Source organism: Castanea sativa, chromosome 3 (genome assembly GCF_040712315.1).
Source record: "Castanea sativa cultivar Marrone di Chiusa Pesio chromosome 3, ASM4071231v1".
NCBI classification, from domain to species: Eukaryota; Viridiplantae; Streptophyta; class Magnoliopsida; order Fagales; family Fagaceae; genus Castanea; species Castanea sativa.
This window is the reverse complement of record NC_134015.1, coordinates 40,977,669-41,121,847: the sequence shown is the minus strand read 5'-3', so window position 1 is coordinate 41,121,847 and position 144,179 is coordinate 40,977,669. Positions and strand designations below refer to the sequence as shown.

Here is a 144,179-nt window from a genome sequence, read left to right as displayed (position 1 = left end):
CTAACATACAATGACAAACAAACATGTGAACAAAGAAAATGAGAAACTTAGAAGCATAAAAAAAAAGGTTAAAATAGAGGCATATGATGTAAAATAAAAGAAGGGACAAAAGTAGAAAACTTGAATTAGGGTTTTCGGGCATGAGTATGCATGCACATACATAGGCTTGCGTACACAGGCCAGTTGTATGCATATGCATACTTCGGGCCTATGTACGCATGCAAGAAGCACGCACACATAGACACGCCCTAAACCCTAACCTAGAAATAGAAAAGCAAAAAATGACTTAAAAGCTTAAAGCTAACATCCTATCATGCTCAAAACAAAGGGAAAACATAACCCTAATCTAAAAAAACAAAAATAAATTAAAAGTAGGAATATCTCAAATAGAATTAAAAGCAGAATTAAAAATAGAATTAAAAGAAGATAAAAAATAGAATTAAAAGTAGAAATAAAAGAGAAAGCTTAAAAAGAATACCTCAAATCAAAAAGCTCATAGGCTTTGTTTTTTAACGTTTCCCTCAGTCAAATCTATTCGCAAATCAATAAAAATGTGATTAGTAATCTTAAAATTCAAAGATCAAGGCCAAAAAAGGTTCTAATCAAATAAAATTGGTTTAAGGATGTTTTGTGAAAAACTCCCTCTTTGATTCACTACTTCTAGTAAATCTTAGTGTTTTCCCGTGGGATTTCTATATGTTTTGAAAAGGTACCATGTATTGCTATTTATATTGTGAAAATGGGGGTTTGGAATGGCTTTCAGACGATGTGGAATCCGTTTCAAACCTTAGTCTTTAATGCAGAAAACTTGTCTTTCATATGTTTCTGAAACCCTACTCGTGTGCACAGGCTCATGCCTACGTACACAGGCTTTAAGGCTGCGTACGTAGGTTCATTCCCGCGTATGCAGGCCAAGGGTTTCCTCTAGCCTTTATTATCCAAAATAGATTTTTTGCTCATTAAAAAGTTATATTTTCCATTTTAACATTTCTCAAGTCAATTTGTGTTTTGATTGGGCCTTAATCCAACCTTGGGTCTTAGAATCTCGGCATCATTGGGGAATGGGGGCATGAGTTTAGGGTGCAAAATACGATGTCTACAGCCCTCTTTTTCTTTCGATTATTTAGTATGAATGATCGAATTCTACAATTTTTCAACAAAAAGACAATGGTTGTGTGCTTGTCTTAAGTGGTAAAAAGTAGAATTTCCTTGCGACAAATGATCATAGGTGTTCATTTGAACCCTCAGTTAAAGATCAAACAATAAGCATAATAAAGTGACATTATGTAGAATTGAAACGTTAAAAAGAGAATCAATTGATGTATGTGTGAGAGAGAGACTATAGCTTTTAGATCTTCTTTTCCCTTGATTTTTTAGTTTTTTATATTTTGAGAGGAGAGAGACATAATAAGGTGACAAAAATACAAATTTACCCCTCTTTTTAACAAAGGTGGGTAACGGGAGACAAACGAAACTAATCTCAAGTGAGTAAAGTGTCAATTTTTAAACCACAAATAAGTAAAGTATTTTTTGAGCAAACCACAGGTGGTAAAGTATAATTTTTCCAAAAAATTTTGTTTGTTTAGAAAACTTCTATTCATCTTCGGCGCGTTGCTTTTTCATCACCTCCATCTTGGAAGTCTTGGACGTGACCACACTCAAGGCCTCGGAAAGCTTGAGATCAACCTTTGCTAGGACATATGTGATTCATATTAGGAACATATGTCAACATTTTATGTAATTGGCTAATCCTTTGACAAAATGCACTTTACTTGTAATTGGGTAGATCTAGGATGTGTTTAATGCTTCAAGAAACAATGGTTCAAGTTCAAGTGTTAAAGCTGTGCAAGTCTGTCCAAGAATCAAGTGAAGAAGTGTTGTTCATTAAAGTTCGATAGCTAGTATCTATCGAGGTTTAAGAAGCTGTTTCAGCCCGAGGCTTGACAACTGCTATCGAGGTTTAAGAAGCTGGATAGATAGGGTATCTGTCGAGATTTATGAAAAATAGATTTTCAGTTCTGATTTTCATCCAATTTGTGAATGTAAGTTTGGGCTTTCTTTTCTCTTAACCCTAAACATATATAAGGATTATTTTAAGGGCCGTCACATAGAGCACAGTTGCACAAGAGCACAAATTGCACAAGTGTGAAGAAAAAAGAGTAACCAGAAACCTAGTTTGCCCTAGTTCATCTTGAAGAAGCTACTGTGTTTATGCATCGTAGGGTTTTATGACCAAGCAACTTCGTAATCTTCATCGTGTGATGAACTGAAGAAATTTGCAGCCAACATCCTTCTCAAGTTGGTGATAAAGTCGTGTACTAGGATTTACGCATCTATTAGTTAGTCATGTACTAGGAGCCGTGCAATACAAGGAGAGATTGTCACTACAGAACAAGTCCAATTGTGTATTGGGGTAAGGGTGCAACTGTAGGTTGATATAAGGTACTAGGATTCCTATACTTGTAACTGCTTGTTTTGATAATAGTGGATTCTCGGGAGTGGTTTAAAATCACCCGGTGGGGTTTTTGCCTTGGAGGTTTTCCCCATTCGTAAACAAATCACCGTGCTAACTTTATTTTCCGCTGCATTATACTTTAGTTGGTGATTTGTTTGTAATACCACGCTCATTGCATGTAATTGAACCTTATTAATTAACCTGGCTAATTAATTGGTTAATTCATCACAAGGGGTCAATACATTCTTGGTCTATCAACCTCCTTAACCCTTTTCACTAGGGTCTCCACCTTCTTCTCGATCATATCCTGAGCCATTTTAGGATGGTGGATCAGGTCTGCCTAACTTTGGAGTTCTCTTTTGAAGTGCTGCCTCAAGGCAACCCCCTTCTCTAGGTCCTCGGCTGCCTTTTTCAAACAAGCCTCCAATATGTGAATTTACTGGCTAGTCTGCAGGTGAATCAAAGGAAACATCAGTATTAAAAGTGAAAAGAGATGTGACAAAATATATAAGTACAAAATGTGAAACTCCTTACCACCACGGAATGCCTTTTTAGGGCCAGCATGACATTCTTGTCATCACATTGCTCCAGTGCAGCCATGTTGGACAGGATGAGTAGAGCTTTGCTAAGGCTATTTGCAATCTAGCCCTCGTCACCTTTCCTCCACTGGCGTGTGCCTTTGGTAGAGGGGAGTGGGCCGCCGCTTAAAGGGCCACTGTGCATCCTAAACTTATGGGTGTACGAAAAAGGGAGAGGAGGGGGAGCTGAATCACCTTGCCCTTCTTGTTCAGGAGTCACAGCTCAAGATCCCTCCTACGACATCCAAATAATGGCAGTTGGAGGTGGTCGGCTTCCCTAGCCTAACTCGATCTGTTGCCTCTTGTTGCGCTGAGTGACAGTGGGTGTGACCACTATAGTTGTTGAAGCCGTGGGGGCTGGCAGTTGCCTCAAGTCACCACAAGGGGCTACCATGAAATCATGCACTACAAGGGTTCAACATTGAACCATCTAGTCAGTCTCGGATCCTCCTTCACCCTTAAGTTTTTCATCCTCTTGGTTCAAATCCGCTAAACTATTCGAGAAAGGAAGGGAGAATCACTTCTTCATCAACGAGGTATGGCCTGCCTAGCTTCGTACATTTGTATGTTCGGCAAAAACCCTTCATTCTGACGTCGATGTAAGAAAGGAGAGAATGCTTGGCCGTTATAGGGTCCCCAGCAGCTCGAAAGCCTCATAGGAAGGGATGTATCTGAGGACGAGGTGGGATGCTCAGAGTTGGCCGTTAGAGTGTAAACTAGAGACATTGTTCAATCTCTTGGATAGCAATTACAAACACATTACATATAGGATCCCACAAAAAACTAAAGGGCAAAAATGCAAGACTAAAACATAAAACACCACTTCTCTTTGTACACACTCTCTCCCCCTTTTTGAATGTTGTTTCATGTGCACAGCTTTGAAACAACTCCATCAAAACACAAATTACATTTGTTTTTTCTCTATTCCAATTCTTCACATGATAAGGTTTTGAGGCAGCTAAACAATTGTAGAGAAAAATCTTGGCAGAGTCTAATTTTGTCTTTTGCAGAATTTGATGTTAGAATTAATTGAATACCACGCTACACGAAATCTTTGAAGAAAAAAGAAACCCAAATCTTTTCTAGATCTATTTCTTTTGCTCTCATTCACTTTGAAATTTTTGATTGCACCGAACATGTCGTGCACTCCACCTCCAAGGTCGCCCTCAACTCCATCTCTAAGAGTCTAAGTGCAGTCCTCTCACTCTTTAAAGTTTGGTTGGTGTCAATTTTGATTCATGGGTATTAAATTTTCAAGATTGACTTGAAGAATTTGGATCCTTATCTGATGTTAGACAATTTTTCGTGAATGAAAAATTCCAATATGATTTTTTTCAAGTTTCAATTTTCTTTGATTGATATGGATTGCAGTGACTCCTCCCGGTGGATTTCCAGATCATCTACACAGAGGTTTCGCACTCATTGTTATTTTTTATGCTATTTGCATTCATTAATCTTGATTCATTGTTTGTGATTAATTCGGTATATACTGATATGAATTTTGTTTGACAGGTTTTAAAACTGTCACGTATATGTTACAAGTATACTTTGTCTCAAAGCTATTCAATTACTTGATTATTATTAGGTTTAATTGTAGAGAAACTGAAGTTGGGTTTTTTGGATTTTAGGGAGGCATTACTCATCAAGATTTGAGGCCATAAGGGTACAATTGGACCCGGTGATGTGCAGGTAAGACATATCAGTTGCTGTTGCTAACTTGCTGTTGATTAATAGGAATTAGAAAATTTATGTCAGTGCTTTATTATATGAAACTTATTCCTCTTTGTTTCATATATGTTTTTGTGCAGTGGATGACAACAGGTAGAAGAAGTATTCACCTTAAATGCCTGTAGGAATAGAAACCAAAGGGATTACAGTTTTGGGTCAATTCGTCCTCCAAAGACAAAATGTCAAAACTCTTCTTTTTCTTGAACGGGTTCTTAAAAGTAGAAGTTCTCAAATTAATGATTCCATCAGAAGTTCATTCTCTTGGGGTAAGTTTCTATATCTAAGCCTTTTTAAAGTGGTAGTATATTGTTCTGTCCCCGTAAACATCCATGACTTAGATTTGCTACCAAAAGAAGAAAAAAGCTTTAAGTGGATATTTTTTGGGTTGGTTCAACAAATCAGATTGTAAATAAAATTTACTAGAAATATGTTGTTATGCTATAAGTTGAAGCTTGTTAATCTATTTATATAATCGTTTCTATGTGATATTGAGATTAAGATGACTAATATTTTGGTAATTGATAATTCTCAAAGCTATATAAGTTGTATTATATATTCTTTATTGGTCTTTATTGATTTCTTTAATTTATAATTTTGTTTATATAGAACTATTAGCATTTAGATGTATTTGTGTGTGGTTGTCTTTAGAATAAATAGATTATGGCTTTAGGAATTTATTTTTTGACCTAAGCAACTTATAAATATTGGGGGCCTTGAAGCTTATTCCATTATAGTTGCCACAAATCCATTATGTATGACCTATTATCTATGGCTTTAAAAGAAAGGGTTTGTGAAAGGGTTTTTCTTGGCCCTATTTGATGGTTTGTCAATGGGTATCATGACAACAATCTAAAATCTAATTCACACGTACAAGTTAGAAAATTAAAAGATGATGAAATTAGACCAACAACATCCCAAAGAAGCCATGGATGAAGATTAATGTGAGCTTGACAATTAATAAACCCAGTAGCACAATCACATATTTTTATTGATTCTTTTGAAGGGATGGACAAAAAAATGGTGTTCTTAAGGTAGTATCTGATAAGATGACTAATATTTTGATAATTAATAATTAATAAACCCATCAGCACAATCACATTTTTTATTGATCATTTATATTATTTTGTGTAATTTTCACAATGGATTTTCTTTTTAGCTATGTACTAATTATAAGAAGTAGATATGTTATCTAAGAATAAAAAATCTATCTCTAATCTAAACCCCATAGAAACTCACAAAGATAGAATTCTCAGTTTGAGGTAGAGTTGGCTTCTTGATATGTACAATTAATAGATAGTTGATCATAAATTATAAATATAAAATGAGTGTTTTATTGAATTGATGGTTCTTTTTAGGTGTGTGTTTCCAACTTCTTTCAATTTCTTTTTGGTTTTTTCCCTCCTTTTTTACAATATCTTCTAATATGCTTTGCAAATTCTAGAATGGCAGTGCACATTTAGCTAGAAAAAGAAAAGTTGTGCATATCACTTTTAAGTATTCTGCAATCACATGCTGCTGAATTCAAATTAAACTTGAAATGTCATATTTACACGTTTGCGCGTACCAAATTAAAAATGTCATATTAAGTTTGCACATACTAACTTGATAGATCATATGCATATTAAATTAATTATCAGATGAATGAATACTCATGCATATTGGTAGTATCTGGGAAGAATACTAAAGATTCATGATAATATCACTGGACTATTAAATATTGTTATTGTCGATGTGTTGGTACTTTAAAGTACTGAGAATGAGAATTTGAAATGTGCATGATGATCTATAGCACATATGGGGCTTGATGGAAAGTTGAATAATAAAAACACTTTGAAATGCATATCATTTGTGCCAATGGTGTGAGACCACTCCATAAACATTTTTGTGCATGATAGCTTAGTGGTTAACTTTACGTGAATTGTAGAAAGTAGGCCTGTCCACGGGTCGGTCCGGGTCGAGTTTATGCCCAACCCATAATTGACTCGATAAATTCGGGTCTCTTAAACCTGGACCCGTCTAAGGCAGCGGTTTGGGTGGCCGGATGTCATTGGTTCCTGGTTGGGTCTCGATCGGTTTCAGAATGAGCGAATCGTCACCGGATTTTGCAAAAATCAACTGGATTTTGCTAGAATCTGTTGGTTTTTGCTGGATCTGATCGGATCTCAAAGAGATCTTGGTGGATCTTAACGAGATCAGGCCATATCTTGAAAAAATCTCGGTAGATCACAATGAGATCAGGTCGGATCTCGAAGAGATTAGGCTAGACCTCGATAAGATCAGGCTAGATCTCGATAGATCGAATAAAACCAAACCAATGAACCACTCTATTAGCAAAAAACAACAATTTTCGGTGTGTTTTTCGGTCGGGTCGATTGAAAATCGGTTTTTCATGCTCAAACCCATCAATCGACCTGCCAGTCTCTGGTTTTGGGGGTGGAGACCTGCCACCAATCATCGGGTCGGACAGTTCTCGGGTCAGATCGGCCGGGTTGGGCAGGTTGGTCGAGAACTGGGTCTAGTTGGACACCCCTAGTAGAAAGGATTTATGTCTAAGATAGATATGAAAGCATTTTTCTTAAACTCTTTACTTTCTCTTTGCCCGTTAAAAAATAAATTTAGGGATATAAATTTTTTTTATAAGTATTAGATTCCTATTTTGCAGATTTTAATTTTGAAGTTAGATCAAGAGCTACACTTATCAAGTTAAAAAAAGGATCAAAAGCATCATATTGGGAAACATATTCAATTCCAAGTTTTTACATTTTGCATTAAGCGTGTGCTCAATGTCTAATATATTCTTTTTCTTATTTGACATGGCAATGCTTTAGATGATGATTTTCAAGCCACATGCTTTTATCTTTTGATTTTCAAGATGGGAATGGTGGAAAGTATGTAATTTTAAAGTTTTTAATGTTATCCTTAATGTGACTTACTAAATTCAACTATGGATTAGTGAAATAAAGAATATGATTTTTATTCTATTAAGTGGACATTTCATGTGGAGGTCTTAGTTATTTTCAAGGAAGTTAATTAGTTATTTTCTTTTTCAAGGCATATAAGTTGAACTTTTAGGAGATCTAGGGTAACATGGAAAAGAAAGAACGCTACTAGGGGCCTAAAAACAACTTTTCATTGCTCTTTGGGACCATGATTTAACTTTGCCTTGAGGTGAAAAATAAGATTTCATCATAAAAAGATACAACTGTATACAGTAATGAAGATTTCCAACCATGAGAAGTGGAAGCATACAAGCATAAACAATTTTTTTTTTTGCGGTATTTATTTGTATGTGAGTTTTTGCTATTATATTATTGCAATTTTAATGTGAAAATTGTTATATGAACCTATGGTATAACTAGGGCTGAGCATAGACTAGGCCAACCCGACCCTACCTGAATGGTCTTGGGCGGGTTGGATGAATGCTTGGGTCAGGTTCAGGTCCAATATTTGGGTCTGCCTCGGGTTCGGGTCAGTCTCGGGTCCAACCCAACCCAACCAATCTTAAATTTAAATAAATAAATAAAAAGATCTTTTCCATAACTTCCAATGCCAAATGTTGTCTTTATATATTGCTTTTATTTAAATAGTAATGGTCTTCTCATGCAATATACCAAATATAATTTTTAGCATAATTTGGTTTATTGTAGCACAATTTCCTAAATGATACTAATAATAAAAATACTTTCCATCCAAATGAAGTTTAGAATGATGATAAAATAATTGGACTTTACAAAAAAGGAATAACTCTAACAATAATATTTTTTAGAGTGAAAGTCAGACTGTTGTTTAAATTTTTTTTTTTTTTTTTTACTGTCCTAATTATACCAAGGATCTTATTTATTATTGGAAAGTATATTTTCAAACTAAGCCCTAGTGCCTATACGACAATAAATAAATTATTGAATTTAATTTTTTACATTAATGTCAATCGCTAAATTAGTAAAACAATTTCAAAAAAATATTGCCTAAACATAGACATGCATTAACTTGATAAATAAAAAGAAATTAATATTTATTAGCATAAAAAGTGGAGATCCTTCCAACATGGAAGTTTAAAAATAATAATAAAACCATGACAACTTTTAAATGGCAAGTCTGAGTAATAGAGTAAGTAATTTTTCCCCCATTAATAGCTCATGAAAGTGGTGACTATTTCAATGTTTCGTTAGGCCTTTCACAAATTCACTTTCACACAATTTGAAAAAAGAAAAAAGAAAAAAAAGGGACCCAACCCAATACCCAATCACCCAACCCGACCATGGACCCTAAATCTTTGAGTTTCTCCCTAATAAACCCAATTACTATTGGGTTGGGTTGCGAGTGGCAAAGAAACCAACCCAACCCGATCTTAGTCCTAGTTATAACCCTTAGGTTACTATAAACCTTGATTTATTTGTTCAAATATACTTTGGAGATAATGTATATAATATTATATCAAAACTTAATATGAAATTAATTGAAATTTTATTTATTAGTACTTAATAAAGAAAACAATTACATATAATATATTAATTAAAATAAAATTGTCGAACTTTCCCGTGCATATCAATGGCTAGCGACTAGTAATAATAATATAAAAGTGAAACATTTAACTTTTTGTTGACCTCTACTTTTTTTGCTACCTAGCTTCATAAATTTATGCCACCTATACATTTAAAAAAATCGAACAATTGTGATGAGGTCAAAAAAATCACCAATAAGCTACAAGCACTCTCCAACTCAAGTCAACACCTGCAAAGAGAAAACAAAGTGACCTAAAAGAAGGCACCGGTGTGGTGCCAGCCAAAAACCCTCCGAAGGTCAAGTTAGAGCCTTAAACAACCCTAGAGTGCCAGAGTTGGGATAGTTGTGCGTACCTTTTGTCATGAGGGTTTCTGGGGTTTATATAGTGGTGTAGAGTCGAAATAAACGCCTTGGCGAGGAAGTACTTTCCTTTTAGAAGAGTAATTCGCGGATCTTTGCGTATCGTATAGAGCCCTTTTCCTTATAGGGATCTTTTTGACTAAGGTCAAATATGTAGAGAAAGAACTTTCCTTATATTCACGTATGTAGAAGTCAAGATAGATTAAGAATGGAGGTTGGATTACTCCTTCAGCTTTTACCTGCCAAGGTCGTCAGCCAACGTGTACCTCCCATACTGCCGTCAGCCTAGGTACGTTTCCAAAAAGAACGTAAGCTAAGGACCCTCACAACCATGGCCGTCAATCTTGACTTCGTTATCTTGATCCTTTAGCCTAACGTCGCCACGTAAGGGGTGTGGCCTCAAACGTCAAAAAAAGGCGTCAATGACAATGGCTGACGGATTGTATATTCCCGTCAGCCTTCTTAATGTGCCATTAGTTTGTAAGAAACGTCACTATCAGCTGCCCCCCACTCCATTACCTCGTCAGCTATGGGTGACGGGTCATGGAGTTGTCGTTACCGGGGAAATAGTTCTTGCATGGTGATTCGTGCCATGTTCATTAAATGGTGGGACACATTGCGTAGACTGATTGGCTCCGTGTCTAGACGGGTGTGTCGCTTCGTCTTTCGCGCCTCCTCTCTCCTATATATACTTCATTTTTTACCTTCTTTCACTTTTTATATCCTGTTCATTTTCGAGAGAAAGAGTATGTCACTGCTGATCTTATCACGCCGTCAATCGTGCAGCCGTCAGCTTCTTGAGACCGTCCTCCTACTCGTAAGTTCTCCTCACTGTTACTTTTTACTTTTTCTAGTGGTGCCCTTTAGTGAAGTCGTCTGCCTAGGATCTTAGAATAAAAACCCGTCGTTTGTAGGTAGTCAGATGTCTAGGGAGACGCCGAGTGATCAATCGTCGATCCGCGACGGAGCGGGTTACGACGACATTTTCCAATCAGGTCGTGAGCCCGCGGAGGGCCTATCCTGGTCGTCAGAAAGGGAATCGTCAACTCCTTCTGACGGGGAAGTAGGGAGTTCTAGAGGAAGTGAGGTGAGTGGTGACGGTGGCGAAGAAAGGGTAGACGATGAAGACCAGGGGATTAATGAAAAGGCGAGTATAAGTGACGGGGGTGAGAGTGACGGTGATGAGGAGACCCTAGAAAGTACCTCGGGATCCTCTGGTGATGATCGTCCCTTCATCTTACCTTTAGAGTGGTCCGTCAACAAATTTCTCCCGACGATGTCGGAGAATGTCTTCAACAATTTGCGGTCCCGCTACCAAATACCAGACGACATTCCCATCCGTCTTTCTAAGGAAGGCGAGAGGTGTTACTCGAGACGAACTGCGGACGTCGGCATGTATGATGCCATGTTCGCGGCCGGGCTGAGGCTACCGCTGATGGCATTGCATCGTCAGTTAGCTAACTTTCTTGGGATATCCATTAGCCAGATTGCCCCCAATGCTTGGCGAACCTTTATCGGTGCCGAGATCTTGTGGGGTCGTCTGAGTGGTGGGAACCGTCAGCTGACCTTGGACGAATTCTTTTGGTGTTATCGCCCTTAACACATCTCCTCGTCAAAAGGAGTATATCATTTTGCAGTGAGGGAGAAGGAGTTGAAGTTGGTGTCAGACATGCCTGATTCCAATAGGAAGTGGAAGGGCAGGTACTTCTTTGTAGAAGGAACAAATTGGGTATGCCGTCAGGAGGAGTGGGAGTCAATGCCCGACGGTTTTGATAACACGTGGGCATATGTTAGGGATTCAGGTTAATCCCGTCGACCTTCTCGCTTCGTCTACCTATTTGGTATTCTAACCCGTCACCTTTCATTGCAGCTAACAATCGTCCTCGCATTACCGCGGAGCAGGAGGATTTTATTCGACGAGTGACGGCCATTCCTTTGGACGAAAGAAAGTGTCGGGACTTGATCACATTAGATACTCTTCATTTATATTGTGGTGGTCCCGAACCGACAGAGGAAGCCTGCAAATTAAACGCTTATTCCCGTCGTCGTGAGTATCCTTCAACTTCTTGTCTTTATCCTAACGCTGTCTCTTTCTAACCTTTATTATTATTATTTTTTGCAGAAATGGAGTCAGCCAAACAAAGGGTTCAAGCTGCTGCTGCGGCTAAGAAAAAACAGCAAGAGAAGGTTGGGGGCGAGTCAACCCCTCCGTCTGCTCCAAAGCCCGTCGGGAGGGCCGTGGCCAAGAGGAAACCTAACGGCAGGGAAGACCGTCCAGCGAAGAAGGTTGCCCCGACTCCTGGGGACAAGTCTTCTCGGAGGCCGTCACCTCCCAGGTCCGTCCACGGGGCAGGTAAGGGGCCAATGACCTCGTCAGGCCCCATCTCCCAAGGATCCGTACGCCGCCTGCTGACCCATAAAGACTACGCCTTAGAGGTGACGGGGTCCATCTTGAAAAATGAAGAGACGGACCCCTGTGCTGAGCAGGCTACTGACGAGATAAGGGCGTCGGGCCTTTTCGACCTTACCAGGGTGAGCCTCGCTCTCTACTTTGGTGCCCTACCAATTTTTATACCCTGACGTGATTTTGTCCCTTGTTTTCTTTGTAGGCTATGGTTCGCATGAAGGCCCTGTCAGACAGGTGCTACGCCAAGGAAGGGGTAATTACCCGTCTAAACGAGCGCGTCAAGTACTTGGCTGACGGTCAGGCGCAGTATAAGGACGCGAACCGCATTTTGGGCGTGGAGCTGAAGGATCTTAAGGAGAAGCTGACGGAGGAAACCCGCCAACGGGAGCTGGAGGAGGAGGCGAAGTTGACGGCGGAAAAGGAGCTGAGGTCCATCCTAGTCCAGGTAGAGACGGCGAGGAACGACGCTGTGACGGAGTTTAAGGATTCGTCATCCTTCATAGACGCTTGTGCTGCCTACTACGGTGACGGGTTTGAGGACTGTTTGAAGCAAGTAAAATCCGTCTATCCTGACTTGGATTTGTCAAGGATTTCTATGGACGAGTCCATCCCGTCGACCCCTACAGGAGACGCTGTCAATGAGGAAGCTGACGACAACAGTCAGAGGGATAACAACGTCGTTCTCGCTCAGCCAGCCGTGGATCAATCCGTCACCCTGACTCCAGCAAACCCTCACAGTGACGACCCAAATGCCGTCAGTCCTTCTCTCTCCTGCGCCCAGCCTTTTACTGTCGAAGATGATGGAAGACCCTAAGGCCCCCCTTTATTTCATGAACTTAGAAAAATTTTTTTTTTTTAAAGAAAGGAGTAGACGAATTGTAGTATTTGACGCCCGTTTTCCTGGGTTTTTGTAAAGACATTGTTTATGTTAATCTTAGTATTTTGCCTTATGCTCAAAGCAATTTTCTCTCTTTTTATGCTAAAATCTTTTGCTCGTAATGATCCCGTCGCTTGTAGATGACGGCATTGTTTCATAGTAAAAAGAAAAACAACGTCAACCTGTCCATCATCTTTAAAATTTTATCCTTGCGCTCATCAATTTTTTTTGACGGCGTTAGCTATTACGACATCAGTCTGTACGGCGTCAGTCTCCTTTTGACTCGAACCTTGAGCTGCCTTATCGAATCGTCAGCTTCATGAGCGACGGTATTGACTACTGTTTGCCATGTATCCGTCACGTCTTGGTTTCGTGAATTTTTCTTTTAATTTAACAACCTATTTTAGGATGTTAACTACATGCCCGTCACTTTGTACATGGCGGCGTTAATTTCACCTTCTGATGTAGGTAAGTGACGGTTCCGATAGGGGCAAGTGACGGGTTTAGCGTGACGCTCAATAAAGAGGTCAAATTAGCATTTCGTTACCCGTACACTTTTTGTACTTAATGATTTGGTGGGAAGAGCAATAACGTCGTCCACTCTTTTTACTTAGATGTAAGGTTGTCCACTTATTGGACTAGGCTATAGGGCCGTCCATTCTTGTGGATTTGGTTGTGAGGTCGTCCAATTTGTGGACGCAGCTGTGAGATCGTCCACTTTGTGGACTTGGCCATAAGGTCGTCCAACTTGTGGACTTAGTTGTAGGTTGTCCACTTTGTGGACTTGGCCATAAGGTCGTCCAACTTGTGGACTTAGTTGTAGGTCGTCCACTTTGTGGATTTAGAAGTAGGCCGTCCACTTTGTGGACTTAGTATTCCTTTGAACATAACAAGCTCTCTAGTCGTTTCTGAATAAACCGCCTCTTATTAGAATGAATGTATAAGTAAAACTTTGTCCGAAAAAAAAAACAAAAGAAAAGATAAAGTTTCAGCCCCCGAGGCTTAAATTATATTGTAGACAGGAATAAACTTAGGACAAACAATCATAAATTGGCAATGAGGAGTGGAGTTTTGCCGTTTTTTACTGGTAGTATCTTCTAAGATGTTCAGCATTCCATGGGTGTCGTAGCTTTTGCCCGTCAAGTGTTTCCAGGTGGTAGGTGCCCTTTCTTAGCCATGACATAATCTTGTAGGGTCCTTCCCAGTTCGGGCCAAGCTTTCCTTGCGCGGGATCTCTAGCAGCGCCCATCACTTTCCTTAGAACGAGGTCTCCGACCTTGAAGTCTCGATGCTTTACTCGGGAGTTGTAGTGTTTGGCTACGCGGTCCTGGTACCATGCGAGTCTCTGTTCTGCCACCGCTCTTACTTCGTCGACCAGATCCAGTTGTAGACGTAGCTCTTGATCATTTCTTTCCTTGTCGTAATTGTCCACTCTATAGCTCGTGAGTCCTATCTCGGCTGGAATGACCGCTTCACTTCCGTATGTTAGCTGAAAAGGGGTTTCTCCTGTAGGGGTTCGTACTGTCGTTCTATACGCCCATAATACGCTGGGTAGCACCTCAGGCCATATGCCCTTTGCCCCCTCGAGCCGAGTCTTGATGATTCGAAGCAAGGATCGGTTGGTGACTTCAACTTGTCCGTTTGCTTGAGGATGGGCCGGGGAGGAATAATGGTTCTTAATTCCTAACTCTGAACAGAAGGCTCGAAAAGAGTCGTTGTCGAACTGCTTACCGTTGTCCGAAATTAAGACCCTTGGAATTATGTACCTGCAAACAATGTTTTTCCAAACAAAACCCCTTATGTTCTTTTTAGTGATTGTGGCTAAGGCTTCAGCTTCAACCCATTTGGTGAAGTAATCGATGCCAACGATGAGGAACTTCAGTTGCCTTGCTGCCATTGGAAAGGGTCTCATGATGTCCAATCCCCATTGCGCGAATGGCCATGGGGCGCTTATGGGGGTCAATTCTTCCATCGGCAGCCAAATGATGTTGCTAAACCTTTGACATTTGTCGCAAGCTCTCACATAAACCTGGGCGTCGCTTTGCATTGTCGGCCAGTAGTATCCGGCCCGAATTAGCTTGTGTACCAATGACCGAGATCCGAAGTGGTTGCCACATATTCCCTCGTGTACCTCTCTCATAACATAGTCTGCCTCTTCGGGGCCTACACATCTTAAGTATGGTCGAGAGAAGCTCCTTTTATAGAGGATGTCCTTTATCAAGACAAACCATGCTGACCGGGCCTTCAGCTTCCTGGCAGCCTCCTTCTCATCAGGCAACGTGCCATCCTTTAGGTAGGAGATCAAAGGGGTAGTCCAATTGTTCTCGGAACCAATTTCCTAGACGTTGACAACGTCAATTAATGGTGAGGACTGAGTAAAAGAAAGTACCCCGTCAATGGTGATCATAGACTCTGCAGATGCGGCTTTGGAAAGACGGTCGGCGTGTTCGTTTTCTCCTCGTGGAATTTGTATTATTTTGGCCTGCAGCCCATCTATCCTTCTTTTCGCTTGCTCCCAGTACTTCTTCATTTTCTCGCCCTTGCACTCGTATTCGCCGTTCACCTGACTCGTAACGACCTGGGAGTCGTAGTGAATAACCATGCTTACAACCCCTACAATTTGGGTAAGATCTAAACCCGCTATCAGGGCTTCGTACTTAGCTTCATTATTAGTTGTAGGAAATCGAGGTGAATCATACACTTGAGTTCATCGCCCTCCGGGGATTTAAGTACGACCCCGACCCCTCCAGCCTTCTTGTTGGACGACCCGTCCGTGAAAACAATCCATTGGAGACTTATTTCCTCTCTGTCTTCCATGCTGGTGAATTCCGCAATGAAGTCGGCAACCACTTGCCCCTTAATGGCGGTGCGGGGGCGATATTGTATGTCAAACTCGCTTAATTCTATTGACCATAATGTCATTCGTCCGGCGGCTGTAGGGCTGCCCATTGCTCGTCGCAAAGGTTTGTCAATTAGGACGACTATCGTATGGGCTTGGAAATATGGCTTGAGTTTGCGGGCCGCCGTGACCAAGGCGAAGGCGAGTTTTTCCATGGGGGGGTATCTCTCCTCTGCACCGTGTAATGCCTTGCTCGCGTAGTACACGGGCCGTTGAATCTTGTCGTCTTCTCTGATTAGGGCCGCACTGACAGCTGCTTGGGAAACGGCCAGGTAGAGGAATAGTTCTTCTCCTGGCTGTGAGGGGCTTAGTAACTGTGGTGAAAAGAGATAGACCTTCAGATCTTCGAACGCCTGTTGACATTCGGCCGTCCATTCAAAGGATTTTTTTAATGTTCGGAAGAAAGGTAGGCATCTGTCTGCTGCCTTCGACACAAATCTACTAAGCGCAGCGACCCTGCCATTGAGGCTTTGTACTTCCTTCATATTTTTAGGAGGGGCCATCCCTATAATGGCCTGAATCTTGTCCGGGTTGGCCTCGATACCTCTTTGGGATACCATGTACCCTAAGAACTTTCCCGCCGTCACTCCAAAGGTACACTTGCTTGGATTGAGCTTCATGTTGTAGGAGCGAAGAGTGTCAAACGTTTCCTTGAGATCCTCCAAATGGGCCTCTTCCCTTTGACTTTTGACGAGCATGTCGTCAACATATACTTGGACGTTTCTTCCAGTCTGCCGCGTAAACATCTTATTCATGAGCCTCTGATAGGTTGCGCCAGCATTTTTCAGACCAAAGGGCATGACCTTGTAGCAAAAGAGGCCTTGGCTGGTCACGAACGAGGTCTTCTCCTGATCGGCTTCGTCCATCCGGATTTGATTATACCTAGAAAACGCATCCATGAAGCTCAGCAGCTGGTGTTTGGCCGTGGAATCCACCAGGACGTCGACTCGCGGGAGGGGATAGCTATCCTTGGGGCATGCTTTGTTCAAGTCCGTGAAGTCGACGCACATCCTCCATTTCCCGTTGTTCTTTTTGACCATCACGATATTTGCTAACCAATCAGGGTAGTATACTTCCCTGATAAATCCCGCCTCTTGTAGTTTGTGGACTTCTTCTGCTGCTGCTTGATCTCTTTCTTGAGCGAAGGTTCTTTTCTTTTGTCGGACGGGCGGGAAAGATGGCGACACGTTCAACCTGTGCACCATGACTGATGGGTCGATCCCTAGCATGTCTTCGTGGCTCCATGCGAACACATCCCTATTTTCTTTCAAGAAGTTCGCGAGTTCTTGACGTACCGTCGAGCTGGCTAGGGTGCCGATTTTGGTTGTTCGCTCCGGGCAGGCTTTGTCGAGAAGCACGTCTTCGAGCTTCTCAGCAGGTTCCGTCGCCACCCGACGCTCCTCTATATTCATGGCCTGGATGTGATTGTCCATCTCCATCATAGCCACATAGCATTCGCGTGCGGATACTTGATCTCCTCTTAATTCTCCAATCCCATGATCAGTGGGGAATTTTATCATCAGATGGTATGTCGATGTCACGGCTTTCCACGAGTTGAGGGTTGGACGCCCTATGATGGCATTGTAGGCCGACAAACAATCGACTACTAGGAATGTCACGTTCCGAGTGACCTGCTGTGGGTAGTCTCCAATGGTTACTGCCAAAGTAACAATGCCAAGTGGAAGTATCCTTGCTCCCCCAAAGCCAACGAGCGGGGCGTTAGTCGGAATTAGTCGTTCTCTTCCAATCCCCATCTGTTGGAAAGCGGGATAGTAAAGGATGTCTGCCGAACTACCGTTGTCTACAAGGACTCGGTGTATGTTGTAGTCTCCTACCTGTATGGTGACGACCAGAACGTCGTCATGGGGATGATGAAGGCGCCGAGCGTCTCCTTCTGAAAATTCGATGGTGGGATTGTCGATCCGCGACCTTTCAAGTGCGGGACTTGCCATCTGGACGTTCTGAACCGTTCTAAGGTATGTCTTTCGGGCTTTTTTGGATGACCCAACAGTCACAGTTCCTCCTACAATCATCCTTATGTCTCTGGCAAGTTGTCTGGGGTGATCATTGTCTTGCCGAGGGGCTTGATTTTGCGGTAGGTATGCCCTCTCCTTGTTGACGAACCTCTGCAGCCTTCCTCGCCTAATAAGAGCCTTTATTTGCTGTTTCAAGTCGTAGCAATCGGCGGTGTCGTGGCCATGATCTTGGTGAAAACGGCAGTATTTGTCCCTTGGTCTCCTGTTGGGATCTCCCTTCAGCTTGCCAGGAAAGGCTAAAGTTTCCTCATCTTTAATCTGCATTAGTACCTGGTCGATGGGTGCGTTTAGGGGAGTGAAGTTCGTGAATCTTCCTGTGGGCGGTTTGGGTCGTCGATCATCCCGCAGTTCTTTTGTTCTGGCCATTTTTCGTGGCCTGTCCAGCTGTGCATCTTCCTGCCTCTCCCTCTTTCTGGGCTTGTCCTCTCGAGCCAGTAACGCGTCTTCCGCGTTCATATACTTCGTCGCCCTGTAAAATACGTCGGACATAGTTTTTGGGTCGTTCTTGTACAAGGAAAATAGAAACTTACCCTTCCGCAACCCGTTGGTGAATGCTACCACAAGTATCTTGTCATCGGCCTCCTTTATCGAGAGGGATTCCTTGTTGAATCGGTCTAAGTACAATCTTAAGGTCTCATCCTCTCGTTGCTTGATGTTCAACAAACACGCAATAGACTTTTTATGCCGGTGATTCCCGATAAAATGTGATACAAACTGTGCGCCTAATTCCTTAAAAGTGCTGATGGAGTTAGGCGTCAGTCGGCTGTACCAATCCCTCACAGGTCCTTTCAACGTAGTGAGGAAGGCCCTACACATGATTTCGTCCGGCACGCCCTGAAGATGCATTAGGGTCCTGAAAGATTCCAAATGATCCAAAGGATCCTTGGATCCGTCATAGTTCTCGATGTGTGGCATGCGGAACTTTGGAGGAAGAGGGTACAAATTCACGAGTGCTGTGAAGGGCGAATTTGTTCTATGGACTAGGTCGTCCAGGTCGCTTGAGATTCGTCCCCTCAGGGCGCTCATCATTGCGTCCATACGTTCCCTCATTTGCTGCATCTCAGCTGCGATATGAGGCGGCAATGCGTCCGAAACAGACGGTAGGTTGGTATCCTGCCGCTCTGGTCTAGTCGGGGCGTTGCTACCCTCAGGCCTTACCGCATTCCTCCCCTCTGGGCTAGCACCTTCCTGGTCCTCCTCTGGTGCACTTTGGTGCGCGTTCCTTTGTCGTAGTTGCTCCTCTAGATCTTGATTCTGTCTGGTGAGGCGCTCAACTGCCTCCGCGAGCGTTTGGACTTGCCTCTCTAGCGCCATGGTGTGCGGTTCTTCGCCTTGATTGTTGGTTGTTGCCATTGATATGGTGAGTACCATTTAACTTTTTGTCTTAGGGATAGAGCAAGAGCTAGATAGTCTTCTCTATGCTCTCGTTTCGAGTTCCCACAGACGGCGCCAACTGATGAGGTCAAAAAAATCACCAGTAAGCTACAAGCACTCTCCAACTCGAGTCAACACCTGCAAAGAGAAAACAAAGTGACCTAAAAGAGGGCACCGGTGTGGTGCCGGCTAAAAACCCTCCGAAGGTCAAGTTAGAGCCTTAAACAACCCTAGAGTGCCAGAGTTGGGATAGTTGTGCGTACCTTTTGTCATGAGGGTTTCTGGGGTTTATATAGTGGTGTAGAGTCGAAATAAACGCCTTGGCAAGGAAGTACTTTCCTTTTAGAAGAGTAATTCGCGGATCTTTGCGTATCGTATAGAGCCCTTTTCCTTATAGGGATCTTTTTGACTAAGGTCAAACGTGTAGAGAAAGAACTTTCCTTATATTCACGTATGTAGAAGTCAAGATAGATTAAGAATGGAGGTTGGATTACTCCTTCAGCTTTTACCTGCCAAGGTCGTCAGCCAACGTGTACCTCCCATACTGCCGTCAGCCTAGGTACGTTTCCAAAAAGAACGTAAGCTAAGGACCCTCACAACCATGGCCGTCAATCTTGACTTCGTTATCTTGATCCTTTAGCCTAACGTCGCCACGTAAGGGGTGTGGCCTCAAACGTCAAAAAAAGGCGTCAATGACAATGGCTGACGGATTGTATATTCCCGTCAGCCTTCTTAATGTGCCGTTAGTCTGTAAAAAACGTCACTATCAAATTGTATCTTTTCATTTTGCCCGTTAAGTTTAGTATCTACTCACCGTTTCACCTAAGATGTGTATATTAAAATAAAAAACTGTTATTGAGAAGAAAAGGCATCGCTAAGGCATAGGGAAGAGAATGAGAATTCTGAGAAGAAAAGCATCTGTAAGGCATTTAAAGAAACCGTTCAATATTATTGTTGCTATCGTTGGTGTGGCTTGATTCCTAGACATTTTCACTAATTAACAAAAAAAAAATGACTTACAAAAAAATCAACTGTCCAAACTATTGGGAATTTAGATGAGTAATATAATGAAATAACAAAATGATCTAGTAGACAAACATAAAATTTGATAAACTTGGAGGCATAATTGAATGTCCTTGGACAATATTTGCCCCCACCCAAGAGTTGCTAAAGGGTTATTACGAATTTGTCCCCAGGATACAACCATGTTTCTTGAGTTCTACAAATAGCAATTTTGGAGAAGACTCAAAGGTTTCTTGTGTTTCTAAGAAAGATGAAAGAGAAGAAGTTGAGAAGAAGTTACCAAATAAATATGAACCACTATTTATACCTAAAAGAATTATGACCCTTCAATAGACACTTTTTCATTCAATATTTACACTTTCGGTCAATACACACATTTTCATTCAATACATAGCTTTTCGGTCCATAGAGACATTTTCATTCAAGATGCGCATTTTCAGACAAAAGACACATTTTCTATCGAAAGACACATTTTCATTCAAGAGGCATATATTTGGTCAATATGGTCATTTTCATTCGATAGGTACCTTTAATATATATTTCCAATTTAAAGGGTTATGATCTTTCAATAGACACATTTTGGTATATTCAATATGAAGGGTCATGACATTTCAATAAACAACTTTTGGTATATCCAATTTGAAAGGTTATGACATTTCAAGAAGCACCTTTTGGTATATATATTACAAGCTATCTTTTATAAGCCTATATATACAACACAAACTAAATTAGAGACGCAATATTTTTTCTCTTATTCATTCCCAAAAAAAACTAATAAATAAAACAACATTGCTTTCTTTTGGCTAACTAATAAAACTTTGTGCAATATCTTTCAATGTCTTTTTTAATTTAATTTCATGCATTTTTGCTTTGTACTCCAACTCAAAAATAATGAGTTTTTTTTTTTCTCTAAAATTTATCTACTAGCTATTCCCGTGCATCACACAGGTTAGCAACTAGTATGTATATATATATACCAAAGTCTTTAACTTTTTGTTGACCTTTTAAAATTTTGATACATCAGTTTTGCAAGCCTCACAAATTTACACCTCTTTATAATTTATTTTATTTATTAATTTTTGTAATTAGAGCAATATTAGAGAGACTCAAGTTAGAATTTGGATTAAAAAAAATTAGAGTTGGAAGCTAACTGCAACACTAAACCTTACACAACCCTATTTCCCCTGCAAATCTGATTTCTCATTGCCAAATTTATGAACGGCTAGAAACCCATGATTGACCCAATCCTATGGCGATTACTAAGGCTACCTGCTTCTCTGCTTTTACGTCCATCTCTTCTTTGATTATATCAAAATTTTAGACAGTAAAACTTCTCCTAAACATTCACTACAAAAAAACGTTCTATAGCCACGTTTTAAAAACGTGGCTATAGCTCAAAAAAACGTGGCTATAGCCTGATTTGGCCTACAGCTGTGTTTTTTTATGCCGCGTTTTCATCCGTGGCCTCAAATCCATAACTATAGGACCAGCCCAATGGCCGCGCTTTTATAAACGTGGCTATAGGACATACTCTAGCCACATTTTTTAAACGTGGCTATAAATCCTCAGCCTACAGCCGCATTTAAAAAACGCGGCTATAGACCCTTATATTTTTTTTAAAAAAAAATTTTGATTACCAAAAATTAATTTTCGGTAATCAAAATTTTTTAAAAAAAATTTTAATTTTAATTTTTAAAATTAATGCGTTCAAACTTTAAAATTTTAATTTTAATTAAATTAAGAAATTCAAAACAACAATACAAACCCAGCAAATTCAAATTCAGACAAAAACCCAGAAAATTTCAAAATTAATCAAACACAACATGCTCTAAAATACAAGAAAACAGTGCAAGAACACAAACAGAACATCTCCTTCAACAAAAGTACAAGCTCAAAAATACAAAAAGAGTCCATATGCTCAAAGCCAAAATTAATCAAAACCTAATCAAACAAAAGAAAATAATTTTTGGCTATGGGTTAGAGAAAAATAAAGCAAACAGAGATAATTTTTTGAGGCACTTTAGCTTCATTGATTTAAAATCTTCAAGTCTATAGCAAAGAGAGACTCAATCTTCAAATCTACTGCAAATAGAGACAAAGTTAAAGGGAACAAAAATGAACAAAACTCAAAGAACAATGAACAAAACCTCATATTTTCATAAACCCATTCATACAGCATCAGTGGGAAAAAGGGATTAACAGTGTGGGTCAGCACTTTTTGGATCTCCAGCAACATAGATTGATGATAGCATGCACATATGAGAAAGAGATTGAGAGAGTTGTAAGATTAATATGAGAGAGCTTTTTCATCTTTGTTTTTTGAATGACTGAGAGAACTGCTATTTTTTTGTTTTGACGAGAGGGAGTGTCTAAGATTTCGTTCTGAAATCTTCAGTTTTTTTTTTTTTTTTTGGGAATATTTTGGAATATGCCATAGAATATTCTAGGAATATTCTATGGCATATTCCATTTTTTGTTTACGTGGAAGTCGACCCATTCAGAACTCCTTTCTTTTTTTCTCTTTTTTTTTTTGGGAACATTTTGGAATATGCCATAGAATATTCTATGGCATATTCCATTTTTGTTTACGCTGAAGTGAACCTGTTTGGGTTTTTTTCCCTATAGCCACGTTTTTAAAAACGTGGCTATAGGTCCTTTAAAAAATATATATATTTGGCTGGACCTATAGCCACGTTTTTTAAACGTGGCTATAGGTCCTCCTTTAAAAATATATATATATATATATATATATATATATTTGGGTGGACCTATAGCCATGTTTTTAACCGTGGCTATAGACTTAACCTAAAGCCGCATTTTAAAAACGTGGCTAAAACTACTTACAAACGTGGCTATAGGCTTAACTCATAGCCGCGTTTTAAAAACGTGGCTATAGGTTAAGTCTATAGCTGCATTTCTTAAAAACGTGGCTATAGGACAGCTATAGCCGCGGTTTTGAAAACGCGGTAAAAAAAACGTGGCTATAGACCCGCGTGTTTTGTAGTGATTATAACCCCACACATAGACAACAACTTTGGCATTCCTTTGTTGTTGTTCTTAAATGAGTCTTCGGCTTATTGTAGGTGAGAGTCTTCCAGTAATTTTTTTTCCCCTTTTTAAATTTATTTAGAGAAGTCTCCTTCCAAGTGAAAGTTTGCTCAAGTAATTTTGGTGGCTCTATTTCTTTCTCTTCCCCACTACAAGTGCATCCTACGGTATAACTGTATTGCATATTTGCATCTTTATAAGAAAAAAAAAAAAAAAAGACTATATTACAATTTGCAACTTTTGTTGTGTTTAAACTTCTATCTCCAATTGCATAATTTAGGTTTGTATGTTACTGAAAAATAAATAAATAAATTTTTGAGAATTATAAATAAATAATTATCATTGACGTTATTTAATGGTGCCCTAATTTTAGGTCAATTAATATAGATATTGATTTCTTTTGTACGTACTCAGCCAATTTTAGGACCAAGCTTTGCCCTTGAAATTGAGTTGTTTATCTAATTCAAAGTTGACAAAATTTTTAGTTGAAATTTCAGTCTCAATTCTCTTTCCCAATTGGTTTTTGTATTATTTTAATTCTTCAATTTTGATTGTGTTTTTTTTTTTTTTGCTATTATTTATAATTTATTTTTGAATAACTGGGCTTAGTTTTTATTTCTGATTATCTCTTTACCTCCTTTTATCAAGTATTGATTTAATTATCATTTGGTTTTAACTAATATTGAACAAAGTGAATATTTATTTATATATTCAAGATTTGCTAACTATTCCACGGGTTAGTAATCTATATATATATAAAACAGAAGCTTATGAAACTCCCACAATTTTCCACGTCATCACTATTCTCTTTTTCTTTTATATTTTTTTATTTTAGGTTTTATATCTTATATATTTATTATTTCTCTTCAACGTGTAATTATCTTATCAAGTGTTACAAAAGTTTAATTTAAGTAAAACCCTATTAGATATATGTTTCAAAAGCTTAAAAATTCTATTTCAACTAAAATTCTACAATTTTTCACACGGCTTCTGCAAGAGTAATTTAGATCACATAAACAAATTGACATAAAAAATAATGAAAAAAACTAAAGTAAAGGATAAAAGTTGTAAAGGTAAGCGATAAAGTGAGAATTAACTCAAGTCGCGGACTTATCTCAATCCCTTAACAGATTAAATGGACTAATATCTGAATATATTTGATGAGTATATTGATAAACTAATAAGTGATAACAGTGATAACAACAAAACTGCGAAAAGCTACCAAAACCTAAGGTGTATGGGTAGGCATAGGCATAAGCTGTAGCCTATTATACTCAATTGTGAAGGTTATACACTAAAAGTTATCCTCCATTCTACTATACAAGGAGAATTTCAATTGAGCCTTTAAGGCTTTGTCTCATGCATCCTGCCATCCAACACCACTATTACTGTAAGTGCAATCTACATTTTACGCTTAATCCGAATTCATTATTCGCCACCGCACACTGAAATTTTTAGAACTTAAATCGAAACAGAAAAATCTGAAACCCACAAACCCAAATCCTTAAACAAAGTTTGTTAGAGAAAATTTCTCAAAATCCAAATGGCTCTCGCTGTTACTTCTTCTTCATCATCCACTGCAATTTCTAAAGGTAGTTTTTTCATAGTTTGAATGGAATTGTTGTTGTTTTAAGGTTGTTTGGTTGTTGTGACGATGATTATTTGGTTTTTTAGATAAACTCTATAAATTTATTTATAGTCTTTTATATTGTCGATGCATTTATTCTTTATTTAGTATGTTTTCAAGTTCTGATATTTGATGAGTTTTCTATGTTTGTGTTTTGCAGTTCGTATTGTTCTGCAATGTATTGTTATGTGGTAATCAACATGGTTTTATGTTCAACTTCTAGCCAAATACAATAACACACTCCCATCATCCACTACTTTTCTTAGTCTCTTCATACGCCGCATGTCCTCTTCCTCTTTTGCTCACATTGGTATTGATTTGGTTCTTGGAGTGCCTTCAAAAATTGGGTTTGGATTTATCTTGTCAAAAAGGTATGTAAGTTTTTTATCAGGTTTAATGTTAACAGAATTAAAGAACTCACAATCTAGAAAAAAAAAATAGAAAAGTGACTGTATTAGATTTTTTTTTTTTTTTTTGGTTGTATGTTTGAGGTCATCACCATAGAGTAGCGAAAATGTTGTAAGCCATGCCGATATATGTTATGTGGAACCAATGATATGAAAGAAAAAGAAATTTGTAAACCTTTATTTTGAATAAAATTACTTATTTTCATTCAGTTTCAACCATTTTCAAGTCATAACTTTTTTAAGCCAAGTCATAGACCTTTAAGCAAAATAAATATTTTTAATTTTTACTTCAAAAAAATAATAACTATTTTTAATTTTTATTTAATCACCTTGTGTATCGCACGGGTTAGCGACTAGTAATAATAATTCCAGTTTCTATGTTAGGATTTATGGGGCTTCTATTTTATCTGATTCCAAATGTCCCATTATTTTAGATTTTATATTACACTAAGCAGATGGAGTATAGTATTACATATAATATAGAAACTACTTTGTTACATTGTAAGTGCACAATTGCACCTGGACCCAAAGAAGATTATGGGCTCAGGCCCAATGAGCCTTAAACAATAAAATTTGTAGAGTGTGGGCTTGAAACCTAGGTTAGAAGTGCTGGGAGCTTGATAACAGGCTTTTATAAACGAATACAGGTAAATAACGAACGATAATTGCAAATGGATCTCCTCGGACTCGAGCCGAGGAATACTTCTTTATTATTTTTCTTTCTTTCTTACAGGTTACAATCCTTAATTTCTTTTCTTTTTCTTTAGAGAGAGAGAGTAAGCGAGAGAGAGAAAGATCAAGATCCCCCCTCCCTCTGCCTTCCTCCCCCTTAAATACCCCTTTTTTAGATGCCCTTTGGGACCCTGACTAGAAGTTTCTGCCCTACTGTTCAGGGGTCACTTCCCCATTAATGCGGCCAGAGAGGTAGGTGCAGAGTCTTTAATGCGGAGGTGGCAGCCTTTGCTCTAGATATTTCCTTAACACTGGTGTATCGAGAAGGTTCAGGGTTTCCCCCTTTTAACCATTAGTCTTTCTAGAGTTGTGCTTTGACCTTCATAATGAAGCTTTGAATTCTCTTGGGCTTGTCCGAGGAGAAGCTCGTCCTCGGCGGTACCCTTGTATCCTCGGCGTATTGGCCAATTCGTAGAGTTCAATTTTGGGGCAGGTCGGCCCTCCATGCTACCGTCCACAGGCCCATATGCCCATTTGGGTCCTTTTATTCACCACAATAGCCCCTCAAAACTCTATTTTTCATCATCCGAGGAGAAAAATAGGGTTTTGATCCAACGAAAACTTTCCCCACACGTTCCGTAAATAACTATGCGTGTGAAGACCGTTTCGCATCCTAGAGGATGCCACTTGGCAGTTTTATTTTCAAAAACGCGCGCATTTATTACCGTGAGTTATACCTTGTCTCCCACGTTCAACGGTGAGATGAGCATTCAACGGTTCTTGTTACTCCATGAAAATTTGGGCGGGACAAATGTAATTTCGAGGCCGCTTCTCGCACGTCGTGACGTTTCGGGAACCTGCGCCTTCATTTATTTCTCCAGAGGCTAATCCCATCAAAACATCAGCATTCACCTTTTGTCTGCAGAAATCCGTGGAAATTTGCACAACTCGAAATTTGTAAGTTCTCATTTCTTTTCTCTTAACCCTTCCTCCTCGGACCCTGTCCTCGGCTACCCTTATAACAGTTCTCACCCTTAGAACTTAGTTTTTTCGTTTCTTTCTGATGGGGAAGTTCAAGTGTCTAGTTGATACCGCCGCTGGGATGGAAGGCTTTAGAGCCAAGTACCGTATTCCCAACGACGTAGGTTTAAAATACTGCCCGGCGGAGGCCGTGGCCGGTTCTAGGAAAATCGGAGAGGTCATCATCCCTATGGTCGCTTTTGTAGAAGGTGGAATGACCCTCCCAATGAAACCCGTAACTAGGGAATACCTCCGCAACCATCGGTTGTGTCCCGATCAGTGCGCTCCAAACGTTTTTAGAGTTTTAGGTAGCGTCGACGCTCTAAATGAGCAAATGGGTCTGAACCTCACCTGGCATGACATCGTCTTTATGTACGAATGCCACAAACTCACTGGAGTAGGTTACTACATCAAATCCCGCTCCAGCGTAGTCAGGTTGATCTCCTGTTTGCCCAAATCCAATAAAGGCATGAAGGATGACTACCTCATCGTCTCTGGCAACTGGCACGACGGCCCCCACTACCCAGTTGAGTGGGGAGATCCAGGTGCGACACCTTCAGGATTTAACTTCCCATCCCATAACCCCTTGAATCATCTAGGAATGTGCATTTGCAATTTCTTACGCGTCTACCTTTAATTTGTTATATGTTTTGCGCCTCTGACATGTTTGTTTATTTGGATGTTTTTCTTTGCAGATAAGCAAAACGTACGCCCACGCTTGAGCCACTGCAATGTTGCAGATTTGAATAGAGTGCTACGTTCCGAGGTGTTCGTTAGCAGAGACTTACAACTTAGGGCGGCCCACTTGATTCTGGGATACAATCCCGTCTCCTCGGACTTCCAGGAGATCGAGAACGCGATAATCGCGGGTGACCGAAGGCGTAGGAAAATTAACGTAGCCAGACCCCACTTTCTGGCCGACCACGACATCCCTGACGCCCCAAACACAGTGTTGTACGCACATGCCATAGCAGCAGTTCCCCTCGTTGTGCACCCTCAGGCAGTTGCTGTCCCAGAGGAGCGTGTGTCTTCCTCGAACACGTTGGACGAGGAGATAGACCAGTTTCGGCTCGAGGACTCCCTACGACCTCGCGGAAACCCGTTTGTCATCCTTTCCGACGAAGAAGAAGAAGGCGAAACCTGCGGGATCGGCGGGTCTAGTGATAGCGCGTCAGACGACTTACGGTTGAAGAAGAGATGGACAAGGGGCGAAGGACCTTATGGCCGACGGGGCGCCCGAGTGGCAAAGAAAGGAGCAAGCAGGGTCCCCTGCTCCCCGCCCACCTACCTCATCCTCCAAACGTGAGCCAAAACCTCCCCGCGACGATTCTAAGAAGAAAGAAAAGTGGATGCCGAGGGCCGGTGGCGAAGCCAAAGAAGCCGAAACAAGGCCGCCGCGGCCGGCGGCGGCGAAGTTGGACAAGGGTAAATGGCGCGCCGCTCGGTTGAGAGTGGGGAGATCGGGGACGTGGCCGAGTGCGCCGAGCACCGACCACACAGTCTCGACTTGAGGCTAGACGGCGCCACATTCCTCGCTCCGGCCATCGGGGTAGTCCAACAAGGCCACGCCCACCACTTAGCCGAGGTGTTGGAGCGTCCTCTTTCCGCCGAGGACATGGAGTCCTTGGAGAAGATGGGCCGGCCGCGGTTGTTCCTCTCGTTAAAAAGGGGCTTAGCTGCGAGTAAGTTCCATCTTACATTTATATTCTATATTTATTTGTAAGCACTTCACCGTTTTAACCTCCTCCTAACATTTGCGAGTCCATCCAAGAGGTTTTCGCGGCCAGAAGTTCGTGGAGGATTCTCGGAACTGACGGCGGGATGGAGCAAGAGCTAAGACAAGAGACGGAAAGATCCCTAGGCCGGGCCGCGAGGAGAACGGGAAGATCACGTCGGGAGCCGGCCGACTTGAAAGAGAAGAGATGGTGACAAGGCCGGCCGAAGACGATGGAGGGACAAATGGAGGGGCGGCGTAAGCTTCCCGCCAAAAGGATGACGAGCTTGCCCCGAGTCCAACGGGCACGCTCGACTTAGAAAAGGAGCTTACGCGTGCGAAGGATGAAGGCTCGCGCCCACCCGACACCCCTGGAGGCCGCGAAGAAGGCCGATTATCGGGGAGGGGTGACTAGAACACAAGAAGAGTGACAGAGGCTTTTGCGGCCTTGTGCCGAGTCTTGTCACCGGGTCTCGGGGAGAGGCCATGAATGTGGCGGGGGTTCCTCGAGCTTCCGTGAGGAAGCTCGAGAACATTTGGCTCCCCACAGGCATACGTAAATTGAAGACCCTCCCGCATTGCTGCTCACGCCGCTTCCTCCCGTGGTGCAAGAGCTTGTTCCGATCCTACGTAACTGAAGGTTCTATAAAGAGAAGGACAAGTGTGATGGAGCCGAGAGGAACAAGTCAAGACATGGAGCCCCTCGTTCCTTCAACGGACAAAGGGAAGCAAGTTTTGTCCACCTTTGAGCCCGGAGTTAAAAGAGTCTTGGGCGGCCTCCTCCAAGACCCCCACTTCCTTAGTTTAGGGCCTAGTGTAGGAATTTTCTGTACTCCCCTTCTTTGTATATAATTAATGAAGAAGATTTTTATTCAACTTTCGTTCATGTTGTCTTTGTTTTACTTTATACTTTTTGTGCTTGCCATGAGAGCTTTCAATAACAAATAGTTAAAGGGAAAACAAAATAAATAAGTATAACTCCACCATGCAAATAACTATGACTTCAGAACTGCCGCATAACTTAATTTAGACATCAAATAATGTTAAAGTTAGAAAATTCATATGACAGTTAAACCTTTGTAATCTGACATATTGCTCTCAGTATGATGTAAGGTCCGAAGACCATTCCTTACGAAAATTCTGCTTAACACTTAAAGATGAAGAACTTGAGATCCAAATTAATAAATGGTGAGATAATGATTTCCATAATACGGGTGATAAGAATAAGAACAGTGACAAAATATTAAGAACAGCGACAAGGTTTGTGGTCCGAGGACTACACTTAACCAAGTTTCTATTTGATTCTTAAGAACAAGAACTTCAAATGTTAATTTCCCCAAAGTAGGAGGTCCAAGGACCCGGCATAACTAAGGTTCTGTTTAACAAATGGTAAGATATCAATTTCCACAAGGTTTGTGGTCCGAGGACTAAACTTAACCAAGTTTCTGTTTGATTCTTAAGAACAGTAATTTCAAATGTTAATTTCCCCAAAGTAGGAGGCCCGAGGACCCGGCATAACTAAGGTTAAGATTAACAAATGAAAAAACATCAATTTCCACAAGGTTTGTGGTCCGAGGACCACAATTAACCAAGTTTCTATTTGATTCTTAAGAACAGTAACTTCAAATGTTAATTTCCCCAAAGTAGGAGGTCCGAGGACCCGGCATAACTAAGGTTCTGTTTAACAAATGACAAGACATCAATTTCCACAAGGTTTGTGGTCCGAGGACTAAACTTAACCAAGTTTCTGTTTGATTCTTAAGAACGTAGCTTTCAAATGTTAATTTCCCCAAAGTAGGAGGTCCGAGGACCCGCATAACTAAGGTTCTCCGTTTAACAAATGACAAGACATCAATTTCCACAAGGTTTGTGGTCCGAGGACTGCACTTAACCAAGTTTCTGTTTGATTCTTAAGAACAGTAATTTCAAATGTTAATTTCCCCAAAGTAGGAGGCCCGAGGACCCGGCATAACTAAGGTTCTGTTTAACAAATGACAAGACATCAATTTTCACAAGGTTTGTGGTCCGAGGACTGCACTTAACCAAGTTTATGTTTGATTCTTAAGAACAGTAACTTCAAATGTTAATTTCCCCAAAGTAGGAGGTCCGAGGACCCGGCATAACTAAGGTTCTGTTTAACAAATGACAAGACATCAATTTCCACAAGGTTTGTGGTCCGAGGATTGCACTTAACCAAGTTTCTGTTTGATTCTTAAGAACAGTAATTTCAAATGTTAATTTTCCCAAAGTAGGAGGCCCGAGGACCCGGCATAACTAAGGTTCTGTTTAACAAATGACAAGACATCAATTTCCACAAGGTTTGTGGTCCGAGGACTGCACTTAACCAAGTTTCTGTTTGATTCTTAAGAACAGTAACTTCAAATGTTAATTTCCCCAAAGTAGGAGGTCCGAGGACCCGGCATAACTAAGGTTCTGTTTAACAAATGACAAGACATCAATTTCCACAAGGTTTGTGGTCCGAGGACTGCACTTAACCAAGTTTCTATTTGATTCTTAAGAACAGTAACTTCAAATGTTAATGGTACTTATAACTTTGACATGTTAACCAAAAAAAGCACGTTTTATTAATAATAATACCTTCTAAGGTTATTTACATTCCACGGATGTGGTACAATTCTTTCATCTAGATCAGCTAGCCGATATGACCCTATGCCTACTACTGAAACAATGCGATAGGGGCCTTCCCAGTTGGGTCCTAGCTTACCCCAAGCTGGGTTTTTAGAAGTCCCTACTACTTTTCTTAGTACAAGATCACCAGGTGCAAGTGGTCTTAGCTTCACATGGGCATCATATCCCCGTTTCAGCTTCTGTTGATAGTAAGCCATTTGGACCATAGCTGCCTCGCGTCGTTCCTCGAGTAAATCAAGACCTTTCTCCAGGAGTCCATTGTTATTCTCCGGGCTAAAAGAGCTCGTCTTTAGGGTGGGAAAACCAGATTCCAGAGGTATCACCGCCTCGGCTCCATAAGTCATAGAGAATGGCGTTTCTCCCGTGGACCTGCGCGGTGTGGTCTGATACGTCCATAGGACATGAGGGAGCTCTTCTACCCATCTGCCTTTCGCATCGTCCAACCTTTTCTTAAGCCCACTGACTATGACCTTGTTAACGGCTTCGGCTTGCCCATTTCCCTAAGGATAAGCTGGGGTGGAGTATCTGTTTATGATACCCATGTCACCACAATATTGCCTAAAGGCCTTGTTGTCAAATTGAACGCCATTGTCGGAGATAAGTGTGTGTGGTACACCGAATTGGCTAGTGACAATATTTTTCCGGACAAACTTCTTGGAATCAACATCTACGATATTTGCTAAGGGCTCGGCCTCAACCCATTTGGTGAAATAGTCTGTTCCCACAAGAAGCCATCTTTTATTTCTGCGTTCTTTCTCGGAAATGGCCCCACTATGTCCAATCCCCATCCGCGCAAAAGGCCAAGGGGAGCGGGAGAAGGGTTCGAGAACCCCTCGAGTTGATGAATATTAGGGGCGAACCTGCGGCATTGATCACATTTCTGGCATAGTCCCGAGCCTCCCTCCGCATGTTGGGCCACCAATAACCTCACGAGTCGAGCCCTATGGGCTAAGGACCTTCCCCAGTGTGGCTTCCACAAATCCCTTCATGCAGTTCCTCGAGTAGTGCTTCCGTTGATTCGGTGTGCACACACAACAAGTACGGTCCTGAGAAGGATCGTTTGTAGAGTTTCGGTCTCGGATAACCAAAAACGTAGCGCCTTACGACGCACCTTCTCTGCTTCAGACTTGTCCTCAGGAAGGATGTCGTTCTTAAGAAAAGATATGACCGGGTCCATCCAACTAGGTCCAAGCCTTATTAGATGGATGCGGGCCGCCTTGGCGGGGATAAGAGTTGGCTCTAGCAAATCCTCCACAAGGATAATTCGGGGCAAATCCTGAGCTGAGGACGTTGCTAACGTAGCCAAAGAATCGGCGTGGGTGTTTCCACTCCTAGAGATGTGAGCTAAGACAAAGGAGTCAAATTCTGCTTGCTGACGTTTAACCTGGGCCAAATATTCCTGCATTCTTGGGTCCCTAGCCTCCATGGTTTCCATGACCTGGCCGACCACCAATTGAGAGTCCGAGAATGCGTGGACTTCCTTTCCACCCATCTTATGTAACATGTTCATGCCTACCAGAACGGCTTCGTACTCGGCTTCATTATTAGTAGCCGAGAATGACAACCTTAGAGATTTTTCGAAGATAATTCCCTCAGGGGATATCAAAACAAGTCCGACACCAGACCCTCTCTGATTAGTTGCCCCATCCACATACATTTTCCAAGTCGAAGGCCTGCGGCCGTGATCACACCAACGATTTTCCATCCATGTGTGTTTCTTTTAAGAGTCTCTTGGCAATGATTCAAGGAAACTCTCACCAAGCCGAGTCGGCGATGACCTGGCCCTTCACCGAGGTGCGAGGCTTGTATTTAACGTCAAAAGCTCCTAAAATGGTTCCCCACTTTGCCACCCTACGAGTAGTCGGCGCCGTAACACCGCCGAGAGGCAATTAGGTCGAACCACTACCAAGTGCGAGACCGGAAATAATGAGGAAGCTTGCGCGTGGCGTGAACTATGGCCAGGAAGTGCTTTCTCCAAGACGAGATAGCGCACCTCGGCCTCATTCAAAGACTTACTAACATAGTAGGACCGCTTTGCACCCCGCTGTCATTCCTTATAAGGACCAAGGCGGACCGCGTGGACGACGGCTGCCAGGATAAGCAAACAAGACCCTCGTCCGCCTCGGGGCGAGACAAAATGGGTGGCCGAGAAAGATATTGCTTAAGCTACTGGAAAGCTAATACGCAGTCCTCGGTCCATTGAAACCCTTTCCACTTATTCAACAATTGGAAGAAAGGACGGCATCGGTCAGCTGACCGAGAGATAAACCTATTCAATGCAGCAATCATTCCGGTCAATTTCTGGATCTCTTTTGGGTTCTGAGGCGGCCACAAATCCTGAATAGCCTTGACCTGTGCTGGGTTCACCTCTATGCCTCTGTGAGTAATCATGTATCCCAAAAACTTTCCGGACCCCACGCCAAAAGAGCACTTTGAGGCGTTAAGGCGCAGCTTGTACTTTCTTAGCACCTGGAAGGTGTCGGCTAGATCCTTGACGTGTGAAGGTATCGTTTTTCTCTTTACCACCATATCGTCTATATACACCTCAATAGTCTTCCCTAGTTGCTGTTCGAACATCCTGGTCATTATTCTTTGGTAAGTAGCCCCAGCATTTTTCAACCCAAATGGCATGACCTTATAGTGGTAGTTCCCCGTTGGAGTAATGAAAGCAGTTTTTTCTTGATCCTCCAATGCTAATGGAATCTGATGGTAACCCTGGAAAGCATCCAAAAAACTCATTCGAGAATGTCCGACAGTGGCATCCACCAGTTGATCAATACGCGACATTGGGAACGAGTCCTTGGGGCAGGCTTTGTTCAAATCTGTGTAGTCCACACATACTCTCCACGTTCCATTCTTCTTCTTAACTACAACCGTGTGCGCCAGCCACTCAGGGTAGAAAACTTCTTTAATAGCCCCAGCCCTCTTAAGTTTGAGCACCTCTTCCTTTACAGCCTCGGAATGTTCTTTGGAAGAACGCCGAGGTGGCTGCCTTCTCAGAACAATGGCAGGGTTGACATTCAAACGATGGCAAATGAAGCTCGGATCAACACTTAGAGCCTCATACGGGTCCCACGCAAAGACATCAATATTGTCCTTCAGAAATTCCAACAACTCCATTTTTTCCTGGTGAGGCAAACGTATGACGACTTGGAAGAACCTCTCTAGATCATCGGCTATTAAAAACTTCTCTAATTTCTCCCAATGAGCCTCCTCTCCTGTCATCACTCCAGATGAATCAGGAGCGGTTAACTGCTATAAGTCTCTGGTGATCGAAGTCGAAGACTCGACTTCTGCCTGGTGCAGTACTGCAGCCGACATGCATTGCCTGGCCACCGATTGGCTGCCAAGGATTTCTTCTACACATTCCCCCGAGGGGAACTTAACCTTAACATGCAAGGTAGAGGAGACAGCTCCAAGAGTGTGCAGCCATGGCCTGGCGAGGATGGCTGTGTATGGAGAGTACGCGTCAACCACAATGAAATCCACTTCAACCGTTTCTGAGCCGGATTGAACGGGCAAACGAATCTGTCCCTTCGGCACAACGGCCCTCCCTTCGAAGCGTATAAGTGGAGAGTCATAAGGAGTAAGATCTTCCAGCTTCAATCTTAACCCCTTAAATAGATCAGGGTACATGATATTTGCCGGTACCCCCGATCTATCATCACCCTCCTTACATCATAGTTCCCTATCCTAAGCGTAACTACAAGAGCATCGTCATGAGGTTGGATAGTCCCTACCTTATCCTCCTCGGAGAATCCCAAGACGGGCAAATTTAGCTTCAACCTCTTCGGCCTGCCTGACTCCTCGGCCGAGGATGTGAAGCTGTCATCACCACGTGGGGAAGCCGAGCCTGCCCCAGGTGCAGCAAAAATAACATTAATTATTCCTAACGCCGAGATGAATTATTCCTCTGATTGTTTGAACGGACGACCCTACCCCGCTACAGGTTGGCAGATGTCCTTCGGTTTTCCTTCACCGACAAGCCGCTCCAAGTGGTTCCAAAGGGTCCGAGCCGATCAGTGTGGCCCACATCCTGGTGGTACCGGCAAAGAGGTCCCGATTCCTCTTCGAGGTCTCTCCGCCATCTTATCAGGCCATCTAAAGAAAGGCTCCTTACGAACTTTCTCCAGGATGTCTTGGTTCTCGAACACAGGTGTTCACGCCGCGAGGTCTTGCCGAGTCCTGGACCGCCCAACGTAATCTCGCCTCGGCTTGTTATTGTGGTACCTGTCCGACCTAAAATCCCTCTTCTCCTGCGGGATAACCTTCTCCTTACCCTTTCCTTGCTATTGGTCTTCCTCCACTCTCTTGTACTCGTCAATACGGTCCATAAGGCGACGTACACTGCGGACGGGCTTTTTAGTCAAAGACTTTCTCAGGTCGTGATCAGTAGGAAGGCCTACCTTAAAGGTATTAAGCGCCACCTCATCAAAGTCACCATCTATTTCATTAAACATCTCCCAGTAACGGTCGGAGTATGCTTTCAGCGTCTCCCCTTCCCTCATGGTCATGGATAACAGTGAGTCCAATGGCCGAGGTACTCTGCTACACGTAATGAACCGCGAAGCGAATGCCCTAGTGAGCTCCCCGAACGAACCTATAGACCCCGATTTAAGGCCGTTGAACCACCTCATAGCAACAGGCCCCAAGCTAGAGGGGAAAAGTTTACACATCAGGGTCTCGTTGTGAGAGTGCACCGCCATCCTCTGGTTAAAATGACTCACATGCTCCACTGGATCAGTCCGGCCATTGTAGATGGTAAAGGTGGGTTGAGTAAACCTCCTGGGGAGCCTCCCCTTCTCAATCCTCCGTGAAAACGGAGATTTGGAGAGTTGGTGCAGCGCCCGACTCATAGCATCATTCCCTAAGCCCCTGGAAGGAGCCTTCTTGCGTCTGCGAGCTAGCTGGTCATCCTCCTCACCTGAGGACATTGCACTGGGGGGTGAGCATGATCTTGAGCTGCAGCTACCTCCCCGTTCCTCCTCTGAGGAAGGATTAGATGAGGATGGTGAAGACCTACGTCTGGCGCGGCGTAACTTTCTCTTCAAACGATTAATCTCCTTCTGCATGGCCCTAGCACCATCCTCGTGGGTGGTGCTACCCCCGCCCTGAGTATGGCTAGCCCCGGGGTATTCTGTATGGACACTTCCTTCACGATCCCTTTGACGCTCAAGGCGCTCGAAACGATCCTCCGGTTGTGATTCCTGTGACTCTGCATGGTGAGAATCTAGGCCTGCCATGGTATCCCAACCTTTTTTTTAGACTAGATTCCCTACAGACGGCGCCAATTATAAGTGCACAATTACACCTGGACCCAAAGAAGATTATGGGCTCAGGCCCAATGAGCCTTAAACAATAAAATTTGTAGAGTGTGGGCTTGAAACCTAGGTTAGAAGTGCTGGGAGCTTGATAACAGGCTTTTATAAACGAATACAGGTAAATAACGAACGATAATTGCAAATGGATCTCCTCGGACTCGAGCCGAGGAATACTTCTTTATTATTTTTCTTTCTTTCTTACAGGTTACAATCCTTAATTTCTTTTCTTTTTCTTTAGAGAGAGAGAGTAAGCGAGAGAGAGAAAGATCGATCCCCTCCCTCCGCCTTCCTCCCCCTTAAATACCCCTTTTTAGATGCCCTTTGGGACCACGACTAGAAGTTTCTGCCCTACTGTTCAGGGGTCACTTCCCCATTAATGCGACCAGAGAGGTAGGTGCAGAGTCTTTAATGCGGAGGTGGCAGCCTTTGCTCTAGATATTTCCTTAACACTGGTGTATCGAGAAGGTTCAGGGTTTCCCCCTTTTAACCATTAGTCTTTCTAGAGTTGTGCTTTGACCTTCATAATGAAGCTTTGAATTCTCTTGGGCTTGTCCGAGGAGAAGCTCGTCCTCGGCGGTACCCTTGTATCCTCGGCGTATTGGCCAATTCGTAGAGTTCAATTTTGGGGCAGGTCAGCCCTCCATGCTACAGTCCACAGGCCCATATGCCTATTTGGGTCCTTTTATTCCCCACATACATCATCTTATATAACTATAAATAAATAATAATAAAAGATAATATAGAAACTACTTTGTTAAATCATTTTATATACTATTAAAGAAAGGCTTTGATAATTAATTCTGACATTACTGAAAATCTTGCTTAAGTGGTAGATGGATGATATATCAGGTAGTAGTTAGCTACAAATCTTGCTTAACAAACATACGCCAAGTTGATGACCACTATTTTCCTTCCAGCATCAAATTTTTAGTTCCATGCTACCACCTAGGATTCAAAGCAAATACAAATTAGTAAACTACAACATGCTTGACATGGGTTGAATAAGTTAGCTACCAAAGCTGGGACACATGTAAGTATGTACGCCAAACACATTTTGATACAAACATCTATTAATGAAATGTTCACATGTGAAGTCATTTAATCTTATCCATAGAAGATTGAAATGAGCAATAAAAGATATTTCTAGATACACATGGCACTATTAGGTTACTGCGTCAACAAAACACATGCTCTCCAAACTACAAACAACATGAACTCCCAGTTCCAGCAACACATGAAATGCCTCAACAAATTGGAAAGTTTATATACATGCAGCATCATGGTAAAGAGTAGCATCTTCAACGTGCTCTGATATCCAAAGACAAAGGTGAATAAATAATAATAGAGTAGATCAACTAAATGTTAGACAAAAGTAATCACACGTCAAGTTAGTACCATCACTAAATTCAAAGTAATTGCAATATTGCACTCTACTCAGTGCCTCTCAAAGGCAAATACAAAGCAAAAACTTAGAATGCATTCAAATACATGCATATTAAAATCTCATTAGACTTGTGCTTATGCCTCTAGTAATGTGCCTAGTAAGGATATCAAATTAAACATAGAGAGCAATGAAGGCATCATCATCATCACTTTGGGATAAAATTTGTTAAGTTACAACTTATAAGTCATCATCTGTTTCACAACCTTCACCAAATTCATTTTGGTCTTCAACTTCGTGGTGTCTTCAACTTGAAGCACATAAATTCATTTAGATGCCTTATAAATTATAATTGGTCCTTGTCGCAAAAGACTAAGCCCTGTAGCCTAGGTGTCTCCACTACTTTCCAAAGAAAATAACATATGGACACTAAGAGCATCCATAGTGGTGAATGTCATCCTATTCTATTTTACCATCTCAAAAAGCCACTTTATTAATTATACCATATCATTTTACAATACACCCAATATCCCAAACTCTATTTTTTTCCCAATTTATTTAAATATTCTTTTTTATTATTTTATTACTATTTTTCTCTCTTTTCCTTTTCGTGTCTCTCCCTCAACCTCTAGCACAAGCCACAACAGATAAGAAAAAAAAAACGCCACCACCGTCAAACCAAAATCAAATTAAACCACCATCAAACAACGCCACCACCCTAAAGCAACGCCACCACCATCAAACCAAAATAAAAAAAATAAAAAAAAATCACCAGCAAACCCAGCCCTCATGCCGATCCAAACCCAGCCCATCGATTTAAACCCAACTTGCCGGTCCACACCAATCCAAACCCACCATCAATTGCTCCCAGCCCACCACCATGCCCAGATCAACCCATAACCCTCATGCCCAGATCAACACAGAAACCCACAAATCCATAGCAACCCCATCAGAATCCATAACAAACCCATCGGAATCCATAGCAAACTGATCTAAGATAGAGAGGAAGGAAGTGCTGAGATTGTATGGGTTTTGGGTTTGAAGAGGAGAGAACAGAACAAAGTAGAGAGAAATTGGAGAGAGAAAGTGAAATGAAATGAGAGATAGGGAAGAGAAGAAGCATCAGAAAGAAAAAAAAAAAAAAAAACTAATTTTTATTATACAATACTGCTACAGTACCATCTTACATATAGGATGGTATTGTAGCAAGATTGTAAATTTTTTTGCAATGGGATGATTTTGCAAGTCCGGATGTTGGGGGCTTTTAAGGCTTAGATGCTAAATACTAGGAACATATGGCATTTGCAAGTCCTACTACGGATGCTCTAAGAAGGCAACATCACAAACCTCTAACATATGCCCGTTAGATTTGAATCAGACTACATATATCCCTACTCTTATCAAGCAACTCAGAATTTTCTTTGTAAAATTAGAGAGCAATATATTTTACAAAAATATTTTATATAGACAATTCAAAGAACTATTTAAAAACCTGAGACCAAGAATAAAATAGCTTTCACCTAATGCTATAGATAACATGGGTTAACAAATTGCAAATGGATTTTCATATTGGCCATCTCTAAGACAGGAAACATGAATTCGCACATGTATTGCTTGTTAGACATTGAGCTTGAGTCCAAGCTAAACAGTGTCTATACAATCAACAAAACGGGGAAAGACCTTACTAAGTTAAGTCTTAGCTTTTCTTGCCCACACTAGTCCTACTTTTTTTAAAAGTACATCACATAAAATAAGATAAAAATAAATTGATACAAAATTGCAAAAAGAAGAAAGCCAAGAGCTAAATTATTGGCCCTTAACAAATATTGTATATACTGTAGGAAGAAATAAACATGTCCACTTATTAGACCTGCAAAATGGACATTTTGTAAAGTTAGATTCTAGAAAAAGAAGAAAACATTCAGGTATTTTATCAGACAATTTCCTTGCATGTAATAAAAAGTTTGATAGTCAGCAATTTTTTTTTTTGAGAAAAGGGGGTGATTGGCAGAGAGAGAGAGAGAGAGACAAACAAATTAAACTTCAAAGAATACAAAATAGTCAAACCTTGAATTAGAAGGTGAAATCAATGTGATCAAAATATGCTCTGATTGAGTGAGGGCAAATAGCTGTGAGAAGGAGATAAAATGCTCCAAGCAGAATGGCATCGAAGGAGGAGTAAATGCTTGAGTGAGATATATAATTGGCTGAAAGGATAAGGGAAAGTGACTGGATTGAAGGGCAAAATACCAAATATTGAAATCTCTAAAGCTTTTCTGCATTTGTTGCTTCAAATAATCAGTGAATTTGGACTGGAATTCAAAGAAGCCAAAGAGTGCTGTCTGAGGGCAAGGTTGTTGCATGTGGGGGAGGCTTGGGCTTTTCAAATAATTTGTAATATAATAAGTGGGCTTGGGTTTTTTAAACCTTTCGTCTAATTTCCAAGGACAGCCCATTTTTGGAGAACTGCAAAAAGAAGTTGATGTGAAGGCTAAAAGCGCCATATGGCAGAATCTTATGCTCTCTTGCAAGATCTCTACTTTTATATACATACATATATTGATGATTGATTGATTAAGGACTAAAAAATAAATAACCAATACAGATAAAGGGGCTTGTACCTTCAATCTATCTTGATCCTCATCCTCCACCATGTTCCATTTTGTACACCGTTTTAAGGATTTTCAAAAAAAAAAAAAAAGCAAGCAAATACATCATCTAGTAATTTCAGTTAGGGACACTACAAGATTTTTTAAAATAAAGAAACAAGTGGTCCTTACAGCTATTCTTATTCCATCGGTAGTCCCAAAGAGGTCTCATGAACACCAATTCTCTATCTGCAGCATTTGGTTCTGCATATGAACTAAAAATAACAGAGAAATTTGCTTAAATATCAAAAGCCTCCAAGGAAAGAAAAAAAATGAAAATGAAAAGGGGAGCAGGGTGTTAACCAGGGATAAAAACAACATTTTCAATTGATGAGTGCCTCTGAGATTAGGAAGGAATTTTACATACCTAAACAAGCTGAATGAAGTATGAAACAAGAGATTAATCAAAGTCCCGAGAAGTCAGCCTTTCCGAAATTTCTGGGATGTGTTTAATCTTGTGCAAATCCTCACCAGTTTCCCCTTGGCATCTTCGCAATAACATGGGACAATCATCAATTACCAGTCTACGTAAAGACTTAAGGCTACTCATTCCGTGAGGCAGCAAAGCCAATTTGCGGCATTTAGAAATAACAAGCCTATTAAGAGATGTGAAACTGCTGATCCAGTCTTCTAGAGCTATTAAATTTGGACAATTTAGGATCCGGAGCTTTTCAAGAGGCAAAACATATTGCATCCCATTCGGGAGAGACTTCAACTTTGGGATTCCCCAAATAGTGAGGGAACAGAGGTTCCTCAGTCCTTTCCATTGCTCGCCATCACCTTCATTGCTGGAAAGATCAAGCTCCTCACAGTCCCTAATGTCCATACACTTAAGGGAGGTGAGATGTTGAATACCATTTGATAAGAACATTAGTCTTGGGCACCCTGAAATACTGAGACTCTCAAGAGAAGTGAAGTTTTGCAGCCATTCATCTTGCAAACACTCTAGCTCCTTAATGCCAGTTAAAGTCAAAGAAATTAATTTGGAAAGAGGACCCAAGGAGGAAGAGGGCAGAGTAGAAGAATGAACTGAAATAGCTGCAGTTGTTGGGCCTTGCGATGCTGCCATATACCACATTGTCTGTTGCAAAAGTGTCAGCTTGGCATTATTCAGGACCAGCTGTTCATCAAGATGTGGATAGAAGGGAATGGAATTCAGCATTGGACAATAATGAATTTCTAATTTTGAAAGACAGGGAAATGAAGGCAGCAACGGATATTGTTGTTGCTGATCTGACATTGATGCTTGTGTTGTTCCAACAGCACTCTTATCATCACCAACTGGAGCATCCCTCCACCATCCCTTCAGATTGGGACAATCCCAGAGTACAAGTTCCTTCAAGGATGGGAAGAATGTTATTGATGTTGCTGAAGAAGAGAGCTTGTCTTTTCCGCTGCTGTCTGTTACGTACTCCAGAGCATGCAACCTTTGAAGTTTAAGACTCTTGAGAAAAGAGAGTTGATCTAATGGCGGTAGATGCTGGAACTTGAGACAATTGCAGAGAGTAAATTTAACAAGATATATTATAGAAGATAGCCAACTTGGAAACTTCATACCCCCATAGCCTATCACCCACAACGTTCTCAGATTTCGGTGTGGCTGGAGGCCTTCCAATGACTTCTCGTCACTCTCCACATCAACATCAGCATCATCTTGTCGAAACCATCTTAGAGTCAAGGCTCGAAGTCGTTGTTTGTCCTTCAAATTTGCATTCATAGTTTCTGTTGAAGCATCTGACAAATGTTCTAGATGTAAAATCTCAAGCCCTCTGCTCAAGTTGTTTAGCCTCTTCAGTTCACTTAGCTTGCCACTTTGCCTGCAGACAGACTGACTCCTTAATACAAATAAAGATAATATCTGAAGAGAAGTCAATTGTCCCAGTCCACATGGCATTTGAGCCAATTTATCACAGCCATCAATCTCAAGATGCCGAAGCCTGACTAAATTTATAATGCCCTTTGGCAATTCTTCAAGCACATTACAATTCGAAAGTTTCAATGTTTGCAAATTCAGCAGGCTGGTTATGGAACTTGGAAGCTTTTTGATTCCATTCTTAGAGAGATCGAGATATCTTAAACGCTTCAACTTACAGAGGCTACTTGGAACCACCTTGATCCCTAAATCATGTAAATCCAACACACGTAAACACTTGAATCGTGAAAAAATTGCTTTAAGCCATGATTGAACTATTCTACGAGTGGACTTGCTGAACTTTTCATCGTTTGGAAGCCATGATTGACTAGGCAATAGAAAGGTCTGTATTCTCTTGGCTTTAAGCAAGGGTCTCACAAATTGCTGTGATGATACCAAATTAAAATCAAATGACACATGACGGACTCTATCATTTATATTGTCCCCATTTAAATTTGACGCACAGCTCACAACCCCTGCCACTAAAATTGCATGATCATGCAAGATTTTTGGCATTTTGCAACTTCTTATAATGCCCCATTCATCTGTTTCTACCTCTTGGAAAAAGGACCTCTGGAATAGATCCATAAAATAGTCATAACCAACATCTTCTAGACATTGATCTTTGTTTGATGAAATGAGAAACCCTTGCCCCATCCAAAGTTTAATCAGTTTCTGTACATCAATTTCATAATCATTGGGAAATAATCTACAGTAAGCAAAACATTGTTTCAAATGTGATGGGAGATGATCGTAACTCAACTTAAGTACTGCAGAAATATCAATTTCTTGTTGTAAAATTTTTGGAAGTTCATCCTGCAAGAACTTCAACCAGTCACCCTCTAAATGTTTGAAGTATAACAGACTCCCTATAGTCCTTATGGCAAGAGGAACACCAGCATACTTCTGTACAATCTCCTCCCCGATGGATTCAAGAGCTTGATTCGTTCGCTCTTCTTCTTCTTCCCCGAATGCCATCTTCTTAAATAAAGCAAGCGAATCGTCGTATGACAGAGGTTCTAAAAAAAATATTGGAACTGTGTGCATAATGTCTGCAACCACTTTACTACGTGTAGTAGTCACAATTCTACTTCCCCTCGCGCCACAAGTTAACAGTTTTTTCAAGCTGGACCATTTTTCAATATCTTCATTCCATACACCATCCAGTACAAGTAAAAACCGCTTCCCATCAATCATTTCCCGAAGGCGTACCAACAATGAATTCAACCCGAGATTTCCCGGTCTCTCCCCGCTTGCTGATTCCACAATCTCTTCAACAATCGTTTTCAAATCAAAGGATTCAGCGACACGCACCCATAATCGTAGCTCGAAATGTTTTCTTACAGTCTCATGATTGTATGCAAATTGAGTAAGTGCAGTCTTTCCTACACCTGCACTCCCAACTATTGAAATCACTGAGACATTCGCTCTGTCATTGATATTATCCATTTTCACTAGATCATGTACAATTGCACTCTTTTCCTCCTCTCTCCCAATAACCTCGACCTCACGTGACAAACAAGAAGATTGAGACTCTCTTCTCTCCTTCTTCTCAGGACACCGGTTATTAAACTGGAATCTGTCAGCTTCGGATGCAATTTTCTCTATTCTCGCAATAATTGTCTTAAACTTAGGCAACCTTGCTGAACCATATGCAAGCTTGGAGAAGAAGATACGTACCTGTCTTGTGCGTCTACCCCGGTTCAGAAGTTCTCGCCGCAGAGCCTCAGTAAAGAAATCATCCACTAATTCATCAGCATCATCAAACGCATCTTTAAGCTTTCTAAGCCAAATTTTGACCTCATAGCTCTGATTGTACCTCTCCTCCGCATCCAAAAGTAGAGGTTGGATACTGGAAACAGCCTGCTGGAGCCTCCCAAGTTCCTCTTCCACATTCATATACCCTCTAAACTGCTGGACAGCACTCAAGTTTGAAATGAGGGCTTCTACAGCGCTGGAGACAACTGCCTCGGCCATTTCTCTTCTCACTATTACTCGGCAACACAGTACAGATGTGGTAGTATATATATACTACAGATATCAGAGAATTGAGTGGATTTGGATTGGATTCGATATGCGTATAAGGTCGGTATATAACGGTATAGTGTTTTATTCAAAGATTAAATGCACATCAATCAGTCAAACAGTAAGAAAAAGAAACCTCAGCCGTGACTGTCTCATGAGCTGTATCAGCGGAGATATTATCTTTATTTTGCATGGAGGAGAAGATATCTTAATGTTGCATGTGGGGTTCAACCACTGTTCATATGTGATAATTTTGCTTTTGTGGAGTGTGGACACGCCTGTTTCAATCCACTAACTTAATCATGTCGGTAAGAGCATTCTTCTCTACCAAACCTCTTTCAATCCACTAACTTTTAATCATGTCGGTAAGAGCATTCTTCCTTAAGCTAGTCAAACTAGTAATTTTGGTAAAAATTTAACTAAATACCTCATACATCATACTCAATTATTTGCGTTCAACAAATAACATGAATATTCAATAAATTTAGAGCACGGTCATTAACAATGACAGCCTAACTCACTGTCTTTCCATTTTCTCACCCTCAGCCCACCCAACTCTTTAGAGCACGGTCATTAATAATGACAGCCTAACTCACTATCTTTCCCTTTTCTCTCCCTCAGCCCACCTAACTCTCTCTCTCTCTCTCTCTCTCTCTCTTTCTCATATTCATGAATCCACATAAATAGGCGATAATAGAAATGATTTTTTTCCCAATTCTTTCTTGTCGGCTCTTATTCCAACTACTGTTTTTTCTATTTTAAATTTTTATTGGTAACTTTGGTCTTAATATCACATAAAAGGTGTTTTAAGTAAATTTTTTTTACACTTTGATTTGGAATTGTAGTTGTTGAGTTTTATTAATTTTTTAAATAAATTTTTGGTGTTTTGGATTATAGGGAGAAAAAAGAAAGGGTTTAAGAAAGTTTTTTTAAAACTTAAAAGGATAATTTTCAATTTCTAACCTACTTTTCTAATAATGCACAAGATGTTATAAATAACTGTTATTAAGAAATGAATATTTTCCTTAATTTACGTTTTGATTTATTGGTAGAATATAAATATATATATATATATATATATATATATATACTTTTTTGTGTACCACGTATATAGACACTTCATTTCATTTTGACTTATATCTGAGGATCTCGATCCTAATGACGAGAAATTAACTCAATTTCAAAATGATTAACATCGTATATGGAACCCAATGAGCCAATGAACCTTAAGGTGGCCTAACATAACCAAGCTCAAACCCAAATGTGACCTAAGAACTAACCCTAAAAGCCATTTCTAACCTAATTTGCTTGAGGTTTACAAAAGGTGCTTACACTAGGTATGTGATGCATACGCAACTTCTGGATAAAAGCCTCAAATCACTCCATTATTCTAACATGTTTATTCATTAAAGTTTTTGTTTAATCAATATTGCCATTTAGTAACTGCATGTTTTAGATTTTTTTTTTTTTTTTTTAAAGAAATAAACACGCACAAGGGAGAAAGAAATGAGTTCTAACACAAAGGCACACCCCAAACTCCACTTAAAAGCCATAGTAACTTTTAATTGAATGTTACAGATTTAGTGTAGGAATGTTTTGGCTTGAAATTCTAATCTACAATCAAACAAAAGAAACAAAGAATTGTTTTAAGAAAAATTCTTTAGTGTAGGAATGTTTTAGATTGAAATTCTAATCTACATTCAAAGAAAAGAAACAAAGAATTGTTTTAAGAAAAATTCTTTAGTGTAGGAATGTTTTAGATTGAAATTCTAATCTACCTTCAAAGAAAAGAAACAAAGAATTGTTTTAAGAAAAATTCTTACGCCCAATAGGGTTTTCAGTGCAAAGCACAAGTTAGCAACTAGTATCTAATATAAAAACTTAAGCCAAAACATCATTAACCTCAAAGTCATGTCCAACATTAAAATAATCAAAAGAACCAAACCGAGAAAGTCCTAAATCTTTCAAATAGACACAATTGTTTTAAGAAAAATTCTTATGCTTAATAGGGTTTCCTGTGCAAAGCACAAATTAGCAACTGGTATCTAATATAAAAACTTAAACCAAAACATCATTGACCTCAAAGCCATGTCCAACATAAAAACAATCAAAAGAACCAAACGAAGAAAGTCCTAAATCTTTCAAATAGCCACAATTATCAAGAGTAACTTGTTTGCTCCCAAAACCTATGTTGCACAAACATAGCAATTTTGGCCAAGTACCCATGTCCTACACAGGTATTAGTAAGACACCTAAAATCCGTACCCAAGGTGTATCCTTTCTCCCTTTTTTCTTTTTTGAAAAAAATCTAGGTACATCGCCAACACAATTGCATCATGCCGAAATGTCCCAAACACAGCAAAACTTTTTTAAAAAAAAAATTAAAAGAGGAGAGAGAGAGAGAGAGAGAGAGAGAGAGAACAAGATTTGGACCAATGCCTAACTCTTTCCCTTAATTCTTTGATTTGATCCCTCTCTTTCCCTCAGTTCTCTGATTTGATTTGTGTGGTGTGCCTTCTTAATGACAACTAAATCCCCTCCAGAGACCCCAAAGCTCATTTTCTCTCCCTCCACCGCTTCTCTCTCTGATCTAAACTGTGCATTGTGCCTTGTAGTAGATCATCAACAACCAATTCCCAAACACAGCAAAACTTAAATAAAAAAAATAAAAAATAAATAAAAAGGGAGAGAGAGAGAGAGAGAGAGAACAGGATTTGGACCAACGCCTCATTCTTTCCCTCAGTTCTCTAATTCTTTCCCTCAGTTCTCTAATTTGATCTATGCGGTGTGCCTTCTTAGTGACAACTAAACCCCCTCCGACAACCCCCAAAGTTCATTTTCTCTCCCTCCACCGTTTCTCTCTCTGATCTAAACTATGCGTTGTGCCTTGCAATAGATCGTCAACAACCGATTCCCTCTGACCTCCAACAACCCCAAACCTCCTTCTCTATCCCTCCGTCGTTTCTCTCTCTGCTGATTTTGGGTTCTGTCTTTTGGTCTTTCAACTCTCTTTCTCTGTTTTTTTTTTTTTTTAATAGTTTGGCTCTACTTATACACTTGTTATGTTTTGGGTTTACTTATTTGTACATGTTATTTACTTATTTTATAGGTTTATTTATTGGTTTTATCTATCTTATGGATTTAGTAATTTAGTAATGGAACAAAATTTGTATTTTAGCCAACATTTTTCTGGTGTTATTGTACTCATTTGCTATTATAACTTAATTTAAATCCTAAAATAAACATATATTGTCTAAAAATATGATAAATATATCAATTAATTGCCATACCCCAAACATGTTGTACTCTTGTTTTTCAAGAATTGTTGTACCCCTGTACCCGTATCCGTACACGTGTTAGTGTCCATGCAACATAGCTCAAAACAGAAATGCATATCAAATTTCTGAAGATTTACTGGTAGCAACCACTGCCCCACACTCTGATAACACCATCGGTATACCCACTGAACAATGAAATTAGGACTCCATGAGGCTCCATCTCAAGTGGAAGCTACCTTCATTATTCTTACATACTTCCACTTTAAACTTCTCTTCTTTGCTTCCCCTCTTGACCTTTAGAAGAATGTCAAACTTTGCAGATTCAACTATCACCTGTTTAACAGCAGCACATCAAACTAGAAATCGCATGTATTTATACCATTGCCCTTGTTCAAAATTCCACCTCTTAGTTACTGCAACACCAATAACGACATGACCAATATAATAACTGACATGACCAATGAAGTGTTACAACAACAAAAATTCAGCATGTTGAACCGTTCAAATGATTAGACTTGAGCTGAGGTTAAAACTAGCATATCAAAGATCATACAAATGAACTCATGTCCATCATATCAATACACACACACATGGATAGGATCATTATCATTTCCAACATAACAATGCATGTTTAGTAAAAGGAGGAACAATATTATATTGTCAATTGTTATGGGATACAAAAGGCTGGGTGACCAATTAACAAATATTATACAGAATTTTTCAAAAAAAAAAATTATACAGAATTTGAAACAGGTTATCTTTGCCTTTCTTTTTTGATAATTTTAAATAAATATTTATAGACCACCCTGGGAACAAAAAGGAATTTCAAACTCTAATGTTTCACATGATGCATTTTCTTGTCAAAATGCCTTGAGGATATCAATTAACTTCACACAAAATCAAGCTTTCCCTTGCTATGATAGCAATTAGCTTCAATCAACTTAAATTGTTGCATTACAGGAAAAAAAAGAAAAAAAAAAAATATATATATATATATATATATATATACATATATCATAAATTAAATCATTTATAAAGGATTTTTGGAGAGTCAATAATATACTAAAATGAAAGACCTTGCAATAATAAAGGAGCAATGATCTTCATATCCGAAGACTTTCTGATTTAACATGAAAAAAGAACTGCAAGTCTGATAATCCACTGCTGTGTGCTTTTTCTTATTTTTTACCCCCTAGTTGGCTGCTATCATTGCTGATACATTTGCCTCCATATTTGTCACATCCTGCACTTCCCAGATTATGGATGTAATCTTTTAGGACAGATATGAAGGCCTATAACACTAGCAGTTTTCTTGTTTGCATTGTTGGACATCTACAAGAAAATTTCTTGCTCATTATGGTAAAAGACCTCCTACTTATATGAATGCACCATAACATCTTAATTTTTCCAAATTTCCTTGTTAAACATTATATACTCAACACTCATTTCAATGCCTACAAAATGTTAGCTTAGAAGACTTTATACCTTTTCATAAGTTGTTCACAACTTCATATGGCAGGTATTAAATTTTCTGGACCCTGAAAATTTAAAAAAATGCTTAGAAATACGAGAATCACAGGATAAAGGAAAAGGTAGAACACACCAGAACTAGCATTTGAGATATTGCAGAAAAAATAAGGGAACTCTGAGATGCAAACATATTCAAATTGTACAAAATGAACAATCAACCAGCTTTCTACCCTTATGTGTGTTCACATAACTACTACAATTCCCAGCAATATCCAATTGAAAATTAGCTTGTAAAAGATATTTCCCACACACCATGCTAATTCTAACCATTATAAATATATACTAATCAAATTCACACAAAAAATTAGTACAGAATAACAGAACCCAAAAGGAAATTTCTACAGAACACAAAAAGGTAATAGAGGAAAAAATCACAGAAGTAAATCATCAAACACTAGAGCTACACAATGAAGAATTAGATATTGACAGAATTACATATTGAGAAAGAACCAATTTTTGAAAGAGACTTACTTGAAACAAAGCCAAGAGACAATACGGTCTGAAAAAAGTGAGTGAGAGAAAAAAAAAAAAAGAAAAAAAAAAGATTTGTTTGGCAGATGAGAAAATGAAAGAAAATCACTTCAGGTTAGACTCAGAGTGGAAATTAACGAAAAGTCCTTCACAGACCCTCTTAATAATATTAATTAACATATGTATGGCAGGTGAGAAAATGAAAGAAAGCGAAGGAAAATCACAGGCATCAGATTTGAAAACCCTAATCCCTAAATTCTTGAAGAGAGAGAAACGAAAAGGGACTGAGGGAGAGAGAGTCGTGAGGCTGAGAAATGAGAATGGGTGAGAGGGCTGGGCTGAAATTTGGGTTTATTATTTTTGGGTCTAATTGTGTTTTTAGTTGAAGCCCAATTATTAGTTGAGTCCACCGGATCTAATTGGGATAATGGCTATTAAACCCAATTAATAATTAGGTGGGTTTGAATTTATTAGAGTTGGTGAATTTAGGTGGATTAGTAGGTTTTTGGTTGATTTTACCACCCTAAGAGCATCCACACCAGCTCCTCCATTTTACACGTTTACTTTTATAATAAAAACCCACTTTTTCTATTTTACACATTTAATTTTACAAAACTTCCACATCAGTTCATCTATCCTACCATCATTTTTAATTAAATAATTAATTTTCTTTAATATTTTATTATTTTACACCAACTAACTCTTAAATTACCGCTCTCTCTCTCTCCCAGCTCATTTCTCACTTTTGCTCTCTCTCTCCAAACCCATCTCTCAGACTCTCCCTCTCCCTCTCCCTCTCCATCAACTACCTCTCGGATCACCACCTCAAATCAGCGTCCGCGAGTCCGATCGGCGAGCTCAGATCACCATCCGCGAGCTTCGATCGGCGATCCGCGAGCTCCGATCGTCGATCCGCCAGCTCCGATCTAGCGTCCGCCAGCTCCGATCCACGGCAAGACCCACGAGCTCCGACCAGTCAAGCACCAATCCATGTTTGTTTGTGTATGTCTGTGTTTTTTTTTTTTTTTTTAGCAAAGTTTATATCTGTATATTTTGTGTTGAGAAAAAGATGAGAGGATGAGTCTGTTGCAAACGGATCAGAGAGAGAAAAAAAGGTGCGAAGGAAAATCATAAAATATTGTATAAACGAGCTACAGTAACCGTGTATATTTACACGGTACTGTAGCTCGGGGATGGGTTTACACTATTTTAGCCAGTTTTAGCTCTACTGATGTAGCTCAAAATGTGTAAAATTGAAAAAAATTTGCATTATACATGATTTTAGATACACTGATGTGGATGCTCTAATAATTACAAAAAACTACAACGAATATAACTCAAGCTGAATTATATGTGTGTCTTTTCATTATAAAGTTTAGATTTTCCCCAATTTCGAATTTTCCATTGGATTTTTAAAGTTTGTGACTAATTTGCTTTTTTGTGGGTTGCCAACAATGTGATCACTCGAGTTATGGGTGGCTAGGATTTGATTTGTTAGTTATGAGAAGGTTTTTAAGGATTAGAAATCTCTACAACAACTCCTTACTTCATATTCATGTTGTACAATTTTATTTTATATTTGTATTTTACCCATTCAATTTGTTTATCTTTGACATTTTAGTTTTCTTATATCTGATATTTGTTTAACTCTATGTAAATAAAAGAAGAAAAGTAAACCAAAGTTTGATGTATTTACCTTTGATAGTTCTAAAACAATAATAGAGTATACGCTGTAGTTTTACTCCAAGTACTCCTTTCAATTTTTTTTTATATATATATATATTTTTTTTTTAACTTCATGGCTCTCTTTTTATGTGGGACCTTTCTCAATTTTTGTTTGGCTTCAATAGTCATAAATACTATATTTAGCACACTGTTTCTTGTTATGTATAGCACATATTAATTTGATCTTGAGGTGCAATAGACAATAATAGATTTGCCTCAAAAGTTTGATGGGTTTGTGTGTCACAAGTAAATAGAAAATCTCAAAACATGATTGGGAGTTTAATTTTTATTTGATTTTGATAATGCTAAATGTGGAATTTGGTTCTTGTAGGATTTAGGAACATTGATCCAAATATGTGGGAAAAATAGTCTATTTTTCACCCAATTACTCCTTTCTAAAAAAACCAAAAGTATTGCAGCCTCATGAGAAACTTAAGTTACTCAAGCACAAGTGACAAGCTTGTGTGGAAGTGTGGAACAATATTGACATTAACACTGTAGCTTCAATTTACATCAAATCAATTCTCAAAATTAATCTTAGATAATTGCAAACCCATGTGATGTGTGGGAATAGAGAATTATTTAGTTATTGTAGCATAATGTATAATTTGTTCTCTAAAATTTGTCAAAGATAATTTGTTTTCCCTAAAAATCAAACAAGTTCTAAAATTTTTTTTTTTCCTTTCTATCTCTACCAATATATCATTCTATTTTTTGAGTGTAGCGTTTGATTTATATTATTCATTTATGAGCTGGTCCAAATTTTTTGAAATTATGTTTTAGTGTGCTATGTTTTTCCTTTTTTTTTTTTTTTTTACTCTACAACTAAATTTTTTAAATTTCAAATAAATTATAAAAATTACGCATTCTTTTAAAGGAGATTACCATGATAATCGAAACTCATAACAAAATTAATTTTTAATATTTATCAAATAATTGATAGACGCATTCAAATGCATAACCAATATTATGTTTTGATATAAACTCAAATTCTTACTTCCAAAATAACTAAGTATTAACTCAAACAAAAATCAAACCAAAGTTTTAAGAGGGAGAGAGACTACTTGGGTTGGGGAACTCAAAAAACATATTAACCTAAAATAGAGTTATAAAAAAACACAATGTTTCATCAACCTAAAGTAGAGTTGCAAGGAAATAATAAAAAGGAGAGAGAGAGAGAGTGGCAGCTCTAGGAATTTTATTTAGGGTAGTCACTAAGAAATTTAAATTACCACAATATTTTTCTTGGTCCTATTTTTTAAGGAAAAATGAAATTAGAAATTATTTTTATTGAATAGGTTGAACAAAGTATAAATTTTATTTTTTTTGTTTTATAATAGATTTGTTGTTGAATGATTTTATCACTTGTTGTTGTTTGATCTTGTATTGTTTTTGTTTGGTTTATGTTTGTTGTTATTTGGGATAATATTTGTAAGTGCACAATTGCACCTGGACCCAAGAACAGTTACGGGCTCAGGCCCAATGAGCCTTAAACAATATGAATTTGTAGAGTGTGGGCTTGAAACCCAGGTTAGAAGTATGTGAGGATTAAATGACAAGCCAAAGATTGCAAACACTCAAAAAATAATGGAGAATATTGTCAATCAACCTCCTCGGATGTAAGCCAAGAGTTGTTATTATATTATCCTTTTTCCCTTTTTTCTTTTCCTTTTCGATTACAAAGAAGTTCCCCCCTCCTTTTGTGTTCTAGGTTGCCCCATAAATACTCCTCTTTTTGATACTTTGTACACGTGTTGTCCCATCTCCCCCTTAGCCTAGATATTTCTTTTCTCAGTGCCTTTGAATAGTAACCAGAAGTTTCCCTTCCACTGTTCAGGTGTCACTTTCCCATTAATGCGGCCAGGGTGGTAGGTGCAGGGTCTTTAATGCGGATGTGGCAGCCTTTATCCTTGGTATTTCTCTAGCATCGATGCTTCTAGGACATTCAAGGGTTCACCCCCTTTTACCATTGGTCTTCATCGTGTAATTCCCTAACCTTTACAATGAAGTCTCGGAATCTCCGATGTCCGTCCGAGGGGAAAAATCATCCTCGGCTATACCCTCGGATCCTCGGCGAATGGGCCGACCCGTAGTACTACCAAGTTCTAAACCCAGGAGCAGGTCGGCCTTCCTTAGCATGGCCCAGAGGCCCATATACCCATCAGGATCTTTTTACTCCCCACAATATTAATTTTGTTATTTAAGCTTTTAAAAAAAGGGATTAAGAATTATGTTTGGGGATATAATTATTTTGGAGTAATGCTACGTCCACAACATTTTTACAATAAATCTTATGCAAAAAGTTGTTATTAATGGGTAAAAAATAATATTAGTATTTGGCCCAAATTAGAATCAATAACAATTTATTACATTAGATTTGTTGTGAAATTATTATGAAAATGTTGTGAATGTAGTAACACTACTCTTGTTTTTGTTGAATCCAAATTTTTGTAATTCTCAAGTCAGGGTGTTCAAAATTTTCATTAAGGTAGTCACAATAGGTTAGTTTAGCATATAATTTTTTTTTTTTTTTGACAAGTGTATATGTACATTTTTTTGCAAGTCAAGGTGGTCTTGTGACCACCCTAGCTTGCATGTATAGCCGCCACTGGAGAGAGAGAGAGAGAGAGAGAGAGAGAGAGAGAGAGAGAGAGAGAGAGAGAGAGAGAGAGAGAGAGAGAGAGAGAGAGAGAGAGAGAGAGAGAGAGAGAGAGAGAGACCATTTTTTTTAACAAGAGAATGTGAGAGATAATAAATTTTTTTAGAAAATTAGATGAAAAGAAAACGAGTTAAAAGATATAGTAATAACTAATAAACACCAAATTAATGCTATGTAATAGAATAATACCATATTCATATACACTATTTTTATAATACAATAGGATAACATGTATCCTCAACCCAAAGTAGAGTTATAAAGAACACAAAAGTTAATAAACCTAAAATAGAGATGCAAGATTAAAAAATAAATAAATCCACCAAAAAATGAAAAAAGAGCCAAAGAATTTTTTTTTTTTTCTTTTTTGTGGGAATTGGGAAAGCTATGCATAGAATGTAAGAGAATTGCCGATTTATAGTAAAGAGATAAGAATAAGAAGACTAAAAAATAAAGGAAGATAAATGAATAGATGAAGAGTGATATTAAGGTGATAGTAGTAGGGAGATGAAAAGGTAAAATAGAGTGCAAATGTTGGAAAATGTGTAACAATAGTTTGGGGATTAATAAGAAGGAAAAAAAATTAAAAATGAGAGAGAGAGAGAGAGAGAGAGAGAGAGAGATGTGGCTTAACATGAGAGTAGTAACAATAAATTATAAAAACCAAAAAGTTTAGAATCAATGACGGTAAAAAAAAAAATCATTAGAATAATAAAAATTAAGATGTAATAAATAAAATAAAATAAATATGGACAATTTACATTTTCTATCCAATAATATTTTTACAAGGCTTTTTCTAAAAATTATTAGAATATAAGAATGACCATCAAAAGTATTTAAATTATATATGTATGAATTATACAATAATTTTATTGTATATTTTTAAATATATTTATGTATATGCATGAGATTACAAGCTAATACTAAATAATGCAAAAAGCTCAAATAAGGTGCATTACTCTCATTCATCTCACAAAAAACTTTCTACTTCTTTCAGTTTTTTAACTTTTAACCTTTCCTAACTTTTTTTTCATTCAAGGGTTAAGATTTGAGAGCAGTTTTCTTAACTCTCAAATGCAGTCATTAAAAGCAATGTCACATTTTCCATCTCAATCCTTTTTTTTTTTTTAAAAGAAACCTCATTCCTGAATTTTTTTAACACTTTTTTTTCATTCAAGGGTTAGTATCACTTATAACACTTATAAATGTATTAGAATAATTCCGTGACGTGGCGCTCCGTCATTTGCTGAGTGATGCACCGAAGTAGATCTATTTCCCGGCATGCCCTTTTCTTTTCTTTTCTTTTTCTCCCTCCTCTTTTGTATAACTTCCGAACAAAGGCTCTCTCGTAGCTGAGCTCCGAAAACTTCTGGATTCCTTGTTCTCCGGCTCGGTCCCCGTGTCCTTTTTCGTCACTTCGACTAAAGTAAGACTCTCTCTCTCTCTCTCTCTCTCTCTCTCTCTCTCCCTTTTTAAACTCTTTAATTCGTAGTGGAATTAGTGGGAATCACTCGCTTGTTGTTATTAGTTTCATTCGTAAAAATTGAGATTTCCGGCAACGGAGTACGTATAAAGATTTAGGGTTTTGAGAACGCTAAGGCTGCCAAAGCTTTCGATTTGAATCTTCCTTGTTTGGTTCGTATTTCCTATTCAATCATAGGATAAAAAAAAATGTGAATTATATAACTCGTCAGTTCCTAATTCCTATGTATAAGTGTTAACAAAAGATATCAATAAAAAAGAAAATATAAGTTCAAGAATTACTTGGTTTTTCGTATTGTCGACGTTAGGAACTCCATTTGTACGGTAAAGTTTTATTTCAATTTTCTATTTGTAATGTGAGATACACCAACTCTGATTGATGTGAATGTAATTGTCTGGTTTTTCTCGTTTTTGTTACTGTTGTGTATTTGGTTCATTGAGGCGTAATTTATGTTTGCTTGTTGTTCTTGTGCTAGTGTTGGCTTGTGTTGTCCATTATGTTGCTCATGATGTTTTATTTCTTCATTTTTGTAGATTTCGTGGAAGGAAATAAATTGTACAAGGACAACCGGACATGGTAACGAAGATTATTTAGTATTTGAATCTTGAGTTATTGTTGTTGATTTAAGTTTGAAATTAATGAATTTTTGAGACATTGTTATATCTGGGATCCAGTCGGCACTCTTCAACTTCCATTCGTTTTTAACGGTAGTGCTGTTGGGAATTTGCGCCTGCACTTACTTGAAGATGCAATTTCCAGCAATCCTTGAACAGCGAACGGGGTGTGTTGTCTCTGTTATTCTTTTTAGAGTGTGATTTTCGTGTTTGATTGATAGATAGGTCTCGTGGTTGTCTCATTTTGATATGATTATTCTGAAAATACTGCAACCATTTTCTTCTCCAGCAATTTTTTTGTTAAGTTATAGCAATTTGTTGGAGAGTGATCTAATTGAATCTCTAAACCTTTTGCAGTAAACACATTTTCTGTTCTAGCATTTAGGTTGTTATAGTTAGTAAGGGGATGTGTGTGGAGTTAGATCTATTGTGTTGACTGTGCCCGGGGTTTGGCCCCTTTGAATTGGTGTCCATACAATTACTGGGTTATTGAGAATACATTAGAAGTCTAAGCCCATTATAGTGATTTCACACATGCATCTAGTCCTAATAATAGTTGAATAGGGCAATATAAATATGCTATTGATCCCTGTAACTCCCTTTGTAACCGTTATAATTAAACTGCATTAACTCTGTGGGTGTAACCCTATAGTTTTGGGTGAACCATGTGAATTTGTTGTTCCTGTGAGAATGTGTTTTAATCTTTTTCTGTTTCTGCTTTTTCCTTTTTTTTTGATAAGTAACGAAAATTTTATTAAAAAACGAAAAACAGCCGACCCGAGTACATTGGGAATGTACTATGGGGGCATAAATCAATAACTAAGATTACAACAATCAAGTAAAACAGGAAGGGAAGAACAAGAAAAATGACAAAATACCACACTCCAATCGAGGAGAGTGTGTAAAAAAAAGACTTAATCTCTAACATAGAGCGTTTACATCCCTCAAAGCTTCTAGCATTCCTTTCGCGCCAAATACACCATAACAAGCAATGAGGCACAATTCTCCACAACTCTATATTACTATGTTGTCCAAATTTACCCTGCCAAGACTCAAACAACTCAATAACTTTCTGAGGCATAACCCAATGAATTCCAAACAAACAAAACACCAACGACCACAACTCACAAGCAATGGGGCAATAACGAAGAAGATGATCCACTAACTCCCCACAATTCTTACGCATATAGCACCAATCAAGAATTAGCACACGTCGTTTGCGAAGGTTATCTGTTATTAAAATCTTACCTAAGGAAGCAGACCATGAAAAGAAAACTACCCTTGGAGGAACCTTCAATTTCCAAATCATCTTCCAAGGGAAGGATAAAATGGTTGGAGGGTAGAAAGAAAGATAGAATCCTCTTACCTCAAAACCTCTACTCCTTGCTGGCTTCCAACACACCCGATCCGGACCCAATCCTCGTACCATCGAAGAGTAGACTATATCCATAAACAGATCAAAGGATTCTTGTTCCCAATCTCGTGGAAGACGACGAAATTTAGCATCCCAATGAATCCTCCCACCAGACCAACACATAACCTCCGCTACTGAAGAATCCTTTGTTCTACTAATACAATAAAGTTCCGGAAAAGCCTCTTGGAGAGTACGATCTCCACACCACACATGCTTCCAAAACTTCACTCTAGTACCATCCCCCACATCATACAGAAGTAGTTTAGAAAAACTCATCCAACCAATCCTAATATGTCTCCACAAACTAACACCATAAGCACTGGTCACCTTTTTCGTGCACCAACCACCCCAATCATTCCCATATTTCACCTCAATAACCCTCCTCCATAGAGCATTGGTCTCCATGCCATACCTCCATAACCATTTTCCTAACAAGGCAGAATTAAAACTCCTCAATCGTCTAATACCTAGCTCTCCAACTTGCAGTGGCTTATAAACCTGAGCCCAACTGACTAAGTGTAATTTAGAGTCACCATTAATACCACTCCACAGAAAATCTCGTTGTAACTTCTCCGTACAATTTACCACATTCCCAGGTAAAGGCAGAAGGGAAAGGAAGTATGTAGGTAAGGAGGAAAGAGTACTTTTAATAAGAGTTACCTTACCCCCCTTAGATAGATACAACCTCTTCCATCCTGCTAATCTCCTTTCCATCTTCTCCAAAATAGGATTCCAAATTGACAACTCCTTATTTAGCTCCTAACGGTAGTCCCAAATATCTCAATGGAAGAGAGGATTGCCTACAACCCAACATCCCCACTAGAACATCCATATTGTAGACCATGCCTATAGGAACCAACTCAGATTTCCCCAAGTTAATCCTTAAACCTGAGACCTCCTCAAATCTAGCCAGAATTGCTCTCAAACTAGCTATTTGCGTAGGATCAACATCATAAAAAAGAAGAGTGTCATCAGCAAATAAAATATGAGACACCATCACCGAGTTACCAGCCGTATTACCTACAGAGAAACCTGAGAACTGACTAGTAGTAGTAGCCACATCCAACATACGATTCAAACCCTCCATAACAATATCAAATAGCAACGGAGACAAGGGGTCCTCTTGCTAAATCCCCCTACAACTACCAAAAAAAATCAGAAGGACTACCATTGATCAGAATGGGGAATTTAACAGTAGAGATGCAACACATTATCCATTTTCTCCATTTCTCTGAAAACCCACAGCGCTGAAGCATATACATTAAAAAACCCCAACTCACATGGTCATATGCCTTCTCCACATCCAACTTGCACAACACTCCTGGAACACCTGACTTCAATCTACAATCAATACATTCTGAAGCAATTAAAAAAGAGTCCAATATCTGTCTACCTTTCACAAATGTATTCTGAGAATTTGAAATAAGCCCATGTGCCACCCTTTTGAGACGATTGGCCAACACTTTAGAAATAATCTTATAAATCCCACCAACTAAGCTAATAGGCCGAAAATCCTTGATCTCCATAGCATCCACCTTTTTGGGAATAAGAGCAAGGAAAGAAGCATTAAGACTCTTCTCAAACACAGCCTGAGTATGAAAAATTTGAAACACTGTCATAATTTCAGCCTTCAAAATACACTAGCAAGACTGAAAGAACACCATAGAAAAGTCATCCGGGCCAGGAGCCTTATCACCCTTAAAAGCACTAATCACCCCAAACACCTCTTCCTTATCAAATGGCCTATCCAGCCAAAGTGCATCTTCCTCCGAGATACAAGAGAACTCCACATCATCTAATAAAGGTCTATGAGCCACAGTTTCAGCATATAGCTGCCTATAAAAATGAGAAATACGACCTGCTATAGCCTCCAGATCTAAAGACAATTCTCCATCCACCATAAGCCTATCAATGGAATTAAATCTTCTGTGAGAGTTAGCTATACGATGAAAGAATCTGGTATTCTTGTCTCCTTCTCTAATACAAAGAACTCTAGACTTCTGCCTCCAACAGATTTCCTCCATCAAAGTAACTTTTTCTAATTCACCTCGAACTCTCTCCAACTCCAGCCTTTCCTCCTCAAATAAAGCTCGACTATCGTCAATCATCTCTAAATCACTAAGCTCTTGCCACAATTTTCTCACCCGATCTTCAACATTTCCAAAAACCTCCACATTCCATTTCTTCAAATCATTTTTCAAGAGCTTCAATTTATTGCCCAAAACAAAACTCGGTCCTCCTAGGACATTATAAGATTCCCACCAAGATCGCACCCTCTCCACAAAACCCTCATCTTTAAGCCACATATTCTCAAATCTAAACGGCCTCCTACCTCTCTGAAAGGAACCACCCTCAAGAACAATCGGGAAGTGATCAGATAACAGCCTAGGCAAGCGTTGTTGGGAGACAGATGGAAACTTATCATCCCAATCTACAAAAAACAAAAATCTGTCCAGCCTAGCCTTCGAAGCAACTTCACGAGTATTAGACCAAGTGAAAGATCCCCCTTGAAGCGGAATATCAATGAGGCCTTGCTCAGAAATAAAATTGGAAACCTCCCGCATAGCAGCAGTAAAAGAGGTAGAACCAGAACGCTCGGAAGGAAACCTTACCACATTAAAGTCACCACCCACACACCATGGAACATTCCACCAACTAGTCACTTCACACTTAAGAATGAGGGATGATGTGTACATAACACGAGACTTGGACCCTACTTGAGATACCAATTACATATGACTGCTGCTTTTTCTATGCCCAACACCTTCAAAATTTTCTTAGTGGCAGGCCACCTTGAGTTGGATTCTTTTAGTGCCTCATATATTACCTTGGTTGCTGTGCTTCTTCTCGCTCTTGTGGAGAACTTTTTAAACCATGATTGTAAGCGATGATACTATCAATACTATCTCCTATTGTTTTTTTAAAAAAAGGATCTAAAACTGGGTTTTTAAATAATTTTCTGAAAACAACAAAATAATTTCCTATTATAGTGATATTTCTTTGCAGGTTGTCAAATGACAAGTTCTGGTTATTAATTATTAGACAATAGACAACCTGCAGAGATATCTTATGAGGGTTTCTGCCTCCTCTTTCCCCTTCTCCCCATTCTAGCTCTGATTAAGTCTAATTACTTCAACCTGTCTGAAATTCAATCACCTGTTGTCCTTTTAATGCCAATTTTTTGTTATTTCTTTTATTCAAATTTATGTATAATTAGTCCCTTTTTTATTGATCTATCCATGTTAAGCATGGTTCGGTGTTATTACAGGCTGTCAGTCTTGGCCTGATGGTTGATTTGTATGAAGTGGTTACAAACTTACAATGTGGACTAATGACTGTAATGTGCTTATTTGACAGGTTTCGCGGTTTCTTTTGGAAGGCAGCCAGAATAGGTAGGCCTTTATTTAGATGTTTTACTTTTACCACCATCTTTGTTGGACTAGTCCACAACTGCTCCCCGTTTTCCTCTTTTCACTTCATTTTTATTTTGATTTTTATCTGTTATCTTCTCGGGACAATTTCTTTTGCTTCTTCTTCCTTTCTTTTTGGGGAAATTTTTTTTTTTTTTTTTTTTTTTTTTTTTTTTTTTTGTGTGGTGTATTTATGGAGTATGAATGTTGATGGTGGAGACCCAGGAAGCTATCCTTGGGTTGGCATCAAGGTAAAGATAAAAAGAAAAATAGAAAAGGAGCCTTCTTTTTCTTTTTAACTTCCTGGTAGTTTATTTTATTTTATTTTATATAGAGAAGCCCTAAATATCTCCATGTGGTTTTTATTGAACTTAGAGAAAGCATATGATAGGGTCTGTAGAGAAATCATGTGTTGGATTTTAGGAAAGAAAGGAGTTCCTCCCAAGTACATTAGGGATATTTATGACAGAGCCGTAACTAGTATTAGAAAAAGTGGATGCTTCAAAAGCAAATTTCCTATCACTATAGGTTTGTATTAAGGACCATCACTAAGTCCATATCTCTTTGCACTGGTGATGGATGAGATCACTAAATTGATTCAAGATGAAGTCACTTGGTGTATACTTTTTGCAGAAGATATACTTTTAGTGAATGAAACTTGATGTAGGAGTCAATGTCAAGTTAGAATTTTAGAGTTTAGAATTATAGGGAATATACATGAAATTCCCAGATCTGTGAGATACAAAATAGAGAAAAAATAGTGCCGAAGAAAACAATCATACAAGACAAAATTTTCGTAGTTCTGCAATTTGCCTACATCCACAAAGCTGTAGTGATTTTACTGTTGTCAAATCAAATACAATATCCTTCCAAGTTTATGCCTAACTTGAGATCCACACCAAATACAATAATATCTCTCTAGGAATAATATAAACTCACTTGAAATCTTCAGTCACACTTTGACTAGCCATGGTTGTAGCATTCAAAATATATCCCTAGAGAAAAACTCCAAATTAATCTTCTCGTGTATGTCTCACAGCTAATGAAAATCTCCCTGTCTTTTTTGCTCTCACACACAAATTTTTTTCTTTCTTCACTGCACTCACTGCAATCACACTTGGCAGCTCTTCTTTTTCTTTTTCTTTTTTACTCCAGGCGGCACTCTTCTTTACTTTTCTACTGCCCACCCTAACACATATAAAACTCTATTTATATGTTAGGTTAATAACCTAGCCACCACTTTATTTTTCCATAGCAACACGGTCTCCTATTTCTAATAGGAGTCTTGCACTTCTCGTGGTTTTCTTGCCACTAAAGTGGGCTGGACCCACAACAAGAATCTAAAGACTTTCGGCTAAGGAGGATTAAAACATAGTGCATGGAATGTAAGTTTAGTACAATATTCAATCATATCAAGGAGAGGAATGTTAAAAGGAATAAGTGGAAATGAAGGAAAGAGATGATTTGAAATAAGAAAATTCACTTAAAGATAGGGTGGGCTCTATTGATGAAAAGATTAGGGCTCTACATGAGTTGGTTGATCATGTGCAGAGGATACATGTTGGAGACCCCAACTAGTCTGTCCGGGATTCATAGCAAATCCCAATCCTAAAAATGTGGGATTATGGCTTGGTTAATGTTGTAGTTGATGCCCTCAGATGTTATTCACACAAAAGAAAAGGAAAGGAAAAAAAAAGCAGTGCCCAACAAATCTCAAATTATGTCCCTTGACCTAAAATCCATCTTTTTTTAATTATTTCAAGAATTTTAAAGCACAAAAATGGATATGCTGATTTGATTACATCAATCCAAACAATTATGCTTTATTATGTGAAGGAATATGATTAATTTAGATTTTTTTAGGACAACTAGTTGAGTTATTACCTAAGGGTCCACTGAATTGGAGATTGCTCATTGCTGGATGTGCAGATTGTCTGACATTCAAACTTGTAAACATGCAAACTGTAGACGAGAAAATAAAGTACAAGCCTATTTTGATCGGTGTTGTTTTAACTATTTATTAAGAATTCTATGAGCATATTACGTACTCTATCATGCATTGCAATTTTGGTTGACATTTCCTTGCTTGTTTTTTCTGTAACAGGTGAACGCTTGAGCCCGTGGGTGGCTTTTGGATGCTTCTCAATGGGTGTGTCAATAATCTTTTTCTGAGTCCTCGTCTTGTCTGTATTCAGATGCAACCCTTTGTTTTTTTAATCATGTAGAAAGAAGTTCACTCCTTGAAATTTAATATTATCATATGGTTTTGTGGGTGTGAATACTAGTAACCACTGTTTCAAGACCTAGTTGGCTAACTCCATATTGAAGGTAGATCAATGTTCTCAGGAAATTTGTTTATTGATGATGCAACCATTCTTCGCTTCGTCATTAGTTTGTAAAAACTCTTCATAGTAATGATTATGACTGAAAAAGTATCAGTACAAGTCAGCCATCTGTTGTATATTATGGTAGGTATGTTTAAGTTGGAAACCTACTTGAATGTCACATAAAAGTTTCATTTGCAATGCCATTTCATATGGTTGAGTACGAGCAACTTTAACTGCAAAAATATAATATTCTAGATTGAAGCATGCTATGCGTGGCATGTATGAAAGTTCTTTTGTGGACTAGTGAAGTTACATTGTTATAATACCAATATGTTAATGGCATTGGCCTGTACTTCATGCAAATAATGAAATTTGGAAGAAGATGAGGAAGTAGGTGAACAAGCTGAAATTAGGGCAGTGGGTTTCTTAAAGCCATTAGGGATGCATGCAATGAAATAAATTTCAAGCTGATGCTTGAGTCTCCTGAATAACAAAATCTTCTTTCCACCCCAATAAAACACAGATAGGAAAATCTTCTTCTTGGGTTTCTTTTGATCGCTCTGGTCTTTGACCGTCACTGCTATTGTCTCTTCTTTGTTGTATTCATCTTTCTTTTGATTGCTGTTGTCCTCAACCCTCGCTGTATCTTCTTTGCTGTATTCATCTTCTCCCCAGTGAAGGGGATAACTCCTCAAAAACACCCTTCTGTTGTTGTAGTTTTCATCGCGAAAGCTTCTTGTTCTCATCCTATTGCCCTTTATAGCTTCGTAATCCATCTTGCAATGCTTGAGAAGACACCAATGAGTATTGACTAATGGATGCAGAAGTGATTTTATACAAGAGAGAGATGAGCAGGGTGAGAGGCTAGTAAATTTGGCACACAACAGGATTATACTAGCAAACAGGAAATAATTATTATTAATTCTGTATTGAAATGAAATTTATTTCTTGGACTAAAAGTTCTATATTGGTTTGTTATTAAAAGTTGAAACCCTTGTGTTTGGCTTATCATAGGGAATCATAAAGTTGGCTGAGCTTACAGGGGAGTCCGCCTAGTAGACTAAGGGTCCGTTTGGATATAACTGAAAATATTGTAGCAAAATAATTTTTAAATGTGTGAATAGTGCCGTGCGACCTATTTTTAATGAAAAAGTTGCTACAAAGTGAAGTTTGTAGGTCTCGTGAACAGTGCACAGGAGAAAAGTCAACAATTGCGGCTTAAAAAAAAAAAAAACTGAAACGTAAAACTTAGCAAACACAGACGCAATCCTCTTAATCCAAACAATACTAATAATTTCTCTTTATCATATATCCCTAGTGTATACACTTTGTCATTGTATGAGATATATATACTTTATTCTCTAATATTAATCGTTCTAACAATATGTTATGTTAGATAAATATATGTATAGCACATTTATGATGTATTGTGGAGGAGCTGATAGTGCTGGCCTCACAATTGGTAATTATCGCTTCATCTACACGTTGTCATTTTAAAAATCCAAAGCCCAATGAGAACTTTTGTTCTTTCCCATCTCATAAATGGCTCCCACAGCTGGAGAAATTATATTATCCTTACGGTGGACCACGTCATTTGTCCACTATTTCATTAAAAAACTCTCACCTATTTAAAATTGTTGAATCAGTATTCAGTTTTTATTTAAAATTTCACAATTTTAAATAAGTGAGTCTTTTACTGAAATGGTGGACCACATCATTTGTCCACCATGAAGACCTTATAATTTCTCTCACAGCTGGAGGTGAATTTATAAGATAAGGACTTAGAAAATTCCTTTTTATGGGCAAACACACATTGAAAGCGATGGCAAAAATTATATAAATATTAAATTTATGATAGAATCGAAGAAAACTACACGACGAAATATCATCAACTTTGGATTAGAATTTCTTGATTGAATAACAAATTAACTAACGTTATTTGAACATCTCCAATAGTCTCTCTTTTGCTTCTTTCTCTCTTCATTTTATATTGACTCTCTACAACATCAAGAGAAGCACCTTAAATCATTCAGCCAAAAAAAGAAGAAGAGAAGCACTTTAAATCGACAAGATCTTATTATTATTATTTTTTGACTAACACCAATGGTCAAGAACGATGAACTAGAAATGGATTCAAATTTACGAAAAACCAAACTGATAATCAAGAGGGAGATGCACAATCAAAACTCAATCAACTCTTCTAATCACACAAAAGTGAAAAGAACCAAAATAAACAAATAAATAAAAATGAAGAAGCAAACAAAATAAAAGAAAAGACAGAGTAGACTCTCAAGTCACAATCAAGACCTAATCAAATGAACAATTGATCCTTGACCGCATGCTTGGCGATCTTTACGGTGTCCTTAGTGGAGATATTGATGTTCTTTGTAGTAGCAAACAGGATCCTTGAGGACCTTAATAGTAATGGAGCCACCAAGGGGTTAGTTAATTTTTTCTTTTTAAAATCGATCGGATTGTAAAATTGTACATGTTGTATGATATATAAACAAATACTTTAAAATGATATTGTTTGTTAAAATTTATAATTTTATTTGAATCTAATAAGTTGTTAATTATTAGGTTACTTAATTTAACCTGATAAAATACTGTATTCATAAGTTATTTTTTCCCTCTTTTTTCTACAAAATTTGAACTACACAATACACATATACACTTTACTTTAATATTTACAAATTTATTTTCTATACTATGAATAAGATATTAATTGAAAATATAATTATTTTATTTTTTTCATTACTGTTATAAGTCCAAGAAACTGGAATGTCAAGAAGAATTTTTTTTAATTATTAAAATAAAAAGAACAAGAAGAGATAGTAAATGTTAATGGCGATGAAGAAATTTTTAATGAAAAAAATAAATTTGCAAAATGATAAATTTGCAAAGAAATTTTAGATGGGGTTGATTAGCCAATATGATAAAAATAAAATAATTTTTGGGTCATTTGTAATATATTATCACTTTTGAATTTAAGCAATTTGAATGTGTATGTTATAAACATGTACTAGTTTGATTTATTTAGTTAGCTTGTTAAATATTATTACATAAGTGATGAATAAATTAATCATTAGTTGAATATATTCAAAATTTATAATGAATATAATTTTTTATAAATTTTATAAGTGTTTATGTATCTTACGATACACGATACGAAAAAATAAAAAATCGATTCACGATATGATTCACGTTTTGACAACTATGTTTATAACTAGTTAAAATATTAAAATAAAATAAAACAAGACTAAATGATATGAATCCTTTTTGTATCGCTTTAAAATTATAAAATTAGGGGTGTTCACGGTGCGATGCGATTTTGGGCCATTTTTAGCACCACACCTTATTTTTGCAGTCGCATGTATTGTGCGGTGTGGTTTAGATTTTAGCCAAAACCATAACCGCACCGCACCTTATTTTTGCAATCACATGTGTGGTGTATAAGATGTGGTTTGAACTGCTTGAAATTGGTATCTTTTTCAAATTTTGGGCTTTTCCTACCCAGCTCAAAACGAAGGGTATCTTTGGTAATTGATTTTTCTCTTTATTTTCTGTTTTCAAAAACAATTTTCTATTTTTAAAACTAAAAAACTTGTTTGGCAACTCAAAATAGACTGAAAACAAAAACTGTTCTTAAAACTCATTTTGTGAATGAAACTGAAAACATTCAAAATGTTGTTTTCAGTTTCTAATTTTCAAAAGTCAATGAAAATACACATTTAATTTAATGAATTTGTCGTATTTAATGAGTTAGCATTAAAGTTTAAATCTTAGTAACAACATATTTTAGTATTTTCTATTTTTTTCTTCAAAAAACTATTTTTTTTAATTTTAACTAACCAAATATGTTTTTAATTTCAAAAATACAAGAATTTTTTTTCTTTATATTCCCAAAAATAAGTTTTTGATAATAGAAAATAAAAATTATTACCAAACATAACCTAATTTTTTTCCTTTATTTTGGGCTAAGTTTTAAACGATTGAACTAATTTTTCTTTATTTTGGGTTAGCTTTCCTAGACAACACTTGCTAGGATTATCAAATTATTATTATTATTTTTTTAAAACTAGGGTTATTAAACTATTAAAAATATATTTAATATAAAAAATAAAAAAATATATTAATATATAGAGAGAGTACGGTGCGGTGTAGTTTTCTTAATATAAAACCGCACTACACCATGCGTGCGGTGCACTGTTACTTGCGGAGTAATGCAGTTATGCCATTTTACAGGTGGTTTTGGTGCGATTTTTGCAATTGTGCAGTTTAGTGAGCACCCTTAATTATAACTACTAATTTAACTAACCCCTAAGTGATCCATATGTCCTTCTTACGTAATTTTTATTTATTTTATTATTATTATTATTATTATGTTTGATGTCGTTTACGTGAAAATTAGAGTTGAATCATTGCTCAAACCGCAGGTAGGTACGATGTAAACTTACTTCAAATTTGTGCTTCGCACGATTGGATTCATTTAGAGGTAGTCTACCAAGAATATATATTGAAAAATAATAATAATAAGAAAAGGAAAACCCAAACTTGGCCTTGTAATTGTACTCTTCGCACGAACACTTTTTATTATTTGAGTTTAAACTAGGTAATGTTATATTAAAAAAAAAAAAGTTATCAAATTTAAACTTGTTTAGGGGGAAAAGGATTTGACAATGGGCTTTCAGATTCAATCAATCTTCGACCTTTCAGATATGCCGATTCAATCAATCCTTGCATTAATCATTATGTCTATATAGTTGACTTTTCAAACAAAATATGTCATAATCATTCTTAGTTTATTTTAATTTTCTTCGCCTCTGATGCACCTAATATTTAAAAATCTAAAATCTACGCCATATTCCAGCATGTACGCCATGAATATGAATATGAAAAATAAAAATAAAAATAAACCAATCCTTCGTGCTAGTGAGTGTGAGTGATCACTGCAAAACTACAGGCCTACACACCAAGTCACCAACACCCCTCCACATGAAGCAATTCTAAAAGGGACCCATGCCTGCAAATGCAATTACTTCCCTTTCAAGACCAATCAACTCCTTCCCCAACAATTTGGTTGGGTGATAAAGTAGCAACTTTTCTCTTTCTATAAGCATTATAAACCCAACTAATTTCTCTGTTCTCTTTTGTCTCTCTTGTATTTCACAAAGTGTTTGGATTTCTATAATGGATGAGTGTAGTAGCATTTGTTCAAACGTGGGAAGTTGTGTTCCTGTTTCTAATACCTCAGACTCAGCTTTGACACTTCAATGCTCAATTGGTTCAACAGAATCAACACAGGACAGTGTCTTCATTGAACCACCCATCAAGGAAAAAAAAGTAGATTGCCAAAACTCAAGGTCTGAGCTTAGTTTGAAGCCTCAGTCGTCAGCAATGTCCCCTGTTGGCAGTTCTCGAGAATTAAGTATGTTTCTAAACTTGGATATAAGTTTGGTTTGGGTTAGATTCAATTTCATTACTGTGTACTTTTACATCTGTTTCCTCTTATGGACTATGACTATGTTATCTTTTGTGTCTTTTTTTTCTTCGTGTTTTATGGTTTGGATTTTTTGAACTATATTGTTCTTTGTTTCATCCTCACTTTGCTTAACCATGTTCTGCATAATTATCAACTTGTCTTTTCTGATGTAAGAAGTTCTCATTTTTGTAACACATGTGGTTCTTGTTTTCTTTAAGAACATATGATCCATGACAGTATGACTTGAAGTTTTGTGGATTCTGTCATTTATTGTTGAAAATGATTTGATTTGGTTCAAATAACTTGATTCGTCGATGTATTATTTTAGCTTGAACCTACAAAAATTATGTGACAGTTTTGGTGGTTCCATGGTCCTCAATCATAGTGGTTCAGTACACTTGTCCTTTGAAATACTTCTTGGATTTCTCTCTTTTTTGGTTTTTCCTTTTCTAGGAGGGATCTAGTATTATTCTACACATTCTTTAGATCTCTTGGCACTTGCAGGGTACACAAGAATCAGTTTGATGTTTTAGCACATTAACTGTAGAATTAGCAATTACCTTCTTTAAATGAAGGCAAATCACCTTTTGACTTTGAAGAGTGAATGGCAACACGCAAATGGTGACATTCTAAGGGGATGAAGATAAAATTGCAGTGCAGGAGGGGGAAGGAAGCTGTAATATAGTAATGTCTTACAGCATAAATTCTAGTGGACTCTGAAATTTTGGAACTTTTCAGTAGTGTGGTAGCAGCCAAAGGAGATGATTATAAACAGCTATTTCTATGGCCTCCATTATACGCCAAGATTGTTGGGTTGGGACTGTTGGGTGTCTTTTAAACATTGAAAAGTGCGTTTGGTAGGGTGGAAAAGTGAGAGTAAAGAAAATGGTAAAGTGAGAATGGAAGATGGATTGATTAGAAAAATGGAAAGAAGTTAAAAAGGAGAGATTATTAATTTTCTATCCAGCCCACCATTTTTAATCTTCCCAAAATATGAGAAAAATAGGTGAGAAAATGTCTATATATTCTTTACTTTTTTATTGGTTCTTCTTATATTTTCTTTCATCCCACCTTATTATCCTCTCAAGGAATGTATAAATCAACTGTGGGTTGAAGTTGGGAGATTTTGACTTCAGTATGCAAACTTGTTTACACAGACTTGTTGGGAAATGTAGTAGTCCAGGTCTTCCACTTCTGTGACTCTGTAGCTTACACATTCTAGTAAATGTTTTACGTACTCAACCATTACGGCTATTTCCTCTTGACTTGCTCTTGAACAATATAGCATCTTTAACAGAATGGTCCCGTTATGCAGGTTCTAAAGAGGAAGTATATTTTGACCTGCAGTCCTGCTTAGAATCTGATTGTGAAGATTTCTTCAGTGTCAGTGGTGGTGAGAGTTGTTTTCTATTTGTTTCAGAATTTGGCTGGCTCATATGTGTATATTCTTAACTTCGATAATTCTAAGCATAGACTCTCTCTTTTTTTTAAAAGAAAAGAAGTTGGAAGACTAGTTTATATTCGCGTCTTAGATTTTTTACTAGCTTGTAATTTCTGCAGATACCACCCCATCTTGTGGGAACACTCCTATCCATCATTGCGGCTTGAAAGAAACTCTTCACGTCAAAAAACCAGTTTACATGGACGGTAGCTCCAGTCCCATTCTTGAACCCAATCCAACAGATATGAAGAAACAACTAATTGAGCTTTTTCAAGAGAGCTTCAGGGACGATGCTATTGATGGCAGTCAAAATATACAAGAGAGGTCAAAAGCCAGTGCTATCATTTGTCCCCTTTCTTCAAAATCTACAAATAAAAACCTTTATGGATGTGCAGCAAACTCTGCATGCAGTAGTGAGGCAATACACAACAGAAGTTACAACCATGGGAAGGGAAAATTTGCCAAGTCTGAGAGATGTTGCCTTCCAAATTTGATGCGCAACCTGAGCTTTAGTGGGAGGAGGAAGAGGCTGAGCCTTGCCGGACCATAGTGCTGGAAGCTATGCCTAGCTTTTTACTATGTCTATATTTCAAAGAATTGGTACTCCTAACTAGCATAGAAGACAATTTGATCTTGAAGCTCCCTTTCATATTACCTGGCTTTCCTCAAGCAAATTGCAATTATTATTTTTATTTTTATTTTTATTTGTGGCTGAGGCATTCTTTAAAGTGAAATATGAATTGACACTCATGTAATATGTTGTGCAAGTGCTTGGGGAGCTTATCTGTTATTACTGCATCTGTAAAATGTAAAAAGTAATTTTTTGCATGTTAACTTGCGTTGAGGATATAGTAGTCTATTCAATGGTTGTGATTATAGGTGCTTTTGCTATGTCTCCATTAGTCCATGCAATTCTCAATCTGGAACGGCAACACAAACAAAAAGTTGACATTGTGATTCGTGCATAAGGAGGTAACAAGCATCTTCACTATATTTCACAGGATGCATGAGAAGCACAAACTGTACATTGTCTTGTCACATGTAGCTTCAAATTTATTAAAGCTGCTGTTGGGGAGATAACACTTTGAGGAGACTCCACTTGGCACATATTGAGACATTGCTTAAACAAAAAGCTTAAGCCAAAATATTAAGTACAATACATGACAACCAAAGAATCAGTACAATACATATATATATTACATTGCTTGATCCCATCAGCCCAATCTCAGTGACTTTCTGCTTGAATCTTCCTCTGCAGACAAACCATTTTCACTGCAATTACCACTAAAAACTTTTCTTTCATTTTATCAGCAAAACAGAAGTAAGCATGTCTCCAAGACTTCTTTATCACCAAGCTGCCACAAACAGCCCAAAATCCCACAATGAAACCCAGTGCAATACTTAGGTAAAACCATAACTTTTCAAATTGATCTTCACCATCAATATGTACATGTACATCTTCCTGATCTTTATGTTCTGCATTCCTGTCACTCGGCATTGAGAAACTTGTTGCCAATGGAGGAGGCCCATAAAGTTCAGGGTTACCTACATAAATGGATGGATCATTGAAGGTTTGAAATTGGTTGGATGATGGAATTTGTTCAGATAAGTTGTTATATGACAAGTTCAAATGGCTCAAAAAAGTTATAGAAGACATGCTTGAAGGAATGTGACCTGAAAGATGGTTGCTTGAGAGGTCAAGAGATTCTAATTGGCGCAAAGCTCCAGTATTCTCTGGTATCATTCCTGTCAAATGGTTCCATGACAAATTCAACACATTCAATAAGGCCAAATTTGTTAGTTCTGTTGGAATCTCTCCTGAAAGACTATTTTTCGAAAAATCCATGAGATTAACATTTGGCATTAGATTGTAGTATTCATATTGTCTTCCTTTAACAACCAAATCCATATGCTCTATGGATTCTGCATATATCGTGCCATCAAAATACTTGTAACCAGCCAAACTACCAAAACATGATGGAATAGATCCTGAGAAATTATTTTGGGCAAGGTCCAAGACATGGATATAAGCCATACCACACAATTGTTTAGGAATTTTTCCAAAGAGCATATTTCCTCTTAAGCTTAATATTTTTATTGACGAAAGTCTTTCTCCAATCCATTTTGGTATGGTCCCTGACAATCTATTCTCACCAAGATCAAGTGCTAATAGTGAATTGCTTGAAACAAATTTCAGGCATAAAGAGAGGTTCCCAGAAAAATTGTTGTTACTCAATTGCAACCACTCAAGAGAAGGTAGCGAGCACATTGAACTTGGGATGCCACCAGATAGATTATTCTTGGACAGATCTATGATGCCCAGACTTTGCATACTCTCCCAGTGGTAGTGGATATTTCCAGATAAACAATTGTTAGAGAGAAGAAGAGAGCCCAAATTTCTTAGTTCATTTATGGATGATGGGATGCTACCATTTAGAAAGTTTCCAGACAGATCTAAGTGTAACAACTGTGACATTTCTTGGCCAATTCTTGACATTTCTTTCTCTCATGGAGTGTTCTTGGAATTAGACAAATTGCTCCCTTGAAGTGCTTGATAAACTCATAAGCAAGTTCCATCTCAAGCAACATAAAGCAACCCTATCTTCATCATTAAGATATTGGAGTAAATCAAAATACATGGATCAACCTTATCTTCTTCATTAAGACACTAGAGCACAATCACCGCATACTCTTGGTGTGATGGTCACTCCACAAGTATAAGTATTTGTGGGATGTGGGGGGTAAGGGTCTGAGTTCAAGTCTCTAAAAGGGAGCTTCACACACATAACACTTAGATTAGGCTAGAGTAGAATTTCTATTTTGTATAAAAAAAATCAGAATAGTGTGGATTCTAATTAGCTTAACTGGTAAATCTCTGGTGGTTGAATAAGAGATCTGGTGTTTAATCTCCGCTTACACCAAAAACCAATTGGTATCTTAGTCTAATGATAAAGATGTATTATCAGAAGCAAACACTATAAGTTGAAACTGTCTCAAAAATAAAAATCAAAACATTCAAATTACCAAAAATTGGGTTTGGTTCATAGTTTTTACTAGACCACTTTAGGGTCTAGTCAAACTCGTCAGTTTGGTCCAATTTTTAAAACTATGCACATAACAACTCTCACAAATTGCTTGACAACTCATAAGCACTTTCCTTACACAATGTATATATGAAATTACATGAAATATTTGAAAATAATAAAATCAAACTACATGGCTTTTATCTTAAATATAATCTAATAAGAACCAAAAGTACATGGCTTTATTTCATGCCAAGAGTCTTGGAACTATATTGACACCTACTTTTTCCAATTGAGACATCTGACTCAAATCCCCTCTTTTTCATTGTAATTATCGAATTAAATTTTTATTTTTTAAAAAGGGCTTTATTTCCTAATTACAATAAAATAAAATAATGCAAAAACTATATAGATAAACCTACTATGTGTTCTATAGGTCAACTTTGGAAGGTAAGTTATACAGAGAATGTGTTAGATATTTATTTTCTCGTCTGTTAAAAATAGAACAATCACCCATATGTATATTTTTTTTTGATATAAACAATCACCCATATATATACTTTACTTATCCAAATGATCATGTGATGTGCATGTGACCATTTTATTATAAAAATATTCACTTTTAAAATGATAGGTAGACAACACATGACCATTTATATATAGTTAACAGAATTGAGATGAAGGGTCAATTGGCAACTACCCAAACCCCAAGTGTCCTTCTGCATTTTGGCACTTCGATTTTCAACCAATCCAAACTTCAGTATAGCTGTAGAAGGTATAAAATGATTTGCCAATGGTCTTTCATTTGTTCACTTATTTTTTATTATTATTATTTTGAGATAAGAAGAAACACTTAAAAATCAAATATGCTGCTCATGAGATCTTATCAATAAGAAAAAAAAAAAAAGAAAAAAAATATGCTGCTCATAACTCAAACCCATGCGCTCTTCCTGCTCACCAAAGCACAAATACTTGGAAAAGGTATCCAAATGGTGCAGTGGTAATGGTCTTTCAACTTTGAGATCGTGGTCATCAAATGCCAAAGCGCGTGAGTTTAACTGTCTACAAAAAATGGATGGGTTTCGCTTCTTAGCTCAAGACCTTTGCTACTGACAGCAACGTCCCGGGGGCGGGGGTACTTGAAGGCTAGGTGGTCACAAGATCAGACCTCAAATTTTATATATAATAATTTAAAAATTTATATTTGTCAATTCTTCAAAAAAAAAATTTTGAGAACACTTTCAGTTTTTTTTTATACCAATAAAATTAAACTTTGCTCCATAATTTATTCTACTTAATAATATATTGGGGCTTTCAAGCAAAAAGAAGCCAAAAAAAAAAAAAATTTTGAACTAAACTCTGAAAAAAAAAATTAAAACATAGTAAGCCCAAATGCCCAATAGAACGCATAAAAAAAGCTCAAGATCAATCTCTTTTACTAAATAGTGTAATTTATGCTTTTTAAGAAACACTCTGAGAAAAATTTCAGGAGCCACTGGTAACGTCCCCCATCTCTCTCTCTCTCTCTCTCTCAATGTAACTGTCTCTTAGATATTTGAATTTTGCTTTGTCATTTTCATTTTACGTTGCTTTGGTGAAGGCATTTCCATGTTTGATTTTGGATTTTGAATGTGAATTCTAATAAATATGTTTTCTTTGATTAGGTATCTGTGATTTTAGGGAGAAAAACTTGAAGAATTCACGTACAATAAACACGGAAAATACAAAAGTTTGGTGAAAGAGGATATTAGATAATTAACTAGAAATAGCAAAGCTACTCCAACACAGGCGGCGGGCTTGTAAACAAAATATAAGCTTCATTACTAACACTGCCTAATCAAGCTAATATTTTATCTTTCATATGTGACCCTCTATGTATAATGAATCCTAATTTTAGAATGGCTAGAAGTTGGATAAAACTTACAATCCTCTTAATTATTTCTCTCACAGAATTTCTGAAAAGCTTGGAAACTTAAAAGTTAGTTTTACCCTTACACATGCCAAAAGTTATAATTTGATCTTAGGTAGGAGTGACTGGTAGCATTGTGTTAGGCAATGAAGCATCTGTTTTGGAAAGCAGAAAAAGACAGTAGAACAGCGTTGTATAATATATGATTCTGATCTTATTATTTCAAAGAGGTAGAAAACACAACAAATATAATTTACATTAATTATATATGACAAACAAACATAAAGTGCAATACAATTATTGTAAAAGAAGAGCTTTCTAAATAGGAATTAGGGATTTCATTCACTGAATCAGAGAAATGTGAAAGCTTAAATTACATTGAGAGGTGCTCTGCTATATAATATATATACACGGTGCAAGAGCTGAAGAAAAAAACTAACCAACTATCAAAAATATCTAATGACTAACTGACAGCTGTAATCCACTAAGCTAACTACCTGACAGTTGTAATCAACTAAGCTATGATACATGTGCCAATTAATTCTTTAAGTCCAACGACATATCGTTTTCTTTCAACTTGCATTTCTTACTTTTGGCTGAACTGCTGTCGTTTTTGTGTACTTCCTTTCCTCTGTTCTTGCAATCTGAGTCTTCTTCACCTTTATATGGAGAAGAAATCTGGAGTTGACTCTATGTGGAAAAAATTATATTGCTTGGTGTGTTGGTGGAAATCATGCACTTGGACTTTTGCACAAGTATATTTCTTTTGATTCTTATCCTGCATTCCTGGCCGGTATTTGTTTCTTTTGGACAAATAATAACTTAGATCGATCTGTTTTGATTATTTAACAGAGAGGATGTTTTATAAGGAGAATATTTTGGAATTCCCTTTGCATATAAAGTCCATATATCTATCTCTTACAGGTCCTAGCTAGGTCCCAATTAAATTTTCTTATAAGAAAAAGTTTGGCTCTAAATAAGTTTAAAGTTATTTTGCTTCAATTTACTAGTTATTATTGGCTGCGTTTGACAATGGCTGAAAAATGCAATTTTAATTATTATTTAATTTATTTGTGTTACTATTCATATATTTCATGACATTTTTTTGTATTATTCATAGATTCTAGCTTTTAATTTTATCTATAGTGTTTTTAACAAAAGTTTTCAGTTTTAGCTAATAAGTTGTTCTCGAGTGGACACATTATATTGTAATTGAAAAGATCACCTATGTATAGTTTTAATTACATAAATTTTTTTAATGATTCATGTAATCTGTTTAAATAAAATACATAAATAATCATATAATTTGTCACGTAATTAGTTAAAAAAGATAACTCTAAACAGATTTAGAGTATAATTTTGTCCTTTCTGCTAAGAGCAAATTAATCACGGAATGCACACTCCAAAACTTTTTAATAAGTGCTTGTTTTTTATGTAGGAATTTAGAATAAGAATAGTTAATTGTTGAGATTTCGTAAAAACAAAATATTGAGAATTATAATTTTCATGAAAATACCAATTTCCATTAAATGAAAAACTCTAACCCAAACTATGAAATATCAATTCTTACATATATATCATATGAGTAAGAATTACTTAAATGTTTAATTTCAAAAAAAAAAATGTTTAATTTCTTCACACCCACAAAAATATTTAAAGGGTGCTTTTATCATTTTTAAAAATTATAAATAATTGTCAAATTACTGATTCTGTTATTCTTTAGTTACTAAATGATATAAGAATATTTTTTAAAAATTAAAACTTCTATCATTAAAAGACTTTCTTTTTATAATACAATTTAAATTAAAATTCTAAGCATATCTAAACAACATAAATAAAAAAACTCTCAGGAATTTTAATTCTCATGAATTTAAAATATCAAGAGTTTATAATTATTTAGATTTAAAATTAATAGGTCCTAAGGGGACCTATGACTCTTAGCTGTTGGAAGAGTAAGACAAATAGCTCTTAATTTATTTCACTTATAGTTAGTTAGAGTACGTTGTTACCTGAAAATTGATATAGATTAAGAAGTTCACATTAAAGTAACAAAGAAGTGCCCCATGGGCGTTGCAAGCGGCAAAATGAAATTATATTAAGAGAGATAGCCTGGTAGTCTGTCAACTCCCAATACTCAATTTTGCACTTTTGTTTAATAAAAGTCAAACCATAAAAAAAATTTAGAGAGATTACTGCAAATAATAATAATAACAACAATAATAAGGGTTCACATTAAAGTAACTAAGAAGTGCCCCATGGGAGATGCAAGTGGCAAAATGAAATTATATTAAGAGAGATATCCTAGTAGTCTGTCAACTCCCAATACTCAATTTTGCACTTTTGTTTAATAAAAGTCAATCCATAAAATAAAAAAAAATAGAGAGAGAGATTGCACCAAATAATAATAATAATAATAATAAAGGTTCACATTAAAGTAACTAAGAAGTGCCCCATGGGTGTTGCAAGCGGCAAAATGAAATCTATATATATAGGCAAAGCTGATAGAAGATTTAATTAAATTTCAAATCAAAATTCAATTAGAGTTGAATTTTGCGCGACGTATTCCATCTAATCTAAATTTTTAAATTTTTGTGTCAAGTAAGTTAATTTAATGTAAAAATTGAATTTCAATTAGAGTTTAATTTTGCGCTATGTGTTCCATTTGATCTAATTTTTTTTTTTAAATTTTTGCCAAATGAATTAATTTAATGTAGAAAGTGAGAAATTCAATATAAATAAACCATAAAAAAGATAATCATATATAATGGGAAATTTAATTATGGAATAAAATTTCAATTTCAATTAAAAAATGTGATAAGCCAAGATTTTAATAGAAAATTTAAATATAAAATAAAATTTGAATTTAATTTATATATATATATATATATAAACAATATCGCGTAATGTATGGTTTTAAAAATATATAAGCTAATACTATGTTTGGGGGGTAAGATTTATAAAATAAACAAATGGGTCATGGGCTTGATCAATTGGTACCAGTTTGTTTTTGTCATTGGGCCCCTAAGCCCACGGGTCAGCCTACGCTACAGACATCCGAGGAACCGTCCGAGGATGAATGTCTCCTCGGATGGGCCCGACGAACACCCTGGGATTTGCCAAGAAGATTAAAGGCAGAGTTCTGGAAAAACTATTAGGTAAGAGGGGGATCCAAGTACCCTCTAGATGCAACGGTGTGATAGAAATATCTCAGAAAAAGGCTGCTACCTCCACATTAAAGACCCTGCACCTACCTCCCTGGCCGCATTAATGGGGAAATGACCCCTGAACAGTAGAATTCAACTTTCCTGCTATTATTTAAAGACTTCAAGAATGTGGTGGAAGGAGGAAGTATCAAAAGGATCAGATTTGTGTGACACGTGGACGAATAGGGAAGAAGAAGGAGTATTTAAGAAGAGAAGATAGGAAAGAAAAGGGGATCGGTCAGTTAACTAAAAAAGAAGGAAGAACTGTACTTTTTGGTATAGAAAGAGAAGCAATATACAAATCGTCCTCGGTTTACGTCCGAGGAGGTTCCCTTGTTATATTTGTTTATCATTTGCAAAGATTGTGGCATTCTAGCCTGCTTATCAAGTTTCCAATACCCCCAAACTGGATTTCAAACCCACATTCTACAAATCTTATTGTTTAAGGCTCATTGGGCCTGAGCCCACGTTTACCCTTGGATCCAGGTGCAATTGTGCGCTTACAATTGGCGCCGTCTGTAGGAATCTAGTGTTGAAGGAACTGGAACATCATGGCAAGCTTAGACTCGCACCATGCAAAATCTCAAGGATCGTAACCTGAGGATCTTTTCGAACGTCTTGAGCGCCGGAGGGATCAAGAGGGAAGCGTTCACATTGTGTATCATGTCGCGAGTCATACCCGCGGTGGAGATAGTGCCACCTATGAGGATGATGCTAAGGTCATGCAGAGAGAGATTAACCACCTCAAGAAGAAGTTGTGTCGCGTCAGACGAAGGCGTGCTCTACCCCCATCTAACCCTTCTTCTGGGGAATCCCGGGGAAGTAGTTACAGTTCAAGGTCATGGTCGCCCCCCAGCAAAACTTCCTCTTGTGAAGAGGGTGACCTACTAGCTCGCAGGCACAAGAAGCTCCCCTCCAGGGGCTTGGGGAACGACACTATGAGCCGAGCGCTACACCAACTCTCCAAATCGCCATTCTCACGTAGGATTGAGAATGAGAGGCTCCCCAGGCGGTTCACCCAGCCCACCTTCACCATTTATAACGGCCGGACAGACCTGGTGGAACATGTGAGCCACTTTAACCAGAGAATGGCGGTGCATTCTCACAATGAGACCTTGATGTGCAAAGTCTTCCCTTCCAGCTTGGTACCTGTTGCTATGAGATGGTTCAATGGCCTAAAATCGGGGTCTGTTGGTTCGTTTGGAGAACTTACTAAAGCATTTGCATCACGGTTTATTACATGCAGCAAAGTTCCTCGGCCGTTGGATTCACTTTTATCTATGGCCATGAGGGAGGATGAGACATTGAAAGCATACTCCGACAGGTATTGGGAGATGTTCAATGAGATAGATGGAGATTTTGACGAGGTGACGATTAATACTTTTAAAGTGGGCCTTCCCACTGATCATGATTTGAGGAAATCCTTGACCAAAAAGCCCGTACGGAGTGTACGTCGCCTCATGGACCGCATTGACGAGTACAAGAGGGTTGAAAAAGACCAACAGTAGGGTAAGGGTAAGGCGAAGGTTATCCCGCAGGAGAGAAGGGATTTCAGGTCGGACAGATATCACAACAATAAGCCGAGGAGAGATTACTCCGGGCAGCCTGGCTCGGCGATTCCTCAGGTTATTAATACTGTATTCCGAGAACCAGTGCACCAGCTACTGAAAAAGGTCCATAAGGAGCCCTACTTCAGATGGCCTAGTAAGATGGCGGGGGACCCTGCGAAACGGAATCAGAATCTCTTTTGCCAATACCACCAGGACGTGGGTCATACCACCGAGAATTGTCGGACCCTCTAGAACCACTTGGAGCAGCTCGTCAACGAGGGGAAGTTGAAGCAGCACCTATACCAACCTAACGGGTAAGGCAGCCAGTCTGGCTCGAATAATCAGAAGAATAATTCATCTCGGCCGCCATTGGGAACAATAAACATTATCTTTGCTACATCTGGCAAGATTGGTTCATATCCCACCAGGGTGATGGCAGTTTCGCACTCCCAGGCTGAGGAGTTAGGTGCGAAGCCGATGAGGTTAAAAGTGAATGTGCCCATCTTGGGATTTTCAGGGGAGGATAAGGCTGGGACCATCCAACCCCATGATGATGCCCTGGTAGTCACTTTGAGGATAGGGGATTACGACGTCAAGAGAGTGATGATTGACCAGGGCAGCGGGGCAGATATTATGTACCTTGACTTATTTAAGGGGCTGAAGTTGAAATTGGGGGATCTCACTCCTTACGACTCGCCGTTAATAAGTTTTGAAGGGAAGGCCGTTATACCAAAGGGACAAATTCGGTTGCTCATACAATCTGGCTCAGAAACGGTGGAGGTGGATTTTATCGTGGTCGATGCATATTCCCCATACACGGCCATCCTTGCCAAGCCTTGGCTGCACGCTTTGGGTGCTGTCTCCTCCACCTTGCATGTTAAGGTAAAGTTCCCTTTGGGGGAATACATTGAAGAAATTTCGGGCAGCCAATCAGTAGCCAGGCAGTGCATATCGGCTGCAGTACTACATCAGGCCGAAATGGAGTTCTCGGCCTCGGTTGTGAAGGACTTATAGCAATTAATGACTCTGGATGCACTCGATACGGTGGCAGCAGAGGAAGCTACATGCGAAGACTTGGAGAAGTTTCTGATAGCCGATGATCCTGAAAGGTTCTTTCAAGTTGGCGTCCGTTTACCGTACCAAGAGAAGATGGAGTTGTTGGAGTTTTTGAAGAACAACATCGATGTCTTTGCCTGGGATCCCTATGAGGCTCCGGGGGTAGACCCAAGCTTCATTTGTCATCATTTGAACGTCAACTCTGCTATTGTTCCTAGAAGGCAGCCACCTCGGCGTTCCTCCAAAGAGCACTCCGAGGCTGTTAAAGAGGAAGTGCTCAAGCTCAAGAGGGCCAGGGCTATAAAAGAAGTTTTCTACCCAGAGTGGTTGGCGCACACGGTCGTGGTGAAAAAGAAGAACGGAAAGTGGAGAGTATGTGTGGACTTCATAGATTTAAACAAAGCTTGCCCAAAAGACTTGTTCCCTATGCCACGCATCGATCAGCTTGTGGATGCCACGGTCGGACATCCTCGGATGAGCTTTTTGGATGCCTTCCGGGGTTATCACCAAATTCCATTGGCGGCAGAAGATTAGGAGAAGACTGCTTTTATTACTCCAACAGGGAACTATCACTACAAGGTTATGCCGTTCGGATTGAAGAATGTTGGGGCTACTTACCAAAGGATGATGACTAGAATGTTTGAGTTGCAACTTGGAAAGACCGTTGAGGTATATGTGGATGATATGGTAGTGAAGAGTAAGACAATACCTTCGCACATGAAAGATTTAGACGATACTTTTCAAGTACTTAAGAAGTACAAGCTGCGCTTCAACGCCTCAAAGTGTTCTTTTGGTGTGAGTTCCGGAAAGTTCCTAGGTTATATGGTTACTCATAGAGGGATAGAAGTGAACCTGGCACAAGTCAAAGCCATTCAAGGTTTACAGCCACCCCGAAATCCAAAAGAAGTTCAGAAGTTGACTAGAATGATCGCTGCTCTCAGCAGGTTTATCTCTCGGTCAGCTGACTGATGTAGGCCTTTCTTCCAACTGTTGAATAAATGGAAAGGGTTCCAATGGTCCGAAGATTGCATTGTAGCCTTCTAGCAGCTTAAGGAATATCTTTCCCGGCCACCCATTATGTCTCGGCCTGAGGTAGACGAGATCCTGTTTGCGTATCTGGCAGTGGCCATCCATACGATCAGCCTAGTCCTTGTAAGGGACGACAGTGGGGTGCAAAGACCGGTCTATTATGTCAGTAAATCCTTGAATGAAGCTGATGTGCGTTACCTACTTTTGGAAAAGGCACTTCTAGTCGTAGTTCATGCCACGCGGAAGCTTCCTTACTATTTCCAATCCCACACCGTTATGGTTCTAACCCAACTACCTCTCAAGTCAGTATTACGTAGTGTTGACTACTCCGGAAGGGTGGCTAAATGGGGAACTATTTTGGGAGCCTTTGATATCAAATACATGCCAAGCACCTCGGTGAAGGGTCAGGTTCTCGCAGATTTGGTGGCAGAGTTTGCTGAACCCTTGTTGGAAGAAACTATGAAGGAATCACACATGGATGAGAAATCAGTTGGCATGATTACGAACAAAGGACCTCTGATTTGGAAAGTGTCCGTAGATGGCGCAGCTAACCAAAAAGGGTCTGGTGTCGGACTTGTGTTGATATCCCCTGAGGGAATTGTCTTCGAAAAATCTTTGAGGTTAGCGTTCTCGGCGACTAATAACGAGGCCGAATACGAAGCAGTCTTGGTCGGCATGAACATGGTGCGTAGGATGGGTGGAAAGGAAGTTCATATGTTCTCGAATTCTTAGTTAGTGGTCGGCCAAGTGATAGGGACCATGGAGGCTAGGGATCCAAGAATGCAAGAATACTTGACCCTGGTCAAATGTTTACAATCTATATTCTATTCCTTTATCCTTTCTCACGTTTCTAGATGTGGGAATACACATGCAGACTCGTTGGCTACCTTGGCGACATCCTCGGCTCTATGCTTACCTAGGATTATCCTAGTCGAGGATTTGCTAGAGCCGACTCTCACCACTGTTAGTGCAGCCCATGTCCATCTGATAAGGCCTGGACCTAGTTGGATTGACCCTGTAGTATCTTTTCTAAAAAGCGACATTCTTCTCGAGGACAAGTCTGAAGCAGATAAGATCCGTCGAAAGGCCCCTCGTTTCTAGCTATCCGAGGATCAGAAGCTGTATAAACGCTCCTTCTCCGGACCATACTTGTTATGCGTGCACCCCGAGTTAACGGATGCGCTTTTGGAAGAATTGCATGAGGAAATTTGTGGAAGCCATACTAGGGGAAGGTCCTTAGCCCATAGGGCTTTAACTCAGGGATATTGGTGGCCCAATATGCAGAGGGAAGCTCAGGATTATGCAAGAAAGTGTGACCAGTGCCAAAGGTTCGCTCCCAACATTCATTAGCCCGGGGGAGCCCTTAATCCTCTGTCCAGTCCTTGGCCTTTCGCTCAATGGGGATTGGACATAGTAGGGCCTTTTCCGAAGGTTGTAGGAAACAAAAGGTGGCTACTTGTGGGAACCGACTATTTCACCAAATGGGTCGAGGCTGAACCCTTAGCAAATATTAGGGACGTCGATTCCAAGAAGTTTATTTGGAAGAATATCATCACTAGATTTGGGGTACCACACACAATCATTTCGGACAATGGTGTTCAATTTGATAGTAGAGCTTCTAGGAAGTATTGTAGTGACATGGGCATCATAAACAGATACTCCACACCGGCTTATCCTTAGGGAAATGGGCAGGCCGAGGCCGTCAACAAGGTCATAGTCAGTGGACTCAAGAAAAGGTTGGACGATGTGAAGGGCAGATGGGTAGAGGAGCTACCACATGTCTTATGGACGTATCGAACTACGCCGCGCAGGTCCACTGGAGAAACACCATTCTCTATGACTTACGGAGCCAAGGCGGTGTTACCCTTAGAATCTGGTTTCCCCACTCTAAGGACGAGTTTTTTTAGTCCGGAAAGTAATGATGGCCTCTTGGAGAAAGGCCTGGATTTAGTTGAGGAACGGCAAGAGGCGGCCACGGTCCAAATGGCTTATTATCAGCAGAAGCTTAAACGAGGGTATGATGCCCACGTAAAGCTAAAGCCGCTAGCGCCTGGGGATCTGGTGTTGAGAAAAGTTGTGGGTATTGCCAAAAACCCAGCATGGGGAAAGCTCGGACCAAATTGGGAAGGACCCTATCGGATCATCTCTTTAGCGGGCATAGGATCATATCGACTAGCTGATCTAGATGAAAAAATTGTACAACGCCCTTGGAATGTAAACAACCTCCGAAGTTATTATTATTAATAAAAGGCACTTTTATCATTCGCAGTTCAATTTATGAATATGTATTTGGGTTTATCTCTTACTATTATCAAGTATCAAACAAAAACTTGGTAATGCATGGTTCTCGGACCACATACCTTGTAGAAATTGATATATTATCAAGTATCAAACAGAAACTTGGTAATGCATGGTCCTCAGACCACATACCTTGTGGAAATTGATATATTATCAAGTATCAAACAGAAACTTGGTACCTTGTGAAAATTGATATATTATCAAGTATGAAACAGAAACTTAGTAATGCATGGTCCTCAGACCACATACCTTGTGGAAATTGATATATTATCAAGTATCAAACAAAAACTTGGTAATGCATGGTCCTCGGACCACATACCTTGTGGAAATTGATATATTATCAAGTATCAAACAGAAACTTGGTGATGCATGGTCCTTGGACCACATACCTTCTAAAAATTGATATCTTATCATTTGTTAAACAGAACCTTAGTTAGACTGGGTCCACAGACCTTCTACTTTGGGGAAATTAACATCTTGAGTTACAAATTCTTAAGCATCAAGCAGAAAGTTGGTAATGTAGGGTCATGGACCCCATACTTCGGTGAAATTAAAGTTTCAAGTTACAAAGTTTGTTGAACCCATACTTACCATCAAAACAAAGTTTGTTTATGTCAGGTTCTTGAACACTTTACTTTAGAAATGCTAGCAAAAATCCATGTCGTGTTAATGTCGAGATTTTGGTGAAGTATTTTTGATCACTTCATGCCTCAAATTGAATTCTTAGTTAGCTTGTTAAGCGTTATCGTTGCGTTGCACATGTTTTACTCTTAAGGTGTAATTTGTAAAGCACAAGTTAAGCATGTGTACTATTATTTAAAGTTACGATAGTTCAACTATTGGAGCTGGAGTTAGTTGTTCCATTCTTTCTTTCTTTGTGTGCTAATGAGAGCTCTTATGATAAAAACAAAAATAACATAAATACAATTCAAATGAAGATCAAACAAGACAGATTTTCATTAATTGTTCTTGATAAACATTACAAAGAAAATCTTAATTACAAAAAAAGAAGTCCTAGGTTCGGCCTTAAGCTTTTGGAGGGGGGTCTTGCTGGGAAGTACTGGTGGCCTCGGTGCTTTTTAGTTCCATTTCAAAGGAAGACAAGACTTGTTTTCCTTTGTTTGCTGCAGTTGGTGGAGGGACGATGGGCTCAGCACTTTGACTTAGGGCCTTCTCAACACCTTCACCATGTTCCTTCTCTTTATTGGAACTTGTAGGTCCTGTAGGAGCTGGAATGGGCTCTGGGATCACTGAAGGGGGCGCAGAAGCGACAGCAGGAGGCTCTTCTATCTCCTGTATGTCCAGGGGAAGCCAAATGTTCTCGGGCCTCCTCAGCTCGGAAGTTGAAGGGATCTCTGCTGTAGTTAAGGCTTCCCCCCAAACCTACTGGCAGTATTCTCAGCATAGAGCCGCAAACTCCTCTGTCAGCTGGTTTTCTGTGGCTGCCACCCCTTCGTCGTAAGCAGCCTTCTTCGTGGCCTCTAGCGAACCCTTGAAGGTACGAGCTTTGTCCTTCATCTTCGCAAGCTCCTTCTTAAAGTCAAAGCAGTCTTGCTGAGCTTTAGAAGCTCTTCATCCTTTTGATGAAGAAGCTTGCGCTGCCCCTCCACTTGGGTCTTCATGGTCCTTAGACTGGCCTCAGCGCCGTCTCTTTCTCTTTTTAGACCCACCAGCTGAGAAGTGAGCTTCTCGTTTTCGCGAGGGCCTGGCCTAGGGACTTCTCGGTCTGCAACCGAAGCTCTAGCTCCAGTCCAGCTTTCTTCCGAGAATCCTCCACGAACTTCTCGGTAGCAAAGACTTCCTGGACGGCCTGTGACAAAGTATCCAAGGGTTAAATTCATAAAAATGTCTACTAACAGTTAGATATTATGAAAAACGAAGTGAAGATAAGGTGTGAAATTTACCAGGGCCAAGTCCCTTTTTAGTGAAAGGAACAGATGGGGCTGGCTCATCTTCTCCAGGGCTTCCATGTCCTTAGGCAACAGAAGGGGACGTTCCAATACATCGGCCAGGTGGAGGGCATGGCCTTGTTGGAACGCACTAATATTGGACTAGCAAGAGATTGGTGCCCCGTCCAGCTTAAGCTCGGGAGACCAGGTAGTCGATGCTCGGCGCACTTCGGCAAGATCCCTTATCTCCTCGCTTTCTACTAAAGGAGCACGTCCTTTGCCTTTATCAAGTTTTTGCTGCTGGGGTTGCTATTGTTGTTGTTTCAGCTTCTTCTGTCTTTCCCCATCAGCCTCCTCGGCCTCTCCCTTCCTCTTCTTCTTGGGCTCCTCAATGGGAGGTTTAGGATCGGATGGAGGGACTTGAGATCCCCCTGCTCCTTTCTTAGCGACTCTCTCACCCCTCTTGTGCATTAGTCCTTTTAGCACATCCATTTCTTCCTCTTCGGAGCTGGAGTTGGGGCGGGCAACTACCAAACCTACGATCTCGGAAGTCTCGGCGGGCTCGTCCTCCTCGTCCGAGAGTACGACAAACAGGTTCCCTCGGGGCCTTTGGACGTCCTCAAGTTGGAACTGGTCTATTTCCTCGTCCAACGAGTGCAGCGAGGAGGCTTGTTCTTCTTGGATGGCGGTCGTCCGGGAGTGCGCCGAGAGTGGAACTACCGCAATAGGGCGTGTGTACAGGATGGTATTGGGTTCATCTGGAATATCGTGATCGGAGAGAAAGTGCGGTCTTGCTACGTTTATTCTTCTACGTCGCCTGTCCCCCGCGATAATCACGTTTTCTATCTCCTGGAAGTCCACCGATATAGGATCGTATCCTAATATCAAATGTGCGGCTCTGACTTGTAAATCTTTGCTCACGAAGACTTTTGAGTGGAGGACGCGGTTTAGGTTGGCGATGTTGCAAAAGCTCAGGCGTGGGCGTACGTGCTGTTTATCTGTGAGAAAAAGACATCCGAAAAGGACATGGTCAGACTGGTGATAAACATCAAAGCAAAAGGAAACAATGTGCGATAAAAGTTGAAAAATGGTAAAGGTAGTAGGATTGAATTAGGGGTTAGTAAATCTAATTCCTAAGAAGTCACACCTGGATCTCCCCATTCGACTGGGCAGTGGGGACCGTCATACTAGTTCCCTGAGGCGATGAGGTAGTCGTCCTTCATGCCTTTGTTGGATTTGGGCAGACACGAGATCAACCTAACTACACTAGACCGTGACTTAATGTAATAACCTACGTTTTTAAGTTTGTGGCATTCGTACATGAAGGCAACATCGTGCCATGTGAGGTTCAAGCCCATCTGCTCATTTAGAGTGTCGACACTTCCTAAGACCCTAAACACATTTGGTGCGCACTAGTCTGGGCATAACCTATGGTTGCGGAGGTATTTTCTAGTCACACTTCTCATAGGGAGAGTCATTCCACCTTCTATGAAGGCGATCATGGGAATGATGACTTCCCCCGTTTTTCTAGCGCCTCATACGGCTTCTACCGGGTAGTATTTTAGACCTATGTCATTAGGAATCTGATATTTAACCCTAAACCCTTCCATACCAGCGTCGGTATCTACTAGGCACTTGAACCTACCCATTTAAGAGAGGTGAAAATACAAGTTTTGAGAAGAAAAAAGTTAAGAGTGAAGCTGAGGACAGAATCTGAGAAGGAAGGAGCAAAGAAAGCAAGAACTTACGGGGTTTGGTTATGCAAGTCTTCACGAGTTTCTGGAGGGAAAAGGCGATGGCTGGTACTTAGATATGATTGATTTCTAAAGAAATGAATGAAGGCGCGGGTTCCCAAGCGTTTTGACATGCGGGAGGTGGCCTCGAAATTAAATTTGTCCCGCTCAAATTTTCAGGAGGCGACCTGGACCGTTAGATGTTCATCTCACCGTTGAACGTGGGGAACAGGATGTAACTTGCAGTCATAAATGCGCGCACTCCGGGTTTCGAAGCGTCAAAAGCGTTTTTAGGGAACGAAAGGACCCACACACGCGTGACAGTTTATAAAGCGTGCAGGAGGTACTCTGGTTGGATCAAAACTCTATTTCTCTCATCGGATGGGGGAAAAATAAAGTTTTGAGGGGCTATTGTGGGGGGTAAGATTTATAAAATAAACAAATGGGTCGTAGGCTTGATTAATTGGTACCAGTTTGTTTTTGTCATTGGGCTCTTAAGCCCACGGGTCAACCTACGCTACAGACATTGGAGGAACCGTCCGAGGATGAATGTCTCCTCGGATGGGCCCGGCGAACACCTTGGGATTTGCCAAGAAGATTAAAGGCAGAGTTTTAAAAAAACTATTGGGTAAAAGGGGGATCCAAGTACCCTCTAGATGCAACGGTGTGATAGAAATATCTGAGAAAAATGTTGCTACCTCCACATTAAAGACCCTGCACCTACCTCCTTGACTGCATTAATGGGAAAATGACCCCTGAACAGTAGAATTCAACTTTCCTGCTATTATTTAAAGACTTCAAGAAGGTGGTGGAAGGAGAAAGTATCAAAATGATCAGATTTGTGTGACACGTGGACGAATAGGGAAAAAGAAGGAGTATTTAAGAAGAGAAGAGAGGAAAGAAAAGGGGATCGGTCAGTTAGCTAAAAAAGAAGGAAGAACTGTACTTTTTGGTATATAAAGAGAAGCAATATACAAATCGTCCTCGGCTTACGTCCGAGGAGGTTCCCTTGTCATATTTGTTTATCATTTGCAAAGATTGTGGCATTCTAGCCTGCTTATCAAGTTTCCAATACCCCTAAACTGGATTTCAAACCCACACTCTACAAATCTTATTGTTTAAGGCTCATTGGGCCTGAGCCCACGTTTGTCCTTGGGTCCAAGTGCAATTGTGCGCTTATAATATCCTAGTAGTCTGTCAACTCCCAATACTCAATTTTGCACTTTTGTTTAATAAAAGTCAATCCATAAAAAAAAAATAGAGAGAGAGATTGCACCAAATAATAATAATAATAATAATAATAATAATAATAATAATAAAAAAGGTTCACATTAAAGTAACTAAGAAGTGCCCCATGGGTGTTGCAAGCGGCAAAATGAAATCTATATATATAGGCAAAGCTGATAGAAGATTCAATTAAGTTTCAAATCAAAATTCAATTAGAATTGAATTTTGCATGACGTATCCCATCTAATCTAATTTTTAAAATTTTTGTGTCAAGTAAGTTAATTTAATGTAAAAATTGAATTTTAATTAGAGTTTAATTTTGCGCCATGTGTTCCATTTGATCTAATTTAAAAAAAAAATTATGCCAAATGAATTAATTTAATGTAGAAAGTGAAAATTAAATATAAATAAACCATAAAAAAAACATAATCATATATAATGGGAAATTTAATTATGGAATAAAATTTAAATTTCAATTAAGAAATGTGATAAGCCAAGATTTTAATAGAAAATTTAAATATAAATAAATTTTGAATTTAATTTATATATATATATATATATTTAAACAATATCGTGTAATGTATGGTTTAAAAAAAAAAAGCTAATACAATGTATAACTTGAACTTCTTCTAAAAAAATGTATAATTTGAACTGTATAATAATTGTACTCATACATATGCACGGAGTTATACACTAGTTATATTACGAGAGATAGTTTGGTAGTATGTCAACTCCCAATGCTCAATTCTGCACTTTTGTTTAATAATAGTCAATCCATAAAAAATTTAAAAATAAAAAATAATTAAGAGAGAGATTGTTGCAAATAATAATAATAACAATAATAAGGGTACATTTAAGAATCCTTAGAGCATTCACATCAAATGTGCTAAAAATTTAGCTTTTAACATCTCAAAAGCTATTTTATCTATTTTACCTCTTCACTTTACTACACACTCTACATCAAATCTTCTATTTTTACATACAATCCATTAAAATAATATAAACAACCCAACATATTAAATTATTAATTTCTCTATAACCTTTCTGTCTCTCACTTCTCCCTCTTCCTCTCCAAACCATGAAAATAAATGAATTAAATAATAGTAGCGCAACATGCTACAATGGTTGACTATTAGTAGTTGATCACGGTAGCATGTTGCTTAATTTTTTTAGCTTTAGCACCTTTGATATAGCATGTATTTTGGCGTTTAAAGTGCTAAAAATAGCTTTTTAGTGGTTTTACAACCACCACTATGAATGCTCTAATTGTATAAATTAAAGATTGATAAACTCTCAATTAAGAGAGAGAACTTATTGATTCATGCTTATAAATTTTTGGATTTTTTTTCTTATTTACTGCATACTTCTTCATTTTTTAACTTATGAGAAAAGGCCAATAAAGATTTAGTCTTTGGAAATTGTCTTGTAAAAAACTAAAGTGTTTTCATCTTAAAAATTTTAAATAAAATAAGACAAAAAGACTTGCTCATTTTTAAGTAAAATATTGTTAACATCATTTTTTCTTCCAATTTGGGACTAGTTTTATTATAAGAAAGACTTCAGATAATTCGATTATTAGGATAATGAAAGTTTGAATCTTGAATGTCTTTATTAAAAACATTAAAATGTGTTAGTCGAGCTACAAGGCTCTTGACTTGTTGAAAGTCTTATATTGAAAAAATAAAATGAACTTTATATTTCTTTCTCTATGAATACACTTGTTCAAAGTCCCAATAAAGGAGGATGTTATGCTTGTTGTCTTTAAAGAAGAAACATTCATTGTTGTCTTCATCTTCTCTTTGTTTTAAAATTCTCTCGCAAGCTCTTCTTCTTCAGCAATCCAATCGCCACTTATGTCTTCTCTCACAAAGCTCGGCGGTCCAATTGCCACCTATGTCTTCTCTCACAAAGCTCGACTTCGACGTGATTCATGCAATCATGTTGAGGCTGAATTGATGTTTATGTACTTAAAAGATCATATTGGAGTGTGAATTCTAGCCCAAACCTTCTTAATCTACGAGAGAGAGAGAGAGAGAGAGAGAGAGAGAGAGAGAGAGAGAGAGAGAGAGAGAGAGAGAGAGAGAGAGAGAGAGAGAGAGAATATTGGCCAAGTGGTTGGGCACTTGGTCTCAAAGTGTTTGTACTAGCTTCAACTAGGTGTACTCCCCAGTTCGAGTCCAGGTACCTGCACTTTAAAAAAACTCTTGGGCTAGTGATTTACCCCACTAGGGTCCGTCCGTCACGAACGGTGATTAATCTCTAGTTGAAAACTTTAAACTAAAATATCTCAATTCATGTATTGTGCTATTGTTCATAAATTACTTTTTGTTTAAAGGCTATTGAACTTCACGAAAAAGTGTTCTAATCAAGTTTCACTATGTTGAGCCCAATGTGAGTGCTCTAAGTGGTGAAGGATTTTTATTGTAGAACGTAAAGTTATCTTCGCTATCAGGCAAGAAGAAAACACATCAACCCCAAATGGCATCGTGGTAGTTTTTGAGGATGACGATTTAAGGAGCTGGTGACAACCATATATCCAATGAACTTGACTCAAGTCTTTAGAGGAGAAAATGCAAATACCAAAGTTGTAATAATGGTCAATTTTGGTATCAACAGTTTAGGAACATGCACTTTTCTTGACAAACATTTCTAATCGAAAATTAAATTTTCCATTAAATTTGATGGAAATCTTAGTGTGCAAATTCTTTATTACCCATAGTTAAGGAGGGAAATAACTAAATTTTTTAGTTTTGAGTGACAACTACATCATAGTTTGGGAAACAACAACTTTCAATTTTTGCGTAATATGTTTAATTAATTTAATGCAAAAATATAAAACTTACCCTTTAAGCTTAAGCAAAATTCATTTCAATCATCTAAGTTTACTTTCGTTCAATTAAGTCTTCTAAATTTTAAATTTGTTTGGTTAATACTTTCCATCCACTTCTGTTAACTAGTTATAACCGTTATTCGTCCAAATTTGATTTTTTTTTTTAGTGTTTGTTTTTTTAATTTAAAAAAAATTATATTTAAAAAAAATAGAAAAAAGAACAGACCAGGTTGCCTAGATCAGTGTGAATGAAGCAAGACTATGGGCAACACAACCCAATTAGCAACACAATCACTTTTGGTCTCACCCTCTTCTCTAGGAAAAAGTATTTTATATCAAATTTTATCACGTCATTCAAATTAAAACACAATAAATAAGAGACATATATGCAAAAATAATTAATCACTAACACATGTTTTTCAATTATTAATGGGTTAGTTATTTTTTGCTAACATTTCTCACACTTATTAAATTTTGATACTATTGACATAATATCATTTGATACCAAATACCATATTCTTGTAAAGAATACCTGACTTTAGTCATTTGTATAGAGATTTAGGCCATTACTGTGAGAAGGTAAATTCACATGTAGCAAAACTGAAATCCAACATCACTGTAGAAATTAGATTTGATCGTCTCCAATGAGGGACACCAATGCTTCTATGCAAATTACTGAAGTCATTGACTCACAACGCATTCCAAGTGGGAACATAGCAAAGGATCAAACCACCTCTCTTTTGGCCTCATCATTGTTAAAAATTAAAACTATAAAAGCACCCTCTCCTAGCAACGATGAGACCATATTTTACCCAACACACCAGCCATGACAACCAGCATGATCGACCTCATCACCCATCGATGCCACACCCACTGCACACTTCGATTAACCATATTTTCTTTTCCTTTCTTTTCTTTTTCTTTTCAAAATTTTTTGAATCATTTTTTTTAATTTTTAATTAAAGAAGATATTAGAAAATTCAAAATTAAATACTTTACCACAAGTAGCTAACATAAGTGGAAGGAAGAACTTAATTGAATATAAGTTGAAACTTAGAGAGCTCAATTAAAAGAAAATAAATTTAGAAGACTAAATTGTATTTTTCTCAAATTTAAAGGGTAAGCTTTGTATTTGTTTTTCCTTAATTTAATTATAAGAACTTATAAATAGTATTTAAGGCCCAAAACTATTGAGCTAATGTAGGCTCGTTTCCTGCCCGTCAAGTCTATTGAAAGGCCTCAATGATTTTCAACTTAACTAGTCTTCGGCCCAGCATTCTAACATTTTATTTAGTTTATGGGCTATGCGTCTGACCGCGACAAACACTGCCAGGCCCAAACTCAAGTTTCCACTCTACCCAAGCTCTCAACAAGAACTTATAAACATAGTATTTAAGGCCCAAAATTAATTAGTTCAACGTTTTTGCGTTCTCTGTGATCTTCTTCTTAATTCGCCAAAATATCATGGACCTTCCTCAGGTGAAATGTCACTTTTTTTAATTCAATTTTTTTTTTTATATAGGATTTTGAATTCTAGTTGATTAGTCATTGGGTGTTTTTTTTTTATTGGTATTACTATATGTTTATGGAGTGAATAGAATTGGTTATAGAAGTTTCAAGGAGAACACAGAGAACGTTTGTATTGAGAAAAATATGGGAGAAAATGTCCATATATTTTTTACTTTTTTATTTATTCTTCTTATAATTTCATTCATCCCACTTTTCTATCTTCTCAAAAGATATCATAGAACGCACCCTGTAATAAGTAGCTGTGTCCAAGTATTCTACTTTTGTGACTCTATAGCTTACACATTTTAGTAACTGGTTTACATGATCAACCACTACGCCCATTTCCTCTTGACTTGCTCGTGAACTATATATCATCTTTAACAAAATGGTGCCCGTTATTCCATGCAGGTTCTAAAGAGGATGTATATATATTTTGATATGCAGTCCTGCTTAGAATCTGATTGTGAAGATTTCTTCAGTGACAATGGTGGTTAGAGTTGTTTTCAATTTGTTTCAGAAATTCGCTTATATATATATATATATATATGTTCCTAGTTAACTTCTGTAATTCCTTGAAATGAATAGACTCATTTTATTAAAAAAAAAATTGGGAGACTAGTTTGTAACTTTGTATATGAATCTTAGATTTCTTACTAGCTTGTGATTTCTGCAGATACTACCCTATCTCGTGGAAACACTCCTATCCACCATTGCAGCTTCTAAAAAACTCCTCACTACGAAAAACCAGTTTATTAGATCCAGTCCCTTTCTTGAACCCACTGCAACAGATATGAAAAAAACAATTAATTGAGCTTACATATTGTAGCCTAAACGGAGGAATCTAGTCACGTGTCACATTGAAAACTAAACGGTTCCTAGGTGATAACAAAGAAAACTCATACAATTTTGTAAGATTTTGGAAATAAGTTTCAGTCATGATACCCTGCCAATAATTTCTTTAGAGATGCAGCACTCTCAAGTCTCAACTCAGAAAGCTGTCCAATTAATTCTGAGATGGTTCTTGTAAAATAAGAAGAAAACACAGAGAATGCCTTTGAGAGAAAACTATTATTTACTTAAAATGGAAATTGATAATAGTTGTTACATAAATCAACTAACAGAGGGGCTATTTATACAGAACCTAAAACAGAGACTGAAAACTGGCGCCAAAAACAATAACCGTTTCTTCAAATCTTCAACCAATAAAATAGAGACACTTGGCATCTAATGTAACTAACTTCCCACTAATTTAAACGGTGCGTTTCCCTTTCTTTTGTTTGTTTGCCGTTTTATGCTTAGGCTTTCTTCCACTGATGTCGTTTTGCTCTCTTTGTTTGTCCTGTCGTTTATTTACTTCAGCTTCAGCTTCTATTACTTCATTCATTTCAGCTTCAACACTCCCCCTCAAGTCCAGTGTCTTAGACTCTGTGACTTGAACTGATTGCAAAACTTCAGGCTGAAATATGTCTTTCATTCCCAATTTTGCTGAGAGTCTTGTAAAAGCTGCCATGCCTAAAGCCTTTGTCAAAATATCAGCAACTTGAGAATTGGTTGCCACATGAAAAGTATTTATTTTCCCTTCCAAAATCTTATCCCTTACCAGATGGCAGTCAACCTCTATGTGCTTAGTCCTCTCATGAAAAACTGGGTTTGCAGCTATATATAAAGCTGCTTGATTGTCACAAAATAACATAGCAGGTTTATGATGTTCAATCTGTAAATCCTTAAGCAATTGCATCACCCAAGTAATTTCACAAGCTACACTAGCCATTGCCCTATATTCAGCTTCTGCAGAGGACCTGGACACCACCCCTTGCTTCTTTGACCTCCAAGATATCAAGGAATCACCCAAATACACTGCATATCCTGTTAAGGACCTACGGGTATCAGGGCATCCAGCCCAATCTGAATCACAAAAGGACTTAATGTGCAACTCTGAACTACTAGGAAAGAAAATCCCTTTACCTGGTGACCCTTTGATAAATTGAAGAACCCTATGTGCTGCTAGTAGATGAGGTTCTCGAGGCTGTGACACAAATTGGCTCAATCTGTGCACAGCATATGTCAAGTCTGGTCTTGTCAAAGTTAAGTATAGCAGCCTGCCTATGAGCCTTCTATACACTCCTGGGTCAGCAAGTAACTTCCCTTCATATTTGGACAGCCTCAAATTTTGCTCCATGGGAAATCTAACAGGTTTCCAGCCCATAAAACCTGTGTCTTTCAAAATCTCCAAGGCATATTTCCTTTGAGTAAGACTAATACCCTCAGCAGTCCTTGCAACTTCTAAACCCAAGAAATACCTTAAGGTGCCAAGGTCTTTTAAGCCAAATTTATCATCAAGCAGTTTCTTCAAGGCAGCAACACAAGTAGGATTGTTACCTGTAAGCAGAATATCATCAACATAGACCAAGAGTGCAGTGAATGAAGTTCCTTGTGAATGTGTGAACAAGGAGTAATCTGATTCTGACTGCACAAAACCCATCTGCAATATGGTATTTGAAAATTTCTCAAACCATTGTCTTGAGGCCTGTTTGAGACCATATAAACTCTTGTTTAACTTGCATACTAAACCCTCCCCCTTGCTGTGAAAACCAGGTGGCAAAGACATGTACACATCCTCCACCAAATCACCATGTAAGAATGCATTGTTAACATCCATTTGATGCAAAACCCACCCTTTCACAGCAACCAAGGAAAGCACTATTCTAACAGAAACAGATTTGGCAACTGGAGAAAAAGTTTCAGAGTAATCAAGACCAAGCTTCTGAGTAAATCCTTTAGCAACTAAACGAGCCTTAAACCTCTCAATGGACCCATCAGGCAAGTATTTAATCCTATAAACCCACTTGCAGCCTATTGCAGTCTTACCAGGAGGCAATGGGGTTAAAGTCCAAGTATCATTGACTTCCAAGGCTTCAATTTCTTTGTCCATGGCAGCCCTCCATTCAGGAAATTGCATAGCCTGATGAAAAGAGACAGGTTCTGATGGAGTAGCATTGACTGCTAGAACAAATGACTTAAAAGAGGAGCCCAAGTGAGAATAGCTCAAGTAGTCTGAAATGGTATAAGGCAGACCAGGTTGAGGTTTAGCACTAACCATCTTACAAGAGTAGTCTGAAAGATAAGAAGGAGCAACATGGGGTCTAGTGGACCTTCTTAAAGGAGCAGATAAAGCAGAAGGAATAGGAGTAGAATCAGAATGAGAAATAGAATCAGATAAAGAAGGAGTGGTGGCTGGAAGCTCTAAGGAAACAGAATCAGTGGAATGAGAAGAATCTAAAGAAGCTGGTATAGAAATATCAAAGGAAGGAGAAGGAACAATAAGGGGAACAGAATCAGAATCACAAGGAAATAGAGAAGAAACATGAGGAAACACAAAATCATGCAAGTATGAGGTAGATGGTGAAGGATTATAAGCATAAGGAAATATTGTCTCATAAAACACAATATCCCTGGAAATGAAAATAGAGTTGGAGTCAAGGTCCAATACTTTGTAGCCTTTAATGCCATGAGGGTAACCTAAGAAAACACATTTTCTGGCCCTAGGTGCAAATTTGTGCCTATGATTGGGTGAAGTGGAGACAAAACACAAACAACCAAAATTTTTGAGATGAGCATAAGAAGGTGGAGCATGAAAAAGAAGTTCATAAGGAGTTTTGTTACCCAAAGATTTGGAAGGAATCCTATTGATCAAGTGAACTGCAGTAAGAATGCAGTCACCCCAAAAACATAAAGGAACTTGGGATTGAAATTTCAATGCCCTAGCAACATTGAGTATATGTTGATGCTTCCTTTCAACAATGGCATTTTGTTGAGGAGTATCAACACAAGAAAACTGATGCAAAATGCCATTGGATTGAAAGAAATCTTTGAGGAAAAATTCAGTACCATTATCACTTCTAATGGTCTTAATATTGCTATGAAATTGAGTTTTAACCATGTTAGCAAAATTAGGAATTAAAAACTGAGTATCAGACTTCAGTTTGAGCAAATACACCCAAGTGCATCTAGAAAAATCATCTACAATGGTCAAAAAGTACTTATAACCTTCAATAGTGCAAGTAGAAAAGGGACCCCAAAGGTCACAATGGATCAATTCAAAGGGAGTAGAAGATACATGAGTACTAATGGAAAAAGGAAGCCTTTTCTGTTTTGAAAAATGACAAACTTCACAGCATGGAGTTTTATTGGAAATGTCAATATTTACAATATTTTTCAACAATTGAAGTTTGGAAAATGAAGGATGACCTAGTCTAGTGTGCCACAAATCTAAAGATGAACTGGCAGCAGCAGTGAGAGCATAAGAACTTTGTTGTTTAGCTGAGTTCAACAGATACAAGCCATTGCTCACTCTACCCTGACCAATCATGCTCCATTGAGCAAGGTCCTGAATAAAGCAATGATGACCAAAGAATATAAGACAACAAAATAAGGATTTTGTAAGCTTACTCACTGAAATCATATTAAAACCAAAAGATGGGACACACAAAACATCAGTTAAAACAAGTGTAGAAGAGAGATGCACAGTGCCCACATGTGTGACTAAGGCTTCTTCCCCATTAGGCAAATAGACACAAGTATTGACTATGGAAGTGATAAAAGTGAATTGAGTTACTGAGTGCACCATGTGATCAGTTGCACCAGTGTCTATGATCCAAGAATCAGATTTGTAAGCAGTCCTATCAATTACTTGAGCAGAAAAAACAGAATGTGAAAGATTGGGTGGAATCCAAAAGGGGTTACCTGAAAAACTAGTAGAGAAGGGAGGGGAATTGGAAGTGGTAGGCAAAGATGATTGAAGTTGTGGTGAAGTTGGAACAGCATTGGAAGTTATGATAGATGCAACATGACTAGTTGGAGTGCCAAAACCTGAACCCACACCTGCATACCCTTTCAAGAAACTCAGCAATTGCTCACACTGAGCTTGGGATATGGGACATTGAGGCTGATAAGAAGCACTCTGCTGCATGAAAGAACCACCAGGAGCACCATGTGCAAAACCAAAAGGTGAGCTAGCAGCACCATTCCCAAAACCAGACTGAGTACTAATGGGAGCATTCACCAAATTCTTAACCATTCCATCAGATTGAACACCAAAAGTAGGCATCCTAGCAGCCACACCATTTGACTGAGCTATGGAATTACTATCAAAACCAAGATTTCCTGAAACTTGATTAGCCATAGGCTTGGTACCTCCTTTGGGCTTATAACCAGGGGGGTACCCATGAAGTTTATAACACTTATCTGCTATGTGTCCAGTAAAGCCACAATAAGTGCACACAGGACTTTCTTTCTTTCCTTTCCCACCAATTTTGTTCTGACCTTGATTTGCATTGAATGGCTTATTATTATTATTCACATACATTGCCACAGCATCCAATTGTTGAACCATATTAGCAGTGCTACCCAGATTCCTTCTTTTCTCTTCTTGCAAAGCTAAAGAACACACTTTACTAAGAGAAGGAAAAGGTTCAAGAAGCAAAATCTGCCCTATTAGGTTTCCATAGCTGTCATTCAAGCCCATTAAAAAACGAAATACATGTTCTTTGTGCTGTGCATCTAACTGAGATGACTTAGAACCACAAACACAAGCACAAGTGCAAACTGTGAAAGGTTGATTATTAGCAAATTCATCCCATAAAGTCTTGAATTTAGTGAAATATGAACTCACCGAGAGTGATCCTTGAACCAAATGAGAAATCTCCTTTTGCAACTCAAACAATCTTGGTGTATTGTCCTGAGATAGCCTGTTCTTGAGATCAATCCACAAATCTTTTGCAGAATTGATGTACATAACACTAGCTTTAAGATCAGGACTAAGCGAATTAGTTAGCCATGAAAGGATGGTAGTGTTGCATCTATTCCAAGAGTTGAATAAGGGTGAAGTTGGATCTGGTTCTGAAATTGAACCATTAACGAATCCAAACTTGTTCCTGGAACTCAGAGCCAGAAACACAGACCTCGCCCAAGTCATGTAATTCTCAGGGCCATTGAGAGGTTGAGATGTGAGAACTAGACCAGGATTCTCATTTGCTAGTAAGAAATAAGGATTGTTGGCATATTCATCTGCCATGACTACATTTGCAGTTGGAGTAGACGAAGAAGATGGTGCACTCGAAGAGTTTGAAGCCATGGGAAGCCAAGAAACTTAGTTCAAAGAAAAAAAAACTGTTTGGTTGGTAGGAAAGTGAAAGAAAATTGCTCTGATACCATGTAAAATAAGAAGAAAACACAGAGAATGCCTTTGAGAGAAAACTATTATTTACTTAAAATGGAAATTGATAATAGTTGTTACATAAATCAACTAACAGAGGGGCTATTTATACAGAACCTAAAACAGAGACTGAAAACTGGCGCCAAAAACAATAACCGTTTCTTCAAATCTTCAACCAATAAAATAGAGACACTTGGCATCTAATGTAACTAACTTCCCACTAATTTAAACGGTGCGTTTCTCTTTCTTTTGTTTGTTTGCCGTTTTATGCTTAGGCTTTCTTCCACTGATGTCGTTTTGCTCTCTTTGTTTGTCCTGTCGTTTATTTACTTCAGCTTCAGCTTCTATTACTTCATTCATTTCAGCTTCAACAGTTCTATTCATCATGTTGACACTGGGGTCCAGTATCTCCAAACGGGACAAATTTTGTATAGATAATGGAATTGAACTGGAGAATGCGTTGCCGTAAAGTTGAAGGTTTCTCAAACGTTTTACATACCCCAAAGAATGAGGCACGTTCCCAATGAGTTGGTTCAAGCTCAAATTTAAATGCTCTAGGCTACTGTTACTACATTACGAAAAAGGCCTGAAAAAATTATGGTATTTCGCCACTTACCTTGTTTGGTTTGGAGGTCACTAGTCACCCATCCCTCAAATCTCCTCACTCAAACTCCTAACTCAATTCTTATAACTCTAACTCAAATAAACTCATAACTCTGCTTGGTGGGTCGTTTGGGTGGAATATCTAAATGGTTTTTCCAATTCAAAAACTCAGCTTTATGTCACTCACTAGGTCCCACAAAAATTTCTTGCAAAGCAAGTGTACAGAACGACAATTTTGCCTACTTGCGTTGTCTCTCTCTCTCTCTTTCCTCTTCACGCCCATTCCACAACTCCACACTCTCTCCACAACTACAACACTCTCTGACCTCAGCAGTGCCTCCACTTTCTCACCACCGATCTTCAGCTCTTCAAACCCTCACTCTGCCTCACTCCGCCTCTCATAAAATGAGAACCAGTTTCGGCAAAGAAAAAAAAAATGGACCCAGATGCGTGAAGAACAGAGCAGATGAAGCCCATAAAACTTTTCTCACCTTTTGGTACAAGAACAGAGCAATATGTGAAAGTGAAGATAAAAAATGAGAGTCGATGAGGTGATTGCACTAAAGCTGAAATTGAATAGTGCATATGATCGTTGGCTCAATAACTTCACTGGCATTTGCTCTGCATGTGATGGGACTTGACCTTTGGTTGGGACCCACTTGCCATTAGTTAATTACAAGTTTGCCACCATCACCCATAACTCGTGATCCGAAAATAAGCCAAATGTGTTTTCAGTTCCTATCCCTCTGAGAGCATCCAGACCCGCTCGTTTAAATTTTTTGTCTATTTTACACAAAAAAAACCTACTTTTTCTATTTTATACCTTCATTTTTACAAAACTCTCACATCAGTTTATCTATTCTACACATTTATTCAATAAAATATTCTATCTTTTTACATTTTTTATTATTTCTTTCCTCCCTTATTGCATCTTCTCCGGCGAGCCACTCCCTCATTGCGTCTTCTCCGGCGAGCCAGTCTTCAACAAACCCATTCATCGAACAAAATCGGCGGCAAGATCCTTCAACAAAATCCTTCAACAAACCCACCTATCCGTCGAGCCTCACCCACACCCAAACCCATTCATTGCCCACCGATCAGCCACCCTTCAACAAACCCACCAATCCGTCGAGCCTTACCCACACCAGAAAAAAAAAAAAAAAAAAAAAAAAAAAAAAAAAAAACAACAACAACAACAACAACAACAACAACAACAACCAACGAATCGGAGCAAGATCGACGCCTCGCAACACCGCCACCTCCTTGCGATGGCCGTCCGGCGACTCGGCTTGCTCGACCTTGTTCTTATCAACGGCGATGGCGATCGGCGGCTAGAGGAAAAAAATGGATGAGATGAGAGAAAGAGAGAGTTGTGCTGTGTCTAAGAGAGAGAGAGAGAGAGGGAGGTGAGAGTCAGTTGGGAGGAGAGAGAAAAAACAATAAATAAATAAAATTAAATACACCTGCTACAGTACTGTGTAAATTTACACGGTACTGTAGCAAAGTGTATCATATAGATGAGTTTAAATGAGTTTAGAGGCACTGATGTAGAGACTTTTTTGCTCAAAATGTGTAAAATTAATACTTTTTTCTCATTTTGCATATTTATACACACTTATCCATCCACTGATGTGGATGCTCTAACTCACTTTTTTGAGTTATGAGATGGAAAGTGAGAAACCAAAATAAAGCCAAACAAGCACAAATGATGTGGGTCCCACTAAAATTGAGTGATGGGTGATGAGGATTGAGCAAACCAAACATGGCCTATGATGAAGGACTAAGGTCTGCAATTGCATAGGTTCCCCTTTGTAAAGTCTACAATTTGGGATGGGAATTCCTTGAAATTTATTGTTGCTTAGGTCCAAGTAATTTAGATATTTTAAATCAAGCAAAGGAGATAAAACTCCACCCAAACATACTATTGATGTAATATTAGAATATGGGTCACACAAAAAATGGCCTTTTGAGGTCGAGTTTTATGATGTTACCTGTTTGATTGCTACAGCCCACTCCATACCGCTTGCAGCAATCTTCACCAACCCAAGAAGAAAGACTTCTTGAAGGATCTTCAAGTTCTTCTTCAAACTTGCCTTTTCTGATCTTCAAACCCACCATATTCTACATAATTATCAACTTGTCTTTTCTAATCTTACATGTTTGCATTGTTGTTATAATGATGGTTCTTCTTATTTTCTTTGATAGCATATGATCCATGACAGTATGACTTGAAGTTTTGTAGATTCTGTCATTTTTTGTTGAAAATGACTTTGATTTGGTTCAAATAACTTGATTTGTTGATGAAGATGATGTATTATTTTAGCTTGAATCTACAAAAATCATGTCACAGTTTTGGTAGCTCCTTAGTCCTTCATCATAGTGGTTTGTACACTTGTCCTTTGAAATGCTTCTTGTATTATTTTACGCATTCGTTAGATCTCTCGACACTTGCAGGGTAAACAATAATCAGTTTCATGTTTTAACACACTGACTGTAGAATTACCTTCTTTAAATGAAGGCAAATCATCTTTTGACTTTGAAGAGTGACTGTCTACATGCAAATGGTGACATTATAAGGGAAAGAAGATAAAATTGCAGTGCGGGAGGGGGAAGGAAGTTGTAATATGGTAAGGGTTATGTTAACAGATGCCATTAGGACAATTGTTAATAAATTATAATAAGAAAGTTTTAACACCACTTTCATGAGAAATATAAAAAGTTGTCAACAACATTTATTATTTTATTATTTTCCCAATAAAATGTTTTTAAAAAAAGCTCCTTAACCAATTAAGGCATTGGTTAACATTTCTCATATAGTAATTTCTGATAGCATAAATTTTATTGTATGTCTATTGGGTTGTGAAATTTTGTAACTTTTCAGCAGTGTGGTAAAAGGCCAAGGAGATGATTATAAACAACTATTTCTATGGCCTCCATTGTACACCAAGGTTGTTGGGTTGGGATTGTTGGGTGTCTTTTAAACATTCAAAAATGCGTTTGGTTGGGTGGAAATGTAAGAGTAAAGAAAATGGTAAAGAGAGTATGGAAGATGGATTGATTAGAAAAGTGGAAAGAAGTTAAAAAGGAGAGAGAATTAATTTTCTATCTAGCCCACCATTTTAATCTTCCCAAAATATGAGAAAAATAGGTGAGAAAATGTTTATATATTCTTTACTTTTTTTTATTGATTCTTTTTTATATTTTCTTTCACCCCCCCCCCCTTTTGAAAAAAATTAAGGAATTTTTTTTTTGAAATTATCCTAAATAATTTGAAAATTTTTAAAAGAATATTATCATTCCCCCCATACCCGATAATATACATATGTATTTAAGAAATTCTAAAAATAAACATAAATTTCATTTAAATAGAATGTATGTCAAAAAATTACAATAATTAAACATTCAAAATCTTTAAAATAAACATATAGGTATTTTAACAACTACCTCAACAAATAAAAGTGAAAAAAAAAAAATCTAATTTCATCCCAACTCTCTCTCTCTCTCTCTCTCTCTTGGCTTTTGCCTTCTTTTTTTCTTCTTTTCAGCTCTTTCCTTTTTCCCATTGCTGCTGCAGTTTTGTGTTTACAATGTAAAAAGTAAAAGTTTTGTGTGACTAAACTAGACAAGAAAAAGTGAAAGATAAGCTTGAAGCTTTCGTAGACCCTTAACCCCTATATAGTGCTCGTGTGTTACTTTAATTTTTATTTACCTTCTTTTAAATTTTGTACTTTACTTTTCATTTCTTTCTTTTTTATTTTCCTTATAATATATTATTTGTTATTATAATAATCAAAATACTATATATTGTATTGGCATTATAATTTATAAATGTACTTGATTAGTTTAATTAAAGTATATGGTATATACTTCTATATTAACATGTATTTAGTTGTTATTTATAGCATATTGAGTTATGAAGTATTCTACATTACTATTTTAGATTTCATACGCAAAAATTTTATATATGGCCCCCCAATGATAAATTCCTTGCTCCACCACTAACTGTGGCCAAAAGTTGGGAGATTTTGAATTCCATATGCAAACTTATTTACGCAGTCTTGTTGGTAAATGTAACTTGTTCAGGTCTTCTACTTCTGACTCTGTAGACTGTAGCTTACAGATTTTAGTCAACTGTTTTACACTTTCAAACCATTACGCCCATTTCCTCTTGACTTGCTCATGAACTATATAGCAACTTTAACAGAATGGTGCTCGTTATGCAGGTTCTAAAGAGGTAGTATTAAAAGAAAAAGAGGAAGTATATTTTGATCTACAGTCTACTTAGAATCTGATTGTGAAGATTTCTACAGTGTCAGTGGTGGAGTGAGTTGTTTTCAATTTGTTTCAGAATTTGGCGTGCTTGTATTTATATTTACTCTTTAACTTCTATAATTCTCATAAAGGCATGACTCTTTTTATTAAAAAAAAAAAGGGAGACTATAGTTTATATTTGTGTTTAAGCTTTTTTACTAGCTTGTGATTTCTGCAGATACTACCCCCTCTCGTGGCAACACTCCTGTCCACCATTGTAGCTTCAAAGAAACGCATCACTTAGAAAAACCACTTTACATGGACAGTAGCTCCAGTCCCATTCTTGAACTCTCTAAAACAGATATAAAGAAACAAATAATTGAGCTTTTTCAAGAGAGCTTCAGGGATGATGCCATCGATGGCAGTCAAAATTTACAAGAGGTCAAAAGTCCATCCTACCATTAGTCCCCTTTCTTCAAAATCTACAAATAAAAACCTTTACAGATACGTAACAAAAGGAAACCAACAGGAATTTTATTAATGGTTTGACATAAAATTTCTGTCCTGCATTACAAATGGAGAGACATCAACAGGGATGTCCTCAAGCCAAAACTGGGGCAAAAGCAAATATCTTGCTTTCTTAGCTAATTTATCTACCACCACATTACAGATTCTACGCACATGAGTGAAAGCAGAGAACCTAAGGTTGCCACTTGCCCGGATGGACTTGGCAATCTTCAACTAGATGAACAAAATGGGCAAGGCAAGAACAATCTGAATTTAAAGAGCTAATGATCGTCTCAGAGTCCCCTTCAGAAACAACTTCCTGCAGACCAATTTTAATGGCAGAAGAAACAGCTCTCTTGAAAGCACGAGCTTCCACCTCCACCATGGACGCAGGTAGACCAATCCGTTCAGACAAAGCTCCAATAACATTACCTTCAAAGTCTCTAACAACAACTCCAATGCCAGCTGATGTGGAGTCTCTAAAGAGAGCTCCATCGAAATTAGCTTTGTAAAAAGGCAGGTCAGGGGGTACCCAATGCTCAGACCGAAATACAGGCTGAGGCAAACTAGATAACTAGATGGTATGGAAACGGCATAGACTTCTTGTAGTCTTGCCATTGCATCAGAATAGATCTAATGGTATGGTAGTGATCCTTGCACCGTACGATCTGCATTCCTCTTAAACCAGATACTCCACCTTACCATAGCGAATCGATCTGCTAATTCCGGATCATCAGAGTTTAAAACTCCCACAAACAAATCCCTGAAATCTACGAAGTGTTCAAATAAACTTGTCCGACAGAACTTATCCTCCCACCAAACATCTTTTATCCTTTGACATCCTCAAAGAGCGTGAACTGTGTCCTCCAACTCAGTTGCAACCACCACATATTGCAAACTTAGTAACATTTTTATGGAATAAATTCTTCTTAGTAGGCAAAGCTTCATTACATGCCCTCCAAACAAAATGTTTAACTTTATTAGGCACTTTCAAGCCCCAAATCTTTTTTCAAAAACCCCAATAGTGCAGTAGGATTCAAAGTACTAGGCCTTGTTGAGGCCTCATTGTCTCTAAGCAGCTTATAAGCACTCTTTGTTGTGTAAGTGCCTTGAGTTTTACTCCGCCAAATCAGCTTATCAGTAGTGTTGCGATAACTGAGGGGCAAACTCAAGATAGAGCTAACTTCACGGGTAAAAATTCATCGACAACCCGGTCCTCCAACCAGCTTGGGCCATCCTCATTGATAACGGCACAAAATCCAAGTATCCATAGGCAAGCACTTTTTTCCATCACCTATTTGCCAAATAGAACCCAAATTGATCACCTTCCTCTCCTTAAAAATGCTTTGCCAAGCATATGAGCCTCCACCCTTAACATCCTCATCAACGGTTGATCCATTAGGGAAATACTTTGCTTTGAAGATTTCGTAGAAAAGGGAGTCTGTGTTGTGTAACAACCACCAGACTTGTTTTCCCAGTAATTCCCTCATGCAGTAGTGAGGCAATACTCAACAGAAGTTACAATCCTGGGAAGGGAAAATTTGCCAAGTCTGCACGGTGTTGCCTTCCAAATTTGACGCTTAACCTGAGCTTTAGTGGGAGGAGGAAGTGGCTGAGCCTTGACGGTCCATAGAGCTGGAGGCTAACTAGTTAAGCCTAGCTTTTAACTGTCTATATCACTTGGCAAAGCTTCACTCTAAAAGCTCCCTTTTCATATTACTTGGCTTCACTCAAGCAAAATTGCAAAGTTATATCATTATTTTTATTTTTATTTGTGGCTGGGATCTAGTTTTAAAGTGAATTATGAACTGATATTCATGTAATATCTTGTGCAAGTGCTCGTGGAGCTACTTCTTGTTGTTGCATCTGTAAAATGTGAAGAGTAAATTTGTTCATGTCAACTTGCGTTGAGGTCCTTGAGGATATAGTAGTATGGTTAACACAGCAAAAGCACCTACATGAGTTAAGAGGTACTTCCTATATGAGAAATGGTTATATATGTGACGTACCAAGTTTTAGATGTGCACTAATCATTGGAACCAGCTCTAGCATTGGAACCAGCTCCCAACACTAATCATCCTCAACAAGCATGGGAACCACCTCCTCTTGGTTAGATAAAGCTAAATGTTGACGTTGCTGTATCTGAGTCTTTCGCTTCAATAGCAGCAGTTGCTAGAAATGATAAAGGTGAAGTCATCAAGATTTGGGCCAAGCCGATCTCAAAGTGTACCCCTATCATGGCTAAAGCCTCTGCACTCCTTTGGGGAACTCAACTTGCACTTAATGAGAAGTGGAGTCATGTTATCTTTGAGGGAGATGCCAAAAACTGTATAGACCCACTGTCCTTAGAGAGCAGCTCTTTTGATTGGTCTATCCATAATGTAATTAGCAGTGTTTTTTCGCTCAAAGCTCTTTTCCTAGGTGTTAAATTTAATTGGATCAAGAGGATTGTAACTCAGCTGCTCATGTAGCTGCAAAACTCTCTCTTAATTCTAGTATTTGTGTTTGTTTCTACAAGGACAAGCTTCCAGGAGTTCTTGAGCTCGCCTGTAAGAAGGATTGCCCCACTTTCTCTTGCTAATGATATTGAAGTTTATCAAAAGAAAAAAAGAAAAAAGAAATTTAGATGTGCACAGCCTTCTATGCCTACATTGTTCCAATGAATTTCTCAATCTGGAATGGCAAAACCAACAAAAAGTTGACCATTGCAATTTGTGCACAATGGAAGCAACAAGCGTCTTCAATACATGAGAAGTACAAATCGTAATACAAAGCTTCAAATTTATCTAAGTCTCTTTTACGGAGATAACACTTTAGAAAGACACCACTCGAGGCTTAACATATTAAGATATCATTTAACCCAAAAGTAAAGCCCAAATATTAAGTACAATACAAAGACAAGTACAACAAACATAGACACACACACACACACACATATATATATAAACTAGTTTCATTAAATCCCAGTCTCAGTGTCTTTCTGCTTGAATCTTCCTTTGCAGATGAGCCATATTCAATGCAATGACCACTAAAAGCCTATCTTTCATTTTTTCAGCAAAACAGAAGTAAGTATGTCTCCAAGACTTCTTTATCAACAAGCTGCCACAAACAACCCAAAATCCCACAATGAAACCCAACGCAATACTTAGGTAAAACCATAACTTTTCAAATTGATCTTCGCCATTGTTATGTACATGTACATCTTCTTGATCTTTATGTTCTGCATTCCTGTCCCTTGGCATTGAGAGACTTGTTGGCAATGGAGGAGGCCCATAAAGATATGGGTTACCTTCATAAATAGACGGATCATTGAAGGTTTGAAACTGGTTGGTTGATGGAATTTGTCCAGACAGGTTGTTATATGACAAGTTCAAATGGCTCAAAAAAGTCATAGAAGACATGCTTGGAGGAATGTGACCTGAAAGATGGTTGCTTGAGAGGTCAAGAGTTTCTAATTGGCGCAAAGATCCAATATTCTCTGGTATCTTGCCAGTCAACTGATTCCATGACAAATTCAAGGAATTCAATAATGTCAAACTTGTTAGTTCTGCTGGGATCTCCCCTGAAAGATTGTTTCTTGAAAAATCCATGATTTTAACCAAAAAAATTTCATCGTTGTATTCATATTGTCTTCCTTTAACAACCAAATCCATATACCGTGGGATGTTCATATGATCCACGACATTGGAATCTATGTAACCAACCAAACTACCCAAACATGTTGGAATAGATCCTGAGAAATTATTATGGGCAAGGTCCAAGACATGGATATTGGTGAGACCACACAATTGTTTAGGAATTTTTCCATAAAGCATATTACCTCGAAGGCTTAATATCTTTATTGAAAAATTTCTTTCTCCAATCCATTCTGGTATGGTCCCTGATAACCTATTTCCTCCAAAATCAAGTGTTGAAATCTGTCTCGAAAGAAATTTTAGGCCTAAAGAGAGGTTTCCAGAAAGATTGTTGTTACTCAATTGCAACCAACTAAGATAAGGTAGTGAGCACATTGAGCTTGGAATGCCACCAGATAGATAATTTCTGGACAGATCTATGAAAAACAAATCCAGCATACCCTGCCAGTGGTTGTGGATATTTCCAGAGAAATGATTGTTCGATAGACGAAGAAAGCCCAAAACTCTTAGTCCATTAATGGATGATGGGATGCTACCATTTAGACTGTTGTCAGAAAGATCTAATTCTACCAACTGTGACATTTCTTGGCCAATTCTTATTGGTATTGGTCCTGAAAGTGAATTGTTTCTCAAAGAGAACACTGTCACATTAGGCCATAGTGGTAGTGAACCCTCTAAATGATTGAAATCTAGATATACCCTCTGCAAGGAAGATAAGTTTAATGACTTAGGGAGATTCCCCATTAAGTTGTTATGAGAAAGATCTAACTCCACAAGCTGTGAAGACAAGTTCCACAAGCAATTCGATATTGTATCTGAAATTGCAGTATTTACTAAATGGATCTCTGTGAGTTCATTCTGTGTTCTAAGCCATGCAGGGAATGTAGGGTTCAATCGACAGTCCAAAATCTTGACATATTGTAGACTGAAAGGAGGAATCCAGTCATGTGTCACATTGAAAACTAAAGGGTTCCTAGATGATGATGACAAGGAAAACACATACAATTTTGTGAGATTTAGGAAATGAGTTTCAGTCATGATACCTTGCCAATAATTCCCGGAGAGATGCAACTCTCTCAGCTCAGAAAGTTGTCCAATTGATTCTGGGATGGTTCCATTCATCTTGTTGTCATAGAGGGACAGTATCTCCAAACAGGACAAATTTTGTATGGATAATGGAATTGAACCGGAGAATGCGTTGCTGAAAAGTTGAAGCTCTCTCAAATGGGACAAACTTTGTATAGATGATGGAATTGAACCGGAGAATGCGTTGATGTGAAGTTGAAGCTCTCTCAAACGTTTTAAATTCCCCAAAGAATGAGGGATATTCCCAATGAGTTTGTTCCGGCTCAAATATAACTCCTCTAGGCTACTGTTACTGCATTCCGATAAGGCCTGGAAAAATTCTGTTATTTCGCCACTTAAATTATTATCGAATAAATCCAAAGTCTGCAATTTGCATAGGTTACCCTTTGCAATCTTAGGGATGGAGCCTGCGAGATTACAATACCAAAGTTGGAGTTTTGTGAGGGAAGTGAAATTGAACACCCATTGAGGAATTGAAGAAGAGTTGAAGTCATTCCCAGAGAGATCAAGTACTGAAAGTGACGTAAAGTTGACAGAGGGAAAATTTTGAGGGAGATGATGAAGTTCACAATCGGACAAGTGCAACTCCAACAGAGAAGGGAGCAAATTAACAGTTTGAAGCCAATCAGTTGTTGCTTCGGAAAGGTCCACGTCATTTAAATTGAGGTATTTTAGGGAAGAGAGACCGGAGAGCCAATTTAAATTTGAAGCTGTTAGGAAATTCCAAGAGAGATCAAGATAAAGCAAGTTAGAAAGATTCCCAATTTGAGGAGGGATCGTTCCATTAAAGTCTGCATCGGAGAGATCAAGATAAAGCAAGTTAGAAAGATTCCCAATTTGAGGAGGGATCGTTCCTCGGAGATCGTTGTAGCTTAGGTTCAAGTAATTTAGATATTTTAATTCAAGCAAAGAAGGAGATAAAACACCCCTCAAAGGATACCCACATACTGCTGAGGTATTACCAGACATTTGATCACATAAAAGTTGGGCATTGAGGTCGAGTTTTATGATGTTACCTGTTCGATTGCTACAGCCTACTCCCAACCAGTTGCAGCAATCTTCGCCAACCCAGGAAGAAAGAGTTCCTGAAGTAACATCAAGACCTTCTTTAAATTTAAGAAGGGCTTCCCTTTCCATGTCAATGCAACCCACAGTGGAGTTGCCAGCACTAGAATTGGACCATATAGCTTCAAGTGAAATAAACTCAGTTTGCAAAAGAAGGAAAATAAGAGCAAGTAGAAAGGTGGTTTTCATGCTAGCCATCGTTGTTTGGCAATTTACAATGTTGAAGGTTTAAATGCTATTTATAATGATCATAGTTAGGGCTGTCCACGGGTCGGTCCGGGTCGGGTTTGTGCCCAACCCGGAACCGACCCGCCGGAATCGGTTGGAGAAAAAAACGCACCCGCCGCCGACCCGCCGGAGTAATCGGGTCAGGCGGTTCAGGTCATCAACGGGTGGCGGGCGGGTCGGTCGGAATCATAGATCTGAGAAGACGACGAGTAATCGGTGAAAAAACACACAGTCCGGCGAAGAAACCCAGATTCCGGCGAAATTTTTCAGATACCGGCGATATTTGTCTTAGATCCGGTGAGATTTCGCAAGATCCGGCGAAAATCTCACCGGATTTGATGAGATTTCGCCAAATCCAGTCAAAATCTCACCAGATCTAAGGAAATATATCGCCAGAATCTGGAAAAAATTCGCCGGATTCTGGTAAAAACTTGCCGGATTCTGGAAATTTCGCCGGGATCTGGAAATCTCTCGGTCGGGTCGGTTAAAATCGGTTTCTCAGCCTCAAAACCGCCAACCGACCCGCCGTTTTCGGGTTAAGGAAGCTGAGACCCGCCGCCGACCCGTCATCGACGTCGGGTCGGCCGGTTGTCGGTCCGGATCGGACGGGTTTTGCGGGTGGGTCGGGTCCCGGTTTTGCTTGGACACCCCTAATCATAGTTCATTTCGCATTTTTTTCCCCCATTCCTTTGAAAGGGAAATTATGTTACTTATCTTAAAACACGTTTCGTAGGAAAGACAAGGAATTTTTTGCATTCCCAAACTAGCCTTCTCACACACCGACACACACTACTGGCTGGCTAGTATGTTAAAGCTTTTTTTTTTTTTTTTTTTTTTAATCAAGAATTTTCTTTTTTCCTTTTAGCTATTATTTCGATATTGGGTTCATATTAATTTATGGGTTAGTTTTGGTAATTGAGTTGCCATTTGAAGAAAAATTAAAAAGAGAAATATAAAATATTATTGGTGGTTATCATTTTAACTACATAACGAGGAGTGGATTTTTTATTTTTTCTTTTTAACCATAGCCGTATGTATTTAATTTAATTTAATTACAGTATTATTATTTGTAGAAGAAACCATAACCGCATGTAGATAAGAAACCCTTAAATTCAAATGGGGATAAATAACCTAAATGAGAGTGGTAAAGGTTTTTATTTATTTATTTATATATTAATACAATAGCATTTGAATTTATGACACCAATATCATTTATTTGTTTATTTATTTATCACTAAGAGTATTGTAACTTAACTGGTTAAAAATTTTCAGATCACCCTTCTTAACTATCGACGTGTCAAAAAAATAATGACACAAATTAGTTTTTTATATAGGTGAAATTCAAACCTAAATAGGTTTTTTTCTTAAAAAAAAAAAAAAAAAAAGATAAGAGACTTTTTCGGTTAATCTGGCTAAAACTCATGAAAATAGTGAATTTGTGAAAACATAGATTTTATTTTTTTTAATTTATCTTTTAATTGTTAAAACACTATTTTGCCATTGATTTTTTTTAAAGAAAATTAATTTAAACTAAATAATAAATAAAAATTTAAAAGGGTAGATATTAAATTAATATAATAATGGAAAAAATTACAAATATAATATGATTTTTCTTTTTTTCTTTTTTAATAAAATAAAAATTTTATTTATTAACTAATGAGCAATTTCATAAATATAATATGATTTTCTGGGAAACACCAGAAACTCTGGACAAAAAATCATGACTTCTAGACTATGCCAACAGCTCCAGCAGGTGAGCCTTTTTTTTTTTTTTGGAGTCAATGGCAGGGGGGACTTCGTCAAGTCTTCTTTTTTTTTTTTTTTTGGAGTCCACGGCAGGGGTGACTTCGTCAAGTCTTTTTTTTTTTTTTTTTTTTTTTGAGTCCACGGCGGCGGCGGGGGGGGGGGGGGGGGGGGGGGGGGACTTCGTCAAGTCTTCTTTGTAAAAATAGGAGTCAAGTCAAGTCATTGTGGAAAATAGGGGTCACCATACAAATTTGAGCAGAACCTAGAATCAATAAGTGGATGACAATAATAATAAATTGGTTGTCCCTTAGGCTTTTTTTTTTTTTTTTTGGAGTCCACGGCAGGGGGGACTTCGTCAAGTCTTTTTTTTTTTTTTTTTTGGGTCCACGGCGGGGGGTGGGTGGGGAACTTCGTCAAGTCTTCTTTGTTAAAATAGGAGTCAAGTCAAGTCGTTGTGGAAAATAAGGGTCACCATACAAATTTGAGCAGAACCTAGAATCAATAAGTGGATGACAATAATAATAAATTTGTGAAAACATAGATTTTATTTTTTTAATTTATCTTTTAATTGTTAAAACACTATTTTGCCATTGATTTTTTTTTAAAAGAAAATTAATTTGAACTAAATAATAAATATATTTTTTAAAAGGGTAGATATTAAATTAATATAAGAATGGGAAAAATTACAAATATAATATGATTTTTCTTTTTTTCTTTTTTGATAAAATAAAAATATTATTTATAAACTAATGAGTAATTTCATAAATATAATATGATTTTCTGGGAAACACCAGAAACTCTTGACAAAAAATCATGACTTCTAGACCATGCTAATAGCTCCAGCAGGTGAGCCTTTTTTTTTTTTTGGGGTCCACGGCAGGGAGGACTTCGTCAAGTCTTATTTATTTTTTTTTTGAGTCCACAGCGTGGGGGGGGGGACTTCGTCAAGTCTTCTTTGTAAAAATAGGAGTCAAGTCAAGTCGTTGTGGAAAATAGGGGTCACCATAGAAATTTGAGCAGAACCTAGAATCAATAAGTGGATGACAATAATAATAAATTGGTTGTCCCTTAGGCTTCTTTATTTTTTGGAGTCCACGGCAAGGGGGACTTCGTCAAGTCTTTTTTTTTTTTTTTTTTGAGTCCACAGCGCGGGGGGGGGGGAACTTCGTCAAGTCTTCTTTGTAAAAATAGGAGTCAAGTCAAGTCGTTGTGGAAAATAGGGGTCACCATACAAATTTGAGCAGAACCTAGAATGAATAAGTGGAAGACAATAATAATAAATTGGTTGTCCCTTAGGCTTTTTTTTTTTTTGGAGTCCACGGCAGGGGGGACTTCATCAAGTTTTTTTTTTTTTTTTTTTTTTTTAGTCCACGGCGGGGGGTGGGGGGGACTTCGTCAAGTCCTCTTTGTAAAAATAGGAGTCAAGTCAAGTCGTTGTGGAAAATAGGGGTCACCATACAAATTTGAGCAGAACCTAGAATCAATAAGTGGATGACAATAATAATAAATTGGTTGTCCCTTAGGCTTTTTTTTTTTTTGGAGTCCACAGCAGGGGGGACTTCGTCAAGTCTTTTTTTTTTTTTTTTTTGAGTCCACAGCGGGGGGTGGGGGGAGACTTCGTCAAGTCTTCTTTGTAAAAATAGGAGTCAAGTCCAGTTGTTGTGGAAAATAGGGGTCACCATACAAATTTGAGCAAAACCTAGAATCAATAAGTGGATGACAATAATAATAAATTTGTGAAAACATAGATTTTATTTTTTTAATTTATCTTTTAATTGTTAAAACACTATTTTGCCATTGATTTTTTTTTAAAAGAAAATTAATTTGAACTAAATAATAAATATATTTTTTAAAAGGGCTGATATTAAATTAATATAATAATGGGAAAATTACAAATATAATATGATTTTTCTTTTTTCTTTTTTGATAAAATAAAAATATTATTTATTAACTAATGAGCAATTTCACAAATATAATATGATTTTCTGGGAAACACCAGAAACTCTTGTCAAAAAATCATGACTTCTAGACCATGCTAACAGCTCCAGCAGGAGAGTCTTTTTTTTTTTTTTTTGGAGTCCACGGCAGGGAGGACTTCGTCAAATCTTCTTTTTTTTTTTTTTTTTTGAGTCCACGGCGGGGGGGGGGGGGGGGGGGGGGGGACTTCGTCCAGTCTTCTTTGTAAAAATAGGAGTCAAGTCAAGTCGTTGTGGAAAATAGGGGTCACCATACAAATTTGAGCAGAACCTAGAATCAATAAGTGGATGACAATAATAATAAATTGGTTGACCCTTTGGCTTTTTTTTTTTTGGAGTCCACAGCCGGGGGAATTCGTCAAGTCTTTTTTTTTTTTTTTTGAGTCCACGTCGGGGGGTGGGGGGGGACTTCGTCAAGTCTTCTTTGTAAAAATAGGAGTCAAGTCAAGTCGTTGTGGAAAATAGGGGTCACCACACAAATTTGAGCAAAACCTAGAATCAATAAGTGGATGACAATAATAATAAATTGGTTGACCCTTTGGCTTTTTTTTTTTTTTTGAGTACACAGCCGGGGGAAATCGTCAAGTCTTTTTTTTTTTTTTTTGGTTCCACAGCGGGGGGTGGGGGGAGACTTCGTCAAGTCTTCTTTGTAAAAATAAGAGTCAAGTCAAGTTGTTGTGGAAAATAGGGGTCACCATACAAATTTGAGCAAAACCTAGAATCAATAAGTGGATGACAATAATAATAAATTTGTGAAAACATAGACTTTATTTTTTTAATTTATCTTTTAATTGTTAAAACACTATTTTGCCATTGATTTTTTTTTAAAAGAAAATTAATTTGAACTAAATAATAAATATATTTTTTAAAAGGGCAGATATTAAATTAATATAATAATGGGAAAAATTACAAATATAATATGATTTTTCTTTTTTCTTTTTTGATAAAATAAAAATATTATTTATTAACTAATGAGCAATTTCACAAATATAATATGATTTTCTGGGAAACACCAAAAACTCTTGACAAAAAATCATGACTTCTAGACCATGCTAACAGCTCCAGCAGGTGAGCCTTTTTTTTTTTTTTTTGGAGTCCACGGCAGGGACGACTTCGTCAAGTCTTCTTTTTTTTTTTTTTTGGAGTCCACGGCAGGGGGGACTTCGTCAAGTCTTTTTTTTTTTTTTTTTGAGTCCACGGCGGGGGGAGGGGGGGGACTTCGTCAAGTCTTCTTTGTAAAGATAGGAGTCAAGTCAAGTCGTTGTCGAAAATAGGGGTCACCATACAAATTTGAGCAGAACCTAGAATCAATAAGTGGATGACAATAATAATAAATTGGTTGTCCCTTAGGCTTTTTTTTTTTTTGGAGTCCACGGCAGGGGGGACTTCGTCAAGTCTTTTTTTTTTTTTTTTTGGGTCCACGGCGGGGGGTGGGGGGGGACTTCGTCAAGTCTTCTTTGTAAAAATAGGAGTCAAGTCAGGTCGTTGTGGAAAATAAGGGTCACCATACAAATTTGAGTAGAACCTAGAATCAATAAGTGGATGACAATAATAATAAATTTGTGAAAACATAGATTTTATTTTTTTAATTTATCTTTTAATTGTTAAAACACTATTTTGCCATTGATTTTTTTTTTAAAGAAAATTAATTTGAACTAAATAATAAATATATTTTTTAAAAGGGTAGATATTAAATTAATATAATAATGGGAAAAATTACAAATATAATATGGTTTTTCTTTTTTCTTTTTTGATAAAATAAAAATATTATTTATTAACTAATGAGCAATTTCATAAATATAATATGATTTTCTGGGAAACACCAGAAACTCTTGTCAAAAAATCATGACTTCTAGACCATGCTAACAGCTCCAGCAGGAGAGCCTTTTTTCTTTTTTTTTGGAGTCCACGGCAGGGAGGACTTCGTCAAATCTTCTTTTTTTTTTTGAGTCCACGGCGGGGGGGGGGGGGACTTCGTCCAGTCTTCTTTGTAAAAATAGGAGTCAAGTCAAGTCGTTGTGGAAAATAGGGGTTACCATACAAATTTGAGCAGAACCTAGAATCAATAAGTGGATGACAATAATAATAAATTGGTTTTCCCTTAGGCTTTTTTTTTTTTTTGGAGTCCACGGCAGGGGGAACTTCGTCAAGTCTTTTTTTTTTTTTTTTTTGAGTCCACGGCGGGGGGTGGGGGGGGACTTCGTCAAGTCAAGTCGTTGTGGAAAATAGGGGTCACCATACAAATTTGAGCAGAACCTAGAATCAATAAGTGGATGACAATAATAATAAATTTGTGAAAACATAGATTTTATTTTTTTAATTTATATTTTAATTGTTAAAACACTATTTTGCCATTGATTTTTTTAAAAAAGAAAATTAATTTGAACTAAATAATAAATATATTTCTTAAAAGGGTAGATATTAATATAATAATGGGAAAAATTACGAATATAATATGATTTTTCTTTTTTCTTTTTTGATAAAATAAAATTATTATTTATTAATTAATGAGCAATTTCATAAATATAATATGATTTTTTGGGAAACACCAGAAACTCTTGACAAAAATCATGACTTCTAGAGCATGCCAACAGCTCCAGCAGGTGAGCCTTTTTTTTTTTTTTTTTTTTTGGAGTCCACGGCAGGGAGGACTTCGTCAAGTATTCTTTTTTTTTTTTTTTTTTTTTGAGTCCACGGGGGGGGGTGGGGGGGGGGGGGACTTCGTCAAGTCTTCTTTGTAAAAATAGGAGTCAAGTCAAGTCGTTGTGGAAGATAGGGGTCACCATACAAATTTGAGCAGAACCTAGAATCAATAAGTGGATGACAATAATAATAAATTGGTTTTCCCTTAGGCTTTTTTTTTTTTTGGAGTCCACGGCAGGGGGAACTTCGTCATGTCTTTTTTTTTTTTTTTTTGAGTCCACGGCGGGGGGTGGGGAGGGACTTCGTCAAGTCTTCTTTGTAAAAATAGGAGTCAGGTCAAGTCATTGTGGAAAATAGGGGTCACCATACAAATTTGAGCAGAACCTAGAATCAATAAGTGGATGACAATAATAATAAATTTGTGAAAACATAGATTTTATTTTTTTAATTTATATTTTAATTGTTAAAACACTATTTTGCCATTGATTTTTTTTAAAAAGAAAATTAATTTGAACTAAATAATAAATATATTTCTTAAAAGGGTAGATATTAATATAATAATGGGAAAAATTACGAATATAATATGATTTTTCTTTTTTCTTTTTTCTTTTTTGATAAAATAAAAATATTATTTATTAATTAATGAGCAATTTCATAAATATAATATGATTTTCTGGGAAACACCAGAAACTCTTGACAAAAATCATGACTTCTAGAGCATGCCAACAGCTCCAGCAGGTGAGCCTTTTTTTTTTTTTTTTTTTTGGAGTCCACGGCAGGGAGGACTTCGTCAAGTATTCTTTTTTTTTTTTTTTTTTTGAGTCCACGGCGGGGGGTGGGGGGGGGGGGGGGGGACTTAGTCAAGTCTTCTTTGTGAAAATAGGAGTCAAGTCAAGTCGTTGTGGAAGATAGGGGTCACCATACAAATTTGAGCAGAACCTAGAATCAATAAGTGGATGGCAATAATAATAAATTGGTTGTCCCTTAGGCTTTTTTTTTTTTTTTTGGAGTCCACGGCAGGGGGGACTTCGTCAAGCTTTTTTTTTTTTTTTTTTAGTCCACGGCGGGGGGTGGGGGGGGACTTCGTCAAGTCTTCTTTGTAAAAATAGGAGTCAAGTCAAGTCGTTGTGGAAAATAGGGGTCACCATACAAATTTGAGCAGAACCTAGAATCAATAAGTGGATGACAATAATAATAAATTGGTTGACCCTTTGGCTTTTTTTTTTTTTGGAGTCCACAGCCGGGGGAATTCGTCAAGTCTTTTTTTTTTTTTTTTTTTTGTGCACGTCGGGGGGTGGGGGGGGACTTCGTCAAGTCTTCTTTGTAAAAATAGGAGTCAAGTCAAGTCGTTGTGGAAAATAGGGGTCACCACACAAATTTGAGCAAAACCTAGAATCAATAAGTGGATGACAATAATAATAAATTTGTGAAAACATAGATTTTATTTTTTTAATTTATCTTTTAATTGTTAAAACACTATTTTGCCATTGATTTTTTTTAAAGAAAATTATTTTGAACTAAATAATAAATATATTTTTTAAAAGGGCAGATATTAAATTAATATAAGAATGGGAAAAATTAAAAATATAATATGATTTTTCTTTTTTCTTTTTTGATAAAATAAAAATATTATTTATTTACTAATGAGCAATTTCATAAATATAATATGATTTTCTGGGAAACACCAAAAACTCTTGACAAAAAATCATGACTTCTAGACCATGCCAACAGCTCCAGCAGGTGAGCCTTTTTTTTTTTTTTTTTTTTTTTTTTGGAGTCCACGGCAAGGAGGACTTCGTCAAGTCTTCTTTTTTTTTTTTTTGGAGTCCACGGCAGGGGGGACTTCGTCAAGTCTTTTTTTTTTTTTTTTTTTTAGCCCACTGCGGGGGGTGGGGGGGGACTTCGTCAAGTCTTCTTTGTAAAGATAGGAGTCAAGTCAAGTCGTTGTCGAAAATAGGGGTCACCATACAAATTTGAGCAGAACCTAGAATCAATAAGTGGATGACAATAATAATAAATTGGTTGTCCCTTAGGCTTTTTTTTTTTTGGAGTCCACGGCAGGGGGGACTTCGTCAAGTCTTTTTTTTTTTTTTGAGTCCACGGCGGGGGTTGGTGGGGGACTTCGTCAAGTCTTCTTTGTAAAAATAGGAGTCAAGTCAAGTCGTTGTGGAAAATAGGGGTCACCATACAAATTTGAGCAGAACCTAGAATCAATAAGTGGATGACAATAATAATAAATTTGTGAAAACATAGATTTTATTTTTTTAATTTATATTTTAATTGTTAAAACACTATTTTGCCATTGATTTTTTTTTAAAAGAAAATTAATTTGAACTAAATAATAAATATATTTTTTAAAGGGGTAGATATTAAATTAATATAATAATGGGAAAAATTACAAATATAATATGATTTTTCTTTTTTCTTTTTTGATAAAATAAAAATATTATTTATTAACTAATGAGCAATTTCATAAATCTAATATGATTTTCTAGGAAACACCAGAAACTCTTGACAAAAAATCATTACTTCTAGACCATGCCAACAGCTCCAGCAGGTGAGCCTTTTTTTTTTTTTTTTTTTTTTGGAGTCCACGGCAGGGAGGACTTCGTCAAGTCTTCTTTTTTTTTTTTTGGAGTCCACGGCAGGGGGGACTTCGTCAAGTCTTTTTTTTTTTTTTTTGAGTCCACGGCGGGGGGTGGGGGGGGGGGGGGGACTTCGTCAGGTCTTCTTTGTAAAAATAGGAGTCAAGTCAAGTCGTTGTGGAAAATAGGGGCCACCATACAAATTTGAGCAGAACCTAGAATCAATAAGTGGATGACAATAATAATAAATTGGTTGTCCCTTAGGCTTCTTTTTTTTTTGGAGTCCACGGCAAGGGGGACTTCGTCAAGTCTTTTTTTTTTTTTTTGAGTCCACGGCGGGGGGTGGGGGGGGACTTCGTCAAGTCTTCTTTGTAAAAATAGGAGTCAAGTCAAGTCGTTGTGGAAAATAGGGGTCACCATACAAATTTGAGCAGAACCTAGAATCAATAAGTGGATGACAATAATAATAAATTTGTGAAAACATAGATTTTATTTTTTTAATTTATATTTTAATTGTTAAAACACTATTTTGCCATTGATTTTTTTTTAAAAGAAAATTAATTTGAACTAAATAATAAATATATTTTTTAAAAGGGTAGATATTAAATTAATATAATAATGGGAAAAATTATGAATATAATATGATTTTTCTTTTTTCTTTTTTGATAAAATAAAAATATTATTTATTAACTAATGAGCAATTTCATAAATATAATATGATTTTCTGGGAAACACTAGAAACTCTTGACAAAAAATCATGACTTCTAGACCATGCCAACAGCTCCAGTAGGTGAGCCTTTTTTTTTTTTTTTTTTTGGAGTCCACAGCGGGGAGGACTTCGTCAAGTCTTCTTTTTTTTTTTTTTTTTTTTGATGTCCACGGCGGGGGGTGGGGTGGGACTTCGTCAAGTCTTCTTTGTAAAAATAGGAGTCAAGTCAAGTCGTTGTGGAAAATAGGGGTCACCATACAAATTTGAGCATAACCTAGAATCAATAAGTGGATGACAATAATAATAAATTGGTTGTCCCTTAGGCTTTTTTTTTTTTTTTGGAGTCCACGGCAGGGGGGACTTCATCAAGTCTTTTTTTTTTTTAGTCCACGGCGGGGGGTGGGGGGGGGGGGACTTCGTCAAGTCTTCTTTGTAAAAATAGGAGTCAGGTCAAGTCGTTGTGGAAAATAGGTGTTACCATACAAATTTGAGCAGAACCTAGAATCAATAAGTGGATGACAATAATAAGAAATCTGTGAAACATAGATTTTATTTTTTTAATTTAACTTTTAATTGTTAAAACACTATTTTGCCAGTGATTTTTTTTTAAAGAAAATTAATTTGAACTAAATAATAAATATATTTTTTAAATGGGTAGATATGAAATTAATATAATAATGGGAAAAATTACAAATATAATATGATTTTTCTTTTTTCTTTTTTGATAAAATAAAATTATTATTTATTAACTAATGAGCAATTTCATAAATATAATATGATTTTCTGCGAATCGTTTGGAACTCCACAACAAAATGGTGTAGCAGAAAGAAGGAATAGGACTCTTTTAGATATGGTTAGGTCCATGTTGAGTTATTCGACTCTACCAATTTCTTTTTGGGGATATGCTTTAAATACTGCAATGTATCTTTAGAATTTAGTACCTTCGAAGTCTATTCCTAAAACACCTGTAGAGTTGTGGAATGGGCGTAAGCCTAGTATGAGACATCTCCACATTTGGGATTGTCCAGCACATTTGTTGAAAGGAAAGTCTGACTAGTTACAGTCTAAAACAGAAGTGGTATTTTTTGTAGGGTATTCAAAAGGAACAGTTGGAGATTTATTCTATGGTCATAAGGATAATAAAGTGTTTGTTAGCACAAATGCCAAATTCTTGGAAAATGACTATATGAATAATTTTACTCCTAGAAGTAGAGTTGTCTTGGCTAAAATGAATGAACCTGTAGTTGAATAACCAATGGATGAAACTAAGGTTGATGTGACTGTATTAGATTCACCACAAGATACTACTCATGAGATGTCTAGTACACATGTGCTTCGCTGTAGTGGGAGAATTATTCGGCCTCCTATAAGATTCATAGGTTTGGGAGAAACTTATGAGGCTATCTCAAGAGAGGCTGAATCGGATCCTTACACTTATGATGAAGCAATAAATGATATAGATGCACATCATTGGGTCCAAGCTATGAAATCTGAATTGGATTCTATGAATTCTAATCATGTATGGGATCTTGTAAAGGCGCATAACGGCATTAAACCTGTTGGTTGCAAATGGGTTTACAAGAGGAAGAGAGGGATAAATGGAAAGGTTGAAACATTTAAAGCAAGACTAGTGGCGAAAGGGTATACACAAAAAGAAGGTATTGATTATGATGAAACTTTTTCGCCAGTAGCCATGCTTAAATCTATCAGAATTCTCTTATCCATTGCTGCTCATTATGATTATGAGATTTGACAAATGGAAGTCAAGACTGCATTTTTTAATGGCAATCTTGAAGAAGAAATATACATGTTGCAACCGGAAGGTTTCATAGCAAAGAACCAAGAGCATATGGTATGCAAGTTGAATAGGTCCATTTATGGACTTAAACAAGCATCTAGGTCATGGAACATCAGATTTGATCAAGCAATCAAGTCATTTGGTTTTGAACAAAATCTTGATGAACCATGTGTGTACAAAAGACATCGAGACAAAGTAGTAATGTTCCTAGTGCTTTATGTTGATTATATTCTACTCATTGGGAATGATGTAGAGGTAATGTCATCGGTTAAAATTTGGTTGTTAAGCCAATTTGATATGAAGGATTTGGGTGAGGCTAACTTTATTCTAGGGATCAAGTTTTGGCGAGATCGCAAGAATAAAATGTTAGGCTTATCACAAGCTGGATATATAGATAAGGTTCTAGAACGGTTTAGCATGCAAAACTCCAAGAAATGATTGCTTCCTTTTAGACATGGAGTTCCTCTGTCCGATGACCAAAGGCCTAAGACTCAAGAGGAAGAAAATATGATGAGACAAGTTCCTTATGCTTCTGCAGTGGGAAGTCTCATGTATGTCATGTTTTGTACTAGACCAGATATTTGTTATTCAGTTGGCATAGTCAGCCGATATCAATCAAATCCAGGACCAAAACATTGGCAAGCTGTAAAACATATTCTCAAGTATCTTAGGAGAACGAAAGATTATATGCTTGTTTACCATAGTGAGAATTTGATTCGCATTGGCTATATAGATTCATATTTTCAATCGGATCTAGATTTCAGAAAATCCACTTCAGGTTGTGTTTTCACCTTAGGAGGTGGAGCCATAAGTTGGAGGAGCGTTAAGCAATCTTGTATTGCGGACTCCACCATGGAAGCCGAGTACGTTGCTGCTTGTGAAGCAACAAAGGAGGCTGTTTGGCTCAAGAAATTCCTTTCTGATCTTAGTGTTGTGAGAATAGAGCAAGTTCCATCACATTGTTTTGCGACAATAGTGGAGCGGTTGCACAATCCAAAGATCCAAGGAATCACAAGAAAGGAAAGCACATTGAGAGGAAGTACCACATCATTCGAGACATTGTTACTCGTGGAGATGTTGTGGTAGCAAAAATTGAAAGTGCAAATAATCTAGCAGATCCTTTTACCAAAACCTTGCCTCAAAGGACTTTCGAGTCACATTTGGGAGCAATGGGAGTTAGATTAGTGCACAATAGTCTTTAGGGCAAGTGGGAGATTGTTAGGATTAGTGCTCTTAAATCCTATTGTATGATGCTATGTATGACATGATGTATGACTTAATATTGTGATTGATAAAGTTATTTTATTATTATCTAAAATAATGGTAACATAAATATGGGACATTATCATATAGTCCATGAGATGCATTGTATGTGATTTATGTGAAAAGTCACAGAAAATGTAAATCACAAGTTCTTTGTAAACTCAGAATTTACAGTTTGTAGTCAGTGATGAAATTGGGCATTTCATCTGCGAAGACTATAATGTATCAACTAAGATGATTTGTCTTGATCATGGAAGTGAAGACTTCTAGTTGATATGTTGATATGTTTTATGAGTTAAGACATATTGAAGAGGACCGCTGTGAGATTTATTATTCTTCTAACGACTGTCAAATGAATAATAAATCTCACGACTTCTATTTGCATGAACTCTTAATCTTGAGAGAATAATGGACCTGATCATGAGGTATAGGTTGTTTTGATATATCAGGAGTGAGATCTAAAGTGACAGTCAAAACCTCAGTATGTTGGGCAGCCATATTTAGTGTTGATGGAACATATATTTTCAAGATGGAATTCATAGTCTCTTGATGGAGATATAAAATATTCTCTTGAGATAAGTTTAATGGGTTCAGTTATTCAGAGAGTTAGGTCTAACCACTTTAGTAAGAAATTACTAAAGTATATATTTATGAAATTGGATTTCATAAATATATAATGAATAACTTTAAAGGATTAAACTGGGTACTCAAGGATAAGATGTAGTAATTTATAAAGTGACAGTCTACATTTATGACTTTGTGTTACTACGAATATTTTATGAAGAGGTTGCATGTATTATAAAGTCTTGGGATATAATTTATTAATAAGGTCTAGAGTGCAATTATATTTATATAGTGGTATTAAATATAATTAATGGTAACTTTGGACTTGTCAAGAGTTGACGGAAAAGCCCAAGGCCCATTGGAGCTAGTATCTTATTGGTTCCTTTTGGTCCCACTCCAAACCACACACTAAAACCCAATTGGAAAGGCCCAATAGGCCAGCCCAATTAGATAATCAGTTAGTTATAAAGGGAGAAACATACAGAATTTTTTTATAGAAGAGAAAAAAATAAGAAACGGTGTGAGAAAGAGTGTGAGACACACTTTCATTCTCCCTTTGAAAAACTAATTGAGAGACCACACATCTTGGGCGTAAAGTGGAATTGGAGTGAAGATTAAAAATGTTCCCAAGTGCTTCTAATCTTTCTTTTGAATTTCTCCACACCAAGGTACGCTATCTTGTTCTTAAATTTTGAAATTTACATAATGCACGTTATCAATCATGAATGAAATAGATCCTTATTTGTTACTTCCACTATGTGTTTTGTATGAGATACAAAACCATAATTTTTCCTTCAATTGATATCAGAGAACTAATAAAGAATAACAGTTTTCTTAAATTCTAAAATTCAATCACACATTATACAATTATGATATGAAAACCTGGCTCTAATACCAATTTTCTGCATCATTTGGATATAATGTAGAGAATTGCATCACTTGTATGTATATATCCGTGTTTGCACAAGGATATAATGCTATTGAAGAGGAGCCGTGTGTGATTACGGTGTAGAGGATACAGTTTTTGAAATTCAAAAACTGTCATGTGCGAACCATAAATGCACTGGTTCGTATTCATTGCATGTTTTGGCTTATTATCATTTGCTTTTGTTCATACGGATTGTATGAATGATAATGCATTGCATGGCTTGCTTTATTACATGGCTTGGATTTTTACTGGTTGGTTGCCACATGTATGAGAAGCAAGTTATTGCAAGTTAGAATAAGTCAATTTGATGGCCCACGGTTGAATTGACTTTTGTCCAAATGCTTGGCTATCTTGTGCTTTTGTAAAAGTGAATCCGTATAGCATATATTAAGGATTCTAACATCCTGACACTTTTATATATATATATATATATATATATATATATATATATATATATATAATATAATATAATATAATAATCATATATTGTATATATTGTATTATATATATTATAATATAATATAGTTTTATAATATATGAGTTTATATTACGTTATATATATAATGTAATAATTATATATTACATATATTAATTTGTATATTATATTATATATAATATAATATGAATTTTTATATGTAATAAGGGTTTTTATTACGTTATATATATATTTATATATGTTAATGCTAATTTAATGAAATTTATTCTTAATGAGATTAGGATTATATTTTTTCACGTGTCTAGTGTTATTATCATTCATGATCTTAAAAACTTTTAATTTAAAATATCTAGTGGGAGAGAGATACAAGGGTTGGATCTCACGACCTCCATTGTTGGTTCATAGTAGTGTAAAATATATACTTTGTCTTTGCTTCGAGCTTAGCATTTCATGCGGAGAGTATTTATTTCATGGTCCTACAAGATTGAATTTCTTGGTTTATAGTGGTTTGATAAACATCTTGTCTTGGTTTCGAGTTTTGCATTCCATGCGGAGGATGTTTTATCATGGTACTACAAAATAAGCCTGTTAAAGGGGATGAAATGTGGTTACACATTATTCTAGACAATGGTATACACTAGACTAAGTATTATGACATCCTCTATGCTGAGTTCTTACTATTATTACTTAGAGGCTAAATGTAAAACGGCATATTATTAGTGTTTGATAAGAGTTATCACGATAGCACTAATAATGAGAATAGTTTTCAATCAATCATAGTATTTTATGTTCACTCTATGCTGAGGAATATTGAATATGAGATTGGGTTGTCGTTGCATATATTATTTTATGGTTTTGTTAAGGTTCCATATTATATGCTTATATGCTAAATTGATAATGTCTAGGTTACTTATTATATTCATGTTTATTATTTTCAAATTTTATCATGGCATCATTTAGCCCACTTGTTTCTATTCTTAACCAAAACAAACTGACTGGATCTAACTATGTTAATTGGAAAATAAATTTAAACATTGTTCTTACTGCTGAAGAGCACATATATATGTGCTTACTCAAATGCAATAAATATATTTGTTTTCAAATGCATAAGATACTTTATTCTTTTTTTTAATATTATTTTTTGTCAACATCATGAAACAAAATTTGTACGCTTTTCTTCAAACTTAAATGGATTTGAATTTGTCATTTATTTTTTTGCAAAATTTGTCATTATTTATGTGAGGACCCGAAGACCCGATGATTAACTGTGAAGCGTAAGGAGTAAAGGAGGATAAAAGTCAAGAGCCCGAGGATGAAGTGGGATGACCCAAAAAGGTACAAAAGGTAAATCGGTGATGTATTGGAGATATTGAAAATATCTAGGTTGAGGATAGGTAACTGTGAATGCTGCATTGAATGTTCTGCACCAAGCTTTCTAGCCGCATTAAATAGAGAGTACTAGCTTCATTCGTTGCATTAATGTGAAGGTAACCTGAACAGTACAAGGCACAAAACAAGAACTTTTCTCCATTACCGACTACAAGTGAATGGACAAGTGTCAGTAAATGAGGTTGATTTGGTGAGAGATGAAGGGTTGAGATAACAAGGGTAAGGAGTATAAATAAGAGAGGTGGAAACAGAGAGGAGGGGGGCCATCTCTAGTGAGAAAATGTCTTAGGAATTGTCATGTAAAGCTTGGTGGTTCGAACATATAATTAGAACGCCATTAACTTTGTTGTTTGTTCCTTCTCTACAAATTCATTGTTTTGGGCCTTGAATTATTGAACTTCCTTTACACTGTTGAGCTTGTGCTTGATTTTTTGTCCTTACAATTTATATATATATTAGTTTGTTTTTGGGTTACTTTATCCTCTCTTCTTTTTTTTTACATTATCTAAATTAGATTTTTTAAAATAAGTTTACATTAATGTTAATACATATTACCTATCATTTGATACTTTATCCACAAAAAACAAAAAAAATAACAACAACAACAACAATTAACGTTTAAATTAGGCTAAAAAGTAAAATTGTTACTTTATAAAAAATTTATACAATACTTATTGTTATTTTATCCAAATAAGTCGATAAGAACAAATAAAACTAAAGTCTTACTTAAACTTAAACTTGTTTGTTAAATGGATTAGATGAAGAATTTGGATTGTAATCAAATTAAGATTAAATAAGGATTAGATGGATTATGTGAAGAAATTGGATTGTAATCAAATTAAGATTTTTATCAACTTAGAGATTATGGGAGAAGAAAAATTTTATATATATTAAATCTATAAAAAAAAATTCCACAATTTGGTGAAGCCAAGTGGCACAACCATAATGTCTAAGCCCAACTTTTATTATATAGTATATGATTTCCTTTGTTTGATAATAAATAAAATGGTAAATTGTAAATTACACTCCTAAAGTTTTGGGGTGATTGGATTTTACACTCTTAAGTTTCAGAATTTGAATTTTACCTCCTGAAGTTTGGGGTGCTTTGATTTTATACTCTAACATTTTAGAAATTGGATTTTATCACCCCTAAAGTTTAAGGGTGTTTGGATTTTACACCCCAAAATTCTCTAACTTTAGGGTGTAAAATCCAAACATTCCAAAACTTTAGGGAGTAAGATTCAAACACTCCTAAACTATAGGAGATAAAATCCAAATTCTGAAACGTCAATGTGTAAAATCCAAACATCACCAAACTTTAAAGGGTAAAATCTAAATTCTGAAACTTTAGGGTGTAAAATTCAATCACCCCCCAAACCTTAGGGGTGTGATTTGCAATTTAACCTAAATAAAATAGTATAACTAAAATAGATATTTGTGGTAATGCACAATTATATCTTTAATACTCGCAAACTCATGCAATATGTGAGAATATATAGATATTATATAATGAGGTGTAATATATAAAAACTAACAATTACTTCAAGTGTTGTCTCTTTTTTTTTTTTAAAAGATTTCTATAAGTATTTTTTTAAAACAAATTTTAGCTACAAAATTTGTTGTAGTCTAAGACTACAACCTTATTCAATTTCTTTGCATTAAATGCGAATTTTGACAAATCCACCAGTGAATTACATTTTCTTCTTTATATCCTTTATAGTTGTAAAATTTTTAAAAACTTAAAGATCAATAGCTATGTCATCAATAAATTGTTTAAATTATAAGTTTTTGTAATTTAAAATTATGCATAAAATATAATTTTATAGATCATATAGTAAATAATATCTGATTGGCACAAAATTTGATTTGTATACTAAGAGCATAAATAGCATGTAATCCAACAGTTAGATTTTCGAAATATATAGTAATGTTAATGATATTGTGTAAGGTTGTAACCTTAGGCTACAACTAATTTTGTAACTAAACTTTCTCCTTTCTTATCTTTACAAATATATCATTCTATTATTTTTGGTGTGTTTTATTAATACTGTTATTTTAAGGTGAACCATATTCTAATAATTTCTGTTATAGTTTGTTATATTATAAGTTTCAAACTTATTATTCAAATTTCTCATCGATTAACTCTTAAGGAATAATGAAATTATCATGATAGTCAAAACTAATCATAAAACTATAATATTATCTTAACCAAAATTAAAATGAAACCATAGGGATAAAATATAGAATTATAGAATTTAGAATAATCTATTACTCAAACAAATTGTTTTGATATAAATTCAAATTCTTATTTCAAAAAAAAAAAAACTAAATATTAACCCAAACCAAAATTCAACCAGTGATATAAGAGGGATTTGTGATGGAAATTTAAAAAAACATAACATCAAAACACATATTAAAATTTTTTAAAAAAAAAATCCATCAACTTAAATTAGAGTTATAAGAAAGAACAAAAATCCTCCAAAAGAAAGTGGAGAGAAAGAGAGAGTGCTTACAGTCTTTTCTGGAAAAAAAAAATATGGATTGAATGGAAAAAGTGATATTAAATTTATATAAAATAAGATGGGGAGAAGAAGAGTCAAATATGAGAAAGAAGAAAAGATGACAGAAGTTTAATGGCAAAGTACAGAGTAGGAGGGAAATAAAGAGGTAAAGAGAGAGAGAGAGGAAAGGTTGGAGAAAGTGTAACAATAGATGTAAACTAATAGTCGTAGTCTAGTAGAGAGAAGAATAGTTTTTATTTATTAGATTAAAGAGAATAAAAGTTTAAAAATAACAGATGACATGGCCGCTGATGTGGCTTAACAGATTCGTAGCAACAATAAATATTACACTTTAACTTTTATACAATAGCATTTGAATTTAATTATGACATCAATATCATTTATTTGTTACCAAGAACGTTGTAGCGTAACTAGTTAAAAATTTTCGAATCACCCTCCCTAACTATCGATGTATCAAAAAAATAATAGCACCAATTAGTTTTTCATATAGGTGAAATTCAAACTTAAATAGTTTTTTTTAAGATAAGAGACGTTTCAGGTAAATCTAGCTAAAACCCATTAAAATAGTGAAGGTGTGAGAATATGGATTTTGTTTTTTTAGTTTATCTTATAATTGTTAAAATACTATTTTGCCTTTGATTTTTTATAAAGATAATTAATTCGAAATAAACAATAATTTGTTTTTTTAAAGGGTAGATATTAAATTAATATAATAATGGAAAAAAATATTACAAGTATAATATGATTTTTTTTTTCTAATAAAATAGAACATATAATATGATTTTCTGGGAAACACCAGAAACTTTGGACAAAAAATCTTGACTTCTAGACTATGCTAACAGTTACAGTAGGTGAGCTTTTTTTTTGGAGTCCACGGTAGGGGACACTTGGTCAACTCTTCTTTGGAAAAATAGGAGTCAAGCCAAGTCGTTGTGAAAAATAGGGATCACCATTGAAATTTGAGCAGGTCCCAGAATCAATAAGTGGATAACAATAATACTATATTGGTTGTCCCTTAGGCTTTATTAGGGAGAATGAAAGAATTCTCCAAAAAAAAAAAAAAAAAGGTAGAATGAAAGAAAAAGAGAAGGGAGAAAGATGCTAAATTTTTTTATCATATGTGTTATATATGTTTGATAGGAATGATAGAGTAGTAAGATGAAGGAAATTTAGTATATATTTCCTTTGTTTGATAATAAATAAAATAGGATAACTAAAATAGATATTTGTGGTAATGTGCTGTTACATCTTTAATACTTGTAAACTCATGTGATGTGTGAGAATATATAAATATTATATAATGAGGTGTAATATATAAAAACAAACAATTACTTCAAATGTTGTCTCTCTTTTTTTAAAAGATTTTTATAAGTATTTTTTAGGACTGATTTTAGCAACAAAATTTGTTGTAGTCTAAGGCTACAACCTTATTCAATATCTTTTTATTAGATGTGAATTTTGACAAATCCACCATTAAATTATATTTTTTTCTTATATCCTTCATACTTGCAAAATTTCTAAAATGATAAAAAGATCAATAGCTATGTCATCAATAAATTGTTTAAATTGCAAGTTTTTGTAATTTAAAATTATGCATAAAATATAATCTTGTAGATCATATAATAAATTATATCTGATTGGCACAAAATTTGACTTGTGTATTAAGAGCACAAATAACATTAATCCAACAGTTAGATTTTCGAAACATATAGTAATGTTCATGATATTGAGTAAAGTTGTAACCTTAAGTTACAACTAATTTTGTAACTAAATTTTTTCATTTTTTATCTTTACAAATATATCATTCTATTATTTTTGGTGAGTTTTATTAATATTTTTTTTAAGGTGAACCATTGTAAGTACACAATTGCACCTGGACCCAAAGAAAATTATGGGCTCAGGCCCAATGAGCCTTAAATAATGAAATTTGTAGAGTGTGGGCTTGAAATCTAGACTAAAGGTACTGAGAACTTGATAACAAGTTTTGGCGTGCAAACACTTGTAAATAACAAATGATAATTGCAAAAAGTCCTCCTCGGACGTAAGCCAAGGACTACCTCCGTATTATTTCTCTTTCTTTCTTAAATATTACAATTATTAATTTCTTTCTTTTTTCCAGCCTCCTCTTCTTTGGCCTTCACCCCCTTAAATACTTCTTTTCCTGATGTTTTATCCACGTGTTGCTCAAACCCCCTCTAGATATTTCTTTTCTTAGTGCCTTTGAATAGTGACCAGAAGTTTCAGTTCTACTGTTCAGGGGTCACTTCCCCATTAATGCGGCCAGGGAGGTAGGTGCAGAGTCTTTAATGTGGAGGTGGCAGCCTTTGCTCTTGGTATTTTTCTAACACCGGTGTATCTAGAAGGTTTAGGGTTTCCCCCTTTTAACCAACAGTCTTTCCAGAATTCTGCCTTGACCTTCGTAGTGAATCTCCGACTTCTCTTGGATCTGTCCGAGGAGAAACTTAATCTCGGCTGTATCCTCGGACCCTCGGCGTATGGGCCGATTCGCAGTACTAACAAATCCTTAGCTCAAGAGCAGTTTGGCTCTCCTTGCTAAAGCCCAAAGGCCCAAATGCCTGCTTGGGTCCTTTACTCCCCACAACCATATTCTTATAATTTCTGTTATAGTCTGTTATATTATAAGTTTCAAACTTATTATTCAAATTTCTCATTGCTTAACTCTTAAGGAATAACGAGATTATCATGATAATCAAAACTAATCACAAAACTATAATATTATCTTAACCAATATTAAAATGAAACCATGGGGATAAAATATAGAATTATAGAATTTTGAATAATATATTACTCAAACAAAAAAATTTTGATATAAATTCAAATTCTTATTTCTAAAAAAAAAAACTAAATATTAACCTAAACCAAAATTCAACCAGAGATATAAGAGGGATTTGTGATGGAAATTTAAAAAACATAACATCAAAACACATATTAAAAAAAAAATCCATCAACTTAAATTAGAGTTATAAGAAAGAACAAAAATCACCAAAAGAAAGTAGAGAGAGAGAGAGAGAGAGAGAGAGAGTGCTTACAGTTTTTTCTTAAAAGAAATATGGATTGAATAGAAAAAATGATATCAAAATTATACAAAATATGATGGGGAGAAAAATAATCAAATATGAGAAAGAAGAAAGGATAACAGAAGTTTAATGGCAAAGTATAGAGTAGTAGGAAAATAAAAAGGCAAAGAGAGAGAGGAAAGGTTGAAGAAAGTGTAACAATAGATGTAAACTAATAGTCATAGTCTCATAGAGAGAATAAGAGTTTTTTTTTTTTTTTGTAGAATATAGAGAAGAAAAGTTTAAAAATACCAAATGACATGGTCACTGATGTGGCTTAACAGTTGCGTAGCAATAATAAATGTTACACTTTAACTTTTATACAATAGCATTTGAATTTATGACATCAATATCATTTATTTGTTACTAAAAGCGTTGTAGCTTAACTAGTTAGAAATTTTCAGACCACCCTCCCTAACTATCGATGTATCAAAAAAATAATAACACAAATTAATTTTTGATATAGGTGAAATTCAAACTTAAATAGTTTTTTTTTTAAGATAAGAGAATTTTCCAGGCAATCTAGCTAAAACCCATATCTAGCTAAAACCCATTAAAATAGTGAAGAATGTGGATTATGTTTTTTTAGTTTATCTTATAATTGTTAAAATACTATTTTGCCTTTGATTTTTTATAAAGATAATTAATTTGAAACAAACAATAAATTTTTTTAAAGGGTAGATATTAAATTAATATAGTAATGGAAAAAAATTACAGGTATAATATGATTTTTTTTATATATATATAAAATAGAACATATAATATGATTTTCTGGGAAACACCAGAAACTTTGGACAAAAAATCTTGACTTCTAGACTATGCTAACAGTGACAGTAGGTGAGGTTTTTTTTTTTTTTTTTTTTTGGAGTCCACGGTAGGGGAGACTTGGTCAAGTCTTCCTTGGAAAAATAAGAGTCAAGTCAAGTCGTTGTGGAAAATAGGAGTCACCATTGAAAATTTGAGCTGGTTCCAGAATCAATATGTGGATAACAATAATACTACATTGGTTGTCTCTAAGAGCATCCCATCCGCATCCGCATCTGCATCCGCAACTTTCATCGTATTTTATTTTACCATCTCAAAAGATTATTTTATCAATTATACAATATCACTTGGGATTGAGATCTTTTAGATTTTCTAGGATACTCTACCAAATAAATTTCATTAAATCTTAACCATTCTTTAATAATTTAATGGTCTAGATTTTGCCATGTCAGTATTCCACTAACAATAATCTCAATTATTTTGTTTACAACATTATTTTATTATTTTAAGAATGTTGTTAGCGGAATGCTGACATGGCAAAATCTAAACCATTAAATCATTAAAGAGTGGTTAGGATTTAAAGAAATTTATTGGTAGAGTACTCTAGGAAATCTAGAGGATCTGAATCCATCCACTTAACAATACAACCAACATCTCAACTTTTATTTTCCTATTCTACTCATTAAAATAATATATATTAGCCACTAAAATAATATAATATATAATTTTTGTGCTACTACTATAGTGCTACAATGATCTTTTGGAATTAAAATATATTATAATTTTTACAATTGTGCTATAGTGTCATCCTAAATGTAGGATGGCACTGTAGCATAATTGCAAAAAAATTTGCAATTCTCAGATTTTACAAGTCCGGCTACTGAACTCTTCTTATGCCTTGATGCTAAATTTCTCCTATATTTCCCAAAAAAATGCTCTTAGGCTTTATTAGGGAGAATGAAAGAATTCTCCAAAAAAAGAAAAGAAAAAGTAGAATGAAAGAAAAGGAGAATGGAGAAAGATGCTAAATTTTTTATATTATGTGTTATATGTTTGTTAGGAATGATAGAGTAGTAAGATGACGGAAATTTAGTATATATTTCCTTTGTTTGATAATAAATAAAATAGGATAACCAAAATAGATCTTTGTGGTAATGTACCGTTATATCTTTAATACTTGCAAACTCATGCAATAGTGAGAGTATATAAATATTATATAATGACATGTAATATTTTGAAACTAATAATTACTTTAAGTGTTGTGCCTGTTTTTTTTTTTTTTAAACATCTATCACTATTATTTTTTAGGACATATTTTAGCTATAAAATTTGTTATAGTATGAGACTACAACCTTATTTAATATATTTTATTAGAGACAAATTTTGACAAATTCACCATTGAATTACATTTTCTTTTTGAAGAGATGAAGGACCCAGATACAGGTATTAGGCCGTGGGTCGTGCTTGAGGATGCCAAATATCCTGAGGACAAATAAACACTAGTGGGGGCATACAAATTAAGGAGCCGTGGATGAAGTCTAGTCACAATGAACAGGAATCGTTGTCCGAGGAGAAGTGCCTCCTCGGCTAAGCAAAGTAGAGGTCAAAGGTCCGACCCTACATCAAGAATAAGGCAATAGGCAATCGTGCTGGTAAGGATAAACATCAGAGAGAGATAAGACACGAGAGAGTTAGGAAATATCTGAGAAGAAAGCTGCTACCACCACATTGAATGCTCTGCAGCTAACTCCCCGGCCGCATTAATGTAGAGGTGATGCATGAACAGTAATTTTCAGCCTTATAGCTGCCCACAAAGATTTCAGGAATGTGCTAATAAGGCAAGTATCAAAACCAGCAATCTGATCTATAAGTGGAGGGCTGAGATGAAGGAAGGAAGGAAGGAAGGGGAATATAAAGGAGAAAAACCCAATTGCAAAGGGGATCATTAGAAAATCTAAGGAGAAATCATTGTATTCTAAAAAAAACTGTAATTTTGTATAAGTCTGAGAGAAATATATAAGAATAGACCATCCTCGAACTTGACCGAGGGGAACTTTTCTTGCTCAAAATTATTTGTTTCATTCTTTCTAGTAATAACTAACTTATTGTGATCACTATCCACTAAACTCATTGAAAGTTCATCTTCAAGCCCACTCTCTAACAAATTCATTGTTTTGTATTCTTTGGGCCATTGACCCTCTATTTGGGCTTTAGGAGCAAATTGTGTCCTTACACTTCTTATATCCTGCATACTTGCAAAATTTCTAGAAAATTTAAGATCAATAGCTATGTCATAAATATATTGTTCAAATTGTAAGTTTTTGTAGTTTAAAATTATGCATAAAATATAATCTATAAACCATATAGTAAATAATATCCGATTGACACAAAATTTGACTTGTGTATTAAGAGCATAAATAACATACAATCCAACAGTTAGATTTTCGAAATATATAGTAATGTTAATGATATTGAGTAAGGTTGTAACCTTAGGCTACAACTAATTTTGTAACTAAATTTTGTCACTTTTTATCTTTACAAATATATCATTCTATTATTTTTGGTGTGTTTTATTAATACTTTTTTTTAAGGAGAACCATATTCTTATAATTTCTATTATAGTCCGTTATATTATAAGTTTCAAATTTATTATTCAAATTTCTCATCTCTTAACTCTTAAGGAATAACGAGATTATCATGATAATCAAAACTAATTACAAAACTATAATATTATCTTAACCAAAATTAAAATGAAACCATAGGAATAAAATTTAGAATTATAAAATTTAGAATAATTTATTGCTCAAACCAATTGCTTTGATATAAATTCAAATTCTTATTTCTAAAAAAAATAAATATTAACCCAAACCACAATTCAACCAAAGCTATAAGAGGGATTTGTGATGGAAATTTAAAAAACATAACATCAAAACACATAAAAATTAAAAAAAATATATATCCATCAGCTTAAATTAGAGTTATAAGAAAGAACAAAAATCCACCAAGAGAGAGAGAGAGCGCTTACAATTTTTTCTGGAAAAAATATGGATTGAATGGAAAAAATGATATCAAATTTATACAAAATAAAATAGAGAGAAGAAGAGTAAAAATATGAGAAAGAAGAAATGATGATGGAAGTTTAATGGTAGGGTAAAGAGTAGTAGAGAAAAAAAGAGGCAAAAAGAGAGGGGAAATGTTGGAGAAAGTGTAACAATAGATGTGAACTAATAGTCGTAGTCGTAGTCTCGTAGAGAGAAGAAGAGCATTTTTTTTTTTTTTGTGAGAATATAGAGAAGAAAAGTTTAAAAATAGTAGATAACATGACCGCTAATGTGGCTTAACAGATGCGTAGTAACAATAAGTGTTACACTAACTTTTATATAAATATAAATGTAGATAAATGAGCAATTTTTAACATTAATTTTCAAATGAGGGATAATATAGTGTTTTTATTTTTCTCCGTCATATTTTAGTCTCACTTTTCTCTCAATTTTGGAGGTATTAAATTTGTAGACCATGGGAAAAACAACCACTCACCCCATTTTTCATGCTCTCTATTTCCTCATCTACCAAACAAGAGAAATATTTTTCTCTCCTATCTTTTTCATCCTTTCCAAAATCACCGATATCAAACATACTCATTAAGTTTGAATCTTGCCAAGATTTTGGTAGTTTAATTGGCACTTCTCTATACACAAAGTGTTTGGGGGTCTAGAAAAAAAAAGTTTGAGTTATAAGTTAACAACTATAACTATCTCAAAAATTAATAAATAAATAATAATTTTGAATCTTGGTCCTACCGTTCACTAATTACCAAGGAATAACAATTTACCTATGGATCACTCATCTTTAGTGTTTGCCACTAGGTTCCAAGTTTCTACAGAGTGTTGATGTATTTTAGGGCTCTCTCTTTTCGGCCTTCAATCATGTAATGTAACACTTTTTATATTGGGCGTCCAAACATATTTTAGCCCAATTATTTTTCTTCACAAGTTAATGGACTTTTGGCCCACATTACTTCACTACATGGGTTGGGCTATTTTCTTTGCTATATGAGTTGAATTTTAAAGCCCAATTTTTTGAATGAGATCACCACCAATGGAGTGCTCTTGGAAGCACACAACCGGCTCCCTCAAAGCACTTGCCAACTCATAAGCATATATTATATTACCTCAAGCAAGGAAAAAATTGCAAACTAACACCAATCTCCAATCAATTTCGTTAGTTAGCAATGTTTTTAAATTATTTAAGAAACTAGCATCTCGAGTCTCTTAGACTCGAGTTCACTGTAGCATATTGAGTTTTAAAAACTCGAGTTTCATGTGCTAGCATTGTCTTCCTCGTTAAGATGCCGAACAATAATAGAATGATATATTTGTAAAAATAAAAAACGCATCGCGTGGAAGTTTGCTGGACTCACAAAAAAAATTTTATGTTTCGAATAAGTATCATCTTCCTCATCAAGCTGCTAGTGAAAAGAACAAATGAGTTTTCACTAAATAACTCATTGACAACACAGAAACTCCATGGACCCATGGATGTTTGCTGGACACAAAAAAATCCTTGGAGGGCAACCATGGATTCTTAAGAGCCTCGTACTTCATGTGAAAGAAGGAGCTCAGACACTTCAACCTCTTGAAACTCACTCATTAGTTGTTTCCAACGGAGCAACTAAATCCTCTTGTGGTCCAAGCCTCCAAGCCCAAAGATCTCACAGGTAAGAGGGCTAGTAGTTTTTAAAGTTGGGGACAAGTTTTGGGAAATGGCTGGCTTAGTACTCATGTGCATTAACCATGTATGCTTGGGTACATGCTTACATGGAAAGGAATGAAAACAATCATTTTAGAATATTCTTCCATTCTTTTGTTTAGAAGTTTTAATGGAGAAAATGGAAAGCTCATTCCCTTATTTGAGAGTTTAAGTAAGAGAGAATGGAATGGGTAGGAGGAAATATTCATTCTTCTCTATTCCTTTAAAACTTTAAATTTTCATTCCCCCTAAAATTGAGATGAATGAGATGAATGAAATTAAATTTAATGATTTTTTTTTACTAAAACTCCTAAAATACCTCTGTATATTCAACTCTTTATTTTAAAATAAGGGTCTAATAATAATATTGTCATAAAATGATTCCATTCCATTCCCTCCTTGTTGCTCCTAAACAAGATTACTTACATTCCATTCATTTTCATTCTTTTCCATTCTTTTATTTTAAAACATTCAATCAAGGTTACTTAATTTCATTCCATTTTATTCTTTTCCATTTCTTTCCCTTATTTAAATACATTTCATTTCATTCCATTCATTTCTATTCTCTTATGATCATTCCATTCCATTTCATTCCCTTCCCTTATGAACTCCCAAACAGAGCCTAAGGGAATGTAAATCACTAAATCTCAGTGCTATATTTATTTCTCACAATCACAATTTTCAGTCATTACTACTCAATTAGTAATCATTTTCATCATTTGGCTCTCTGTTTGTTTCTTTCTCAAAAAAAAAGAAAGAAAAACATTTGGCTCTCTTTTTTCAACACAAATTATGACTAACCAGTTATACATTTTTATATATTCAATGGCTAATCGAACCTTAATTACCCAATTCCCAAAACATTACGTGATGATTAGTGGTACCTATCCAAATACTAACCTTTCTCCTTTAGGAAAAGACCAAATCAGAGGCCAAAATGAGCTTTTACCTATTTTTCACAAACTTTCCAATAAAATGCCCCATATCTGAAATTATTTAGGGATATGCCACTGTTTTGAAACTCAATTTTTAGAAAATCGAGTTTCAAATGTAAAACTTGATTTTGGAAAATGGAGTTATAGTGAATGTGGACTTAGGAAAAAAAAATTTTGGAACTTAAGTTTCAAAATTTTTTTTTTTTTAATTTTCAGTTAGCTATAACTCAATTGTCCAAAAATTGAGTTTCAAAATAAGGGCATTTCCCTAAATGGTTTCAGACATTGGGCAATTTGCTAGAAAGTTTTGGTGAAATGGACAAATGCCCATTTTGACCCCAAATTAGATAAACATAACCAATCCTCTAAATCTTGAAAAAAAAAAAAAATTAGCTCACAAATCCAAACATGTTCGTTGCCCAAGGCAAAGCTTCGAATCTTTCATTTTCCAAGAGCAAGTTGGCTTTAGTAGTAGCAACAACTTTTTACGATTACAAAAGGAGATCCATCACTACTTTGCAAAGGGGAAGAGTAGAAAGACCAAAGATGATTTTCCAGGCTAGCAAATCTCAAAGTTTTGATTCCTCTTCGCACTTCATACTTGTCCTTGAAATTTATCTATTAAACGCTATTGATCTCTTGGCATTGGTATCTTTTAATGGTAACATTGTGTTAGGCAATTAAACACCTATTCGGAAAGAATAAAAAGATTAGAGAATTGTGTTGCCCAATATATTTCAAAGAGGTAGGAAACATATTAGAGCATTAGCATCGATGGAGCTAATTTTTTTTAGCTTTAACCTTCTTAAAAACTTATTATATCTATTTTAACGCACCACTTTATAAGAGCATTAGCATCACGCAAAATATTTGGCATTTGACACACCAAAACCAAAAAATCTCTTACATCAAATATTTCAAATGCTAAATAATTTAGCATGAATGAACAATATCATCTCAAATATGGAACAGTACGAATGAAATGCTAAAACATTTTCCCTATTTTTTTATTCTATTCGTACAAATATCTGATTCTCTTTCTCACATTCTTTTCTCTCTCTGGTCTTTCTCTTCCTCTCTCACTACCGCCGACCTCGCCGCCGACTCTCTCTCTCTCAAACCTGCAAACTTTCTCTTCCACAGCCATCGCCGCCCATGTCTAGCCACTCACCATCTCACCCTTCACTAATCTGAGTGTGTTGGTGGGTTGTGACCGATTTTTTTTTCCTTTGGTTGTGGTGAATTTTCAGGTGGTGATGGTGTTGTGTATTTTTTTTTTTTTGTTCCTCCGATGGTGGTGGGCTTATTTAATTTCCTCCAGTTGGTTTTTGAGATGATTTTATTTTGTAAATTTGGTTGGATTTTGGTGGATTTGGGTTGCAGCCATGGTGACCAATGTTTATGGGTGGATTTGGTGGCCAGTGGTTATGGTGGATTTGGTGGCCGACAGTGAAAAACATTTCTATTGGGTTTATGGATTGTAGAGGAAAATGAAATTTTTAATTGGTTGAATATATTATTTTAATATATTGAACGTGAAAATAGAAGATCTGATGCAGGGTACTTTGTAAAATGGTGTGTTAAAATAGATAAAGTAAGTTTTGATGTGTAAAAATGGCATTTGGAATAGAACGTCTGATACTAATGCTCTAACACACCCAACATTAATAATTTTTTTTTTTTGCACTTCATTTAAATATTCTCTTTTTATCATTTTTTATTCTTTCTTTATTCTTCATCTATTTCTATCTCTTCCTCTCTGTCTCTCTCTCTTCCACCACAAGCCGACCCACCAAACCTTTTTTCCCCAATTAGAACCTTCCACAAACCCACCAACCACACCACCACTAACCATCAACACATACATACCACCCCAATCGGAACCCCTCCCAACCGCCACAAACTGACCCACCATACCCACAACAACCCACCACCACCGCAACCCACGGTGTGACCCACCACCATAGGCCAATTAACGATCCACTACATAGATAGCAACCCACAGACTAATCAATAACCCACCACCACCGCAACAACCGGCAGTCCAATCCAACCCCACTACTGTGACCAAAACCCACCATAACAGCCCAATCAACAACCCTACCATTACCACAACCAAAACCAACACAACTCAACCATTGATATTAAAAACGAAGAAAGATAGAGAGAGAAGTAGAGGATGAACCCGCCCACATTGACACCACGAACCCACACCGACCCACCACCACGAACCCAAATGACGATCTCAACGAACCCAAAAGCAAAAGTGAAGAGAAATAAGGCTTGGTTCAGTCAAGGGGGAGAAAGGGGAGGCGTTGGAGAGAGAGAGAGAGAGAGAGAGAGAGAGAGAGAGAAGGAAAAAAAAGGAGAGAGAGAGAAAAGTGAAAAAATGGTTTTTTAATGAGAGAAGAGAGAGACAAAGAATAAACAAATATTCTTTTTATCCTTTTGTTACTATAGTAGATTGCCAAAGATGGTAGTTTACTGTAGCAAGTTTGTTAAAATTTTAACAATGGCACCATTGATGTGGCTTAATTTTTGTTGTTTTGTGGTGCTAAAAATAGCAATTTGGCAAATTTAAGTATTCAAAGTTAAATATTTTACCCCTACCAAATCATTGTGGTGCTAAAAATATTTAAATATTTGTAACTATAAATACTATTCATTTTACCCCTACCATCATAATTTCCATAAAAATTAATGAAAGAAATCAAAATCTTTTGTAAAAAATCTCTAATAGAATTTTCAAATTTTCATCAAATTTAACAAAAAATCTTAGCATGCAAAGTGTTCGTTTCCAATAGTTAAGGAGGGGCATTAATTTTAGAGTTCAGGGTGAAATTGCAACTTCATCATACTCGGGGGGACTACAACATGCCATTTTTGTTTTTAAAAAAAAATTAATTTAGTGGTAAGACCATATAACTAGGTTATAAGCCATGCTTAAGCATATACACAAAAACATTCATTAGAGTAATAATGAAGCGATCATATCTAAGTAAAGTAGTTATCTCAGTTGAGTTCAAATTTGAAGAATGGCATGGTACCTTGCCCTTTAGTGATAATAGACTTAACCAATTTTCAACCTAGTTAAAGCACTTGATTAGTGGGTGTATAATAGAAAAATGTGTAAAATTTACACATTTTTGTCTAAAATTTTTCCACATCAGCGAGTGCATAATTATATAAATTTACAAATTTATTATAGTAACTGTATAAATTTATACTAACACTATTTATTTTGCATTTAGTTTTTTACTCTTTCTTTAATGGCTTGTTTGGATGTTTAAAAAAGGAGGGAGAGTAGAGTAGAGGGAGGGAGAGTAATTTAAATCTCTTGTTTGGAAGTTTTTTAAGGGAGGAGGGGGAGGGATTTGGAGGGGTTTGGGGGGGTTTCAACTACCTCTAACCCTTCATTTTTAATTCCCCCAAATTGGAGAGATTTGGAGGGAGAGTAGAGTAGATAAATTATTGACCAAATGAATTCTACAATTTACCCTTTTTAAATTAACAAAATTACAAACTAATTAATCATAGACCAATATTGCAATTTATTTTCAAATATGGGTAAATTTGTCTATTTAATCATTTCCTCTCCTCTCCATCTCAATTTTAAAAACATCCAAACAAGGAGAAGGGCTAATTACTCCCTTCCCCCTTACTAATTTTAAAAACATCCAAACAAGGTGGAGGGTAATTATTTCACTCTACTCTCCTCCCCACTACTCTCCTCTCCTCTACTCTCCTCCCTCCCTAAACTTCCAAACAAGCCATAAGTATCTTGGAGATGAAGGAAGAGAGTAGCTGATAATTGTTATAAATTATACGTAAAAAAAAAGAAATAATTTAAAAAAATTAATTTTTTTTTGATATTTTAATAAAATATAATATAAAATAAATAATAGTATATAGAGTTTTTTAAGAAGTGAGTACGTAAAAAAAAAAAAAAAAAAAATTTGTATGCGCGGACGAGAAATGCTCACATTCTAATTATTTCATGGGCTATGCTTCTGGGCACGATACACACAGCGAAGCCCAAACTCAAGCCTTTACCCAAACTCGGCTTAGGCCCAATTCAATTTTATTTCCATCGTGAACTCAAAATGACATTCTCTCTCCGTCGCGATTTCCAGTTCCAGTTTTATTGACTGGTCGAATGAACAAAGACTGTGTCTGTGTTTGATATAGCACTCTCAATTTCACCCTTATATCGATCACTGAATATATCCACAAAAATCGACATGCTGTGGATTTGAGTACACATAAACCCTAATCTGAAAATGAGTGGAAATGGCCGAAGAACTACTCGGAGCAGAACCAAATCCGCCGCCGATGCCGACGGCGACGATCCTCTCCGTAACACAAAACCTAACCCGAAACTACGTAAAGATAGAAATAGAGCTCACAACTCCATTCTCTTCGACGTCAATCTCAAAGTCATGCTAGGAGTCAGCGTTTTTGCGTTCTTTGTGATCTTCTTCTTAATTCGCCGCCTTGTGAATCCGGTTGAAGAAGTTCGGAGACCGAGGGTTGTGACGCCATTTCCGGCGCCAAAAATCATGGACCTCCCTCAGGTGAAATGTGATTTTTTTTTTTTTTTGAATTCTGGTTGATTAGTCATTCTCAGTGTTAGTTTTATTGGTAGTATTACTATATCTTTATGTAGTGAATTGAATTGGTTATGGCAGTTTCAAGGAGAGCACAGAGAGAGTTTGTATTGGGGAACCTATCGCCCTCATGTTTATCTCGGAATT

At 36.9% G+C, this 144,179-nt stretch overlaps 7 protein-coding genes, 1 long non-coding RNA gene and 1 pseudogene across 19 annotated transcripts in view; 4 read left to right on the top strand and 5 right to left on the bottom strand.

Annotated features, from left to right (window-relative positions):
• Window positions 1-15,551: 15,551 nt before the first annotated feature.
• On the bottom strand, window positions 15,552-19,157 carry LOC142628960 (uncharacterized). Its single transcript, XM_075802981.1, has 4 exons — window positions 18,114-19,157; window positions 16,864-17,969; window positions 16,453-16,689; window positions 15,552-16,263 (listed from the first exon to the last, which is right to left on the bottom strand). The coding sequence occupies exons 1-4, from the start codon at window positions 19,155-19,157 to the stop codon at window positions 15,552-15,554; spliced, it is 3,099 nt and encodes a 1,032-aa protein (XP_075659096.1).
• Window positions 19,158-37,172: 18,015 nt separating this feature from the next.
• On the bottom strand, window positions 37,173-45,384 carry LOC142628263 (disease resistance protein RGA2-like). 11 transcript variants are annotated; one of them, XM_075802328.1, is made up of 4 exons: window positions 41,095-45,381; window positions 40,701-40,942; window positions 37,870-40,545; window positions 37,173-37,643 (listed from the first exon to the last, which is right to left on the bottom strand). In XM_075802328.1, exon 1 carries the CDS (start codon window positions 44,614-44,616, stop codon window positions 41,128-41,130), a length of 3,489 nt encoding a protein of 1,162 aa, XP_075658443.1. In that variant the 5' UTR covers window positions 44,617-45,381; the 3' UTR covers window positions 37,173-37,643; window positions 37,870-40,545; window positions 40,701-40,942; window positions 41,095-41,127. The 11 variants fall into 11 exon arrangements, with proteins under 11 accessions (XP_075658443.1, XP_075658453.1, XP_075658448.1 ...); XM_075802339.1 differs by lacking the exon at window positions 37,173-37,643 and having other exon boundaries at window positions 37,650-40,545; window positions 40,701-40,748; window positions 40,860-40,931; window positions 41,095-45,384; XM_075802335.1 differs by lacking the exon at window positions 37,173-37,643 and having other exon boundaries at window positions 37,650-40,545; window positions 40,701-40,748; window positions 40,860-40,942; window positions 41,095-45,382.
• A 2,527-nt stretch (window positions 45,385-47,911) lies between these two features.
• Window positions 47,912-50,269, bottom strand: LOC142627320 (uncharacterized). The gene is made up of 3 exons (XR_012842803.1): window positions 49,944-50,269; window positions 49,428-49,480; window positions 47,912-48,275 (listed from the first exon to the last, which is right to left on the bottom strand). It is a non-coding gene; the product is annotated as an uncharacterized LOC142627320 (long non-coding RNA).
• Window positions 50,270-55,612: 5,343 nt separating this feature from the next.
• LOC142629349 (uncharacterized) lies at window positions 55,613-63,690 on the top strand. The gene is made up of 5 exons (XM_075803321.1): window positions 55,613-55,750; window positions 56,341-56,383; window positions 56,482-56,588; window positions 61,193-61,227; window positions 63,350-63,690. The coding sequence occupies exons 2-5, from the start codon at window positions 56,381-56,383 to the stop codon at window positions 63,415-63,417; spliced, it is 213 nt and encodes a 70-aa protein (XP_075659436.1). The 5' UTR covers window positions 55,613-55,750; window positions 56,341-56,380; the 3' UTR covers window positions 63,418-63,690.
• A 4,822-nt stretch (window positions 63,691-68,512) lies between these two features.
• Window positions 68,513-71,329, top strand: LOC142627526 (uncharacterized protein At3g27210-like). Its single transcript, XM_075801403.1, has 3 exons — window positions 68,513-69,000; window positions 70,370-70,447; window positions 70,615-71,329. The coding sequence occupies exons 1-3, from the start codon at window positions 68,763-68,765 to the stop codon at window positions 71,043-71,045; spliced, it is 747 nt and encodes a 248-aa protein (XP_075657518.1). The 5' UTR covers window positions 68,513-68,762; the 3' UTR covers window positions 71,046-71,329.
• A 391-nt stretch (window positions 71,330-71,720) lies between these two features.
• On the bottom strand, window positions 71,721-72,992 carry LOC142628959 (receptor-like protein EIX2). The gene has a single exon (XM_075802980.1). The coding sequence runs from the start codon at window positions 72,990-72,992 to the stop codon at window positions 71,721-71,723; it is 1,272 nt and encodes a 423-aa protein (XP_075659095.1).
• A 21,161-nt stretch (window positions 72,993-94,153) lies between these two features.
• Window positions 94,154-107,408, top strand: LOC142628958 (uncharacterized; annotated as a pseudogene).
• Window positions 107,409-108,048: 640 nt separating this feature from the next.
• Window positions 108,049-111,362, bottom strand: LOC142627290 (receptor-like protein EIX2). The gene has a single exon (XM_075801112.1). It carries the CDS (start codon window positions 111,308-111,310, stop codon window positions 108,296-108,298), a length of 3,015 nt encoding a protein of 1,004 aa, XP_075657227.1. The 5' UTR covers window positions 111,311-111,362; the 3' UTR covers window positions 108,049-108,295.
• Window positions 111,363-143,536: 32,174 nt separating this feature from the next.
• LOC142628130 (mannosyl-oligosaccharide glucosidase GCS1-like) overlaps window positions 143,537-144,179 on the top strand; it is a 14,266-nt gene continuing 13,623 nt past the window's right edge. For both annotated transcript variants that reach the window (XM_075802137.1, XM_075802136.1), the window contains exons 1-2: window positions 143,537-143,999; window positions 144,114-144,179. The exon at window positions 144,114-144,179 is cut by the window's right edge and continues 8 nt beyond it. In XM_075802137.1, coding sequence (XP_075658252.1) covers window positions 143,706-143,999; window positions 144,114-144,179 — 360 coding nt within the window. In that variant the 5' untranslated portion in view covers window positions 143,537-143,705. The remainder of the gene's footprint in view (window positions 144,000-144,113) is intronic.

Excerpts from the sequence above, each read along its gene's own strand:
- LOC142628960 (XM_075802981.1), bottom strand. The coding sequence starts at position 19,157 with ATGGCGCTAGAGAGGCAAGTCCAAACGCTCGCGGAGGCAGTTGAGCGC. Across the intron at positions 17,970-18,113 it reads TAAACGCACCCATCGACCAG|CAAATAAAGGCTCTTATTAG; the intron begins GTACTAATGCAG and ends GACTTGAAACAG. Across the intron at positions 16,690-16,863 it reads GAAGTATACTACCCTGATTG|GTATAATCAAATCCGGATGG; the intron begins GTTAGCAAATAT and ends TGCGTTTTCTAG.
- LOC142629349 (XM_075803321.1), top strand. Across the intron at positions 56,589-61,192 it reads ATCCTTGAACAGCGAACGGG|GTTTCGCGGTTTCTTTTGGA; the intron begins GTGTGTTGTCTC and ends CTTATTTGACAG. Across the intron at positions 61,228-63,349 it reads TTGGAAGGCAGCCAGAATAG|GTGAACGCTTGAGCCCGTGG; the intron begins GTAGGCCTTTAT and ends TTTCTGTAACAG.
- LOC142627290 (XM_075801112.1), bottom strand. The coding sequence starts at position 111,310 with ATGGCTAGCATGAAAACCACCTTTCTACTTGCTCTTATTTTCCTTCTT.
- LOC142627526 (XM_075801403.1), top strand. The coding sequence starts at position 68,763 with ATGGATGAGTGTAGTAGCATTTGTTCAAACGTGGGAAGTTGTGTTCCT. Across the intron at positions 69,001-70,369 it reads TGGCAGTTCTCGAGAATTAA|GTTCTAAAGAGGAAGTATAT; the intron begins GTATGTTTCTAA and ends CCCGTTATGCAG. Across the intron at positions 70,448-70,614 it reads TTTCTTCAGTGTCAGTGGTG|ATACCACCCCATCTTGTGGG; the intron begins GTGAGAGTTGTT and ends TAATTTCTGCAG.
- LOC142628959 (XM_075802980.1), bottom strand. The coding sequence starts at position 72,992 with ATGTCAAGAATTGGCCAAGAAATGTCACAGTTGTTACACTTAGATCTG.
- LOC142628263 (XM_075802336.1), bottom strand. The coding sequence starts at position 44,616 with ATGGCCGAGGCAGTTGTCTCCAGCGCTGTAGAAGCCCTCATTTCAAAC.